Source organism: Onychostruthus taczanowskii, unplaced genomic scaffold (genome assembly GCF_017590055.1).
Source record: "Onychostruthus taczanowskii isolate IOZ18803 unplaced genomic scaffold, ASM1759005v1 scaffold10, whole genome shotgun sequence".
Classification (NCBI taxonomy): Eukaryota; Metazoa; Chordata; class Aves; order Passeriformes; family Passeridae; genus Onychostruthus; species Onychostruthus taczanowskii.
In genome coordinates this window covers 3,977,004-4,086,792 of record NW_024496526.1, presented here as the reverse complement: position 1 = coordinate 4,086,792, position 109,789 = coordinate 3,977,004, and the positions used below count along the sequence as shown (strand labels likewise).

Below are 109,789 nucleotides of genomic sequence, written 5' to 3'. Positions count from 1 at the left end.
CCTACATCATATATTTGCTTCTCCTGCTTTGGTCTTTTCTTCAGTGGAACTGGTTTTGAGGGGATTTTTGTCTGATTACGTCCTTTCAAGTGAAAAGCAAATTAGCTGAGAAGGGAGTCCACAGCAAACATCAGACACTCGTGAAACAAAAGCAGCCAGACACACATGTTCACCACAATGAAAAATGATGACAAACCGTGTACACTTTAAAAGCTGGGATTAACAGCAAGTATCCACCTCTCGGCATGAGTCATCTCCCAGTTATTTCTGTACTTGATTGGATCAGCACCAAAGCTGCAAAGCATTTGCTGGGCTGCAGGTACTCCCCTGGCATGACCCACATATTGTGAGTGTCCATGCACCTGAGTGACCATGTAAGCCATCTCAGCCAGGTCATACAGGCAGGAGTTCTTGCTTTGTGAGCAAGAAAGGCTTCAGTCTCTTATCTATCCACCATTGCTCTGATCTCAAGCTTACTGTGTTTTACAAGGTTATAAATGTAAATAATTTCAATTGGATGCGGTGCAATTATGTAGTAATGAACATACAGGCTGGTAACTTAATGCTTTTATATTTGTTTATGCTTTGTGTCATCGTGTGACAGATGTCAAGCCTTTTGGAAGCCATTAGTGACAGATTCTGCACAATTGGAGTTAAAAGAAATCAAACTTAATGCTTATGAGTATCACCTGCAATGAGATTAAGTTCAATATGTGCATAGTTGTCTAATCTATTCTAATACTGGACCCCAGAACACTTCATTTTGCCCGACTGCAACCAGCTAAACATATTTAATTTCAGCTGAGTCACCTGGGCTCCTTTTATAGTCAAAAATGAGACATCTGTATCTCCAAAGCTGAGGAAAGATAAACCAGCAGGGTCTCCCTTCCCCCTGAGCTACAGAGGGAGATTAGCTGGATAGCTTAAATAGCTGAAGTTCAGAAAGGCAGCTGGGTTGTGAAACCCACCTGTAGTCCATCTCCCTGGTGACAGCATGACTCACTGCCACAGCGCAGAGGGAAGAAGCAAATCTGTCAAACACTCCAGCACAAACAGGCATATTTAACATGTACACAGACACCACTGCTTTTTTATGGCAATCTCTTAATTGATTAATGCTCTAGTCAATAATAACTGTGTTAGGCCTCTGCCCCATAAGTGCATTTCACTTCTCAGTTGTCTCGTTAGAGGGAGATGAGCTGTTCACCTGTTTACAATTAAACATATGCTTAAATGCTCACTGGCTTGGAGTCTATTATTTTGTAGCTTAGGTACAATTTATTCCCTTCATTGCACAAATTGTTGTTCCAGCTCTTTTTTTTTATTATTATCAGTATTCCTGTTTTGCCAGTTTTGTCCATCTGGGAGCATGATTAGAAGAGTGATTAAAAAGAGTCATTTCAGCAATGTATTCAATATCTTATTTTTTCTTTTTTCTGACTTGAATCTTTTAATTGTAGTTCATGTGTTTAAAAGTACAAGCTGTGATAATCAAAATCTTCCCTGCTACTGATGGCAAAATCTTTCATAAAACAATTAATTTAAATAAAATAATTCCAAAACAACAGCAGAAGTGGTTTCTACTGTTGATGGAACTAGAAGTATATATTCTCTGTTCCACTTACACAGAAAATTAAAAGCCAGTTAAATTGATTTTTGTTTCTTTTCAGCAAGGAGTTCTGATTTTAAGTGTATAATTACAGTTTTTAGAAAATATTTAGTAGAGTTCAGTTAATGAAATGTTTATGGAAAATATAAGTATATAATTATTGGATTCTTTAAATTCTTATATTTATACTAAATAATATTTGCAGTAAACTATTTTAAGAACTCTAAAGCCCTTTACCCCAAATACTCCTGTGGTGCAAAATGGGTCTGTTTCAATCACAATTTCTTGCAGCATTCAAAGCTGAAATTCAGCTATTAAACAACCTGGTTGTTTGGATCTGTGGTTCTGTTCTGGCTGTAGCACTGCAGGTCAGCTGGCCTCACTCCCTGCCTCCAGCACTCTCTTCAGTGATGTCAGTTGTAGGACTAATTTGAGACAGTAAATCCAACATCTTGAAAACAACAAATTGCACTAAATATATTATGTAGCAAAATCTAATCAAGTTCCAACTCCAACCCTGCCCAGCTTTTTCTTTCCATGGTAGATCATGCATTCTTCTGAGACAGCATTCCAGAGGAGCTTGCAATGGTGACTTCTGTCTTTTTTCTAACCTGATAACATTATCAGGGATAATTTGGTTATCAATTTCACCATTATCTAGTTTGCCTTAGAATTCTTTTCTGACTGACTATAATCTCTTGCAAACTCTCCCTTTGTTCTCCCACAGGAAGGTGCAGGGAAGAATCAGGAAGTTTCTGCCATAAAAATAATAGATAAGAACTTGCTGATTACGTGTTCTGTCCTTTAAATCAAGAGCATCATGAAGGAACTTTGATTTAAAAATAGTGTCGAAAGGTGTCCCTCCCATACCTCTCAGACACTCAGTTCCTGCTGAATCTCTCCATTGTCTTTATGAGAAACAGAAGATGATACCCAAGTTACTCTTCTCATGCCCTAAACACGAAAAATCAACAAAATCAACAAAAAAACCCCCACTAATACTATAGCACTGGGAAGGCTCCAAAGCTGAGAGCTTTTCCTGTTTAGTCCAGACTCACCTGTTCAGAAACAGGGAGAGGCAGGAAATAAAATTACAACTTGTCTCCTGTCTCACTGAAGACTGTCTTGTGATTGCAAGCTTGCTTGAATTCTAGGGAATTATTGGGTGTTCATGATGTGCCTTACTGGGACCTCCAAATTTTGGCAGATTTTTCAAAATTCAGAGTGTATTTCTTTTTCATCCACATACCTGTTTGAGTGCTTTATACACATGCATGTAACTATTTTTTTTCCTCTGCCTGAGTGGATTTAGCCATTACAAAGTGATCTTTGGCCCTGAATTTGTGACAGGTTAGCTACCCTTCACTATTAAATGAAGTGAGTAAAGAATGACAATGGTCTGTAAGCTTTGCACAAATATTTGTACAAATTTCCAAGAAGCTTATCAAAATTTCTGTATACCCTATTGTGCAGAAAAAGAAGGGATTTAGCAAATATGAAATAATTTTGGTTTTACTTTTTCATTATCATCAGTCAGCAAGGAACAGGCAGGTGAATCATGTGCTTCCTTTGGATAATATTCTGAATTCTGGAAGCCTTCAACTATTTATTAAAATATCTAAAAAATCAGAAATAATTATATACTCACATGGACAGGCTGGTTTATCCCCAACTATAGCTACAGTAGAACACATGGCCCAGCTGGTGGAATCACACAGAGGACATCATATCACCAGGATACCATATCAACAGCACCAACTGTCACTGAAATGCAGGAGATATTTGATATTTTCTATCAAACACACACAAATCCACAAGTTCCACACTTGTGATAACCGTGCCAGGTGGATTATGCAATGGTAACAGTTGTCCCAGTTGTAGTGTCTTCCTCCTTGCTTCCCTTTACCATGAGCCTCGTTTTATTTCCTTGGCAACGAAATAGAATGACTTATTCACTGCACATTACTTACGAGAGCCATCTCTCCTTCAATTACTGCAAGCTTGCTACCAATTCAAATATTTGCAGTTTTCAAAATTATCCAACTCCTTTCTTTTGAGGTTTGGGATTTGATTTTTTTAGAAAATAAGGATGGTAACTTTCTAGTCTGGGCAAATCCTGCTTTCTGCACATATCTAATACAACATTGGATACATTTTTTTCATACAATCTATTCTATTTAATAATTACTGACATTTATAATGTTTTCCTAGACCTGGATCAGAAGAAAATACAATACAGAAAAATGTAAAAAAAAAATTTATTCTTACCTGTAACAACTCATCCATTTCCAGAGCTCTATCAACTCTGTAAAAAGGTTTTAATAAAGATTCAGCAAAAAACAACAAAGGCCTCAAATAGTTAGTATTAGTTAGAATTTATATATTTCTCTTCCCAAATTATGTGACATTTGAATGTATCATTCAATGCTGTGACATCTTCAAGTTTCCCTGCCAAATTTAACAGAGAACACTCACAGTCCTAAAGCAAGCATCCTCTGCTGTTTAATGAGTCAAAGCCATGTGTACACAGATATCAGGGTCATCAGCATGTAGAAGAATAAACATAAATTTCAAGCTAAATTTCTGCTTTGTTTCCAAACTATATTTTGAAATAAGGCAACACTATCAGATAAATGAACCAAATGTAATAAATTGTGAAATTTTTTCTTAACATGTCATTCACTGCACAAGTGATGGAAATACATTTTATTTCTACTACTGTGCTCTGAAAGACAAAGCACAAGAAATGTTGTGGAAATGTTGCAGCTGCTGAGCATCTTTACTAGGAATTTTTCAACACAGGATGGTCCCTCAAAACCCCACCTTTTGGAATCACATTAATAGGTGTCCAGACAGGAAAAAAATGTCAATCTGAAATACAAAAACTGAAAACCAAAGAAGGGCAGGAGGAATTAAGGCATCACTTCAACATTTTCAATTATTTTAAGGAATTCACAGCCTTGAGTCCCAAGCTAAGGAAGGACAAAATGTGGCACTTCTCTCTTGGACAGAGAGGTAATGATACATTTATTATACATATTGCAGAAATGTGCTGCTTGTAAAACAAGCTTCCAGAAACTGGTAGCAAATAGAAACCCAAAAGGCAACTATTAACAGCGAGCAGTATTTTTGGTCTACATAACAATTAATTCTACATACACAATTGATAGTTCATCACTTCTCATGGCAGAAAATCATTAGTAGCCCACTATTTTCTGTTCCAGTAGAAAAAGGACAATGTGCTAATTGCAATTATTTTCTAGCCAAATAATAGCATAAATTTCATTTGGTCTTGCCTATAGTATTGTGTGTTGGAATGCCAACATCAAAAATAATAATGAAAGTACTTAATACCAAATTATACGTCAACACAATTGCAGTAATTACAAGCAGTACTCTGGCATTCCAGTGTGACCCAGAATCGTGACAGATTAAAATATTAATCTCTACCTATGCATTTGCCAATGAAGCTTTGTCAATCAAGATGACCCAGTCCCAGAGATGCAGAAAGAAGAATCCAACACAATGAAACTGTTCAGTGTGGGCCTAAAATTTACAGCCTTGAAAACATACAAACATTATAGACATCTGCTGTGATGGAGCAGCATGGCTGTGTTAGCTCTTTCCTGCCTCAATTTAATCTGACATAACCAGGGGATGGATAAGTGTAGCCATTCCCTGCAGAGGTGATGATTGATCTCTGCATCACAGGATGAGCTAGAAAGCTTTGCCACCTGAGATTTATGTCTCAGAAATCTGCAAAGTTGGGATGTTTTGTAACCATTTTAAAAACACAGTGTAGGATAGAGCTGAGACAAAGGGCTGCCACACTTCCTGGGGCTGAAATCTGTTTATATTGCAAAACTAAGCTGACTAGCAATCAGTGAGTGATTATTTCTTGGATGAATTTGGTGCTTTCATTCTTTGTGGAAAGAAATGCATGTTATTTAATACAACTTCATCTGCAAATAACAGGTGTTTGATAGAGTTATAATGATTTATATGCATTCATTATTTATTAATTTGTGACCATAAAGGAAGCATCTATAAACATAATAGTGAAATACTGATTGCCTTTTCAGTGGTATGGTCTTAGATGAAGATTTTTAGCCAGATGAATGCAACTGATTCCCTAATCCTCTAGATAGACTTAATGCTTCTTTTTTGCATCTGGGATGAGACTGTCTCTGCATTATTTGGTCTTCAAGCAAATTCAAGTATTCACCCCTGTCTGTATAAAGGAGACAAAGAGCTTCACTCTGCTGAAAGTGAGAAGGGCTTCTCCAAATGTTTCTTATCCCATACTTAACTGTGGTGGCAAACATTCTCTTGCAGTCCTTGATCCCTTAGACACTTCTTTCCAAAATCCTTGACTCCAACCTTCCTTTTGTCTGAGTAAAGTGAGCTGCTTCAGTGAGATTACACTTCTAATGTAATTGTTTCCCAACTAGATAAACATCTGACAGCAAACACTGTGTTAAAACATTGCCAAGATTGCTACAACACCCTCTGAATAGTGTCAGAAGATCTCCTGTTTACTGTGATGTTTACTGCAGCAGTGTCTGAAACACACAAATAACCCCCTCAACTATTTCCTGTCTCCTTTACTCTTATCTCACCTAGACTGTGATCTCTTCGGAGTAAGAACTGGCTTTATTTTGAATTTTGCATGATAACAGGTAGAGTGTCAAAGTTCAATGATTAACAAACTGTTAAAGACAAATCCCAGCAGGAGCCATACAGGACTGCAAAAGCTGGATTTTCTCTAACACAACTTTTCCCATATGAAACTTTGGACATGCTCTACTTTTTTATACATGTTAATTCCCATTTTGAGCAAGGATATGCAAAAGATGAACAGAAATTAAGAATGTTTACATGTACAGGAGCAAAGAGACTGTCAAACAAAGGTAGCCAAACTCCTCTATCTTTAAGAAGCTACAATAAGTACACTGCTCTTAGTTATATATATAGGTTTGTTTTCTGTTTTTTTTTTGTTTTGGGGTTTTTTTTTTTTTTTTTTTTTTTTTGGGGGTTTTTTTTTTTTTTTTTTTTTTTTTTTCCCCTGTAGATGCATAATCCTAGATTTTCACTAAGGAATACTATAAAGGCAGCACCACCTAGTGGTACCAAAACCACAGTGTAGCATTTTCAGTGGTTTCCTGAAAATCCTTTTGGAAACACAGGGGAAACTCAGCTGAAATTATTTTTGAAATACCCACAGGACATTTACATATTTTGGTCTTTTTTTTTCCCAGCAAGAACATGAATAAGTATTTGCAAGCTCTTAGCATATATATATATGTATATATACTTGTTTTCTGTTGTAAGTACCCTTTGAAAAGGGAAAAAGGGAAGTGAACACGTGCATTAGTCACAGCAGATAAAATATTTTTCTTTTCATTGTACATATGTATATATAAATATATATTTTTAAATGGTCAGGTACCAAAATAATTACTACTCACACCTTTCCATCCAACTTTATTGTTTACTACTGCATGTGTAAGGTTTAGCTGAAAACCAACACAGGAATAAGAAATGCCTGGCAACTTTGGACCGCTTCCCAAATATTTTCCAGCACACATTCGAGGGAACTGTAGTTTATCTTGCTTCAATAATTATAGTCCATGACAGAGGTGCTCACTTCCAAAAATCAGAAGGGTCCAGTGTGTCAGAGCAGTTTTCCTCCCCTGCCATGGGATTGGCACATGTATTTACATCTGTGCTCAGCAGATGAGACTATCTGGGACAGCCGGGGACTATCTCTTGGTAGCACTTTAGATCATCCTACCATCAGCTTTTCACTTGCCCCTGTAAATCCTCTATTGACACTTCTGTGACACTTCAGGAGGTGAAAAACCCTTGGATGCATCCTTGGGAGCCTGCCAGTATAAACTACCATTGTTCTGAACACTGGGAATCAGTGGTTTGTTACAGAATCTTTCTCTGGGCATGCACTGGTGAAGTTTGGCTTTACTAAAAATATAAATCACTAGTAATTCTATGAAATTATATGATAGCATGTTTTAAAGTTATAAACATTATGTGACAGCATAGCACAGGAAGAAAAAACCTCAGTGATCAAAACCAGTAGTGGCCTTGTTTTTGTAATGCAGGGCAAATAGTACACAACAGACACTCCAAACTATTCCTGCCTCATTGCTTTTCTCCCAGCCTGCCCCATCCTTCTGCAGTCCCCAGCTCACCTCACACTTCCTGAGCTGGCAGCCACAAAGCCTCCACTCAGTGTAGCCTTCCCACTCCTCCCCTCAGTCCCGAGTACCAGCACAGCTCTTCTGTTCCTAGCTCCAAACACAGCTCCAGTGCCTGCTTCTCTCCTGGTCACAGCCGCCAGGCATCCTACTCTCCATCTTCACAGCCAAGTCACAGCTGGGCTATTTAGAAGCTCCTAAGTTTCATTCACCACTGGCATACAATGTTGCTGGCGTTGTGACATTTCACCACTGACCTTATAGATTCCTTCCTTGCCTACAAGAGAGTATGGAAAAACAGAGAACTGACTAAATAGAGTAATTCCAGTTAAACACTTTATGGAATTCTTTTTACCATGCTTTATCATTTAATGGTTGGGGATATTTTTTTTCCAGTCTTCCCCATGTCTCACAATGACTTCAGAATAAACTCTAATTCTCCTGATAGTTTGAAACCTTCCACACCAGTTTATTTATTCATTGTTACTGGTGATACTTGTTTTGAACAGGCATTGTCCTTTATCTTAAGGAGTAAAGAGCTTAACCTGAAAGTATTTGAAGAGAAGACTTATGTCCTCTTACAATATTCACTTTTCTAGACTAATTACACAAACTTCTTGAGTATAAATTTAGTTTCTTGCAGACATCCATGTTTCCACTACCTGTTATCTAATCCAACTGGAAAGAGCAAAATCAACTCAGCAGTTTTGTGTCCAAGAAAACGAGTTCTCCTAAACCCATGGTTACGTAGCTTCCAGATGTGCCAGGGCTTGATCTGCCAGCAAACCACAGGGAGGCAGAGCAAAAACCATTGCAGTATAACCCTTTCTCCACTCACAGAAACTATTAACCTGATAATCTTAGTGTATCCTCATCTGTCCAAATCAAACTCCACCTTTCTTGAACACTTAAGCACACTGTATTATAGCAGTTAAGAAAAAGCATCTCTGATAGAAGTTGGGGAAGAATAGGTCAGATTGTATCTCATACATTGCAGGCTGTATTTCTCATTATTCCCACATACTTGCCATTTCTAGTCACCTGCGATTATCTAGGCCTTCCTCCACATACTACATTTTCAAGTGGTGAGCTCCTCAAATAAATTATTTTTATTTCCTATATACATATATGTTGCCATCTTATTGCAAAGGTTTCGTACCTTCTTGGTGATTCCTCATGGGCAGCTCCTCACTGCACTCACTCCTTCCTTTTCTCAGTACAACCAACAAACTCCATCCAACTTTTCCTCCAGTTAACTTACTCTTACAATACCCATCCTAATTGGATCTAGTTATGGCCTATTAAGGGCAGGCCTGTTCCTAATGCTTGATAATTAGCACAGCTGTAACTCCTTAGGGGTGAGATTACCTTCATCACTATCTCTATTTTCCTACATTCCACCCATCCACACATATATTTTGCTATTAAATTCCAGCCTATTTCTATTACATTCTGTGTTATTTTTGTTGTTGCCTTGGTTTGATTTATGTCTTTTTTCTTTATATCTTTAATACTCCTCTGTGTATTAAGCAATTAATCAAAACATTAACATTAGAGTCAATCCTTGGGTTGACTTTGAATTAGAGTCAATTTCTTGGATAACTTTGCCAGTACCTTTCCTCCACAATGACAGTACTCTTAACATAATGTTATCTCCCCTTTTACCAAGTCAAAACTCTTAAAGCCTTAAATTCTTGTAAGAATCCCCCTCTTTTCTAGCTGAACTATTAATTTTCCATGGAGTAGTGAATCTTTCCATTCAATACAAGTTAAAGACTTGAGGCTGCTAAAGAAAAATGCAAATATAAATAGTAAATAAAATAACAACAAAGACTTGTAAATTCTGTATAAATATTTTATTATGTATAAAAGACAACTTACATGGATAGGTGCTCTATTAGAACAAATACTGGCTGTTTTCATTAAAAGATTCAAATGCTATAAAAAGCATTTCAGAATGTCTCTTCCATCTTCTGCGCTGACATTTTTCTTAGGGACTCATACCAAGCAGCAAACATAGCAGTGGCTGGTGTTTCTAATGATGCTATGACAAAGCAAAAGGAAGGCACCATATGGCATCCAAATTTGGATTCAAGGCAGGAGTTCCTTGTTTCCAAGTCAACAAAACCAGGCAGAGTTATGGAGTCAAATACTCAGTCCATAGACTTTTAAACAGATTTTGCAAAACATCTCCTTTGGGATGTCAGCTGGCTCTGGCAAATACAAATTTCTTCATTTGATTTAAGATGGAGACAATTGAAAATAACAATGGGATAGAAAAAAAAAACCAAAACCAAGAAAGATGGAATAATTGGAAGCCCTGGAAAAATCACAAGGCAGGCTTGTTCAAGGAAAATACTCCCAACAGAATACCTGGTTTTCTTACAGTACACATATATACTCAACACAAGAATAACATTTTAAAGTCCTTATGTAAGCATTTAATCCTCTCGTAGATCAGATCAATTTTGTTTAGTCTTACTATGTTGTTTAGGAGATCCATACAAAGGAGATTTTGTTTTTCTTTTCTCTAAACCTTGAAAAGGCACCACAAAAAGGAATCAAAACACTTTAACAGTGCAACTCTAGTAGCTAGGTGGCAATGTGAAATTTCATGTACACCATTAAAACTAGAGATTTTAAATTTCTAACCTGTCTTTGACTTCCAAAGGCTACAGAATCAAAGAAAAATGTTGTCATTTTAAAAAACAGTTGCGAAACTTTTGCTAAGTTTATTTAGGTGAAATATTTATGATTCTCAGTATGTAAACTACCTCCCAAAAACCACTCAGAGCCTGACATGTAAACAGTTAACTATATATAATTACATATGTATCCTAGTAGGATATGCAGTTTTGAACATTGTTCAAGCCATAACATGGACACAGGGCACAAGGTTTCAAGGTTTCTCTCAAAAATGGGAATGTAAGGTTAGTGCAGTGATACTAAAGTTATCCAAAGTATTGTGCAAGGGAGGGTTTTCTTTCAGCTGTCATAGGAAAAGTAATAATAACAAAAAAAAAAAAAAACCCAAACAAACAAAATTACTCCCAAAAGACCAAACTTCCAGGTGTCCACTCTTTCTGTTAGGCACCAGATAGTAAAAAACTTCTCTGAATACTTCAGTAGTCACATTTCCATCCTACAGAACTCTGTATTTGCCTATGGGTTCAGCAAGTTGAAATGGGAAGATTCCAGTTCTTACTGTTGAAGAACAGTAAAACTTACTGTTTCCAGTTCTTACTGTTGAAGAACAGAATAAAGTTAAAAGCAGTATTTTAATTAAATGATAAAAATGTAACAACTATTTTCTTTTAATATTTACATTTGGGTTTGGCATATTAGCTAGAACAATGAAAGTGGCTTGTGCTTTGGTGATGAGAACAATGCCTGGCTTCAAACTCTCCAATGTGACATTTAAACTTTCATTTTTAAGACTTTATTTCTTAAAAATATATAGAAACATTTTATGGAGATTATGTTTAGATAAATTTGTATATGTTCTGTATTTCAAGTCTAAACAACGTGACGTAAGTTGTATCTTTTCTATCCTTACTTTTCATATTACTGGAATTTTTTTTAAATACATGCAGAGTAAATGTTTTTACATATTAAAAAATGATCTCATAATTTCATTGTTACGTGGAAACTTTTAAAAAACACTGGATGACAAGAAACAGGAAAATATAAACTTAGACATGCAGCTAATTTCCACATACTGTACAATAATCCCCTTGCTCTCAAATGCACTCACTGAGTAGCAGCGTAACAAAATCACTGAATGATACTGACATGTCTGAATTTACTTTTGGTTGGCTTTTTTCAATGCATGTGTTGTTATTACAAGGAATTCTCCCAGATAAAAGGAGACTCCCAGTGCAAGAAGGAATCTTTTTGGCATATATTTTCATATGTGTAATTAAGTGTTACAGGAGAGGTAATTGCTCTTATGTACTGCTAGAACTCAGGCAGAACATAATACTTCATGATATTGTCAAATACCTGCAAACCAGAGAACAAGTGTGTTTTAAACTTCTGCAAAATGCAAACCTGTTTCCATAAAAATTGTATTAGTACTTCCAAAACATCCGAGTTTCACTTCCTGTCAGAAAATCTGACATTGATGGAATTTCCAGGAGTCAAAAGTCCATGAGTTTTGGCACGAACTGGTTCCGTTTTGGGAGAAATTTTGATTTCAAAATTCTGAAGTAGCTGTGAACATAAACAGAACAAGTATTAGAAAAACTGCAAAATTACCAGTGAAGAGTAGCCTTTAAACAAGAGAACATAAGAGACTGTCACAAGCAAAATTTGTGTTGCCAGTTTGGCAGAGTTTAAGTGCTATGATTCCCATCCAGGAAACAAAAAGAAGGTGTTACAAGGTAAAGATTATAATTGAAAATCTTCCTCCTCTGATGGAGGGAGGACTGAGCAAGACCTTTCTGAAGAAATCCCACAGAACCAGATTAATCAGTCTGAACTATCAAAGAAACTAAGGTCTCTTCCAAACTTTGTCAGGTTCCCCTCTATGTGTTTTTGATTTCACTTCCTTTAATATCAATCAATATGTGAAATTATTAAGAAAGCTGTAGGAATTCCAATCCCATCAAACTCATTTTTCTGAATGAAGAATACCTCAGCTACCTACTTTTACACTTACAAGAGGGAAATACTGCAATATCCTCAACTTCTCATAATAAATCTCAAACACTTTTTGCTGCAAATTAAGTAATTTTCTCTAGTTCTTCTCCTAGGATGACTGCTAACCAATATATTATTTTCCTATACATAACTACAGTTTTCAGTATGAGATATGTGACAAAGCTTTTATTTAATTTTTCTCTTTTTAAAATCCCTCTTGTTATTATCTTTGTCTTCCAAATTTCCTTGAATTTGGCTATATTGTCCTTAAAATGCAATGCATGGGGATGGCTGTTTATTGTTGCTAAGTGAATTTGGCAAGACTGAGTAATTCAGCTCCTCTTTCTGACATACAAAATGCTTGCTAATGCTGCTAATATTATCTAGAATCACATTGCCTTGTCAGAATTGAATTATTTTTTACTATATCACTCCAGTCTTTTCCTACAGTACTAATATTACTCAGTTCTTCATAAATTTGTATTTATGCATTTATTTCTTCTCAAGGGCACTAACTTGCAACTGTCATTAATGAGTAATTTTGTGTTGCTTCTAGAACATTTCTCCTTTTTCTTCAAAATTCTATATTCACATCCCCTGATTTTAAATTAATTCACATCAGCTTGGTATCGCATGCAAGCTGTAAAAGTATTCTCTAATCCATCACTTACAATGTTAATGAAAATAACAGCCTAAATCAAATGCAGGACAGACTTTTACAGAATTTTAATTAAATGCTTTCCAGTTCAACAGCAATTATTCTATAACTACTGCCTCCAGCTATTTCCTTTTTACAACCAGCTGTGCATGCATTTTGTGGGCACTTCTATCTGGAACAAATTTTATTAATTTAATTGAGAGCAAAAACATACAGGACGTGTGAAAATACTTCCTGAAGTCAGAGTACATGACTTACTTTATACCCCCACATGAGGTAAGTGATAAGTCAAAGAAAGAAATCAGATTGGTCTGAAACATTTTCTCTTTGATGAGCTCCATGTGTTTCTAATTTTAAATCACTTAAGTATAATTTCTGTGTTTGTAAATAGGTTGTGTGCTGTTTTGCTCTAGTTTCCTTCCAGAAAACAAAGTAGGTTCTCCATTGCTTCCTTAAGCCTTTTAAAAAAGATGGAAGTGTGTTTGTTTTACCAAGCCCCTGGGAGCTCTCTCACTCTCAGCTCCAAAAGACAGGCACTAATTGTTCAGAGATTGCTCTAGAAATTTACTGAAGGAAACTCAAAGACAAACTCAATCAACCTTTCCTTTGAATACATAAAATGGATCTAAATATTTTTATAGTTAATTAACTAGAAATAGTTACCAAATCTTTGCAATTTGATTGCACAAACTGTACTCATTATATCAGCTATAGACTGTCTTGTAAATGACAAAAAATACAGAAAATGTAATGACAAAATAGAAAATGTAAATGACAAAAAATATAGCTGTTGGGAACATTTTCTTTATGATATGAACCAATCAAAACCAATACATCTCAATATGTACTATTTATATAACTATAAATTATGTACATCTAAAATGATAATGAGTTAGAAGAAAGAACCAGGAGACAGAAAAGCCCAGAACATGGAGAAATTATACTGTTTGTCATCACACTGTGATCAGTACAAGGATATAAAATCCATTTTACATCTTTGTAAGTTCTGTAAAACACAGAAACCATTCTAATAGACATTAAGAAAGATTTCTGATTTGCTTACAAAAGCCTTCTGTACCAAATCTATGTATTTCCTTAACAAACTTACCTTTAGTTTCACATCCTGTGTACCATACCATTAGGTACTGTGCTATATTTCAAGCATGATTATTTTCAATTTTCTAGTCTTTGCAGCTTGAGTACATTAAAGAACACTCCAAAACAAAGATTTTGACCACTGTAGGATACCCAGAAATGGCATACATAAAAAAAATAATACCAATTCACTTCCTTCTTGTAATGCTGTCACACAGTTCTGACCTGAATCAGTGCAAGATGGATTTCCAGCTCTGCAATTCTTTTTCCTATACAACTTCTAATGCCATAACCAAAAGGGATGGAGCCAAAGTTGTCTACTCTGTCCAAGTTATCTTTCCTCAGCCAGCGCTCAGGTCGGAACTCATTTGCCACGGAGAAATTCTCTTCACTGTATGAAGTAGCATAATGACAAAGTGCCAGCTGGGTCTGAGGAAATAAATGATATTTACATTTAGCTAGCTCCAATGCACGTAACAAAATTCAAAAGCATTTGCAATTACTGTAATTTCTGCAATAATAGGTGATAAAAATTAAGCAACTCTGAGTAATTCTGAAGACAAAAGGGAAAAAAAATCAAAAATCAAATCCCTTTCTCGATTGGTCAAAGGAAATAATCTTCAAATTGTTTTCAAAGTTGCTGCATCAATTAGAGAAGATGCAGTGGGGAGGGAGATAGGAACAAGTCACAAGTATTGGGAATTGTTTCACGAAGTTGCCATGAAAAAAAGGGAGAAATTTTCCACAAAGGGAATTAACAGACAAAGAATTGGAAAACTGCAAGAATAATGAAATCCATGCTTCTTAAATTGAATTGTACCATTCCACAGATATGTTATTAATAGACTCCACCCTCAAGAATATTAAGATGAAGTCATGAGGATAAATTTCATTTGCAGGTGAGGACTCAAATAAAAAATATCAAAACAACAGCAACAGGTCTATCATAAAATCTATTTGTGGCATAAAATGAAATACCTTCCTCTTAATGTTCTAGCATGGAGAAATCTTTTAAAATCAATGAAGTGTATATATGTTGGAGCAGATCATATTTAATTTGCAAAAAATAAACTGTTCTCTGCAGAGGACTGCAACAGAACCTACCCCTTTAGGTATCAAGTATCCTCCAATGATCAAGTCTTTTTGGGTCACTCTTCCATTTCCTGGCAATACTGGATATAACCTAGTGAGAAATATTTATCTGAAGTTCAACAGTAATAACTAACACAATTTTTAAAATGTTTAGATTCCAATTTGCATTCACAAATATGCAAGATGAATGCCATATTCAGTCACACCAATAATGTTTTTCAGGAGTACAGAACACTTTGGAGCTTCAAAGACCTTGAATCATCTGTGAGAATATGACCATCATCTGAGAAAAGTTATTTATTAGTAACTGAAGGTTGAGCTATTTGATCTATGCATTTATTCACTTTACACATGTACAAGCATGAAGGTAGGTCGTCAAGCTGGAGACATTTTAGCACTGCTGCTAAAGCTGAAAAAGCCTTATTGATGCCTTCTCTAAAATCCTCTTACTCCCCTCACCTCATGATGAACATTTAGCATAAACATATTTTAAAAAAAAAGTATGTCACATGCCTTTAATTTAAATCAAAAAGCTTAAAATTATTGAAGTGGGAACTGCAAAGTACCAGTGTGGGGGAGAAGGCTGTTACATTTTATCATACAGACTAAAGGGAAAAATCAAGCTTTCTATTCCCTGCCTTAACAGACATGTCCTACCTATGTGATACCACTTCTACCAAACTGAGAAACATTAAACATTACATAATCTATCTTATGCATTGCTTGAGCATGCTTGGACACAATGCTACTGAAATAAATAAAAGCAGAAGCAGCAAAGTGCAGTAGCAACAATAAACTACAAACGCTAAAATGGACTCAAAATTCATTAGAATAACATGGAATTGAATCTTTTAGTTGTCTGCTACTTACCTCAAGGTTTCTTTCAGGACAGCTCTAATCAAAGGCAATTTTGGGACATCATGAGCAACTGGAACTTGATCTTTCCTCAGTTTATTAACTATTTCCTCATAAACACGTTGCTGCACCTCTGGGTGCTTTGCCAACAAGTATATGGCCCAGGACAAAGTGAAAGAAGTCTAAGGAAAAACCACAATCATCAAGCCCAAAAAGATTACATTAATAGTAATTTCAAGCCAAGAAAAACAACCAGCTTTCAACTATATGTTTTATATGTTTAAAGTTATGAAACAGGCTGGCAATGATTCACATCTGGATTCAATGGGAGGTTGCCAGATGTTGCCATCCCCTCCTTCATCCCCTTTCCATCTAGAAGTCCACCACATATCAAAACAACCCCTGCTGATATTTTCCCAGTCAAATATAAAAAGCAACAGACAAACCAAATGCAAACCCAACTATGTAAGCAATATTGAAACACAAACACTCCAAACAGCAATGGATTAAGTTAGCTCTTAGTTTTCAATGTGCATTTCACCTTTCCTTCCAACAAAAACACTTCACAGGAAACAAGATAAGAAAATTCTTCTCAGAACATTTCCAACCCCTTTTAAGCATATGGTGGTCCCTTCATAGCATTCACAGGACAGAATTGATATCATCACTGCTAAGATTATCCTTTGGTAAGCAATGCTACACCACTATCATTTAAAAATATTTTGTGTGAAGAAGAAATAGAACACGAGGCAGGACACAGTTCAACTTTGAGCACAAGAGGATTTAAAGAAACCCATCATCTAATCTTTTTTAACCACAGCTGGGAAAAAATCAGCTTGTGGAAATGTCTTATTTTGGTCTTAAGCTTAAGATCAATTTAGAATGCAAATTCATCATGATGGTGACTTTTTATGTCTTGTCCTCAAACTGGGGTATAATGCTTGAAGTACCATTCTCATAAGTTTTTCTTGATTTTCTTGCAATATGGAATGGCTGAGCCTTTTACAATGCAACCCAGTTCTATTTCACTCAGAGGAGCTGGCAATTGTGCAGAACTTCTCTGATATAAACAGTGCTCCTCCCCAGGTTCCCAGTTCCTTCATAACTTCTTAAAAATTAGGACTGTTCCAGCAACAGACAAAATGCATTGTAGCCAACAACTGCCTCACAATTCTGTTGAAAGCTTTCATAATCCTCAAAATCTCTATGTATATTTCTATGATAAAATGAGATCTGAATTGACAGCAGTAGGAAAAAAAAAGGTTCCTTCCATTTTTGTTTTGTACTTGAAAATAAGGAAGTCAGAAGGATAGTCCTCTCAGAAAAAGTCTGTTCCCAACTGAGAAAGCTGAGTCAAATGGAAAGGGAAATTCTTGTTGGCATGAACATTGTCCTTTTATTTTAATGGAAAATGTCACACACTAAAAATGGAAAATTAATGGTCTGAAAGATTAGAAAATGAATGGGATTAATAATTGTGTTTTACTTAAGAACCAACATCAAAAAGCTCTGCAAATTCATATGCCCTTGAGACACTTAACCAATGGAGTAATATTCAGCACATAAAGAAGTTTTACATACGCTCCTTATTTTGGAATTCTAAAGTGATTGCTGCTGGGGTTTTTTTGTTTTCTTTAGAAACCTTACAAACTTCCTTAAGCCACAAAAAATCTGAATCCAATTATCCAGAGAGTTTTTCTTTTCTTTAAGACCATTTTATTTTTTTACTTATTTTAAACCTTTTCACTATAAGACTATTTAAGTCCTACATAGCACTTCTTTACCAAATTAATATAATTGCTTTAAAAAATTTGTTCAGTAACAATCATTTATAGTAGAAGTGTTCACTGATATTCTAAATAACTCTGTATACGTTGTACATACAGTAACTCATCTTTCTTTTCCCTTATTCTTCCAATTGTCACACTGCAGTCAGTACTGAGCTACACTGATTTCACACGCTAGGAATGAAAGGGGAAGATACACACAGGACATTAATGTTTCTCCAAATGTATGGCAAATCAGAAGAATAAAGAATGAGAGACACTTGAAAAACGTTCCCAGGTGTTAACATATTGGATACACCAGCCCCATTAATCCTGAGCCTTTACCTCAGCTCTCTGCCTCAGCCTGACTCTATGTTGCCAGCACAAGCAGGGGTAGAGTGAACTTATGACTTTTCCAAATCATTGCTGGCCTAACACCCCCCCAGTGGGTTCCAGCAGAAAGCAGGTATCTGATCCATAATGTGTGTCCCAGTTGATTTACTTAGCCATACATGAAAATCCATTACCAAACTCTACATGAGTTTATTGATCAATTTTTTTCACCCAAACTTTCAGCTAACCTTTCTATTGTGCTCCACCTAAAGTAGCACAAAAACAAACCTGATAAGAAACTAGTAAAGGAAAATGTATGAAATACAAGCTGAATGTAATGACAGTTGCTATTTTATCTGTTTAATAAGCTGTGGAACAGATTCCCAAGTGATGGGTTCCTGCAAACCACAGCTAGATCAGAACACTGATTTCATTCCAGTGGAGATTACACAGTACAGGAAGCATTTTCTATCACTTTAAAGGCATCATGGCTTAAATGTGTTAGAATTACATCCTTACGAGCAATGTAAGCCTCCTGAAGAGAGCTGCCAGTGATCCTGGTGTACAAAAACAACTATGCACAAGAAAAATGGTAACAAGCTTACTGTGTCCACTCCTGCCAGAAGCATTTCAGTCATGTTGGCATAGATCTCTTCCAAAGTAAGTTCCTTACTCACTAGGAGGTGTGTAAGTAGCCCACCATTCACTGCTTCTCCTTGGTCCAGCTGAGACTGAATAGCCTTCAATTTGTTGTCAACATGGATTTGACCTTGGGGATGCAAAAAAATTGTTAAGCCTCCATTTTTATTTTTCTGCTGCTTCCATTCAGTAATCACATTTCTCACGCTACACTGCACATCCAGGGGAAAAAAATTCATTTTTCTTAAGGAAAAATCCTAGAGTGGTGGTGGAGGTCCTTGGGTACTCATGGCAAGGAAAGACTGAGCTGACAGGAACCTTGGTAGCTCACAGCATGAGAATGCTGAGCACAAAGAGAGCACACAAGAGACTTCAGTTCCTTTCCTTGAGGGAAGCTCGAGGCCAAGTTTTTATGCCCACCTGGCTTGTCTCCTGGTGGCTCTGCAGGAAGTGGTGAACTCTGCAGAGCACGCTGCAGCTCAGCACAGAGAGGCTGCTGCAAGATGCTAGCAGCAACCAGAAGGTCAAAGCCACAGAACTTAATTACTTTGAAGAGAAAGATGAGTACCATAAAGTGATAACAAAAATACAAAACCTTCAGTGAATGACACGCTGAGCAATTTCATCCACAGCTCCATGTACATTCTAGTGACTGCAAACAGCATCTTTGGTCAAGCAAAGGATTTAAGAAGAGAAAAACTCCTTTGAAAGTTAATGGCTCACAGAATGAGCCTACAAAAAACTAAAATGCATGCAGCTTTCTCATATTTGAGAGAGAAAAAGGGTTCAAGTTTTTTTAACATTCAAGAACATGAAAAAAAAATTGCAAAGATAACTCCTTCTTCCTACTTACATGAAAACTGATTTGTAAAGTAGCCTGTAATGTTTTATTTACCAAAAAACCAATATTGCAGTACACCAGTGTACTTTGATGCCAACTTATACACTTGTATATATATAAATAAACTTTACAAAGTGTTTAATTGATTGCCAGAGCCTAGTTTATTAACTTTCTAGTCAGTTTTAGTGGTGATTATGTCAGGGTGCTTATTTAAAATTTTGCTGAAGTCAACAAAACTACCCTCATTAAAATTGAAGTGGCTTAAGACAAAACCTTGGCAAAGCACTTGGACCTGGAATGACAAGTGGGTGCTGAAACAGATGAAGATAAATAAAGAAAGAGCAGTGTAAAATAGGGGAGTTTTGAAATGTACTGGTAAAGTTTGTTTTCAGTAGAATATTTTTTAAAACAGTTCCCCTGGCCAGTCTGCATTTAATATGAAACTTACTTCTGCCACAATGTCTTCTTATAATTTTAGAAGAGAAATGCAGCTTGTTCCGTTCAAACACACACAGAACCTGCAGAAATACAGCTGAACTTTTCTACTACTAAATCTTACTAAATTTGAAGAGTCCATCCCAGGATCTGCAGAACTCTCTCCAGGGTTTTGGAATAAGTGGACGAAGCCATTTGGGAATAGCACCTGCATACATAGTGGTCTTAAACATGCTAAACATCAATTCCAGAGCCTCAATATATTCAACAGTCTGCTGTGGGATGTTGTTTTCCAGGCAGCCCAGCCGGCATTCATACAGAATAGTGGCCACACCTGCACATAAAAAATGAAAGAATTGTCTATACACATGCATGAATACATATTAATAATTTAAGGAATTAACTAGCATTACAAATGGAACTACTTTACAAGAAATTTATTAATATTATTATTACTGCTTCAGCTAGGGAACAGATAAAACAGAAATCCAAGCCACAGTAAAACAGCCCAGCTAAACATTGCAGCAAGAGAGTAGTTGCTATGTCAATAATGCTCAGCATGAGAAGACAGCCAGGAATTCCACCAGAAGTAGAGCAGCCTCCAGCCTGTTCGCTGTGTTTTGCACTGCACTGTGAATCCTGAGCCTGCCCTGCTGGCCTCTGAAAACACAAAGACATTTCTGATAGCTGGTGACAACGGAGGGGTTTCTACCACAGGCTGTGTCTGTCAGCAGCTGGTAGCAAATGAATACCGAGCCTGTGTAAATGGATAAAAAGCTTGCACTCCAGACTGTGCTTTTACTGCACACCCAGTCTCCATCCAGCCCTAAAAAACAGCAAGTGTGACACTGTTGCAAGTCACAATATTGACTGTCTCTTGTTCTGACTTGCTGTAATTTTCACAGATCTTTTTCTGCAGGCACTCCCACTAGACATTATCTTTACTGACAAAAATAATTTTAAATTTTGGTTACTTTCAACTCACTCTTCCTTTCCTAATTTTCCTCCCTGCGAAGATATTTTTCTGCATCTTTTCTTTCTTTTGTGCCTCTTTCAGAGACTGCTGGTTCTTATACATCCTCTCACTGCTTACATGGTCCCTTCAAAGAAATCTCATGTATTGTTCCTCTGAACAGTTACAGCGTAAGTTAAATAAACAGCAAGTCATATAGAAAATAAATGTGCGCCAGGCACAAGTTATAAATTAAAAACTAAAAGAATGGGAAGAATTTAAACCAACCCATCAGTTACAGTGAATCTGTAAGCTCACAGTTTGAAATTCCATAAACTGGTAGTTAAATGCTGTTTTTAGACACTATTAATGTGAAACAGACCAAGCAGGCAGCCAGCAATTTGACACAAAGTGAGCAATCTGGATATTCTTCAAATCCCAAATTACTCAGCTGCCTGTCAGCAAAGAGTACCAATGTTTTTAAAAGGCATTACATATAACAAGATGGGGTTGTATGCAGTCAGTTAAAGAAATACATGAAATGTGTATCACCATGAGATTGCTGTAAGAACATGGGAAATGCCATACAGGCTCAGGCCAGGGTTTTATTCTGCATTCCCTCATTAACTAATGGTAGCCAGAGGCAGATGATCTTAAGGCAAGCATAACAATCCCATACTTGGCATCTGTAGGCAGGGAAAAGCAGTATTTTTTCCCACATTAAGCTATGAACTGAATTTAGATACATCACATGGGGATTCCTCATTGGAATTTGGCTGGTATATAATTAACATGTCTTAGAAGTCACCTGTTAGAAAGTCAGCACTCTTATTCTTGAGGAACTAATGCAGAAATACAGAGTACTGAGACTGTTCAAGACCTTGATTGAACACTTTACCTGTACACCAGTATTTCCATGGGAATTGCTCCTCAATATAAGGACTCTACAAAGGAATTCTACTGATACCCACTGCACTAACTAGGAAGACACACAAATGCAGAATGTCAAACCTCCTTTTTCAGATTAATCACATCAGGGCAAAGTCATTTGACAGAAATTCCTAACCACAACCACACTGCTTTACATCTATTTTCTCTACAGATCCAGCCTGGGCTTACCTTCCATTGAATACTTGAAGAAAAGGTTGTTAACATTGGTCACTGTTTCCCCATCCTCCTCTTGACTTCTGAGGGTGTGGATTCTTTTAATTAAGTCTGTGATAACTTCATTGACTCCTTCAGAGTAAACAGCCACATCTTTGGGTTTCAGAATTTTTTGCCTCAGTACACTTCTCATTTTTAGCCACTGCTCCCCCTCCCTAGAAGAAATTATTAATAATGTCAATGCATCATTTTCCTTAACAATCATCAGCTGGATAAGAGCTCTGCAACAAAACTGTTTGCAGTTTTTCATGTCAGATAAAAGCAAAAGGTGAAATGAAAATTATGATAATGTATATTTTGTATTATGTTCCTACAGTTTTATTCTGTATTTATTGCATGTCCTCATTAAACTTCAGTGTTGCAACATGTCAGTCTCTGGGTTGAGCGACAGAACTCACCCACTCAATGATCTGAATTTGATGAGTGTCCCTATGTTAGTCTTTTAGTAGTAGCTAACGCAAGGAATTAGTAAAATATTCTATTAAAATTACTTTAAATAAACATTCGAATGGGTAGTCTGCAAAACTGCTTTTACAGAGATGCAGTACTTAATTACCAAATAAAGGTCTCACATTCACATCTGACAAATCAACAACTTGAGCTGGTACCATAAATTCCACTACTGATACATCACCTTCAGCCATCACAGTTCTAAACTTACAAAGCAATAAGAGAGAAGAGCTACCTGTAGAGAAACAACTTACAGCTACAGATTCTGCTTTATCTGAGCTATGCACGGAAACCTTGATGCTGAAGACTAAAAATCTGAATTGTAGTATTTATGTGCTTTGTATGAGCAGAGTATTTTAGGAACAGTGGTTCCAGGGATACCTTTCAATTCCTTATGAAAATGGGCAATTATCTTTTATGTGTCTATTTTGTTTCCCATTACTTTTTTTACCTGGAGCAATGCCATTGCAAGGCACAGAAACTTATCAGCCAGCAGAAGAATTTGATCTCTTTAACAGGTATTTCCTGAATCTCCTGATTTAAGGTCTCTTTTCACTAAGTATCAAGGAACTGTTAGTTTGAGTCTCAACTGCAGCTTAAGATTTGAGTCTGCCGTGCAATACATAAAGCCTTTTGCTACCATGAAAAACAGACTGTCCATGACTCAGGAAATTAATTTTCCTCTAAATAAACATCCTATGTCAGTGGGGACTGTGAGTAGTTCCCAGTGGCAATTAACCACACCCACATGTGCTGCCAGGTTATGCAAGCTGTACAGACAGATAGCTCCTCTGGAATCAGGCAGATTCAGAAGTATCTGTCTGGGGATGCACTACAGTGTGAATTGACCATTCTTTACATTTGTCTACTGAGGAGGCATTTCAGTCAACAATAAAGCTTAAACCAATCTGAGCCAACAATTCCCCACAGCACACTGCCTGCTAGATAGAACAGTCTAGAAGTGATGCAATAAACCCACATTCATGCAGTGCAGTGCCAAAGCTAGTATGCTCTATTCTGTAAAACTGCTTGCAGGTAAGTGAGTCAGCTCAAACTCCAGTTGATACACACTCCCAAAGAATGTCTTCATTCAAAGTAGCTCACTGCACACTTAACTACACATCACTGCCATCCCTTTGAAACTTCACAGCAGAACAAATTCACAGCATTCATCACAAATACCTACTCCCTTCTCCCCACCGGCCACATAAATTTCCCCACACAGAAAAGCCTGATTTCCCAGATGACCTGTACAGTCCTTCAGAAAATCACCAAACTTGCACAAGAAAACAAGGAAAGTGAAGGGCTGGCGGCACTTACGCAGAAATGAGCCCCGTGGCTCTGCCCCGTAAATCTCTGTACTCCTGCCAGGATTCCATGTTGGCTCTTTGTGGTGCTCTGCCTTCTGCTCGGAGCACTTGAGCAACCATGTCTCGATCTGCAATGGATACAACAAACTGGGGACCAAAGTGAGACTTGAAGATCTTTCCATATTCCTGAGTGTGTTTTTGCTACAGCATCACCAACAAAGAGAAACAGAAGTCAAGTATTACTAAGGAAAACTATGACAAAAGGAAACTGACAATTTGTTATACACAAACTCTCACATCTAGAATTTCATCCCCAGCCTTCCAGTCAAGGAACAGTTTGAAATGTCAGGAGAAGCATGTAAGCATTACTGTGAAATATTCACAAGGAAAACAGAGAGGTCACACAGTTCAGGACCCTGACTGGAAAGACCCAAAGCTCTAAGGCACAGAATGTGAGTGAAACCAAACACTGAGAAGATGAAAGGACTTCAAAACACATCCCTTCAGATCAAACAGGTTGGCAAGAATGTCTGCAAAAATGAAAAACATGGAAGCATATAGGGTTAAATTACCAGTATAATACGAAGATATATTTTGTGAATAACTACTTGCTCTACCATTTAATCGCTTATAAAGCAGCTATGTATAAATTTCTTGCACCTAACCAAGAATAATGACAGTCCAACAGCCTAGTGAAACACTGCATTTTGGAACAGATTTGTCAGCAGTGAACTTGAGAGAGACATATGTTAATTCTGCAAAAGAAAGGAAAAGGTGGGGTCTTATTCTTCAAGTGGGGTTTATTAAGTGATTGATCCACAAATCTTGTGATTCAGTCTGAAGGCAAATAAGAGGATTGGAAATTAATAAAGAGGATTGGAAAACATTAAGCTGTGTCTATATATTAAAACAAACAAACAAAACCAACCCAAAAAGTTTTCCGGTAAGGTTGCACTATCACTGTCCCATGAAATCTTACTGATTATTTCAAATAAATTTTATTCTGACATGGTCATGAAGTGAAATTCTCAAGTCTTACAAATTCACTTGGAGTCCAGGTTCATCCTTATTTCAGAGGGGGGAAACCCCCACCCCCAAACTGCAAAGCAGTTATTAAAAATATATTATTAAGACTCTGAAAATCAATTTTAAAGCCTTTATTTCTGGTTAAAGTATTAAGACAAGTTAAACTGACCAAAGTTATTATGACATTACCTACATTCTAAGCCAAAGACATCTGCACACAGAGTTATGCTGGTTATAAACCAAAGATGGTTGACACCAACTGCACTTGTGAAAATCCAGTATTGACCCAAGATTAATGTATGTAAAATATATTTTATTCAATCTTAGTTACAGAGATGAATTGTTTAATTGCCAACAATAAGTTTAAGACACATGAATCACTCTTCAGAACACGATACCAAGTACACTTAAAAAAATGTAATTATTTTTGTCTAGTTTCCAAATAAAACATGAATTGTGCAATTGTGGTCTCTGTCAGTCACCTCTTAACTACTTTTGGAACACAATGGGCAACTTCAGTCGAAGTTCTAAAGGTCTCCCACAATATTCTTACCATTTTTCTAAAATCAGCACCTAGATTCATGTAAGACACATGTATTAGTCACCCTGATGAGGGAAATGCTACAGCAGGAACTTCGTTGTCATTTCTGCGTGGTCTGCTCCTAACCAACATCACAGACAGAGCAATGCATGAACAAGCTCTCCCAAAACCCAAAGCATCTCTTGCCTTATAAATACTTTAGGGATACTGAACTTGGAAATAATAACTGTGAGAGTATGTGTCTTGAAAGGAAAGCATGAGTTGGGAAAGGAGTGTGGCAAGGAAAAATCAGTGGGGTGAGGGGACTACAGGCCACCAGTCACAGAAAAACAGGTTCAACAAATTTTGGTATTTATGGAGCAGTTTATTTTTTTCAGTGATGGTGATGTTTACATGTGACAACAACCTTCAACAGAAAATAAATCAAGTGACAAGCTATCCAATCAAATAAATTAAATACTAGTTTTAAACCAGGAATGGACAGGGACAAAGTATTTGGACATCCCTTTCTTTCAACAGACTGAACACCATTCTATCAACTTCATGTATAAAAAAAATCTCCAGGATTTCTATTTCTGTATTTTCCATCACAACATGGGTTTTTCTTTCCCTCATTCCAAACCTTGAAAATATTCCACTCTAGTGCCTCACATACCACTCTCACACCAGTCATTCTTTCACTCACCATAAATTCAAACTGCCAGCATCCAAATCCCTCCCTCCTCACCTTTCTCTTCTTTATCCTTGCATAGCACTGATGAGACGAAAGAGATCCAACCTCACCAAATTAAAAATACTTTCCCTTTGTCATAATTGCTGTAGGCATTACTACTTTGGCCAGGACTAACTGGAATCGTGTTACTGAGAACAGAACCTCCTTTGTGAAAAGGCTCTGGGCTTCCCCACCCCTTCTGCATATAGCACACAAATATTTGTGTGCACCAAAGGACATTGTTTAAGTAGCTGTGCTGGTTACCAAAGGGTTTGGGATTGATTCGTTCCTGATGTTCACTGTATTGTTAAATTTAACAGACTGTTAAATTTAATGCCTACTTGCATTCTACGTGTAGGCAAACAGGGCATCCTGTGATTCTTGAGACTCTAGGCAGAATAAAAACTAGTATTATATTGCAACTTCTCCTTATCCTTCCTCACATTTTCCTTTCTAGGAACAGTACTCACCCATATCAGCTAGTCGTAGCAAAAAGGATATGCTATTTAGGATGTCTTATATTCTTTTTAATATTTTTAATAATTTCCACTGTTTTGATAGGGAAAGAACATGAAACCAATGGCAGCATCTTTTTTAGTGTTACGAAACTACAATGAGTACCTCTCAAATTCTGTACACCACCACAGAGTTAGAGGAAAAAAAAAACCAGAATGAAACAAAGAGCTTTAGTTGTCTTTAACTTTCATGTGTATGTCTTAGTTAGCAGGCAATCAAGCTGAGCAATTCATCATTAGCAATCTAGTTTGGGTGCCATGGAATAGAGCATACATCCTAGAATTTCTTCTCAAAAATCTAAATGGTAAATATAAGAAAGCTGGACAAAACTAAGCAATTTATGTGAGTCTTTATTTTTCTCTCTTCTGCCTCTTCCTGGTGTTTTTAGGCCCTTTGTAGATCTCAACTTTCAAGTTTTGATTCATTTAAAGTCCGGTTTTCTTTACTTTCCCTTTTCTATTTTTATTTCCCCTTCTCTCTCTTCTTTCTTCCTGAAATTTCAGTAATTTTCAGGCAGGAAACCTCTTGGGGCTGACTGTGAATTTCTTCCTAGCGATCTGGGAAAGGTCACTAAGAAAAGCAAAATAATAAATGCCCCATTTGAGGTATTCCCAATGAGATATGTACTGCCGGTGGAAAGCGTATGGATCCTAAGATGCAAGAGAGTGAAACACGCAGCTTTACTCCCTTATACACAAAGCGCTTCCTTTAGAATCGCTTGGACTACGCGGGGAAAGGGCCCCAGGAGATGCACTGTGACTTTTCAGGAATGAAGCCCACATGTTTGGCCAAGCAACCAAAAGAATTCATCTCTGGATAGCGACAGCCTTACGGTAAGAGTGCTGCCCATGCCAGCATCCCCGAGGCGCTGCACAAAGATCCTTGTTCCCCCAGCTCCCTCAGGGATAACGCGCCTCGCCCACCCTCACCAGGTGCGCCCGGCGGAGGGGACGCGCCGCGGCCCGCGGGACTCCGCAGCAGCGGAGGTGCCCAGTCCAGAGGACGCTGCTCAAGCCCCAGCCGGCCTCTGGCTCGCTCGACCGCCTCCCCCCGCTCCGGCACCGCCACACGCCAGGTGACAGGAGCGGCTCTCGGCCGGCCCTCCCTCCTTCCCTTCCCTCCCCTCACGCCGCCATCCGGCCCCGCTTCCCGCCTCCCGCTCCCCTCCCCCGCGCCAATGTGGCGGCCGGGGAGGGGGCGGCAGGGCCGGCCGCGCCAGTCGCCGCCACTCGCGGGCCTGTCCCTCGCCCCCCCGGCGCGGTTCAAACCGCCCGCCTCCCGCCGAAGGGACGGGGGCGGCCGCGGGGAGCCGGCCAGCGCTGACGGCAGCGGGGCCAGACGCATCTACCTCTCCCTCAGGGCACCGAGCTAGGCAGAGTGTATTTATGTAAGGGGAGGCCGGGGTAGGAGAGACAAAATGGTCTCTGAGCACGGCGGAGCAGCGCCGGGCCGGGCTGAGGGAAGGGCAGCGGCCGCGGCAGGGCTGGGGCGGCCCCGGGTGCCGGCACAGCCTCACCGCGCGGGTGGGTGCTGCGGTCTAAGAGCCCGGGGAAGCCCACGTTTCCCAGCCCTGCCCGCCAAAAATAAGCCCTCTGCAAGCTTGTGAAACAGCCCAGTTTAAAAAAAAAAAAAAAAAAAAAGTGTTTTTTTTTTCTTCTTTCAGCTTGAGGCACCTCCCCAGCGGTTCAAAACGCGCACAAAGATGCGCGGGGAGCGCTCGCGGGCGCCGGGATCGTGGGATCCCCCGCGAAACAAAAGTGCCGGAGACTCCAGTGCTGCGGGCACTGGGGCGGGGGATCCCCTCAAACCGGCTCTCCCCTGCGGGAAGGCGGCGCCGCGATGCCAAGCAGCGGTGCTGCTATCCCGGCGATTCACCGGCGCTTTACCGGGGGAGGAAAGGTTTAAGTAACCCTGGCGTGATTAAAGCTTTAAGTACCCGAGGGAGCTGTACCTGGATTTCATGAATGCGGCCGAAGCCGTCCTTCCAGAAGAACTCGTAGAGGTTGTAGAGGGTGTTGGGTCCGGGCATTTCGTGCAGGCTCTTCACCCTGCCCAGGCGGCGCGGGGGGGGCTCCAGCAGCTCCGCTCCGCGCCCCTCGCCTTTGTTCCCCGCCGCTGCCCGCGGGCTGCTCCGCACTTCCAGGGGCTGGCTGCTGCACAGCCGCGGCTGCCCGGGAAACCTGCTGCTGGCAAAAAGCGCCTGGTAAAAGTAAGTCCTCTCACATTCAAGTGTCTGCTTGCATTTCATCGTCAGAACTCTGGTGAAGAAAGACATGTCTTTTAATTTCAGAAGGGTCCACTTTGCTCCTGCAGCTGCTTTTTATTTGGTTGCTGTTTCTTCGGTGCCTGCTTTAACTTGTACAAGCAGCACTTCTCCAAACTCTTACTGCATGAGCATCAGTTTACACAGACCATTATTTAACGCTCCCTCCCCTAGGGCTGGAAAAGAGGGGTGGGTCTGGGATGAGACTTGAATAGAACGAACCTATTATTTTGTATAATTCAAATCAGATAAATTTACCCATTATACATGCAGCCAAAGTCCAGTTTTTGCCTCTTTCACCCATTAGTTTGGTGAAAAGCTCACCCCATCTTTCTCCTATTTTTTTTTTAAAAACAGGATTCGGCCTATTTTTTTTTTTTTTTTGGTGGCACTAATTCATTCCCCTGTGTTAGAAAATAGGGTATTTTCTGCAAGATGTTCTCTTAGAACCGTACATTATCCTGTAACATATATGAAAAACATTTGTGCATCCACATATAAGTAGCACTGGTCTTACACAATAACCTTACAAAAAAAATTCCTGTAAATTATAATATTCAGAGATGTTATTTGTATTGCAGAATGATTTATCTTTTGGATAGGATCTACTGCATAAACTTCTTGTTTCAACTTCTGCAGAAATCTGCACAGTTTAAGAAGTATTTGTGTTATTTTTGTATGTATTTCTGTGTAATTCCAAAGGTGTTAGTGATTATCTGTAAAATGTTGATTAGTTTCCAAAATTATGTGGAAGAAACTTAGTTTTTAAGTGAGTCAGACACTCAGATAAAATTTGAGGACAGAGGAAAGTCTCAAGGAAGATCCACATTCCTAGAACAGAATTATGAATAAACTGCTGGAAAAGTAAAACTAGTAAGCATCAAAATTATTAGCTTTTGTTTTCCTTATTTATCTTCACTTAGATTTTTGAGGCTGTATTCTGATTAAGCTCTGTGTGCATGCTTACTTTGGGCACTGATAACTCCACTGAAACAAATAACTCTGAATTTAGACAGGCGCATCAGTCTTTATGGATACAGCAGTAAATATTACAGGAATAAAATCTGTTAAAGTACATGCAGGTTTAAGCTAAAATCATGTCTTTGAAATGGACTTCGTCATGATTAAGCTCTGTGTGCATGCTTACTTTGGGCACTGATAACTCCACTGAAACAAATAACTCTGAATTTAGACAGGCGCATCAGTCTTTATGGATACAGCAGTAAATATTACAGGAATAAAATCTGTTAAAGTACATGCAGGTTTAAGCTAAAATGTAAATGTCTTTGAAATGGACTTCATCGTACTAGAAAGGGTCTAGAGAAGAGCAACAGAAAAAGAGAGGTTTTTAAAACCTACATAAGGCTGAGACTTATTTCATCTGGGAAAGATGACTACCACAACCATGACAACAGCCTATAGATGTGTACATCTTTTGTTAAAAAAGGTGCATGTCAGAGAGAGAAGAAAGAAAATGATGGGCTTAGTTTGCAGCTAAAATTTCTGGATTACTTTTCCAGGTTGCCTTGGTACCTCACATTTCAGGTAGCCAAGGCATCGCAGGACATCACATACTTGCTATCACTGAGCTTTGCAAGAACAGGTTTGAAAACATCATCAGGGAACATCTGAAGTTCTCCTTCCTACATTTCTATGAAGTGTAGCTACATTATTTCTTTGCTATCAGTATGGTTGATTTTTTAATTTTAGTTTGAATTCATACATGGTTAAGGTAAAGCATCTGCTGCTATTAATATGCTAGTGAGATAAACTTAGATATATTATGCTGTAAAGGTTACAGTTTTGCAACTGGTAGTAGCTTTCTCTGAGTGTACCTTTTCCCAGTTTCCATATATGGACTCCTCCATTATTTCCCCCTGTTATCCTTTTTACTTGAAAATCATTGTAGGACACATTGTTTCTAGCCACTTGAAAAAGCTTCAGAAGCTTTATCCTTTAAGTACTTCACCAGAACAGTACCAGCTTTCCTTCTGAAAAATTTCTGGAGGTGCCGGTAGTCCCAGCATAGGAACTGCGAGTTGTATAACCCCACCTGCACTCATTTCCTTCTCAGTTTACTTATTGTTAGATTTCTGTTTGCTTGCAATAAAATGGTCTGAAACACAGACCCCATTTTAAAAAACCAACATGTAAACACTCAGAGAATCTGTGATTTCAGTGAATCAGGGAGCTCACCTGGTGCAGCCCATAAAACAGCTGCAGACCTTCAGATCTCATTACTGGCAAACCTCAGCAAATTTTTAATATTTTAAAGAAAGAGTGGAATGTGCCTTTTGAGAAGAGTCCTGACCCAGGAGTGTCTGTGAGACCACCTCCATTACTGCTTACCATCTTGTAATTTTATTACATGGTGACATCAGTTTTTGATAAGCAAAACCAAAACCACACCATCCTGAAGAGTTTCCAGAGTACATCATAGGCAATGGCAGAGGGTAGCAAAGAAATAAATTAAGAAAGCACAAAGTGGCAATGCACTAATGATGAAAATGGCCAGATTTCTTTGATATAACAGAAGGATTTAAAGGGGTGTGTAAACGTGCCATTGTGCAAATCTGTATAGAGCACGTTTCTTGCACAAAAGGAGATGAATAGATTGACAGCCACAGAACCTATTTTTTTGTAGTGCAGGTGGTGCCCAGAGGTACCAGTGGGCCAAAAATATAAATAATAGATATTTCTAGGCAATTTTCCAGAGGGAGTAGAAATTCAGAACCACTAACAGATGCAGGTCTGGTGCACTATTAAAACCTTGCTCTACAATAATCATCAGTAATACCATAGCCACCCATCAGTGCAGATACAAGTTTCTTTTTCTATGTAAACTGTACAAAAAGAATACTGTAGACTACAAAAAGAATACTCTAGACAACAAAAGCCAAATTGTAAGGTGGTTCAATAGCTGAATACAGGAAGGGAATGCTTATGAATGTGAGTGAATACATGTGGGCTACCACAACATGGAATGTGTAATTAAACCATTCACTTCTCTTTGCTGTGCCAGATCATAATTGTGTGGTTCTGTTTAACTTTCAAATTAAGAGTTTTAGTGTGCATATGTGCCACTAACTGACACACTTCACATCCTTACTACTGCAGAATCTGAGCTGGAGGTCAAACTTGCAAACTGCAGAATGTTCAGCAGTCAACATTATGAGTAAACACCAAAATTTATGCGACAAGAGACAGATGAAACTGAAATAAATTTCCTAGAATAGACTTGAAAAAGAGAGAGGAAGAGTAAAGGAAAGGAGCCTACAAACATTTGAAAGTGCAGCAGAAGGTGAAAGGGTTAGAGGGCAACATAAAGTGGTGGAGGGGTTGGCATTGTCTGGTCCCATTTTCCTCCCAAATATGAACACAGACTTGTCTCAGGTAACAGAAGTCCAGTAGTAGTGCCACAGAATTCCCAGGAATAATGGTGAGTATAGTAGCCATTATACAAAACCTCCTTCCAATTCCACATAAAGCCCCCAAACCATAAAGAAAGGAGGAGTTATGCCATCAGCACAAACCAACAAAAACACATTTATGTGACTTAAAAGATTAAATCTTTTCTCCTACTTGTACAACCTACCAGTATAAATATATATATATATTTATCAGACATCTTAATGGATACAGCTGACTCAGAAACACACTCAGAGTTCCTTAAATTTAAACAATGACGTTTGTCCTAGCCTGTTGGTCCTTGGAGTCTGAAAATATGTTTTATGTAACACGTCAGTTGGGACTTATATTATTTCAAACAAGTTGGAGCACATGCCCCTTCACAGCAGACATGTTTCAGTTTTAGTTAACTTTTGCTATGTAACGGGATCACAGTATTAACTAAACTTGGCTTATTGAAAATTTAGATTATGTATTATTTTTGGATAATTTGTCTTCAGACCCACAGTCCTGCTGTTCTCTCAGTCTAGACCCCTCCCAATGGTCTCATTAATTGTATTGTTACCTTCATTTAGTTATTTCTAAATCCAATTTAAACTTGCCCTCCTCTTTGCACGAACTCTGACAAAGTTCAGTCAAAGCTCTTTGTGTCAATACCATTGGTATTCAGAGTCAATGGTTACATTATCATCTTACCAGGAATTGTTTTCTTAGAATTATTCTCACCTCTTAACAGTCTTGGCTATATCTGGTTTCTAATTATTTTAACATAATTTTATTATATCCAGTATGATAAATATTGTACTGTATGTTTCACATAACTGTTGAAATAGCTACAAGTATAAATTATTTGTAAGTATAATTTATGGAATTAAAAGAGATTTGATAGGAGGCATTTATCTTTGCCCAAGTAACACTTTCAGCTAAGACTACACAGACACGCTCTTCAGAACATTTGCAAAGAAAAGCTGAAAAAGGGTTGCAACGTCAGAAATGTAAGCAAAAATTTTGTGTAGTTTAAAACCTTTTCTGAAACTGAAAAAGCCATAGTTAGTCATAATTTTTTGCCTTTTCTGACTGTCCTCAGATCCATCTTCTGAAAGATCCTTCAAGTGAAGATATGTCTTTGGAACTTTAATGCTTTGGAACTTTAAATGCTTTCTAAATTCCTATTTTTTTTCCTGAAAACAAGACAAACTTGAACTTCACAGGCTAAATACTAATAGAAGATTGTACAAAAATAAGGTATTTAAATCAGAACAAGACAGACAATGCTGTTGTGACTTACTGTTCAGCCCTTGATAAAAACCCCATGAATCAACTGTAAAGAATCCAGTTCTACTTGCAGACTTCTTATAGATTTAGATCCTTGCCCTGTGCCTCCTAGGGCATATGGCACTAAGTTATACTGAGAACCACTTGCCTTGAAGTCCAGAGTTCTTAAATACAAAGAGGAAAGTATGGCATTATGAAAAATGACCATCAGGAGGGCATAACTGGCTGTAGTTTGGTGCTTGGGTGAGCTGTAATGCTGTGAAATTGCCACCCCATCATCACTGCACTTTTAGTCTAGAATGCCATTTTAATGAGTAACAGCAGCACCCTTCAAGTATTAACATCTTCATATGGACACTTCCTGGTTTGCCACAAGAAGGAAGGGCACATAAACACAAGCTTCAGTTTTGCAGCCTATCAGAAACACAAACAGCAAATATTAAAAAAAAGACAGTTTCTGAAGATTAAGTCTCCTCAGTATGGAATTCAGACCAAGGAGGAGGCCAGGGAGCACAGGCCAGCAAGGAAACCTGAATGACATCCAAGAAAATCACACCTCCTCTATCCACAGACTTCCAAGAAATCATTTACTTACCCCTGAGTTCACCTGCCTCTGGCATCAGTCGTAATCTGAATCACACTTCTGCCACACTATCTGTTCTTTTGTGGACAATTTAGTTTCCTAGAGGGCTGGGATTACAGCTCTGGAGCTGTCTACTGTGACCCCTGGGTGCATTGCCAGAGCGCAGGGGTAGCGAGGGGCCAGCAGGACAGAAGCCCCAGGAGCCAGCAGCTCCTCAGTGACTGACCTGCCCAGCCCAGTTATGGTACAGCTGCTGCCATGTGGTGAGTCAGTGCACCAGTCTGCCACTTGCTGCTGCAGCCTGGATAACAGCAGGCGGTAATTACTGCACTTAATCTTAGCAATGTCATGAATTCTAAAGTTTGAATACCAAGATGCTATCACTGATGCACGGAGTCATTCATGCCTCGTAAAATTATTATGCTTTACTTGATGCTGAATGTGCTGCATCCCACACACACATTACTTAGAGGAGTGAGATCATTAGTCACGATTTACTACACATGAACTACAGCGCTCCTAAATCCAGATACTACTAGTGATTCCACAATTACAGGACTCAGTATTAAGCCATTTGCATTTAGTAGGTCGTTGTGAGTTTTTTCAAGTTTATGAAGGGTGGAGAATAGTTTCAAAGCAATTCATAAAGCTTTTTAAGAGAGAATTATGCAGAGGGACACTGCCTTACCTGCTCAGCTAAACCTCTGTCACAGGCCCCTCCCATTATACTAAATTACCATTTTGCTACTAACTGTTGCCATTAGAGCTGGTCCAAACTACTATCAAAAGTAAATAATGCTTTAAACTGGGGAGAGGAAATAAGCACCAGAATACTGCACAATTATCTCTTCTGTATAAGCCACTCCAGCACTGCCACGGCTGGTTCCAGGTTGCGAGCCAGAAGACTCAGCATGAGAGAAAGCAATCAAGTGTTACAGGGTAGGGCTCAGAGTCTAAACAAAGTTTAATCTGAGGCAGATCAGTTCCCTTTTTAAAAATTACCTGATGCTGACACAGAAACCAAAATTAAGCACCATGTGTTCTCAATTATTAAATGCTTTCAATATTTCTACATTCTCAGTTTGCGAATTCGTGCTAATAAGAAACAGAATTCAGTATTCTTCTGGAGCACATTTGTCATACAACCAGAATAGCTGTACCATGCATGTTCCTTCCTGTGGTAAAACTTTATACAAACCTATTTTCAACCAACAGAGGTAGTTCCTGAAGCTCTACAAACAACCACAGAAATAACACCTCTTAATACAACACCAAGTAGCATGTTACATTACTAAGCAGGTGTTACTTAGAAAGCATTCTTCTGCCATAAACCACCAACATTTCCCTATTGTTTTCTAGAATTATAATGCAGTCTTCATTAAAAAAAAAAAACAAACAAAACCTCAGGAATCTTTCTTTCACACATTCTTCCAATTCACCTTGTGAGAAGTCAAAATGCTTTTTGATTCAATAATAACCTCTGTGGTGACAGTGCACTTTTAGCAGTTACGAAGGATTTATTGCATGGTTAATAAATAGAATATAAATAACAAGAGAAACAGCTTTTATTTGAGCAACTCCTCAAGAGTAGCAAGAAAAATTAAGAAAACGAGCACAGAATTCATTTGTATTTACTACTAATGCTTTCCTCGAGTTTACTTTGGAGACAGTCTCTTTTTCTTCTTGTGTTCAAACTCTAAAGTATTTCTGACCTATCTGTTAGAATTTTAATACAGGTAAAGTCACAAGTATAAATTAGCTCTCCGTTTAAAAATATAATGTAAAGTGCTCCTCTCAGGATTTGTTCAGCTCACTGAATGGTTTTATTTAAGCATTTTGAGAAACAGTATACTGTTGAGCAGACACAAGAATCAGATAAATAATATCTCAAACATCAGTACAAACTTCATTTACAAAACCTTTTCAGGACTCTTCTGAAAAAGGATCTTCTGCTGATAAAAATAAAATCTATTAATTACCCTGAAAACCGGACAAGTACTTTTCTTGAATGAAGTGGCCCATATGCTTCTGCCCTCTGGCCATGAGGAAATGAAGGCATAAGACAAGGAGCACAGTGCCACAGAAAAAAAGGATGTGCTGTGACATATTTGTATCTTAAAGTTTCTAAAAATATTTTCATGGTAAGATTTAGTTCCTTCTTTGCTTTCCCATTCACCTATGAGAGCACATACATTGGTAAGTAAATATGTGGCTGTACAGATGCATATAAAAGAGTCTGGTAAAGGAACTGTCATAAATTTCAACTCCATCTTTCCAGTAGCAGGACATGTCCGCGGGTGACGTTCCAAGGAGACGGCCGCGTGAAGGACGTCACTTGCGGAAGCGCTTGAACAGGGGGTGGATGTGTTTGTTGGCAGACGCCTTGCTCCGTGAGGAGTGGTACTCCATGTAAACGGTGTCATCCGCTCCGGACATGGAGCTCATGGTGCCTGCACGGCGGGACACCTGCAAGGACAAGGAGCACAGGCACGTGCTTAGTGTGGCAGCAGAGGCTTCAAATATTTTCATTGCATGTGGCTTAAAAGTTTTACTTCAAAATCTGTAACAACAGATCTGTTACCTTCTCCTTCAAATATGATGGAGAAGGACATCAATTCCATGTCGAATTTTTTCTGAGTGCCCAACAAGTGAATTATTCCAATAGCTAAAGGCTAATAGAGATTTAAAAACCAGATCTATTCTCTAATGTTTCACAAAGATACCAGGCTACCCATGACAACATCACATTTAGAATTGGATGGAAATAAAATGGCCCAGGTCTGTCCCACCTGTGGTCATTCTTTTCAAAGAATTCTTCATTACCTGAGCTGACTTTGAACCATATTCTCCAGCAACTACTTCCTCCTCAGCATCCAGGTCAGATGCCTGCAGGACTTTCTGGAGAAGCTGCTGCTGTTCTTCTTTGGTTGAAAATGAAAGTTCTTCTTCTTCCATGCCTGCCAGCTTTGTGATTACCTAAGAAACAGAGCACGCTACAAGGTGAGGGCTCTTCCTCCTCACTGTTAGCTATGCAAAATCAAGACAAGTATTTCTGATTCCATATCCCGTTGGAACTGCCTTCAACTTTCATTAATGGTTGGAACAACCTCACATTACAGATAGCACAGATACATACAAAATCTTGCTAAGTGATGTACATATACATACACTCACAGCTCTTGTTATATTCTGGCTGGAAATGCAAAAGACACATCTTTGCCAAAAAAAAAAAAAAAAAAAAAAAAAAGAAAGAACATAAGAAAGAAAAGCTCTGGGCAGAGCATGTCAGCTAAACATTGTTTATATCAGCTTGACCAAGAACCCGACCCAAGCACATACAACTCAGACATGTATCCAACTTACTGCAAGGTTGGTGTCATGTTGTAGGCTCTAGATTAGTCTAGTTTAAGAACCAGTATTTTATAGTTAACAAAAATAATCCATCACCTCTGCAGAGACTTAGAATTTTAGCAAGAAGCATTCAGGACAATGGGGAAAAACCCCTAACAAATTGAGATGTACAGCTGTTGGGAGACAGTGCAGCAACCTGCAACAGAGCAAAAGGACTCTTCCAGCCTTTGAGTACTTAAACACTGGGTAACTTCAGTTAAGTTCGCTCTCCTTGGAATTCTCAGTAACTCCTCTGGTAACTGTGGGTGCAGGGCACATGTGGCCTACTGGCAATGCAGTGCCATGGGCTCCATCAGCTGACAAAGCTCCTCTTCTGAAGAACTGAAAGATCTCAAAATTCTGTTATGAAGATTTGCAACAGGCAGTTTACTTTGTTAACCAGAGTTAATTTGAAAATTTCACATTTGACATGGTTTTGAAAAAGACATTCTCAGTCAGCCATTGATTATGTAGTGTTTTTCCTCATCCTTTCTGCTTATCTCTTGAATCAATACAATTAGAAACTAATTACCTCAGCAGTCTGGGTTGGAGCACATCACAAAAACACTGTAAATAAAGTTTAACTTAAAGAAATCCATATTAGCTGCCAAGTAGCATTTTTCAAAAATGGGGTAGGGAAACACTGGAATGAATATTCAGTGCTGTAAGCTGTTATTTGTGGGAATGTCTAGCTGAAAAAGGATGTTTTCCTGAGAAAACGTCCAAACTTGAAGAATCCATTAATGGAAGGAATCAGTCCTACAATGCTAAAGGAACATTATGGTACTCCTTGTTTATTTAGGAGAATATGTGCTATGGTCATCTCAAAAATAAAGAAAAAGGAGTCACAAAAATCCATTTTTAATTGTATTTGCCTGTTTCCAGCTCTGGTTGCAAAACAGTGCTAGCATGATTCATAGAATGGAAAGAATTCCCACTGCATCATCTTTTAAGCCGTCCAACTGATGCTCTGTTTAAAAGTTACCCCCAGTTCTTTAATATACAGAGTTCTCCTGTTACTGGTTTAAAATTTAGTATATCCTACATTTAGTCTCTAAATAATAATTCAATACAGTAGCAAAGGCAACTGGTTAGCTAACCAAAAAAACACCAGCCAGCAGTACGCTCCAAGTAGTAAACTGTAACAAGACTGATATTTAAGAAGCAAAGACAAGATATGTGGATTTAGCAAAAACTTGTTACTCCAGTTCTCTTTTTGGTGAAAAGCAAAAAATGAAGTTATTGAGAGATGGCAAGAAGAAAGTAAGTCCTAAACAAAAAGTGAAAATTGTTACTCTTTTAAACTAGTAATGAATTTTTAGTTATTCAGGAACACAAATTCTAAAGGACAGGATATTATCATTGAAATAATTATCTAAAGAAAGAGGTAGAGTCTCCATATTTGGAATACTAAGAAAGCAGACATCTATTGGGAATGCAATACACATAGTTCATCCTTGCTCAGAATGAAGAAACACAATAGATGTTTTTTTGCAAGTTTCTTTCAGCCCTACTATTCTTTGATGCCAGCTATGACAAAGTTTGGCAAACAGAAGAAAACAGATATTCTAATGTTTTGTTTCCAGTCTGCAAATAAAGAACATTCCAATACTGGTCAGCAAAAATGTTGCTCCAGACACTCAGCTGGCCACTTGCACTGCTTTTGTGCCACATTACACCAAAGCTCCTAGGACTAAGAGCTCCTTCCTTGCAAAATGAAATCCCTCTATTTTAACCTCCTCCTCAGTTCTAGAATCCTGGGCATTCAAATATAAGTAAAGGGATTGCGCTAACCTTCCTGGCTATAGCCACACAGATGTATTTGCTGTAATTAGTTACAGCTTAGTACTGATCTAAAACTTTGTTGAAACACATTCACTACAAAGGAAAACAAAGTTCTCACCTATAAACACCATGACAGGTCTGTTTCTAAAGAGCTCTTTAATGGGCTGCTCTTTCCAGAGCAGTGATTTCCTCCAGCCCAGCAGTTCAGGGGGATATCCTGTACTGGTGCCTCACCCAGACAAGCTCTTGAAGAGCCAGATGTGGGAGTCTTATTTTTCATTCTCCTCAGCACTGCTTCTCATCAGGAAGGCTTCTATCAGAGCAGTAAGCTCCAATTTGTCAAAGGAATAATTTACCTAAACCCAAGAGCTATCATGATACTCTGCTGCCTTTACAGCCTAACAGATGAGCATACAGGGCAATCCATGCATTAAAAGAAAAATAAGTAAGATATGCCATGAAATCTATAATACAGAGGAGCTTTGGTTATGTTTGGAAAAGTTGACATAGTGAAACACTGGTCTGAGACTGGAGCTCTTTGGAAATTGTCACTTGCTAAGTTTTGCAAAATTGTTGTCTAAATTGGTGCTGCCCACTCTGGCAACACCCAACGCTGCTTCATGCAGCGCCAGTGTGGTACTGTACAATGGGAGGCCCGCACAGATGGACAACTGAACAGCACAAACATCAACCAACCACCAAGGAACAGGCACTGCACGCTGCAGGCTGCCTGCTTTCAAGTGTTTCAACAACACTTACCTTTCTAGAAGCTGTACAAAGCTGCTTGTATCTGCCCTCACAATAGATGATAAAACAATACCAGGGCAGTTCTTGCTTGCAAGAAAAACCTTCATTAATGCATTCCACACCCAGAATCCTCTGTACTGGACCGAATACTAACACTAAACAATATGAAAATTACATCCTTAGGCCTCAAGCATAATAAATAGAAGGAACAACTTACCTTGAAGCTATACCCTTGATCAACAAGAAACCGTTGTCGTTTTGTTGAATATGCCATTTCCTGAGTGTCTTGGGATACAAGGGAATAAAAAAAGGCATTGTATTCCTCTGCAACCATGCCTAAGAGACAAAACCACTCAGTGATTAGTTTCATTTGGAACACTGCAACAAAGAACAACCAAGGAATAAATACTGAAAACAGGTACTTGTAACAGTAACTTGTTCCCACAAAAACTATTTGCATTGTCTAGCTGCATCGGGACCTCGCATAAACTGACTGACACAGCCTCGAAACTCCTACTTTTGTTCTTAATAACTTGAGGATAGGTGAGAAGACGAAAACAGAAAAGGAAATATAGACTAACACAATCACACAGGTGCTCTAATAAGAATTTGCTGCTTTCTTCTGCTAGGCAAGGTGAAAGACAAAATTGTTTTTAAGTCTATCATGTCAAGAAGTGCAAAGTCAAGAGCAAGGACTGTCGTGCATGTCAAAGAAAGTCCAAGAGAAAAAGACAAAAGAAAAGTTTTATCCATGTGAACTAGAGTTTGCAGTGTTTTTGAATTAAAAAAATGAAACAAAGATACTTAGCTAAGAATTCACACCACTATCTGAAGACCAGCATATACCAGGCTGTGCATAAACTTTTTTTTTCACTTACAGTCCTTAAGGTCTGTTACCCTGGTAACAGGGTTCTCTTTTAAAACTCAGGGTTTCATTAAGACTTTGTCAATTCATTAACGTGGGATTTGTTTGCATTTTCAAAGAAAGCCTTACCTGTTAAAAAGCACAAACTGCACATAAAATAAGTGTCTACAGAGCTTAAGTCTGAGTAGAAAGTATTTTAAGAGTAAATTGTTCTAAACAAAAAAAAAAAAAATCCTTTGGCCATGTTTTACAAAAATAAACTAGTAAAAAAACCAAATCCAATTTTTAGAAGCAAGTAATCTACAGTGTCAAAAATGTGATTTCTAGAGGTTTGCTTCTTAGAATAATACTATGATCCAACACAAACAATTTCATGTTGAAGAAAATATCAAGGAATGAAAAAGTGAGAGAATTGCCATAGAAAGTCAGTTTTCTTTCAGCTTCTTTTGTCCTTTAGAAGTTTTCTCATCACTAAGTTTACTGACCCAGAAGATGCTAAATTTTCATGCACTGGTATATAGGTATATTCTCTTTGACTAAAACATAAGGAAGCCTCATGTACATCCAGTTTCTCCTGCTCTAGGCAGGAGATCCAATGAGATCCAAAGGAGGCTGCTATGATCCAAGGCCCAGAGCCCAAGCACCACCTCCTTTACCTTTTTTGGCTCTCAGCACTCGTCCCAGCCTTTGAGCCTCCTGCCTTCGTGACCCACCGTGGGATGAAATCTGAATGAGAACATTGGCTTCTGGCAGATCGAAGGACGTGTCCCCTACCTGCAACAGAGCAGCACCCTCTGAGCAGTCTCTTATTTCCACACCTCCCCAGCCAACACTAAATACAAAGCACAGCTTTCTTCGTGAGCTGTGATATGAAGATGTCAAATGTACACCATGCATGTGCAGGTGACTCCCAAGATAGGCACAAGGATACAGTGAATATACTCCCTCACCTTGGAAATGAAAATAGTGTTGATTTTTGGATTGTGCTTGAAGTTTTGTAGAATTTGCATTCTTTCCCCTTGTGCAGTAGGACCATAGATATAGGGTCTGAAAAGAACACAACATATACAAAAGAAATAAATTCAAGATTTCTCACTGATTTCTTATGAGGTACCATGGCAGGGAGTGCAGGACCCCTTTGAGCAGATATGAAAACAAACCAGATATTGGTACAGATATCAGTTCACTTTTAGCTTGTTTGACTCTTTATAGCAGCTGCCCAGGGGTTTGTGGAACCCTCTGCAGCAACCCAGTCAGCCAGAAAGAGATTCTGACACTTACAAATGTTTTGCAATTACGTGCACCAATGAAGCTGTATATCAACACACTGAATACATTTGCTAAGCCTACATGAAAGACTGAAGGCAGCTGTTAAAAGACATTTTTTTCATCAAATGTACTGAGTTAGCACATTTACAGCTGCAACCTTTGCTTCCTATTTAAACACTTGAAAACACAGGCTTCTCTATCAAGGATACGCTGGGTGTCACAAATGAGCTGCTGGGTGTTGTTCTGGGAAAATTATTTTTGCTTTTCAAGCTAACCTCGTGCCCCTTCTAATACCTTCTGGGCTTACTGTAATAATGCAAAGGCCTCAAACATTTCATGAGCAGCACACAGTGGCATTTCATCTACGGTTTCTAATGTCTGACAATATATTACATGGAACATTTAATGTCTCAATCCTGAAGGCTCACACAAACCCAGTCACTCACAGACTTCATGAGTAACTTGGACTGCTATGAATTTTTCAGTGTCTGGCTGTTTTATTTCTGCCTAAGCAGAGTTAAAAAAACAAAAAGAGCAAAGCCCACGCAAAACCAGTGAGCTGCGTGCAGGATAGCACTGCCACTGCTTTGTCATCTGTTGTACTACTCGACCAAAATAAGGTTACCAAGCATCTCCAAACAACAGGAGTTTTCCAATTACCATTTTGCTCACAGTTTCATAAATTACTTCTAACACAAGGAACCAAGCTCAAATTTTCCATTTAATATTGCACATACACAAGTCGTAGGTGAACATAAACATGGAAGTGCATAGGACTAAGGTTTTCTATTCTTATCAACTAATCCCTGTGCACTGGCTCCTCTTGCTTTCTTTACTACAAACTTTATTCTAGGGTTTTTTCACTGAACAATCCTAGTCATCTCTAATCTAATTCTTCTATTTAAGCAGACTTTTAGAAAAAAACAGCTAAAAAATGAAAGTAGCAAATGAGTCAATTCTGAAAAAATATCTTCATTATTCAATTAGTAGCATTCAGTAATATCTTAAGTCTTATTTCAAATTTCATGTAGTATTTAAACTGTGAAGTTAAACAGCAGATTTAAACTGAAACTAAATTTTTGAGTCTTCCTTTTCTTAAGACCACCAAGAAGACATTCAAACACATTTTGTATTGAGAACAGAATAATCCTGAACTCCTGGCTATCAGTCATTCATTTTAACTTGCCCAGATCCTACTTGCCATTTCCCTGGCATTCCTGAGTACTTTCCTGAATCTAGAACATTAAGTGCTAAATGGATTCTTTTTTTAATGACTTATTTTCCTCATCTGAGGGATTTGGAAAGGTAGATTCCTCTGCCATTAACTGACAGAACCACAAAGGCACAGTCCTTCAGAAACAGTGATTTAAACATATTCCTAACACCAGTGAAACCAGTCATACATGAGCTATGCTATACTGGATGACACAATCATTTCGATTCTCTGGCCCAATTTAGATTCTCTGGCCCCAAAAATTGTGGACAAAGTAATTCCTGTCATGTGCATGGTCTTCCCCTGATGGTTCCCCACTAGCAAGGGCAAGGGGGTTAAGGGAGGAGCCAGCCGAGGCAGCCAGACCGTGGCCACCTCTCCGCCCATGGGGGAGCCCACCCAGCCACAGCACTCCTGCTCTACCCACTGGGCTGCTCTCTCCTCCACACACAGAGTTCCTGCCCTGTACAAACTAACAGTTCCTTTTGGTTTAGCCTGCTCACAGCAAAAAACCTCCAGTTAAAACAAACCTCACCTTTGTCCAGCACAGCAAGCCTCTTTTCTTTCTAAGAGTGGCAGCTGGATAACCTGGAGCTCCATAAATGATGTGAGAAACACAGAATTCACTCCAGAATATAAAAAGGCGCCACCTACTATTTCTTCAACTGGTTTTCCTGTCACGCTTCCACAGCATCTACCTCACAACTGCTGTGTGTCCCCTGCCCCCCCAGCATTGCCTGTGCTAAAGGCTTTGTCTGTGGTACACTGAACACTGCTAGAGACATTCCAGAGGCATCATTACAGCTAATCTCTGTCCAGACAGATTAAAAAAATGATGAAAGAGACCACGGGTTTTGGAATTCATCCAACACCATTAGCTCTGCTCGCTATTTGATGTCACAGCATGCCAGCACCACACGGCCCCTTAAAATGCAGTCAGAACTGATCATAAATTTTGGAAAGTGTAAGGTTTGTTTGTGGTTTTGCTAAGGAATACTGCTGAAATTCCTAGACATGATATACACCATCAAAATGCCCCACAGCTTCCAGCAAGCAAGGCATTATTTGGCCTTGTCAAAGAAAGGATGAGACCAGCTAATAAAGTTATGTTTCCCAATAATCGCTCTATGCCCGATCCTGTCAAACTCTCCCTGACTGTCCCTCCCCAAATCCTACCAACAGACTGATGCTGACCCCTCATTAAACCCTGTTTGCACAACCTCCTATAACTGCAGTCATGTTACAGTCATTTAAGGTAATCAAGGAGCTCTAGGGAGAAATGTCCTTTAGTTTATTAAACAATTACTGCAGTTCTAGGCACTGCACTAGTACAGCACAGATACCAAAAAAGCTTGTCTTCATTTTTCTAAGGCAAAAACCTTTTGAGAACCTCAAGAAGGCGGTCCTGGGTCTCAGAACATCCTGAAAGATCCAGAAAGTATATACTTGAAAACCTTTGTCTCAGAGAGACAGGGGAAGCTACCATCCATTAAAGAAACAGTTCTAGTGGTATTTCCAAAAGCCCCTCATTTTTCCATTGGCTTTTACTAATTAAAATAAAATAAAAATACTAAATCTTTTGTAAAATCCTGGACATAAACTTTTCTGAAACAAATGCTAAACAGAGACTCTCTTCAAACACCGAAATCATGTTTCAGTACCAGTAATGTCCATCCAAAAAGACCTTCCTGAGCTTTTTATGCAGGAGGAGTGGAGTTATAGCATTACAAAAAATATTAAAGACTACTGAAAGCTGTGAGATTGCAAGGAAATTGTCATGGGAGGAGGAAAACAATAGTGCCATCATTGGTTGTGAACACTTACTTCCCAAGTCTGACTGCATATTCCTTCAGTGCAAACACGTTGTCAGCAAAGACGATGATTTTATCGTTCCGTCGCTCATGAAACTTAATCAGGAACTGACAGGCTCTGAATTTGTTTGGGTTCATGGTGTAGAGCAGGATCCTCTTCTTTGTTTTAATAGCTACATATTCTCTGTAAAATTCAGGTGACATTGGGCACCAGACCTACAATTAGAAAACACACACACAAAGTAGCACTCTATTATTTGCTTATTTAATCCCAGTGGGAATTGAAAAGATATTGGGGGCTAGTAATGCATTAGGACTTTCTGTATAGGGCAGGTCACACATTTTAACACAGTCATTTCTGTACCAAAAGGAAAGCTACCAGTCAGTGAAGTCTCCTGCACCGCTAAAATCTGTTTTTCCAAAATGCTTTGGCATTGAGATCCATGACAGAAATAGGCAGTGGGACTGGAACAAGATTGTTACTTCATGTTCACACTTAAATAATTTACTAAAGACTGCTACTTCCTACAAAGCAGTAATTAAGGGAATTAACTGTGCAGTCTCCCTCTCACAGCAGTCAAAGCTTTTTCCCATAATGACTAATTTTCATCCATATTCTGAAAGCTGAGAGACGTTTTGTCTTCATTACAGAATAAATTCACCCATCTTTCTTCATATATCCACAAAGGAGTGACCTTTATTTTAACAACTATTGAGTCTAGAGCTTCCAAAACACTAGAATTGATTAGTTTTCAACAGACAATAACATCACCCCAGAATACCTAAGCAATTCTTTTATTATGTAAATAACAACCATGGTACTTCAGCAAGTCTAGGTTTATTTTTTCTACTCTAGAATGGAAAAAGAAGAAAGTAACTAGTTTGAGCCAATGAAGTGACACTATTGATAACATCTGACACTATCCACAGGGGATATAATTTGGGAAACATTCACTCTGCTGTACATGATGCTCATATCCATTGCACAATAGAAATTAACAAGCTCCACAGAGAAAAGCCTCTTTCATAACCACCATTCAGCTAAGGAAGTTAATGGCAATTTACAGAATTTTATTTAAACAACATTAATTGTTCTGCACTGATAAGACCTAATTTTTCAAAATATTTTTTCCAGTGACTTAAATGCCAGATGATGCTTTTATTATCCTTTGACTACATTAAAAATAAAATCATGCACTGAATAGGCTCTGTTGTTATTGTGTGCTGCCTACATGAAAGACTTAAAACTCTTGAACCAGAAGACAATTACATCAAAGTGACAATGAGATACAAATACTGAATATTTGATTGCAGTAAAAAAATTCATCTATTGCTCAATGCCTCTGACTGCATGGCAAACACATGTATTTTGAATTTTCATTTTACGTTTTGCAAGACAGACACTCCAATCCAAAGACTTCGTATGGCTGCTCAGAAAGGGATTATTTGTAAATTACAAAACTCTGAAAAAACAGGCTTGTTGTCTTCTTTTAAACTGTGTGTAACTTTTTAAACTGTGCTGCTCATTCTCTTTTACAGCAGTGAAACAACCATGACCTGCCCTATGAGACATCAGCACTGCCCTCTCCGGCCACCTGGGAAGAACTGCACTTAAAGAGTGAGCCACACACCTTTCCTGGCTGAGAGGAATAAACCAAGTTGATTAATGGTGCTACTGCTCAAGGAAATCCAAACAAATATGCAAAGCAGTTCTGCATGTACTGGACTCAACACTGGGCTTTTTTGTTCTTTGCTTTTGGCAGAGTCAACAAATGTCAGCTCAAAACACTGGCCTAAGGAATTGAAACTTGCAGAATTTTCCCATCACTCAGAACAAGAGGTATGCCATGCTTCATTTTCAAATGACTGAAGGGCAGTTCAGGGACTGAGAATTTTGCTTGCACAGCAGAACTAACCAAAGTGCCTAAATACAAATCTGAATTTGAGGAGTGGTTACTCTCCCTTCAACCCTAGTTCTTTTCTAGGTGCTTTTCACTTGCATTCTATGCATTCAAAGCAGTGGGTTTTTTTCCTTCTACAGCCTCCAGTTTGCACAATGTTCAAAAAGAGAAGGGCTGACCTGCATCTGCATCTTTTATTCCAGTACCAGAGCTAGGGAGAATTGCATGAAATTAACAAGATAGGCTTAAAATAAACCACCACAACAATAACAACAACACAAAGACAAAAAAAAACCCCAAAAACCCAAACAACCATCACACAATGCAGCTGCTAAAACTTTACTTCCATTCAACAGGAGACCAGATAAGTTAATGAAAAAGCAATCCCCTAATGCTTACATGGAAACCTTGTAATTAACAGAGAGCTTGGATAAAGTTATACTCTTCCCTAAGAATCTTCCATGTCAGTTATCAGAGATAATACACTGAATTAGGCTTTCCAGAAAGATTGCTTGAACACTCTATGTGCCTGTGTGAAAGATTTTCACCTCTTTTGATACCAGATTTACCTCTCATCCATGTGCTGGAAAGAACAGAGGTCACATCTTTATAGTAGAAAGAATGGTGAGATCCAGTCCTACGTTTTCAAGTTTCACTCTCATAAGTTCAGGCTTGAAATAGGTAAATATTTTCTTTTATGTTTTAAAATTTCTACTATTGTTATTTTTAAAAGAGCTGCCGATTTTTTTCTCAACTTTATAAGCATACTAAATATACACTAATAGTACCAAAAAGCAGAGCATCACCTCAGCACACTGGACTTTAGCAATGTAACCACTGTTCTGCAGCTCCATCCAGTTGGCTTCATAGAGCTTTGGTCCAATCAGGAAGTTCAGGTCAACAATTTTGTCATCTTCTCTGACCAGGGTAGCAGTCAGCCCCAGTTTACAGTGAGCTTGGACGATAGTGAGCACACGTCTGAACATTTTTGCTAAGAAATCCAAGATAAATTTTTTGTTAACTTTCCTGAATGGTTTCAGAAGATAAATACTGCAACTTCTAAAAAGATATTTTCATCAACTCCTGAACATAAGGCAAGCACAACACTGGGAAATCGTACCCCATTGCACACACACTCCTAACAAATCAGTGTTACAGCAAAACTTCACAGTGATTGCAGCTTTACTTTGCATTGTCAAGTGTACTCTGAAAATCCTAGTAAACCTTGTTTATTATTTCCCATTCCCTAATAGAAAATTAATATATTCAGAGGTTACATGGCTTGGTTTGGGTCTCTACTATTCCCTAGCAAGAACTATGACACAAGTACTCTTGGCTGACTGCCACATTCAGGACTTGCAGGACATGGCAGAATTACTCATCTTTAGCATTGCTAGAAATCACAGAGGAGTTGCTATACCTTCATTTCTATGAAACCAAGCAAGAACAAAAGTAGAGTATGTACATGTACATTACTTTAATAAAATGGTAATTAATCACCAAGGTCTACTTCTGAAATCCATTACTTCTGTAGACACCAAAATGTATTCAAATAAAAATAAGGAGGAACAGCTAAGAGAATCTCGGGTTTTTTAGCCAGGGTTATTCCACAGACACTGTAATAGTATATTATTGCTTTCCAGTAGTACAGATTCTCAATTACATGGCAATTTCAAAGACAACAGCTGTTAGTCACTATGGTTACTCATAGATATTAAAAGCTGGCCTGCAGTGCCACTGCATCCAAGAGAAAAAGGCAGATGAATTCCTCTCCTGTTCAAATATATCTACAGCAAAATTATGCAAAGGTAATTCAAGTATTTTAAGACCACTTTATCAACCTACACAGAGGAACTTGTTCTTTACACTGCTATTACAGAAAACACAGTGACTGATTTGAAGGGTTTCAGGAAACTAGTGGTCAGCTAAACTATGTAGTATTGGGGGGGGGGAAGTAGAACAAGGCAGTTCACTTGTCTCAAAACCCTGAGCCATGGGTTTACTCACTACATTAACCATGAGAAGAACAGCAAAAAAACGGTTTCAGGAAACTAGTGGTCAGCTAAACTATGTAGTATTGGGGGGGGGGAAGTAGAACAAGGCAGTTCACTTGTCTCAAAACCCTGAGCCATGGGTTTACTCACTACATTAGCCATGAGAAGAACAGCAAAAAAAAAACCACCACTTCTACAAGAACAGAAGGACATTAACAATGTGTGCAACACATTACCAGGAATGGTATGGACTTCATCCAGTATCATAAGGCCCCACTCTTGACTTTTAAGCCACTCCATTACTCTTTCTGCTTCCCAAGACCTTTTTGTCGTGTGCCCCAACATGGAGTATGTGCTGATGGCAACAGAACAGCCAATGGGCTTGTCTTTGGCATCAGACGTGAAGCGACAGATCTGGCTGTCGTCGATGGTGGACCACATCTTGAACTGGGCCTTCCACTGCTCCACAGACACGGCAGAATTGCCGAGCACCAGGCACCGCTTGCGCACAGTGCACGCAGCTGTCACTCCCACCAGAGACTTGCCAGCACCTGCAGGGCAGGAGGAGTGACACTCATTAGTCATCTCTCAGACACCACTGGAGTAGGAGGAAAACAAAACAAAAGAGCGACGGAAAACCATGAGAGGATATGAAATCAGGCAAAGGGAAATTTCTTTTTTGTTTCTTTGCTACAACAGTCAAAAAGAGATTTCGGTTCTTAAAAATACAGCTGGATTGTCTACAGGACAACTGTATTTCCTCAAGAAAATAATTGTAAACAATGGCTTTGACAATTAGAAGCAATCATTTTACTGCTTTTTAATTTCAAAAGAATGTTAAATTACAGGTGGCTACAGAAAGCTTCCCTGGGGGTACTCTATTCCTCTGTCTCTGCCAGTTATACATTACCCCACAAAGCAACTCCTTAAATCTTCCCATCCTTCACACTTCTCCCAGCACTCCTTACGCACTCTCAGGCCCTCATCACAGGTCCCATGTGCCTCCTTCTCCCTTAATACTGAGGGCACTGGCACACAGCCTCCTGTTTGCTCCTTTTCCCCCTGTTTTCTGTAGGCTGTCCTAGTCAGCATGTCTCTCATTTCTTCCTCAAACTCTCCTGCCCAGCACCTGTGCACTCAAGCTCTTTCCTTCCTTGGACACCCCTTTATGCCACCTTTGTATTCCCAGCTCCCTCCAGTTTCTCCATTCCCAACCAAGAAACAAATTCCAATGCCAACAGCTTTACATTTCACAGGAAGATGAGCAGAGGTGGCAGAGGGCACAGCTCCTGCCAGGACACAGACAGCTCTGTGACCCAGCCCTCCCTCAGCACACCCTCACCACCAGCTCAATAAAAACCACCAGGACCCTGCACACTGGGACCAGAACAGCCACTGCAGCTGTCTGAAATCCAGGCAGCTGTCATCTTTGGAATGTTCTTTACTACAGGCAAATAAAGAACAAATTGTCTAAGTACCACCACCGAAACTTACCACATGGCAAGACAATAACACCAGACCTGGCTCGTCCATTCCCAAACATCTTCCTTAGGCTTTTCTCTTGATAGGGCCTGAGGACTGCAGTAGGCTTCAGATCTATATTGATGTCAGGATTCACAGAATCATTTCTGAAATCATATTCTGCTAGCAAGGGGTACTCCAAATGGATACAACGCTTCTGAAGTTCTTCAATCATCTCCTGAAGAGGAAACAAAGCTTTAGTTGATAAATTCTCCACATGTGCATTAATTTCTTTTTCCCTAAAAACAACTAGGTTACATAGTACCAAGTGAAGTTACATTTCTTTTTTATGCTTATGAAGTCTTATTGTGGAAACTTTACCCCGATCACCCCAGCCCCCAAAACATTTTGAACGACAGTTAATACTCGAGAAGGCTCTTTAGGCAGATGGAAGAACATGACACATTCAGCTCATGCTGCTTGCCCAGCAATGATTAAACTACAGCCTGAAGTCCTGCAATGAAGAGTTCAGTAACAGACACGAAAGGTTCTCCATGTTACACAAAGCTGCACATCTGTTACCCTGAAAACCTCCATACCCTGTATGGAAGTTATTCCAAGACAATAACAGGCTGAATGAGTCACCAAGAGGTTGTTGGTTTGGGTTGGCTTTTTTCAAATAAACAAAACTCAGCTACTAAGTTATCCTTTTTTAAGTTCCTTTTTCCCCTACTAAGGCATCATTAGAATCAACAAGTCCAAAACCAACTTGAGAAGTTTTATAGAAGCTCTCTGAAGGTCAAGCAAGGACTTTGCTCCAACCTCCAGCTCCCCTTCTCAAGTGATGAAATTGGAACCACCAAGAAAGAGTTCCTTCTGCAATCATTAATTACAAACAAAAAGCAGGAGGGAAAAGGAAAAAAAAAACAAGCTCTCTGAAAGCAGCCTCCACTGAATTCTCATCTTGAAATAAGTAATACTCAGCCACACATGATGGGGACCTCCCGAGTCCCTGGAGCCTCTCTGGCCTGTGAGCACTGTGCTCTGCAGGCTGGGAAGGAACAACACCCAGACTGCCACCCTCTAAGATTCTAAACTTTGGAAGGTAAAAGGAAAGAAATGTTAATGACTTCCAATGATCTCCTCCACCAAACAGAGAGCCACAGTACTTCCTAGTAAGTTCTTATGCTTATGTGCTTCTGTGCAATATTCATACCTGCTTGACTTCAAAAGACACCGTCTGCGTTTCCTCCTCCTCCTCCTCATCTTTGTCCATCTGTTCATAAAACTCAAATAAGTCAGCTGGGACGTCTGGCTTATTCTGAGCATCTGTTCCCTGTGAAGTTGATGGACCAGGGCCACCTTCACTAGATTTGGCAATCTGAAATAGAGGAACATGAATTTTCACCAAAAGTTTCATTAGAGACACACTCTGGCTCCCCTCTTCCCCCCAAATTTGAGCTCATTGAAGAGGCAGAGTTTGTTACAGGCAGAAAGAAGCTGATACAACAAACAAACAACAGCAACCCCAAACTACTCAAGAGTTTACCTCCAGTCATTGCAGTAATTTCAGAATAGAGCTGGACATACCGCTGATTTACTTGTGAATGTCTCTGTAATCAGCTCTGTCTCTTCACCTTCAGCATTTCTCAGGCGACATTCTTTAATTACATGGTCTTGCAGAAGCTGCTGAATGACATCAGGGTGAGTACTTTCCACAAAATATCTAAAATGAAAGAATAAAGGAAAACATTTTTATGAACTCATCAACTGAATAACTCACAGGAAGAGTGGCACAGATGCACAGCTAGAGGCACGCTCAAGCATCCAGTCTTGGGGTGCTAATTTAAAAATAAAGACATTATGGCAACCAAAACTTTTAAAAGATGCCTCACACAAAAAGCATCACATACTGTGCAGTCATCCCTCCATCTCACTCAAATACTCTCTAACCTAACCTGAGTAGCAAACCCCAGCAGAAATGCCCACAGACCTCTCACATACACCTCTTATCTGTGACACATGCAAATCAAGTAAATTGTTTTGACTGAACTGAGCTGAGTTTGTGAAAATGCCAGATATGGTGCTTTCAAGTCCTGTCCACAGCACCAGAAAAGCCCAAAACACAAACCCCCAAACTTCCAAAACATAGACCACCTAAAAATTTAAAACTAATGCATCCTGGAGAGTCCTCAATGATGATGCTGGTTGGAGATCACAGAATATGCACTGACTTCTCCAGGCCCCTTCCAGCATTATCCTCTAGCTTTAAAACAAATCAGATTCAACAGACACACAAGCACCCACCACTTGCCACTGGATTTGCCTATCTTTCCCAAATGATTTGAAAACCTCAAAAGACGTAGTGCAAGCCCAAGCACTAAAGAAACAAGCTACAATATCAAATTTGCAACCTACTTTTAAAACTGTGACAACAACCAAGCACTAGCTCAGGACAGCCAAACACAAAAATTCGTCAGCTAATGTATTAAATACTTCCAAAAGCTGCAGAAGTGATACCTGAGAGCTGTTACACTCAGCTGGCAGCTGTGAGACTCCAGAGCTCCTGTGTGCACTCACTCACAGCTGTGCATTTGGAGGGTTTCCTGCCTCCAGAGCTGAGGAGGAAGCCACTTACCTGTTATGTTTCAGAACCAGCTTCACCTTGCCATAGCTGACGGTGCACAGCTACAAAGAGAGCAGTCATTAGGAACATGCAAAAGAGATTGCAAAATTCCATGTTTAGGACCAAACACTGCAATGGCTTTAGGTCTTTGTGGGGAAGCACCTTATCACAAAACATTTACTTGCACTGCTGTTATGCCCATGGAACAAACCTGAAAAGGCATTTTCAGAAGATGCTCACATCATCTCACACAGGAGATCAGGCACAGGTACTCACTTTTTGTACCTAATCTCAAACTGTTTCCAAGACTGTGAGAATACACTTGCAGGATAAGGCAGGCTGCCTCATAGTGCCCCACTATTACAGAGTGCTTCCTACATTCTTAGTTTTCCTTCAGAGCAAATCTGAGGAAACTTTCCCCATGTACGAGTTGTACTGGCTGAAATTATCTACACAGACACTTAAATGTACTTTTTCATAAATCCCACAAAGGCTAACTTATTAAAATAGTACCTGTGCAGCAATACCATATGCAAAAAGACAGGAAAAAAAAAAGTTCTCTTGAAACAATGACAGAACAATAAGATAGTTAAAAGTGATGGATGATTAAAAAATTATAAATCAATTAGGCAGAGGCAGCAGGAAAGGAATTCCTTAGTAGAAACAGATGTATTTCCAATGCCAGTAGAACAGCCTTACCTTGATAAACTGAATTATTCCATCTGGGACACCAGTCTTGCTGAGTTTCTGCAAATACTCGGTGATGTCACTTGTCTGCAGGCCCACACTCACAGCAGCATACAGGGAGTAAGCAGTGAGCTTGTACTCGTGAATATGGGTGGGTCTGCACACAGGCTCAGCAATGGCAACCAGAAAGTCCTGTGCATATTTGTAAACTGGAGAAAAGGCTTCCAAAAATATATGGCCATCAGGAGCCTACAGAAATAAAACAAATGCTGAAGGCACAACAGTGTGAGTTGAACTGAATCTCATAATGAAGTTACAAGAAAATGAATAAACATGTAACTTTTGTCTTCTGAAAATGGTCCAGGAATTATTTGTCTATGTTCCTTCCATGGCACAATGAATAAACCACACCCAGATCAATAAAGTTTTTCCAGACTGACATGCTGGGGTATGCCTTCTTTTTTAATGCTAAAGAAATTACTGGAGTAGAGGCAAGCTTCCAGCCCCACTCCCTGGAGCAACAAAACTCCTTGCTCATTTTACGCAGAATGAAAGAATAAATGAATGAATGACAGGCAGCACTTGGGTGTCACAGCCCTAGGTGCCTGTACAGCACTTGGTGACAAGCACCGTGCAGACACTGGCTGGGAAAACATCTCTTCCCTAGATGGTGCACCACTGGCCAGACCCTGGACAAGTTCACTGACACCCTTTTCAAAGGATAGAGAAAACAAACGGCACCAGTTACAGAAGATGAAGCCAGCATGTCTTAGAGCCGTTTCACTCCAACATACAAACCCTGCTCCTGTGTCACTGCAGTGATGGATCCCTCTCGTGCCAGCGCGCTATGCTACAGCCCTCCCCGAGACTGCCTGAGCTGCTGCTGGGCCCTGCCCTGCAGCACGCCCGCGACAGCGGGGACCCCGCCGGGAGGCAGCCGGGGCTCCTGTCCCGCACGGGCGCTGCAGGGGACGCGCGGCCCCGAACCGCATCAAACCGCGCTCCCAGGCGCGCCCGAGGCTCTCCCCCCGCACACTCGGCCCGCCCTGCGCTCCCCGCTTCTCCACGGGAGAACACCCCCTCCGGCCTGTCCGTGTCCCGCAGCGATCCCACCCTCGGGCACACGGCGACAGCGGCCCCGCCGCCCCCGCGCACGCACCACCCAGAGGGGCCGCGAGCTGTGGTCGGCCTTCAGGGGCATCTGCAGCCGGTAGTCCTTGGCGCCGTACTCGTCCACCTTGGTGCCGCTCTCCTCCACCTGCTTCCCCGCCGCCGACGGCACCGCCTCCTGCGGCTCCTTCCCGGCACCTTCGTCCTCATCGTCTTCGTCGTCATCGTAATGGCGCTTCTTGGACTTCTTCTTATCTGGGAGCAGAGCGGGAGCCGTGACGAGCCGCCCCAGGTCCCCCCTCCCATCCCCGGCCCGCGCCGCTCCCGGCCCCGCTCACCCCGCTCCTTCCTGCCCATGGCCGCCGCGCGCCGCGCTGCGCCCGCCCGCGCGTCACTTCCGCAGGGCAGCGCCGCGAAGGGAGGAGACACCATCGTCTCTCTGTTCCCGGGGCCGCCCCCGCCGCGGGGAGACGGGCGGGCGGGCGCGGGGCGGGGCCTCGGATACGGGGGGGCAGCCACACCCCGGGCCACGCCCGGAGCAGCGGGAAATGAGGAAAAATAATTAAAAATTAACAAAAGAAATTGAACTTCCGGAAAGCGCACCGTAAATAACAATAAAAAAGCCAACTCGGAATTGCGATACGAGAGTGACATTGCGCAGTGTTCTGAAGTACAGAATTCTTAAAAGAGAAATCACACTGTTGTCCCTACAGAGTGTTTTAATATATTTCTAAGTACAATTCGTGTCTGATTTTGGAAATACAAATACATTTCGAATGGTTAAAAACAAAAATTAAAAAAATATTTTGAACATCAGCCAGCTGAAAATATATTTATCTAGTAAATCATCTCTCAAAGCTTTTATATATTTAATTATTCTAACTAAACATAGTACCCTTAAAAAACAAGTTCATAAAAATGTAGAAATGAAATTGTGGAATAAGATTACTGGGATATATACACACACACATTCAATGCATACACAAAATTACAAGGCGGGGTTGGTTGGTTGTTTTTAAGTTTGGAAGGTTGTTAGACAACGGAACTAGCAAGCAATGCCCAACTCCTGAGTTCCTCAACCATGATAAACATAAGCTAGTTTTTAAATTGTTTTTATCTTTTTTTTTTTTTTTTTTTATACACAAGATATTCCATGTAAAGCAGCAACAGCAGTGCAGTTACTGGCAGCAACATCTCAAAAGTAATAAAAAACCCCATACATCCAGACAGTAGTACATTGCACACACACGTGATTCTCATACACCCATCGACAATTGGTCAGAGTATTAAATCAGTGTACAAATTAAATATTTCCAAAAATGTGCAAAAAAGTCAACGTTGATAGAAAAAAACACCTTTGTGTACATACATTACAAACTGTGCCCAGCATTCAACTGAGAGTAAAAACATTTACAGTGAGAAACTGATAGATTAAATAGAGAATTTAATGGCTACATAAAAATGTACATTAGATCAAGAGTAAATTTACAAATTTTTATTCATAGCTTCATGAAAACTAAAAGCCTACGATCCAATTAATCTAAGTCTCCTCCACATATTTACAGTGATACTCCATTATACAACTCCTCCGAGGTCTGAGATGACAGACACTATGCTTTAATAAACCATTCCAATTTTAGGGTGACACCACCTTTTTTTTACTGGTATTAACAAGAAACAAACACTAGGGAACTGACAATCTAATGGCTGTTCAGAAAAGAAAATGCAATCCTTGTTTTTATATCCACATTATATAAACCTCTGGGGAAAAAGGATCATCTTGTTTTGGGGTAAAAAACACAAAAAAGCTCTGATGCATTCCCAATGACTATCCACTCATGAGCTGGACTATCCTTTTCATTATTTCTCAACAGAAGACCCTGACCCTCCAATCCGTACCGGTGGACTCAATGTAAGAGCTGAACCATAAGATACAATTTTTAATCCAGGTCCTCTCCCTTTCAAAAAAGTTTCTGAAAACTAAGCTCTGGCCAAGATGTGACTGCACTGAAACATGAGAAATATAATTTCCTCCACCCCATCTACCTCTCCACTCCATACACACACATATTGCTGGAGGAAACCCAAGGAATGCACCAGCAAACTGGGAGCGGCAGCGTCCTGGGTTCAGTGATGGGCGCCCTGGTCTAAAGCTGGACACACACCCCACTCAGGAGCCATCAGGGGCCACCACCTATGCAGGATTTAAGCTCTGCCAGCTAGAAAGAAAAATAAACGGTGTGGGCCAAGTAGGGGATATCAAATGAGAAAGGAGCTCCTTTGTTTCTGATCACAGATTTTGATCAGAAACCCTGGCTTGATAGCAAACCTGTCTGACCCCTCAGTGCACATTAGTGGCTCCTCCTGAAGGCAGCACCCACACCCAAGTAACGGTGGGTGACATCTGGCTGTCACATAGAGAGGACTGGCCGCTTCCCAGAGCTTGGGAACATGCTCACTATGGTGCACAAAACAGATCAGGTCACAATTTTATCTTCATGATGTTCCTGAAATGTCCTAAGGCTCAAACCCAGCTATAGAAGTCACCAGGTCTTAGTCACTAAGCTTATGCAGTAATTTTAGAATGACAACAGTAAGATTAAATTAGAAAGAGCTTTTAAAAAGAAAACTCTTCATTTTAATACAAGCATGAGTTTTGCATATCAAACAGCAACTATAAACACCCACATGTCTGAAATATGGGCAGTGTCTACCACTTTTTACTAGTACCTGCTTTACTCAGTCAGCAACAGCTTACTGGTGGATATACACTATTTATAAGAGACATGAAACATCACTTTTGGCTATATGTATATGGGATAGAAAAGCTTTGGTAATTGTATGTGATTCTACACTGCAGACTTGTCATTGCCACAAGACAGCAAGTTACCAGCAAGAAGAAATGACACTGGCAGCAATACTTTCGCTTTTCCAGAAACACCATAGGGACTTACATTCAAGCACACACATTATACTTTTCTATATGCGTGACACAGTCTTTCAAGATTAAAAAAGTAAGAAATTGGTTATAAATAACTGTAGATCTGACCAATTTTCTCAAGTCTCTGAAGCTGCAGTTAGACATTGCTCTATGTCCAAAAGAATGGCTTGCTGTACTGCACTGTACCTATGGGTGCTACAAGGCTTTCAGTCAAGACAACGGCAGGATTAGGATTAGCCAAAACGCACAGGAAAGAAATCTGTTGGTTTGCTTGGACAGATCATATTCCTGTACACTGAAAGTAAACAGCTTTTAATACAGTACCACACTTACAAATGTACCAAATTTACTTTCAAGCCCAGTAAGAAACTCTGCTGCAGAGTCTGGTACCCAGAGCCAGGAAGCCAAATCCTGACAATCCAGTTACTTCAGTGCATGCAGACAAATCCTCTTTCTGGCATGTGCATTGGTGTACAATATCCAGAATGCAAATACAAAATGTGCATTAGCACAGAAAGCCAAAAATCACTTTCAAGTTCTGAATTTGAATGTCTGCTGCAGATTATAACTCCAGCACACTTTTCAATGCAGTTAGGCAAGTTCTGCTTTGGGCACTTTGAAAAAACCCATTCTCTAAGACTGCTTTGGTGACATGGAATTGTATGACATATTTCCATATGGTGTTCTAACATGAACAAAATTAAGGCATACAGAGAAAAAGGCACTAGCTAAAAAAACCCCAAACTTGTCATTTTATTTTACTGAAAGGACTATTTAGCTACAAATCTAATTGGAAATCAAGTTAGAAGTTTTAATACTATATTTAAAATGTCAAGAAAAGAAGACTGGAGATTTAACTATGCAATTATTAGATCCATACCTTTATGAGTTCTTCCATGGATATTTCTATCACCCAAATAAAAAATCAGCAACTTTCTCCAATACAACACAACTGAAACCTTGAGTCATGCTCTAACAGGGCTGTTAGTTACACCGTTAAAACCATACCACAGAAGTAGCTTTTGTCACTTAATATGTGCAACAGACAGAATACTAAAAATCCTTAGATAAGTAAGACTTGAAAATACACATACTCACCGTGAATTTCAACCCTTATTTTTTGAGAGTACAGCTTCATTGTGGCATTTACAGAAAAGCAAACCAACCCCGCAGCAGTATTGCTTTCACTGGCATTTTTTTATAATTGGATTCAATAATTAAGAACAATTCATGATTCTAAAATGCTGGTGGCTTTTTAAGCGGCATACAAGAACTTGTGAGTAGGGATCTTGGCTCTGCAATCCTCCTCCATGGAGTTTAAAGCTTGGAATTCCATGCAACCTCACAAATTCTAGAATGAGGGATCATTCACCATCACCCCAGGAGTCCCTGTAAGTGTTTAACAAACCCTGTATACAGCGTGTTTTACGACATTACCCCACTAGGGGTAAGTAATAGCCAACCTCTTGGTAAAAGCCTGATTTAGCATCATAATTATTTCTAGCTCAAAGTATTTGTGTTAATAACCATCTAATTTACTGTAAGTTATTTAAGTCAATAGAGAAATTATCCTTAGGGTGAAAAAAACTAGCTTAAGCCTAACCTTGGTTAAATTTGTAAAATTTTACTAGAATCACTCAAACCGGAAAATGTCAACTTCATTTAAGAAGCACAGTCATTGGCAGCTTTCTGACAGGCCAAAGGCATGATGAAAAATGCATCCTGAAAGTTGCTTTTTTCCTGGCTCCAAAATTCTGACCGTTGTCATGACTGAATGCCATTTTTTTTAGAAAAGGCACAAAAGCAGCAAACTTGATTGTTCAGTAATTAAAAATCACAACAAGTAAGTGATATTGCAATATACATGATCCAGCACTGTCTCACAGAAAGGTCACATTATAAGAAAACTAGATTCTGAAAATTTTCAAGCTTCAGAGAGTGCAGTTTCTCTTTAGAATAGTATATTTAAATGTTATGAATGCTACAGATAAACCTGGTTACATTTTCCCTTTGATGTCCTTTTTTGGTAATATAAAATTTCCTTACCTTTTCAGGAATCACTGACCACTACTGATTTTTATATACATTTTCACCTTGGTTTTGGTACCTTCTTAGTCTGAAATCAATAATTTCAATTACATGATCTTGAAAATTACCTACCTAAACTATTAGGTTCTACATTAAACTTCCCATTCCTACTGTCACTACATTTTGCTTATAAAGCAAAGGTCCCTTACAGTAGAGTATATACCAATTCTTCTTCAAGGCTGCTTCATAGCTTTTAACTAGTGACAGAGAAACAACAAAAAAAAAAAGTCAGTACAAGTTGCCTTTCCTTTCAGCCTTTTACACTTTTCCTGGTCTGACTAGCTCCTCCTGCGCTCAGGAAACCTTGCACAGTCGCAGTTGTGTACCCTGACCAAGAAAATTTTAAGTTGGGTAAAATACTCGCATAAGCTGAAGAAATCACCACTCTCAAGTCTCTGGAGAGATGGCCACAAAAAAGTAATTCTTACTCCACTACAGGTAAAGTGATCAGGATAGATCCATACTCCTGCTTATGCACTGGCAAAACAAATGGAATTCAGCAGAATAAATTCAGAAATCTCATACATGAGTGACTGTGGGAATGGGTAAGCTTATTGTTCTGTCTCCATGCATTTTGTAAACCTCATAGTCCTCTAAAGATGCAGAACAGGTAGAGCCTTGCCAGACTTGACAAGGGTAAGAGTACCAGCCTGCTCTGCCTTTAAAAAACAACAAAAGCAAGCAATGAATCATCCAAAACAGCAAACATAATTTCAGTTCTGTTGTCCAATAGTTTATTTCCTTTAAATTATCTATGTTCTGTTCTTCTACAAAAATATGAGAGTCTGATTTTTCTGTTGTGAAAAGACAGTTATTCACTACACCTGATCAGTACCTGGGCTTCTCAGCTGAGAAGCAGTATTTCAGATTTTTACTTCTTTAATTATGCTCTTGCAGAAATAGAAAAAGTAATTAACGTACTCTTTATGACAGCTGGAAATCTGACAAACACCAATCTGGATTATCAGGCTGGAATATTCACACTCATGTTATTTAATTGTTGGCTCTCTCTGCACTTTTGGCCTGTTTTCTGTATAATTTTCTGTGCTGTGCCTCCTTCTTCATAGGATTCATCAGTGCAACCTTATTAAAAATATAACTGTAGTCTTCGCTTTCTCAGTGACTCTTTCCTGATGTTAAGAGATGTTTGACTTGATTTCAGGAATTTTCAACACATCCTAGATGACTGACCTGCATTACTAAACCAACTTTTTTTAGTGCAGAATGGGAAGAATTTTATATTATTCAGGCACTTGATGTTGACATACATTCCGTCCTAGCGCCTCTCAACAGCTTTGCAAACATTTCTGAATCCAGTAACTCATATACTGCACAAGGATTAGTCATTCCCTTTCCCCTGCAGCCATTCATGGGACTGTGGAGGAGAACTGACCCTCAACATCAGTATTTTTTATCAGCTAAGATAACTGTCTCCCTCAAAGCTTATGCAACAGAGGTTCTCTTTGGCAGATAGAGCAGGAGGCATTCTCCTAACTATTTACATCCAGTAGCTGACCCTTGTCTAGCATGGAAAATTTCCCCTTTGCAGTATAGTAGTTTCTAGGAGTCTGGGCCCATAATCTGTTTACCTGTAATTATTTTCATATTAAGATAATACAATAATTCTACACCAAAACCTCTAAATAGTACATCAGTTCTGAGCTCATTTTTGTTATTTTCTTTTGGTCACATAGAAGTACCAGCTAGACATGCTGCTGTACAAAGAGTTCCAAGTTCTTCTAGCTTCAATTAACTCTCAGAACCACATGTTCCTGCTTAAACTGTACATTCCAGAAACTGATTAAATTCTAAAATATAGTAAGAACTTAGAACTCTCTGCTGCAAGTACCTACAATATAGATAAGAATCACATAGAAGTAACCTTCTTGTCCTTTAGCTGCATGTCTATTTTTCCCTGCACCCTGAGTCAGTCAGCGGTGTCAGAAAAAGTCACACAGTTCCTGACTGTCCAAGCATTTGTAATTTTTTTTCCTCTTTAAATAAGGAACAAATATGTACTAAAGTGCTTTATCTACATCAACCACATCAGTACATTATAGAAACAAAAAGTTCTAGTCCTGGTGGGAGCCGGGGAGAGAAGATTCTCATTTTAGATACAAATTTTAGATTGTTTACAATCTAAGTGAAACAAAGATTCAAGAGAATATTCTCTCTCTTGTCTTTTTTCTCCTTTTTCTTTGTAAAAAATAAAAAATAAAAGTGCAGTCAAATAGAAAATAAATGCAGTAGATGCAAGCCGAGCTGAGGCAGGTGTTAGTGATAGTGTGCAAACGTGTGTCTTAGCAGTTCATCTGCAAATGGTCGCAGCTTGGCCTCGATAAAAATCCGCTTCAAGAAATCCCGAGCGTGGTCGGAGACGTGAGGAGGGAGCTGGGGGTTGGTTGGCTGAGTGGCAATTTTAAAGATGGCAGCCATGGCTTCAAACTCTGCCCACGGGGGCTTCTCAGTGAGCATTTCTACCACTGTGCAACCTACACTCCTGAAACAAAGGCAGAAGTGAAACAGCAGGTTACAACAGAGTCTGCCCTTCCAGGAAAACAAGAAATAGCAGAGAGGGAATAAAATATCACATATAAGCAGGGTCCACATAACACTACAGAGTAACTTCAGCATGAAACAGGCATTGGAATAAACTGGCATATACTGCTACACCTTTATCTCAGAGTTACACAAATCATTACCTATGTCTCCACTGTATTACTTCCCTGGGCTGAAAGCTAATACCTCAGTGAAGGGATAATTACATATTCATCCAGGTAATACCAGCTGTGGTAGGGCACTGCCAGCACCCAGTGCTCAGCAGCCATGCTCTCAGGACTGCACTTGGAAGCTTTCCTGCTCCCTGAGGCTGAACAGAAATGCAAAGCATCAGGAAAGCTCCATGCATGCCATGTGTGTTGCCAGCTCATTAGAAATGTACAAATTATCACCAGTGAATCATGTGCAAACATAATATGGCAGCTGAAGAACAAAAGGCCTACTTCAAGGTATCTTCTCTTTTAGTTAAGGATACTAAAAATATACATAGAGTGACAAAAAAAAATTTAAGTTCCTAAGCAATCTTTGTTCAGAAACAATGTTTAAAGAATTTAGGAAGGCAGAAAGGCATATATATGGCCAGAGAAACTTTGTTCTAGAAGTCCTTAAAGATCAGCATCTTCCAATAACAAATGAACAATACTGCAAAATGGATAGGCTGGAATAATTCTCCAATTATTAGAAAGTCTGAATGTTTTTCAAGATGCTTGCAAGAAGTTTTGTGCTTAAACAGAGGTCCACTGCTTTATACAATAAGGATTTACTGACTGACAGCTGTCTAACTTCAGTATTTTTTCTTAAGTTTCCACCAAAAAACACACAATAACCTTGGTGCCAATGCTTCACACTTGAACAAGCGAACTGCTTGATATTATAAGGTTGACCTTATATTTTTCACATATATTGGAGTACTTAGTAAATAATCTGAAGTAGCCGAAATTAATTCCCCGAGGTTAAAACTATTGTCATTGCTTGGATACAATGTAGCTACTTTTTAAACACACACTACTCCAGCCTCTCTGCTGCTGCCTGCCCATTACTGTGTATTCACAGATCAGCTGCAGTGCAAGGGGTCTCATTGCCAAAGTCATCTGTCCACTGGGCTGGAGCCATGTTAGACTGTGGCATATAAAATGTTTCACTAGCCTTCATTTTTGCAAATTACCTTTCCCTCTTAGCTCTTATGTATTTAATAACAACTTAAACCAAATTATTTTTTGATACTCCCTTTTAAATCTGGCAAATTCACTCTTACGTGTTCAACTTTTAGAAGAGTAGCATTTTATTTTCTGCCTTGCATCAAAGCTATTTTGATGTTGAAGTTTCATTACAACACATTGACTGAACTGATGTTTCAAACTTGTGTTTCAAACTGATGTTTCCCATACTGCTTTCAGTCAGTACCTTTCCAGAACTAACAAACAGTTTGGTAATCCTAACTTCATGCAAGGTCAGTTGAAAGGATTCTCTTATGATCTCTAAACTGACGGGCTGAGAAATTGCCACATGAAAAATTAAATTTTGGTGTTAAGACTCTCCAAATATGACTGTCAGTGTTCACATTTGCCACCTTCCTCAGCTTAAATCCCAGGATGTAACACTGCAGCTTCAGATAACAAACACCTACTCTGTGTTGAAAATGAAATGGCACCTTTCAGTAAAGAAGGGGTTTTTAACATACCAGATGTCTGCTTTTCTGCCGTACCCTTCTCCGCTAATAACTTCAGGACTCATCCAGTAGGGAGTTCCTGTGACAGACTTCATTCCCGTACCAGACAAACAGATGGTCTGCAGCCGTTTGCTGGCACCGAAGTCCCCAAGCTTCACATTGCCTGCCGAGTCCCGCAGAATATTTGCTCCTGGAAGGAAGGGAACACAGCATTACCTTCATAAAAGACTCAAGGTTTTGGTGTGGGAACAGGAACACAAGTTTGGATTCAGTGATACAATTCAACATCAACCTAAGATTTCAAGCCCTGAGAATTTATTTTCTCTGCTCATTCCTATTAGTCTCTTCTGGAGTTCAAAAAATAATTAATTGCACACACTGGTTTGCGTGCTAGGCCTTTTCCAGGAAGGGGCAGTCCCTTTGTAAAGCCCTCCCGACAAAATAAGGAATATGCTAAACATGGGAAATTAAAAGAAATGGGAAATGAATTTCCACACAACTGAAAATGTCTCCATACTATTGTAAGGCAAAACCTCAAATTGTGTTACAGATTTATTCAAAACAAGTATCAGCACAAGATGTACAAATTGACTGTGGTATCTCAACCTGCTTTGGAACAAAACACAGTTGATACAAAGCAACAGAAAAATGGCAAAAATATTAGGGAATAAAACAGCATTGTGTTCAACACACCTAATCTGCACATCACCACCTTCCTATATATTCACACCTTGCTTATGCAACACTTGCAAGTCACCTGCACCTATCTGCAAAAGGTAGATGTTACACCAGGCTTCCTAGCAGTAAAATGGAATAAGTCTGATCAGACAGGTCACCTCTGCCGGTCACTTCCTGTACCAGTCAAGTGCTGGGTAATTTCTATATAATTGATGAAACAAAACTCCATAAATTTAAACTTTCAAGCCATGACACTTTCCTCTGCACAGTCTATTTCTAATGACATCATCCTCCAATATATATAAAGCTATTAATAGTAAAATAAAATCAAAGGAATTTATCCTGCTTGTTTTACAGATGAAGACTAAAGAAACATTGCCAGAACTGTGCTAGAACATCCCAAAGTTGCTTCTTTTTCCCTCCCCAGGTTACACCACTGACAAGACTAAAAGATGGAAAGCAATCACACTGATTTTAGGTCAGTATTTTGGTATTTCAAACTTAATTGCATTTTAGTGCTTCACATAAGAGTGGAAAAGGATCAGTAATAAAGAGTACTGAACTGTGCACAGAACTCTCATTACCTTTAATATCTCGATGGACAATCATATTACTGTGCAAATAGTGAACTCCTTCCAGAATCTGCCGTGTGTATTTACGAGTCACGTTCTCTGTGAGTGCTCCATATGATTTCAATTGGTCTTTGATGGAACCCTATGGCACAGAAGCATAAAATACTAACACTTCTACAATTCAACTGAAATTCAATTGAATTTATGCCTGAAACATAGACATTTAAAATTACAATTCTTCTTGATTTAACCTTAAAACTAGTAAGCAACTGAATAGTTCCAGTCCAATGTACAGAAAGAGAACAGCACCCTTAAACTTTTTGACAGGTAAGTGGTGACACTCAGGATGGACATAACACATGCCCTTTGGGTTAGCTTATACTCAAAAAAAACATCGTCAAGAAAAAAACCACCATGTGCTATAGGGTGGTGCTGTAGGTAAAAAAGAAGAGGCAAGCAAATCTAAGCTTAAAATAAGATTAAATCAAAACTTCTTCAAAAATAGTTTTGCAACTGTTTTTGTATAACCTGTCTTTGTCACATGGAGTTACAAACTGCTAAGATCACTTCTGTCACTTTTCCAAATCTCAGAAAAATTCAACAAGTCCCACAAAACAAGACCTAGAATTAAAAAAAATGAAGAAGCAAACAAAAAACCCACCACCACAAAGAAAACAATGCTCAGACACTGCTTTTCTCCTCTGGAGTCTTATAGCAAGTAGACTGCTGTAACTATTCAGAAATACAGAGCCTCTGTTTTTGTAGGAGCACATTTTATTTAGCTCTGCTGACCCCACTTGGTGAGAAAACGAAAATCTACAGTTTTCTGACCTTATAATATTTCCTAACAAAGAAGAACAGCAGATCAGCATGTACTAGGTGCCACACAAGAAGCAAGCAGCAAGATTATTTTCTGTATGCACTTATTCCCACCCCCATCTCAGCTACTTTTTGTTTTCCAGAAATACTTGAAGCGTGGCAAAACAAAACAGTAAAATTCAGGGAGATTTAAGAGTTTAGTAATGATAATACTGTCTTTTGAAAGACATGGCCAGGCACCACCAAATCCAAACACAAAGAGCTTTTGTACAAACCACTGTAAATTCAAGAGAACCCAAGCAACCAATGGAGAAGACAGGAGGTTGCAAGCACTTGTCAGGACCCATCTTTGGTGTTTTTAATTTGGACAGTTTAAAATATCTTTTATGCAAAGCTGAATGCTTGGGTGCTCATCACACTGCACACATTCGATGGCTGAAGTGGATGAGATCTCTTGCTTACCCCAGGCATGTACTCCATGAATATTGAGAGTGTTCTTTCAGGTGGATCTCTCAAGAAGCCATAATACTGAACAATTCTTTCATGCAACAGATTTTTCAGCAACTGAATCTCACATTCAAGTGCATTTACTTCCTGAAAGGACAAAACAGGACAGATTTACCTCGCTTGATGTAGTAAAACGGATTTTGGATTTGAATTTTTTCAATCAGAGCAGTGTGTACATATTAAAAGTGTTATGCAAACTAAGTAACAAAATACTCCTACAGCTAATGTAAAATTTTTGCATTTTGTAACAAGAAAATATCAATGTTAAATTGAGGTAATTTAAAACAACCAAAATTATGTCTTTTCTATACATTATCTTTGGGATGGTTTTGCTGGTTTTTCATTATTTCTTTTTCCTAGAAGTTATGTTTGTTTCAGAGCACAGCAGATATCAAGAGTTCATGAGGTCAGTGATCATTATACAACATGTCATAAGCCTCCAGTTGGGTAAAAAAAAACAACTAACAAAACACAGAAAACCACCCCACATTTTAATCTTTGTGGTGGAATAATTAGCATTAATTCTTAACTTTTCCAGGATTATAGACTATACTTTAAAAATGCCTTTGATACGACTTGATACTGTAATAATGAAATGCAACAAAGGAAAACACTAACAGCTGGTGCTTTCTCTGGAGCCATCCAAAATACTATAAATTTTGCAAACAGGAAGTAAGATATTTTGAAATGGACTGTACAATCACATCTTGGAAAAATACTAACCCACAAATTCAAACTTGACTAGATGGACTGAAACTTCACCTTTCAACCAGCACAGTCACCGTCACCTAGTGACTGACTAAATTACACCTAGAAGTTTTTAATCAAAATCTGAATTTTTATTAGTCATAGGCTTTTATGGATACCCTCACACTTCTGAGATTAGAAATAGATTTTGCACACAGAGGCACATAACACTGCAAAATGCTATGATATGTGACCTCACAAAACTGTTGCTTCAGAGAGATACTACCATATTTTAACATTTCCAAAACATAACGAGTTGTTCTGTTACACATTTTAAAGAAGCAGCAGCAACAACTACACTAGGAATCTACAGCACAAATAATTCTTGACTTTTTCTTTTATCCTATCTACTAACAGCAGCAACTCTAACTGGAAGCCACTCAATTCTGCAATCATGCTTACACCCATTGTATCCCTGGCCTTGCTCCCCACAGTGCAGAACGCAGTCATAATGTAAGGAAAGTAAGAATTCTCTTCCTATCCTGTAAAAAGCAGCAAGCATGGTTTGGGAAAAGAAGAAATGGCAGATTTGTGCTACTTTTAAATTGTTTATCTCCTTCAGCATCCAGTATTTCAAAATGGACAAGTTTAACTTTAGAGAGAGAATAAACTAACAAGGAAACTTGTGCTCTTTAGGGAGAAACAGAGTGTGTAACAGCAGCTAGTCTTGATGTACAACGTTTAAAAGAAACAAAACAAACAACAGGCCCCCCCCCCCCAACACAGAAATACCCCCCAAAAAAGATGAAAAAATAGGTAAGAATCTCAAACTGTCTTCATAGCCAAAACTAATTTCTTTTTGGCAATTGGTTTTCAGGAACTTATATTAGTACAGCTTTTTCTGCTTATAAATGTAACTTCTTCCAATTCCTGTTAGTATAACTAATTATCTATTTCAGACCACACTTTGTAATAAATTGTTTGATTTTAGAGACTGAGACAGCAACAAATCAAATGATGCATCCTCACAGCATAAGGATCTGTCTGAAAACTAAAAAATGTGATGTAATATTAAAATCAGGTAAGCAGACTATTTATCTATGGTACTAACAAAAGAGAATTCCTAACAAGGACATGGTTTCCTAACACAACATGGTTTAAAACATGTTCGTCCTGTTTAAGAAAAGGAATGGGAGTCTGCTCTAGAACACACCACTTAAGCAGAAGCCTTTTCCAAGGTCTCTCTTGGGTATCACTTACCTTGCTGGTTTCTGGGCTGTCAGGATCAAACTGAACTTGTTTAACAGCCAATTCTCTTCCAGTGTCAGCATCGTAACACAGATACACTCTGCCAAAGGCACCTTGACCCAGCAGTTTACCAAGTCTCCAGTTAGTTGGAGCTCGTGGTGCTGAAAATATAAGTATGTTTTGGTTTTCAAATGAGCTTGCTATTCAGCTGATCGAGAAAAACTGTAATACACAGAAAATAATTTTTTAAAAGACTACTTTTTCAACAACAGAGACTGTACGTCCTAAACCTCACCATATAAATCACAAAGATCAATAAAACTCCCTGTAAGATGGAAAACATTAACTACTTAAATTTATTCACAAAATAAGTTGTGGTAGAACTAGACATACTTAAAACAACTAGCAATAGCTAATTTGAAAAACAGAAAAAGAATGTTAAACAAACAACCTTCTTTTTAAAAAAAATAGAGGCATAATTACAAGGTATGAGCTACTGAAGTCATCACAAAGTATATTTGCTCCTGAAATTCTACCACAAGTATGAAGCAGTACCACTAAAAATTACAGTTTAACTGAAAACATGACCAACATCTGCAAAAATAAATAGTAACTGCAACCTACAAAATCCTTCTCAGGTCCTAAAAAGTCTAAGAAATCACTTGTACAATGTTTTGTTATCACAGATGTAAATTCCAATTGAAAGTCTACATGGAGGTAGGTTAGGTAAGCAATGAAAGGTAGTCTTGGCCTTTGCCTATTAGAGAGATAAAACCATGTTATTTAATGGCACATGTTTGGACGGCATGCTAGGTTTTGACATGATATAGTTGAAAAGTAAGAGTTTTACAGTGGGGTTCACAAAACGCCAGAACTTACAGCGGCTGGGTGGGCTGATGTCCATGACTGACAAGGTAGGATTGTCTATGTCACTGCCCCTCCTCCTCATCCGGTTATCTTCGTATTCCGGCGTAAAGACGCTGCTCCCACTGCTGGTGCTCAGTGAGTGATCAGTGGGACTGAAACTGACTGGTGATCGGAAGTTGTTGCCCTGAGTCCTTCTGGCTCTTGGAAAAGTTTTACGACCTTCAAAGATATACACAGAACACAAAAGTTACAGTACAGAAAGATACTGCAATGCAATGTGTGCATGCAAATACTTTATGAGTTCTACATCATCTCGTTCAAATCTGCCACAGCAGAGGATAGGACATAATCATCATCAAGTTTACTGGTTTAACTTTCTACCTAGAAGAAAACAAACATTCATCACAGATGTATATAAGGACTAGACAGAATCAAAATCTTGGGTTTAAGAGATGAAAATTGGGACCAAATTCTGAAATTTTTCTGAAATATAATCAACATGCTTGAAAAACCTGGAGACCTGTAAGAGGAGGAAAGAAAACGCCATGCCTCTGTTTTTAATGCTCTATTAAATATGCAAATATAAAATTTCTGATATTTAGGAGAACAAAATACACATTCACAATGTTGTAATGCCCAAGCCAGCCTCTTCCTTCTATAAACTAGAAAGAATTTAATTCAGACAAAGACTTGACACCTGGAATCAACAGGAAGACCACAAAAGTATTTTAAAAATCAGAACACAAGCAATGCAAAATTTGGAGATAGCTACGGCATCAGAATAAAAAAAGAGAGCACCAATCTTCAACATGTTAATTACAACCAGATGACTAATACAATTTATATTAATCTATTTAGATAACACATCTATTTTTAGGATAGCATCTCTTGATTAAGTTTCATCCTAGAGAACTCAGCAATAACTGAATGAGTCTCTGATTCATTAGGTACTACACTGGAGGAGGAGTTCCCAGAGGACTAAAGAAAGCAGATAACAAATCTCTGAAATAGTAGACTCAGCCTTATATACTAGTCTGGACAATTTAAATTCCAAGAAAGATAGGAAAACAAGTTATTAAGCAGTTTAATTCACTATTGAAAAGATTAAAATGTGATAAACTAGTCATAATTGGTTTGTCTCATATAGCTAATCCTATTTTCCCATTTCAGTGGGACATTCTCACATGCCAACTCATGAAGTGTTGCAGACCATCTTACTATGCAGATTATACTCAAGACAGATTTAGAACAGTTATCAGTGATTTCTTATCAAAGGGGAAGATAAACTGCTGGGAATGTCCACTTAAATTATCTTCAGTCCCTTTCCATGCACTATTTTAATTCATCATGTACATATGATGGAACTTAACACACTGAAATATTGCAGATGACATCATGTTAAGTGTGGCTGAAAATCCATTTAAAGATAAAAATAAAAATTCACAGTGGTATTGGACATTAGAGATTATTCAAAAATCAACGAGATGGAATTCAGTAAGGAAGTACAATATACATACTTAGAGAGAAATCTAATGCAGAAACTACAAAGTGTAAAGCAATTGGAAGTCATGAAGAAAATTATATAGGAAAATGTAACCAAAGACTGAAGAGCAGTCAGAATGGTGACCAGAAAGTAGGGTCATTCTGCAACACATTAATGTGACTGCTACATACCGAGTTCTGCTTATGTCCTCTGTTATGCATGAAGTGGCCATGAGAAAAGCCTCAGCTCGGGCAGAAGAAGAAAACTAAGGCAAGAAACCAGGTGTGTGTTTGATGCAGGGATATATAAGGGCAATGACCAATTCTTCACTGTGCTAAAATAGGCTAACTAGTTACTATTTTCATTTGCAGGAAAAATGTCTTGGGAGACAGAGAAAGTTATAAGATAAGCTATCTTGGAAGTTGGTAACATAAAGGAGTGAGTATCTCTTCTGTTCAAGTCAATTTAGACTTTACTTGAAAGTCAGTGTGACAGATCATTGCCTCTTTAAATCTTGCCTTAGAGCAAAGGACTGGACTTTGCAGTGCCTCAGTTTGATATTTCTGTGATTCCTGTAACATAATTCTATTTATTGCTCTGCACATTCCACACTGCAAGTGAAGCCATCTGGTCTTGGGACACATTTCTTCTTAACTCTTCTCAACTAGCGCTTGACACACCCTGAAGCATGAAAATCCTTCAGCTGCTCCTCTCTACTTCCTTTAGGAAGTTAACACATGTTAAATTTATATCAACAGTACTACTGTCCAAACCATTTTTTGGACATATTAGCAGGTGCTGCCTTGCATTCCAACAATTTATTTCACCAACTAATTCTCAGTTTACATCACTGCTCTTAAATTTTATGTACTCTTTTAACCTAAGAAACTGTTAACAGGAACTCCACTGTACTTGGGATTTCTTAAAGCAAAACAAGACATTACAAACATACATACCTGTTTTAGCTAGAAAATGGTCACAAAAGTCAAAAACTTATACTGTATGATGTGTGTGGCCAAAGACAGCAAACATTTCCACAGCTGTGCATATGAGTCAGGAATTGTGTAATCCATAACTTTACCAGAGATAAAACTGTTCAGAGGTTCTATCAATCATTAGAAGCTTAGCAAGTGAGTTTGGGGAAAGAACTGAAGCTTTCAATTTTCTCAATGTTTTCATTTAATTTCATTAAGATCTTATAATTTTATTCACATTTTCAGATGAGAAAAACAGATTAATAAAACTGCTGCAGTGCTTACCATCATTGTAGTCTTGTTGGTGATATGAAATATGATATCTTCTGGGATAAGTTCCTCCCTTTCCAAATTTCTCAAATATTGGGATATCATACTCTACTAGAAAATAAAATGATTCATTTCAAAATCAAAAATGTGACAAAAGCACATTAAATTAATAATTTTGGTAATACAAACTTACAATGGGTGAACATATCAGAAGAAATGAACAGTTGAAGCATCAAAGGAAAAAGATTTATAGAATGAAATTACACAACTCATAAGAACTAAAAGGCTCAAAGGAACAAGAATTCAACAGCTCAAGTGGTTTGTAACCTCTTGCTTATAAGAATGTTGGAGGACTGCAGTATGCCTGATTACTCCAGTTTTAAAAATACTTTATAGAGGAGAAACTATTCCAAAGAATATAATTTCAAGTTGTATAAATATGAAAAACTGGTGAATGAGTCAACACAGCTTGAATTACTAAAACACATTCAAAAGATCCTCTTTTAAAAGTCATTGAGGGGGGGAAAAATATAAGATAAGGGAAAAAGTCCCTCATGCATAAATAATTGATTAGAAGATAAGTACATAAGAAGGAAGGAAACAGCCAACAGTCCGCAGGAACTAAAACTCTGGGCTAAAACTCATGCAGTTTAATTATCCATGAATTCTCTGTACAGAACAAGGAACAGTGAAGTGACAAAATCACTTTGAGAAATAAAACCAACAGAATAATTAGAGAAGGCCCTTAAGAGTCTACATGACTGTATATTGAAGTTGCAGATGAAATTCAGTGTAGGATTCTGTAAAGGTTTGTGATAGACACTTCCAAAAAAGCAGCAGCTGAACTCTTTGCATTAGCTGAGAAGAAAATTAAATGCTGTAAGATACACTGAACCAAGTTTTCGTCTACTCAATTTCAAAGAATTCAGTAAAACTGGAAAATATTCGGAACTACAGAGGTGATCAAAGATACAAATTGCTCCTCCATAAGGAATGTAGGCCTCTATATACTAGAAAATCAACAGCTCAAAGGGAGCAAAGAGGGCCATAAAAAAACCAAACAAAACCAAAAAAATCCACTGGAAAAACAGTAAAAGGAAAAAAAAAGACCTACGAAAACCAAGCCTTAAAAAAGTCACAGAGCACATACTTCTTCATAAAACACAATAAATTGCACAACTTTCTATTGCAACTTACAGCTGATGCTGAGAAAGTTTATACAAGTTGAAATAGGGACAAGAAAAATTTGTGGAAAGAAAAAAATCTATCAAATCACAGAAGAACATCTTGCATTTACAGAATCCTTGAGCAATATGTGACTAGGAGTATATTCTGAGAGGGGAACATTACACACCCCTCTGCAGAAGCCCAGTACTGGTGGTGGCAGGAGGAAGGACTAGGCCAGATTGACATTTTTTCTGCTTCTTTTACACTTCAAATCATGAGAATAAATATTGAATATGGAATTAATGATTGCTGTCTATCCCATTGCTAACATACCAGAACATGGAATGGGAAAAAAATGCAACAAATCCCAATAAAAAACATTGCAAGATGATCTTACTAGAAAAGTAACTGATCTTACTAGAAAAGTAACCGAACACAAATAAACTAGATTATGATTATACAAAAGGCAAAGTAATTTCTGACATTTCCAACTCTTTTGGTACTTATCTCTGCCACCTAAATGCTACTTACACACAGTTTTAGTTTTATTTTTATTTAAAAGTGGTGCAATCTTTTAAGCACTCTAGAATTCTAAAAAGAAAAAACTCACCATCACAGATTTATCTGGATAAAGCTTCAAAATCAAAATAAAAAGAAGCCTCAAAATAAGTAATAGACTAAAGAAACACAAAACCCTTTTGATTTACTGGAAACTAATTACTGTTCAACAGCAAAGTTTTGTAGTGAGACATGACTGTGAGAAAACACTTCAGAGCACTTTCAAGGTTACCCACTGCACTTTGCATCCTGAGGTTTTTTGTTTTTTTTTTTTTGCACAACAACTTAGATTTGAGCCAGAGTATTTGTATGAAAAAAACATTAGTGGTGATGCTTAACTCATAGGCACAGCACACAGTTCTCCATCCTGTCACTTTGCATTGCTTTCAAATATAGAAGTCATGAGCACTTCGAAGTGATACTTATTTCACAGAGAAGAAAACAAAGGTTCCATGTACTTGTTTTAGCTGGGATAGAGTTAATTTTCTTTATAGTGGCATGTATGGTGCTACATTTTGGATCTGTGGCCAAAACACTGTTAATAACATCTTTTAGTTATTGCTGAAGCACATTCACACAAAATCAAGGAGATTTTTTGCTTCACACACTGCCCTGCTAGCTGGTAGAGTGGGCTGGGAGGCATAAGAAGTTGGGAAGGAACACACCTGGGACAGCTGGCCCCAGGTGAGTCAAGGGATATCCCATATTATCTGAGGTTTTGCTCTGGGAAGGAAGGAAGGAAGGAAGGACATTCGCAGTGAGGGTGTTTGTCTTCCCAGGTAAGCACTAGGAGTGATGAAGCCCTGCTTTCCTGGAAATAGCTGAACAACTGTGTGATGATGGGAAGTGGTGAATGAATTCATTGTTTTGTTTTGCTCATGTGTGCAGCTTTTGCTGTGCTATTAAACTGCTCTTATTTTAACTCATGAGTTTTCTTACTTTTCCTCTTGGGCTCTCTCCCCAGTCTCACATGGGGAAGTAAGCAAGCAGCTGTGTGGGGCTTAACTGCTTACTGGGATTATCACCTCCAAATGAAATAAATTAACCACAGTTATACACCATCTTAGAGACAGATATTAATTATAGTCCAATTTAACTAAGTGTTGCATGCCCCTATGCACTGCAACATTTACTCTTTTTACAGAGGCAGATAGTTATACTACACCCACTAGGAGTTACACACAATAACCTGGAAGAAAAGTGAGATTTCTTGCATTTCCACAATATCTTTCACTGTGTGCATTTGGGGTGGTTTTGCTTTTTTCTACCATATTGTTTGTGTAATACAATACTTCGCCAGTGTGAACATCCCTTCTAAGTCCTACTATCTGCAAGAGGAGCAGTTCTGTAAAGCTAGTGTGTCTCTAGTGATTTTTGCCTACCTGAGAATTCCTGATGATTATCTGGATAGCTCTGTGCTCTTGGCATCCGAGACTTGGGATAGTTGTCCCTGGAAATGTAAAAATACACAGAATCTAAAAACTGCTGTTAATCCAGACTCAAGCTTACTGTCCTCTTACTGATGAAAAGCCACTGCTATACAGATTGCTGCACCAGTTTACAAACGTGGAACTCAATTCTGAAACAATTCTAGTAGGTAACTGTAAAAATTAAGGATCAGCGACAATGGAAAAGCTTGCTCATTGAGCTTAATGTAGGTAGGAAAGCAAGAGACTCTGTTAATGAGCAATGATATTAGTAAAAACATGAATTATCAGAAGTACAGCCACAAAGGAACACTGTTATGTTTAACACTTTTACGGCTAAACACAAAGGTTTACAGACTGGCAAAATGGGTTATAACAACTACAAAAACTCTTGAGGAAATTTAACTACAGAAATGTAGAACCTTTTAATGAGAAAAAACATTTCCTCTTCTCTCCATGAAAGTCATAGGATTAAGAGAGTGATTTTATTGAGTTATAGAATGATGAAGAATTTTTTGCTTCTTACATGATCACATTGTTTCTTACCTACAGTTGGTATGTAACTCCCAGCCACCAAAAGGAATGGATGGGATTGCCAGTCAGAGCAATCGATAACAGTTTATTTCCATAAACATACCAAAACAGTGTCCTCCTTTTTCTGGTAAGAATTTCTCTAATGGGTAACAGAAGCTAAATGGAGACACAAAACCTACATCTTTGTAGGAAATATTTAAATGGGAAAAAAAAAAGGAAAAGAAACTAAGTAGAGGTGACAAATTAAGTAAACAAAAACAACCAAAGAGTTTTGAAGAAGAAATATGAGTTGCATTAAGTTTGCTTTGTTTCCCCTTCTTCCACTGACTCCTACCCCACAAAACCATTAAATTGGGCAATTAGATAAAAATTATTTTCTATGGAGCTACATTAAATACTGTGTACGTATAACCTACCACACTAAAACCACAAAATACTTTTAATGTCTACTGTCTTCTTGCTTGTGATATGCAGACTTATTAAACTGAAAACTGTATTTGTTAGATCAAATCTATTTGTGTCCTCAAACCATATATTGTGAAATGAAACAGTACTACTACTGAATAATACAGCTCTGATTAATTGCCACAGGCAGTGACCTCCAACTCTTCACCTTTCTACCAGTTAAATAAAATATTTTATTAGCAGTTTTATTAGTTTTGCAGTTTGAAATAAACAAAGAGCAAATCTACACATTAAACCCAAGGTTATTTGCCTGACCACCACAAACCAAACAGGAATATGCTCTACTTGACTTGGCTGGTGGACAGTGACCCCCTCAAAACACAGGGGTCTCCTCAGAGGTCAATCTAAAAAGACCCCCCACAACACACACTGCCTCTTGCTGACTGGTGGGCTTTAACAAAGAAAAATCAGTTGCAACAGGAACAAGGGGAGAGCAACAGACAGTAATTGCAAAGGAAAGGATGGGATTGACTGCTGAAGCCAGAAAATTGTTCTACCCTCCTCCTTGAACTGGGTACCCCCTGCTTTGGAAAAGGAAAGCCTACTTCATATGGCAGTGCCTAAGAACTGTAAATTTAACGGAGTGGCTCACGGCCAGGGTATATACACTACCCATGTGAAAGACCTAGCAACATTTAGTAAAAAACTTCAGTACATTTTTGTAGGACCTTAAATCTAAATTTTTGCAGTTTAAACACTAATTATTGGGGGAAAAAAAAAGTGCTACAGTATTTTCCATGTATTAGTAAGCAATTAAGTTTCAATAAGCTTTTATAAACATTCTATAACTTACAAAAGAAGTTCTGGAAGAAGCACTGTCACTTGAGAGGAGTTGTATTTTACAACTGAGACATTATGCAATCTAATACAGATAAATAATTAAATAATGAATGTAAATAATTTTTACCCATCTAACGGGCTGTCAAGCGAGGGACAGCTTCCTGAGCCAGAGTTTTCAGGACTGCTCAAAGACAATGGATCCAGCATCTAATAAATAATAAAGAGAGGAAGATCAACAAGTTCAAGGGGTTCTTTTTTCAATTTTTTTCCCTAAATAGTTAAGGGGTTTGCTATAAGACAGCTAATAAGAAAAAAATGCAAATCAGATATGAACTGGTAAAAACAGAGTGGGAAGCTCAGTTATTGCCTTAAAATGAGCTCCTTCCTAAAATGAAGTTTGTTTTGATATGTTGTATAACATCTATTCTTTTCCATGAATTAGACAACAGTCTTCTGCTGTAAATTCAGCAGTTACCCCTCCAATTTTTATGGTCTGTGCTGCATCTTAAAGGTCCTGGGCACCTACTTTGCCATACAACAATCAAGGACTTATTAAAGAAACAGTGTTCTGAAAGTGAGTTTGCACTCCGCAAACTCAAACACTTAAATGAACTCTGTACTGGGGAGGACAACATTTATCACAGGTTCAGCATTTTTATTCCTCTTGTCTCATGTTGAACAATACTGATTACCTCTCTAAGCCAATGCACTATGGCCCAACTGGCAGCCCATGGGTTTCATCCAACCCCTCATCTCTTACAGGAAGTGTGAGGTCTGCTGTCAGAGTGCCAATAGCTGTGCTCAGGCAGATCAACAGCAGAGCAGAGGAAAACCGTCCACTTCCAAATTCACTTCTTGTCTTTGTTGGGCAGGCTGCGACAGATAAAGGCAGCATGGCCAACATTTTCCAAGGTGATGTGGCAATGTAGGTCAGGGGAGCAAACAGAATTTGTGAGCCCACCACCCCAAACTGGCCCTTGAGGCTGCTTAGGTTGAACTAACCTGGCTTTTTATGAAAGCAAAATTCATTAATTTAAACCTGCTGACAGCTCACACAGCAATGCATACATGACAGGTTTATATTTCTGGAATACTTAGCGACTGAACATCCCAGGCTTCAGGGATCATCTGTCTGTCTGACCAGTCGGTGACAAGAAATCACTTTGCCCACACCAAAAGTAACTATTTCACTGGAATGAATCCAGACCTGGGTCTGACCAGTCAGTGACAAGAAATCACTTTGCCCACACCAAAAGTAACTAAGTCTGGATCTGACCACAGGGCTATGATAATGAATAGCCCTGGTCTGGAAAGTAGGAGAATGAGTCCCTGTTCTCAGCTCAGTCATTAAAATTGTGCAACAAATTGCACTATCCCCTTGCTTTTATTTTATCATCTGTCTCTCATTTAGTCAGCTCATAAAAACCGTTGCCTCTTGCCATTTGTAAATACACTGCCAATGTCAACAACAACTTGAACTGATTTGTGTATGCAGCGTTATTTTTCTTTCCTCCTTGAAATATCTCTTTCTCCATTGCCAATTCTGTGAGCAGTTACATTCCAGCTCTTTTTTCCTGCTGTTTTGAAGGGCAATTTTTATATTCAGAGAGTAGGATTTTTATTTTGCTAAGCATGCAGATATCCTACATTAATGCAGGTGAGTAAGATAAAAAAAATCCCATACATTTGTGATCTTTATACATCAAAAAAGTGAATTTGGGAAGACTTTCAGAGCTTATTTATGCCAGGCCTACAGCCATCCCCTTGCCTCTACCCCAACACAGTACCTACCACACAGAATTACAGAATATTCTGAGTTGGGAAGAACCCACAAGGATCATTGAGTCCAACTCGTAAGTATCAACTAGGTCCAAACTGAGTTGGGAAGAACCCACAAGGATCATTGAGTCCAACTCTTAAGTATCAACTAGGAATTCTGATAGATCCAAACTCTTTTTTAAAATCTCTTTTTAAATTATCTGGAAAAGTTGTAAAGCTGGACTTGCTCAGAATTCTGATAGATCCAAACTCTTTTTTAAAATCTCTTTTTAATTATCTGGAAAAGTTGTAAAGCCGGTCTTGCTTACATATCATTCTCAGTAAAATAAAGGGGCTTGTCCTTTCTAATGTTTTCACCTGGCATCTCTGCTGTTATTTGCATCTATCACTATCTCACTCAACTATCATGGCAATTAAGAATATTATCTTTCTCCTTGTAATAGCATATTTTAAAAATTGAAGAGACAGGGAAAAAAAACAAACAGGTTCTGCAAGACTAAACAGCACAATTATTTCAACCTTATGTCAAGGTTGAAACCAATCAAGTTTTACAGAGTTATCATCAACTTTCTTGCTGTTCCTTCTAATAATTCCATATCCTTCTTGAACAGCAGTATTTCATAAATAAACTTAACAAAAACTTTTATTTCAATAATCATAGACATACCTGATCCATACTTTCTGGAATGAATTCACCCTCACTGTTGATACTGGTGAAGGATCCATTTCGAGCCACCTGATGCAGCTCATCCGGAATGTATCCTGGGGGAGGTGAACTCCTATCACGAGTATTTGAACCTTTTGAAAGAAAAGGGCTGGTCAGAGTCTCTCCACTAACCCAGAATTCAAGGGCTTTATTGAAATGTTTCACAGGCACTGAGCCTGCCTGGATCACTTCTTGCTTTAGGAATCCCCCAAATGCCTGTGCAATACAAGACTTAAGTATGGCATTTAAAATCTGCCATCCAGAAATTATGAAAAATTAGGGGCAGAGTTGTCTCAATGACATTAAAGAGAATTTTCATTATACAGGAACAGAAACATAATTTGTCCACCTATCTAGCTCAGCAAATTCCTTCTTTTGAAAGGAAGGATTTCCAAAATCAAAATGCTTCTACTCATGTCAACTAATCCTTTCCAACTCTTGAGAATTTCAGTTTTTCTTTGTTGAATATTAAGTCTCTAAGAACACAAATACATGTATTCATGATAAATGCACAATAATTTATTACATTGTCTGGAAAATTATTCATTTAGCTCTCCAGTTTCATAATTAAATTTGGAAGTTAACATCACTCAACTTTAAAACATGAATAAGTAAAGAGGCTATATCAATCCCAAAATCAATATGTTAAACAAATGCTCATACAGTAACAAAATATGGAGGTCATAAAATGAGCAAGGAAACACATTGTCATATAACCAGATTTTTCAATAACTCATTCCTGTATTGGAAAATAAAGGGGAGCACTAACATCAGCTTTTTAAGTTACCCTGAAATAACTCTAAATACACTTATTTACTTTTGGGGATTATTTTAGATAATTTTCTGTATTATACATATTTAAAACACTTTTGTCTTAATATTCAAAATCCATTCCCCCAAATGCAAATTTTATAGTAGTCATTGATGAGTAGAAGAGACGGTCTGTGTTGGGAGCAAGATTTTCATGAAGAGTAAAAGACAAAAGACATTTTTACAATTAAAGTTATTGAAATGTGCAGCTTACCTATTACAGACAGTCGCCTTTTTCTGTCTGCCACACCAAACACTGCATTATCTAAATCTTCCAGTGAGGGCAAGGGTTCCACATTATTTACATTGGGTGACTGAAAATGCATAAGTATTACAACCTGCAGTTATTACTTTACATTCCTGACAATGAAAATACTTTGTAAACTCTATAGGCTTTGTGCAGTACATTCCATTTTTAAGCAGTCAAAAAAGCAGCTTGCCAATTTACGTCACAATTCATCTATTTAGTAGCTCATTCGTAGTCTTTAAAATTCATTTTCAATATGCACCAGTATACAAATCCTATGAATATCAATGCCATGATTTGTCAGATAATACCAAAACATCTCAGCATTTAGTCTGTAGACCACTAGTCTTTGCTACAACAAATACTGAACTTCCTACATGTGACTTAAAGAACAATTTCAAATGACTACCATTACTTAAATTCTGAATGCTTTTTTTGTATCATTCTACTAAGGTTCACTTTTCTACCACTGTAGGGTAGGCAAACAAAAAGACAGGAACAGGATCTAGGAAAGACTTAAAATTGAGTCAGTACAAAACGCTAATGGATGCTTAAAGTGAAATGAAGAAGCAATCACTATGATATTCAATTGGGAAAATGCCATCTTTAAGAAAATATACAAATTATATTTCATTATGAAAACTGAGGAAAATGCATTTAGCATCTCTGCTCATACCTGTGTATTTCCATGTATTACAAGCAGTATCTTGAGACTCTTCATATGTACACTACGGTCAAGTAGTTCAACAGCTTTGTCCAGGTCATCCTGTGTGGTTAATGGAATTACAAGCTACAAAACAAGGGGAAGGGAGAAAAAAAGTCTTAAACAGGACCCAAGAAAAAAATGAGGAATTCAAGTGCAGAGAAACAACCAGAATGTTTCCCTTCATAGCAAACAACTTGAAAATAAACCTTATTAAATGATCCATTAAGTATTAAAAATTCAACCTTAACTCTTCCTTCAGATTCCTCTACTATCAGAACAAGTCTTCACAAGAAGCAACCATTTTGCATATATAGAACTTAACTATCCAAAAGTTCCAGCAAAATGGGGACAATTGGGTCAATGCCTAAACTAACACATAAGATAAAGGTAAGATAAACCTAAGTCCTCTTTCATAGAGTATAAAGCAGATTTTTGTATCTCAACTGTTACAAATACACTTGTTTAAAGTTGCATGACTAACAGAATTTCTCCACTGAAAAACAGCATTTGTTAAGGAAGACATGATCCATGTGCAACAACTCTAGTCCTCAGTAGAATCTTACTTGTATCTAATTAACTAGAATTAACTTGGCCTACATATATCTTTAGAACAGAAAATCATGCCATTAATGTGCAGTTGAAATCTGAATTCTATTACAATGAAAATCTGGCTCGTCTTTCAGGAGTGTAAATGACAGCTTCTGCTTGTAACAAAGGAAAAACAGAATACAGATTTTTAAATCTATTCTACTTGTAAACAGCTTCAGTCAATGATGCTTAAATATAGTACTTTTATACAAAAAGAGATGGGATTGAGGAGGAAGATCTTGATAAAATAAAGAGGGGGTTTATTCGTTAAACTGCACTTTTAATACTAGTGACACATTATTACCATCACATTTCTGAAAGGTGATGGGATGATTTGCCAACTAGTGCAGAAGTTAAGAAGCAGAAAACCTACTCAAATGCCTAAAAATCTACTAGTGGAAGGAGCTGAGGCTAAAGAATTATGAAGGGCCATTTTACCTGACCTTCCAAACATCCAAAAAACTTCTGTTGGAATTCTTCATTTTGAGGATCAGTTTCACAGAAGTGTCTGGTAATGTAATGAGTAACTAACAAAGAGCAATCACTGGCATTTTCTTCTGCAAAGATGCAGGGTAGATACAGCAGTTACATTGTGCTTAACCAAGCAGATGAATAAGCCTTCATGCACTTTGCTGACTCAAGGCAAAAGCCAGATGTAACCCCTAAGAATGGATACTACATCTGTAAATACATTTGCTATTCATAATTCTATCTCTACTTCTAAAGGAAAGCTAGAAGTAATATTGATCAGGCATAAGTGGCTCGACAGTGTTGGCCTTGTTACCAAGAAATCTTTGGAAACCAGACACTTTAGAGGAGCAACAGTTAAGCCCAGTTATCCAATCTACACATTATCTAACTGCTGCATTCTAGCAATTACCTAACAAGATTAATCCCTAAAGAAAATTACCTACAAGAAAGGATAAAAGCTATTTCAAATTTACAAACATGCCAAAGCTCAAAGAGGTAAAAAATTTCCCAAGGTCACACAACAGGACTGTGGAAGATCAGGAGGATAATTTTTTCACTCTTCAACAAGTCGGAGGCATCATTATAATATAACACTACTCATGAAACATTTCATGCATTTCCCGCCTATCCTAATTCGGACAAGACTTACATGTTTGAGAAAACACACATAAGAAATCTGGGGTTTTGTCACAGGAGTAAGTTTGGTCACAGAAGTGGTTCCCACTTCTAACAAGAGCAAATTTCAGCCTTAAAATGATCAATGGCCAAGGCAAGAATTTCAAGGACACAGAATATTACCTCATTATTGCTGTAATGCAAATCCATAGTCTGTCCAAAAGCAACTTTTGCTTTAGCTGCAAGATCTTCAAGTTTAACAGGCCTTGGTAATTGCAGGATCCTGAAACACAATTTAAGTTATAAGGAATTTCTGTCCATTACTTATGAAAATCTGGCAAGTCATTACTTAAGAACTATCTCAGAAGTAAATTTACTACTAAAAAGACTGTAAGAGGCTATACTTTATTCCCTGTCCTCCATATTTTGAGACTTTCAAAAAAGAAAGAAAAGCAGTGAAAAATCTAAAAGGGATAATCAGATACAGAATTAGATTTCATTGTAACTATTTTACTTGCTTTATGCTTTACAAGCCTCCATTTCTGAGGGAAATTCTTAGAAACTTCTACATTTTTCCACTTTAGAAAGCTAAGACAATGGAGTACCATAGGCTGACAAGCATAAGCATCAGAAAGTAATTACTCCTGTGGTCCCAATTTTTTGGAAATCTGAAAGACTATCTTACCTGAGGAAGGTAACTAAATTTCACCATCTTTACCATAATGAACTACACACTCAAACTGCCCAGTCCATCACTAACTGTGCTTCAAGTGTGCTCCTGTAAGAATGGTGCAGTTGTAGGTCAACAACTTAAGATTTTCTTTTAACTCAATGTCCCATCAAACCAATTAGCCCAAACTGTGCATAACTAACCTTTTACTATAGAAAACCATTTCATTTTTGACATACAATACCATTAAACAAACAAGAGCTTTTAATAGGGACTAAGCCATTAAAGTACACTCAATTCACATTCAAAAAAGAAAGAGCACTCAAATTCTGTGAAGTATAAAATTTAGCAAAGGGTACCTGTCCCTTCCATCAGTAGTTCAGTTAGCAGTGTGGTGGTTTGGGGGACATTTTTTCTCATTGAAATGAGGCTAAAAACCAGGCCATTTCCAATTAAAAATTATTTTTTTAAAATTAAATATTTTTTAAAAATACCCTAAAAAAACCCAAACAAACCAACTCCCCAAAAACTCAACAAAAACCAATTCTCACTATAGTTAACAATTTGGGCAGCAAGACTGCAACTCTATCACATTACATGCTCCTTGGAACAAAGTGCCACATCCACCACTGAAAGCAAGTCTGGAATCATTTCTCTTTTTCACTTCCCTTGTTAAAAAACTAGTGAGAAAGCCATTGCAAAATTTTTTTCCCTGCAAGATTTCTTCCCTTGATCACTAGAGCTACATGCTTGGGCAAACCAAAGTGCTGTAACTCCTGCTGAGCAATGAGGCTGCCCAGAACCCCTGGGCAAGCAGGCTGAAGTCACTTGGGACAGCTCATAATGGAGCTAGGCTCATGAGTATAAAAACCTGGGAAAGGTATCTTTCCATGCACTTACTTTATGCTTGTATTAATACTGAACTGGTTAACTTAGTCCACTGTGAAAGTGAAATATGATGAACTGCAAAATGCACCATCTGTGCAGACTGGCAGCATGTAAACATTTCTGTGTTTGAAATTCATGCTTCCTCTTACTTCAGTAGAAATTGTTAGGTAGATGAGACCTCAATTCTCAAAACCTTCAAAAACATATATTCCCTCCAAATTATATAGAGAACTCAACCATTACTGATGCACTTTTTCATGTGATGTTCAGAGTCACACTAAGGGCTGCCCAGAACAGTATAGGGTTTATTGAAGCTGATTTTTTAAAAAGAATTTAATATTTCTCTTGCGAAATAGCAAGACTAGGATATTACTTCCTTTTTTTGGTATTTTCAAAAATCTTATTCTACCATAATTTCTCTGTAAGTAGAATGAAATTTGATACTTTCAGAAAGAGACAGGCGAAATGAATTGTCAACAAACCAGTTCTGCATGGAATTATAAATCCAATTCTGGAAAAGTTTTTGAGCAGCCACCAGAGAAGAAATCATACAGAGACAGATGTTTGTATACTTTAAGCAGGTGCATCATCCACCTCTCTCATAAACAAAATGTAAATAAATTTTAACTGATTAAATGAAAACAATCTGAGTCTAATAAAGTTTCCTCTTACAGTTGGCAGACTGGCACCCCTGAAGTACAATCCGACCTCCTCCTCTGGGTATTACAGTAACAATAAATTATCACACATTTATTACACACACAATGAAGGACAAAAATGTATTTTCTGGTCTACTCAAACTTGAGATCTGTTTTAATGACTTAAGTAATTATTCAAGGCTACAAACATCTATCTGAAGGGTAACCAAATGAAGGATACTACATTGGACATAGTTACAGTAGGTATTAGGTATTTATGCATACTTTGAATCCACATTTTAAACAGTTAATTCTCTTTAAATTGTGTTCATAAAAAAATTAAATTTAAGCTCAAACAAAAAAACCTTAGAGAGTTGAAACACTTCAAACCGATAAATTGAAACTTTATGACAGCATCATAACCAAACTATAAATAAAGAAACAATACTGTTTCTTTACCTTTTTTCACCTCGATGTTCAAATTTGACTCTAACATCATTCTGTAAGAAAAGAGATAAAGGAATCACTATTAGATTGTTATTACCTCTTTTGATGAAGCTCATGAACTCCCATTCAATACTCCTACACTAGAAGTAAATCCCATATTAATTTTCTGTCCTTTCCAATATATCAAGTATTTTAATAAGCTGCGTCTGTTGAGGTACATGATACAGGCTTAAAGAGTTATAAACCAGAAAGTTTTAAAAATAACTTGAAGTGTTAAAATACAAAAACTTACTCTGAAGTGCAATGGATGCTTCTGTAAATAACCATATTATTTTCTATCAACACATGTTAATATTATAACAGATTTATGACTTCAAATTTAATGTGGAACTGGTTACCAAAGAATTCTGTATCCAGAATAGGCAGATGGATTTAGCAACCAATAACATGTTTGTAAGTACATTTTGCAGCTGAGTGTTCCAGACTTAAGAAACATATCTTGTTTCATAAGGATTACCATAGAAACCCACACATACAATTAAGCCAGCAGTCATGCAATACATACCCCAATAACCATCTCTGTATATACTTAGAGTTACATGGAAATAACATTGCTTTGCAAAATCATAATTTAAAGAATCAACTTGTATTAGCAACTATTGCAGGAAAAACAATAATGCATCCAACCACAAAGTTTATCCAAGTAACTATGCTTCATCTTCCAAAAGAACTGATTTTCAAATGATTACTTTCAAAATCCACAAATTGAAACAGTGATAAACATTTCTTCTAACTTTTTAAACACAGATTATACTCAAATAATTTCGGATCATATGTGCATGTTACTACCGTGTCTAAAACACAGCTCAGATGTGAGTTTCATGACAGTAGATAAAGCACCCCTGTGTACACTCTGAACTCTCACAGCTTTTAAAGCACAGAATGAAAATTATGTAGACATTTGGTTTTGACAGTTTAAGAGCCAAATATATCCAAAATTTTTCATTTTTAAAAGGTTAAAATAAGTACAAACTGAAGTTTATTGAACTGTAAATTAAGGATCAAATCAAATAAACATACAGTTAACTAAATTTAGGTAGAAGTCTGCACCCTCTCCTAATCTCTCCATATAGTAGTTCAAACCTATCAACTAAGCATTTTCTACTTTTCTATTTGTGTTCAGTATCTACAGAAAAAAAATGCAGCTGGAAAGAACTCTTATTTCCAGCAGCATGAACAAGAAATTGAAGAAAATGATGCAGTGAATGAGTTTAAGCATATTTCTGCTGCTGTACTGACATTCTTTCTTGGTATGATATAGGTGACAATTGGGTAATCTTCTAAACCTATAAAATGATTCCTTGGTATTTTAAAATAGTATAGTTCCAATATAATAATAACAACAAATACAAAATCACTTAACATAAGATGTAAATACCTCTACAATCTTCAATTTATTTATTTAAGCACACACTATGATCTGCTCTGAAACGCCACCATTTCATTTTGCTGCCAATATAAGAATATGAGGAAAGAAAATGGCAGCACACGTGGGAGACTAATAGCTCATTCTGGTATGCTCACTGGTCTGGCAAGAAAAATAATTACAGAAGTCACAGCAGGACATTCCATGCTCAGTACATTAGTGAGGATACTGAAGATTACCTGTTTTTTAGGGGAAGATGACTTTGGTTTTCCTGTTTCTTGCTGGGGCAATACAGGACGACTGGCCTTATGAAGCACAGCCAAATCCTGCATGATTGAATTCAAAGCTTGCTGCTCATCTGCTCAGAGAAAAAGACCAGACAAGTGCAAAAGACTGTTACTTTGGAAGAGCATTACTGTCTCATTTCACAATTAGGCAGGCATTAGTCTAAAATCTAAGAGTCTGGATTACACTTCAATACATGATTGCTAACTTTAAAAAAAAAATTGTTGCCACATTGTTAACATTTTTATTTTATTTATCATTAACAGTGCTTAAGGAAGTAGAAGCTTAATCAGTAACCCAATTCAATAACAGGTTTAAAAAAACTGAAGTCATAACAAAGATTAAACTTTACACACTGCAGGCTGTACTAGTAAGAGAAAGGGAATGCAGGAGAAAGCCTTGTCTACTTCGATTCAAACAATATCCCTAGATGAGACATTTACTAGAGATCATACTCCTTTCCATAAAATAGAGAATAAAAAGCAAGTTCTTTTGAACTATTTCTCCTGTGTCCTGAACAGGTATGATCATGACCATGAGAGGCATACACAAACTGCCACATGAACATCACAAATGCCTGAGCATCTGCTGATAGCCCACAGAGCATTACAGAAACCCAAAACAAAAACCCCACCACAAAAAAAAAAAAAAGAAAAAAAACAAAAAAAACACCAAAAAACAAAAATAATGCAAAAATAAAATGCCACAGAATTTTTCCAGAACTGAAAATACAGAGGACTTTAAGTCATAAAGGAAGAATTCACATGGAGAATCAGAAGCTTTGAACCCAGGGGATAACTTAGGGGCAGGAATGCTACATAAGTTAGGTTTCAAGTTGACAAAAATTCTAAATCCTGATAATCTGCTGCAGCTGTGATGTCCTGATGTCATGACAGACAAAATCTGCCCTAGAACTGGGATGTTTCTTTAGACAGGAAAGCACTTAGGAGCTCAAAAGCCTGTACATCCATCACTAAGAGTAATTTACTTCTACTATTTCATATTAATTCCTTGCTACAGCAATAGTACTGCACTCAGCATGTATCTAGAACACTGGACAACAAAATTTATCTCCAGAGGTGTTGACTGTGTGCCTTCATGCTCCTTCACAATGGCTATGGCTTGTTGAAGAATACATTGCTAAAAGCTGTGATTTACAAAGAACTGTATTTCTCAAACATGGACCTGAGAAAAGCTCAGCATTAAAAGCAGCAAACAAGCATCCCATGTATTCAACAATGAGAATTCCTTCAGATTCTACTATAATAGAACTAAATATATTTATCATATAAGGAAATTTAAGTTTTCTCATTTAATAGATTCCTTATAGAACAGAAAGCTGGTCTGAAAATTAGTAACTTTGATCATTACTCATGCTGTCATTATTCATGACTCTATTAAGATATGCAAATCTATAAAAGCAAGTTTTACCAGCAATATTTAATAGCAGAAATAAAGGCGTTCTTGCAGCTCAGTTATTCATTTCTCACTCTAAAACACACTTCAAAATTTGCCACAATTAAAATAGTTGAACTATTTTATTGTGTTATGGCCTATTCTAGTGATCAGCAATGCAAAAAGTAAAATAATGCTTTAGCAGTTGGTTGGAGTTTCCAGTGGTTACTAGATTGGATATTTTATACAAAAGAAACCAAAGTACTGTGGTAAAGCATCTAAAGTTACTAAATATCCAATATGAGTCAACAATAACTTCTCTCACACAAAATGTCAGAGAATATCAGAAATCTGAAGAATGCTGTATTCCTAGATTGAGCAACTTGATTATTAAGCATAAGATTAGAAAAATTGGCAAAACATTAAAAGACAAACAAAAGCAATACAAAAATGTGTGTGGAGTGGTTGGTTGGTTTGTTGGGATTTTTTGGAGAGGGAACGCCGAGAAATGATTACAACATGGTGAACTCACTAAAAACATATAACTTGAAAAATTGACATACAATTAAAAGCAATACAAATGTGCTGCAGAAGTGGCTTAGCACTGTAATGACACAAGGCAGTAAGATAAAACTCTTGTATGTAGATTTTGTGGTTTGAGTTTGATTCTTTCTAACACGCATCACCACTCAGAGCACAGTAAGTATTGCTCAGTACTCTAATACCATGAATCTCAATTTCCTAAACTTGAAACTCTAAGTACAGCTGAAGACAAACACCTCTTGTTTCTCATACAAGAACTGTGAAAATGGAGCCAAATCCAATGTTGTGTTTATGTCTGTTTTGTTTGCCTTCAGCAACGTGGTTTTATAATTAAAAAAAAAAAAAAGAGGGAAAAGAACTACATTATAAGGAAGGGAAAAAAACCAACCCAACAAACAAAAAACCAAAACACCCACAAAAGGAATATTTTCAACACCAGTGAAGCTGCTGAACACTGCATTTCATATTTGGATGTCACATTATGTTAAACAGCCAAAGCACGTTTCCCAGGAATTGTAGTAAATTTTTATGTAAGTTACACAGAAGACTTACCCATTATGGCGGTGAGTCTGAAAACTTGAACTTCAGGGAAATGGTTGCTTCATTAGCATTATTTTCTTTCCTAAAATGCAAAAAAAATCCCCCACAATTACTAAAGTTGTCAAAGCCATGTAAAGCAGTCAACTTTTCATTGTTTATGGGCAGTTTTTCTAAGATTCTACATAGGAAACTACAAATAAGCTTGCATAAGACACACATATTATGTGTGGAGAACACACATTTTGCATCCCTAAGAGTCCAAAAAAGCAGAACATATATTACATTGTTTCCTATGCTATGTTTTTTGTATCAGCAGCTGCCTTGGACAATCTTCCAAAAAATTATTCACTGAAAGTGCTTATTAAACATCTTTTTAAATCAGTACTTGACCCAACTGTCTTAAAATGAGAGTTAATGTAATTTTCATTAAAATGCCTGTTTTAATTAGTACATTAAACATAACAATGTATTTCATGATTTTAGATGAAGCACTTCTGTAATATTTCTTCGTAAGCATTTCAAAGAAATACAGTAGTTCTGTGAGGCATTTTAAATCTTCTACCACATCTGAAGAAAACAAAACCAACTTATATCTTTAAAAAACATCCCAGATGTTCTTCCTCCACCTAGCAGAAAAAAAACCCCAAAACATGGAAGCTGAAGATATTTGAGCTTAAGGGCTCACATAGGGCTAAAGAAAAAAACATCTCCTCCAAGTTCCTCCAGCTACAACCTCCTTATTCTTTAAAAGAAAACCCAACTTAAGAAAATTTCATTTCTCTGAATAATTTAATGTTTCTTATTTTATTGCCCCTTTTAACCACAATTCTCAGTTCAAATATGAAGTATAATCAGTCACCTTAACAACCTTTGTGTTAGCATTTAATGTTACTTTAAAAATAAGTTAACAACATTAAAATTTGAATTAGAAACATGATTCAGACCCAATTTTATTAAGACGTTTATGAATTCGCCTTGTGAAATGGAAAAAGACTTCTCTTTTTAACAGTTCATTTTCACAATGGGTTATAACAACAGGGTGGTTGTGGAGAGTGACTAAAAATAAGATAACAAAAATCAACATTTTTCAAACAAGTCTATATAAATCCAGTAAAAAGGTAAAAAAGCATACCCTAATCTCTGGCTGTAAAGCATTAGTATAGCACACACAAGAGCAGATTACAATACAAAACAAAAAAAAAGGAAGCAAAACCAAAAAATTGAAACTCAGAGAAAGACTCAGGAGAAGCAAAGGCTGCAAGCACAAAGAGCAGATGCAAAGGTAGAATAAAATTATGCCAAGGTCTTGCAGAGAGACACAAGCAGCCTGAATTTGAATGTAATTAAAGAAGGGATGACAGAGTGAATTTCAAAAAGGTGTTTGCTACACTCTTATCACATCATCAAAGAAGAATATCCTAGCAACAGCATTTTGTATATAAGGGTGGAGAGATGCTGATTCATATTCATGATTCACTTCCCACCAGCCACCTTCCAGAGTCTGAAGTCTTTCAGAATCTGAGAAAGCTAAAAACAATTTCCAAGAATCACCTGGATATTTTATTTCTTCAGTGGTTTTGTCAGTGCAAATGAAACAAAGCCTGAGGACAAGTAAGCCATGCAGATGATGCAGCTGTTTCAGACACCCTAAGCTAATTGCCCATTCTCACACACTTCTATAATAACCAGACACGGTGCCTCTCAGTTACTGAATCGAGAACAAAAAAAACCCGGTGAAGCAAGCAATCTAGCTTAGCCTGATTTAGTAAGGAATTCAGACTTACACAGGAAGACTTCACCTACATAGAAAGCTGCTTTACGCTTTCAGAGTCCAAACCTGTTGCAGTAGTGGGGCAAGAATTTCAAGGATATCAATTCCCTCCACTAAATTTTCACTAAAATAAATGAGTGCAAAGATAAATGGTTTCCAACCCCTACACCAAAGCAAAATGACATAACGTGAACTCAAAATACGAAAGATGCACTGTAATTATTTCAACCACAGGTAAAGATTAAAGCTGACTTGCACTGTATTAGACACAAGCAAGTTAAACCAAGACAATACAACAGCAGTATCTGCTTGCACTGCTATTCAGAGACACACTTGTCTATAACACATGAAGCAAAAAGAGCCAAGTAAAAATGAAGAGTGAGCATTCACAGGTGATTTTTCAGACTGTAGAATGGACAATCAGAATATCTAGTAAGACTATAAAATTTTATTTCATAGCAAGAAGAATGAGCCAGATAAAACAGTTTTACTTGAAAAATGTTACTTTTAAACCATCAAATGCTTGGTCTCACACAACCAATCTCCTATAAATCATAGCAAGGCTGACAAAATCTCAAGTGATCATCTAGTCAAATGTAACTACTTAACCTTTCACCAAAATAACGTGCAGCACTGCTTGTTAAGGTTTTTATTAAAAAAAAATAAACATAGTATCTGTGAACAAGACAAAGAGTAATACCTAAATCTGAACTTCTGTAGCATTTTCCTAACTCAAAGCAACTGTTGGCATAAACAACAATAATGACACTACATAGTGTGGTGAGCATAGAAGTCAGTATTGTTACAAGACATTAGAAGATACCTAAAAGAAGGTAACTCCATAGAAATGAACATAAAGAAGAGGATTGTATTGGACATACACACAAATGAACACTGGACAAAAAGCCAGCCTTTTCAAAGAATATGAAAGCAGCAACAGTAGCACAAAATCACGAATGACAGGGGAAAAAAGGGAATTGAAGAACAGTAATGAGAAAAAGCTGAACAGTAACACATCAGATGTGAGACCAGCTTTAGAAAAACTTGGATCTTTAACATATTGTAATAATACATTAAAAAGGTATTCACAGGGAAAGCAGATAAGGGAGAAAAAAGATTAAACTAATCCAAATCAAAAGCCAATGATACACTGCTAAATTAAGGTAACATTTGGAAAACAAAACCATAGTAATAAATGCCTAACACAGCAAATGCCTCAATTTCAAGGTTTATTGCCAAGCAAAATATGTCTTCTTGAAATAATCACAGATTAGTTAACAGAACTAACTGCAGCAATCACCCAGCTTAGGTTTTTTCAACATATTTGCCTAAATATCACATGATATTCTAGGTATTTGCTTTAAAAACTCAATTAATTAACAGGAAACCCAGCTGACGGACTAAAATAAAAGAAATTCATATTCCTGCTTAGCAGAAAACCCCAATGAACATGATTCTCACTGCAGGCCCCTGGAGACCAACAATGATCAAGCAGGCAATGAAATAGACAAGTCATGGCATAAGGAAATTACCTGAATCATGTCTGAAAACACTTGCAGTCCAACAAAATGCATTTAAATACCATTAAGTTTTTAAATACATACAATAGTTTACTGTGGTTACTCTCCATTTATTATTAATTTAAAATAATACTAAACATTTTAAAACTGAGATTAACTGCATTTATGGTACTAAAACTGACAGGACTGCTTTCTGAACTTCTATACTCCCTGCAACCAGAAGGGCACCACCCACAATCAGCAGCTCTATTTCACGCAAGTCTAAATATTGTGGTTTGTTACATTTACTTAGTGATGTTTTTGCATTGAATGCATTTTAACATACTGACAATCATTTAGACAATTGGAAAAACAGTTGCAGCCACAAGACTGGACAGTCTTAGCAAGAAACAACTGAGAAGAATTATTAAACCACAGTGTAATTATCTAACATAGGTGCAATACACATTAAAGAGGCACAGGGAAATCCTTGTGTGTATAAAAATGCAGTGAATGCAGAAGCCATCTTGCTTCTGTACACAACCTGCAGGCACAGTGCTCTGTGCAGACTGCATGTGTGGGATGGCTGAAGCATCAGAATCTTTGTGGCTGGCACACAGATATCAGGTATCTCTACAATGAGCAGACTTGTGATTTCTTACACTGAAGATTTTTTAAATCTTCGTGACAAGCAAAAAAAAAAAAAAAGTGAGTTTATGTCTCACTGAGCCCACAGCAGCATGCAGATTCACCTCATCTATACAGCTACAGACATGCTTTGGTATTTGTTTATTTTATGAAAAGAATGGTTACTAGCTGTACTCCTTTTTGAGTTCAATTTAATACACAGACAAACAAAAAAGTAACAAAAATCCCCAAACCAATAAAACAGACCAGCCTTGCATAAAAATCGGTATCTATGGATGGTGCCCTCCCAGTTCCAGGAAGACTAAAACCTCAAAAATCAGTGCAGTCATTTCTAGCACCTTAAATGCAGTTTTCACTCAAATTACAGATCTCAGAATTAACTGAAGGGTCCAATGTGCCTAGTGACAATAGCAGAATTTCATTCAGATTAAATCTTTAGTTCCTGCTGTTCAATAAACTGCAATTTGACAGAGTCATGTAACATTTATCAGCTTGATGAACTATGATCTTGGCTTGAAAAACTTACAATGTGCTGGAAGGTCTGAGAATGTACAGAAAGAGTTTTTAAAGACTGTTCTCATAAAAATGGAAAGCAGCAGTTCAAGATGAGTTTATACCAAAATTAGGCTTTTGAGATAAATATCTTAATGCTTACAGCAATATTCACAAAGAATAACCATAGTCTACGAAAGCTAATCTCTCTACACTTCCTTTACAGTTGACAAGGAGAGATAAGCATATTTAGAGAATTTCAAGACACTTAAAAGCAAGTTTCCTGCTTTGAATGAACCTCTGCTTTCCAAGTAGTATCAAGAGCCTCTATTAGCTAACCCTTCACAGGCCTACTCCATTTCAAGTACACCAAAAAGATAAGACTGTAATTGGCCCCAAACAGAAAAACATCTACTTTCCTCAAGAAGATCTTTTTCCTCACCTAATTCGAATTTTACAGAACTTCTCTTTCCTGTATCTGTCATTGCCTCAGCAGCAGCCAAAGCACTTGACAGCTCATTTCTCAACCTAACTGAAAAATTACTTTGCTGATACATCAAGCAAATCTTTCTTGAAAGACATGATGCTTTCTTAAGATCTGTTCATGATTTTTAAACGTAAAAATACTAAATTGAGGAAGGGTCACAGCAGCTGAAACTTGCAGACAGGCACCACAGGGACACCTTGCAAAATATGTTAGTGCTGTCAATTTTGCAACAGATCATACTGGCTGCAAATTGACTGTTCAGCCTCCTCTCTTATCCAGGACCAGATTTTCTCACAAAGGTATGTCAAAAAGCAACACAGTTCACTGGGCTACACATAACTGCATCACTGCCTACAGAGCACTCTGGCATCTTGGAAATTTATCACCACCACCATGGTGGAAAGCCCCAGCACCACAACACAAACACTCCTTGCCATTAGCTGGGCTATATGCTAAACAAACTGCTTAGTGCTACTCACATCATAAAAATGTTTAAGGCTAACTCAATATATTAAGATAATATTGGAGTCTCGACAAACACACACAATAAAACACTTCTGTTCTGTTTGTAACTTTATCCTAATTTACTATCTTACATCAACTGAGTAGCAGCATAGAAGGTGTCTCAAACAAAATAGGTGCATGGAAGCTTTAAGACTCTAGAATACCATGAAACATGCACTACAGTGAGTGTCATATGGAGATTTTGGTGCTTCTGTATCTCCTTCCAAAAATCTCAAGTGGTGCTCTTGGCTTAGAGTGCCATTTGGAGCACTTATGCTGAAACTGTCACGAAAGGCACCAATATTAGTTTTTCTCCAGAATTTAAACTAACAAGTCAAAATACTTGTGAAGGGCTAAAGGTGTTACCATGAAAACCATTCCTCACTACAAGTGTAACTGCTTGTGCTCTATCCAAGGTCCTACAGGAAGGTAACTGTTTGGAGGGGGTTTTGTGCAACAGACAGTTCACAGCATACACCCTAAATGCAGTTCAGCTCTCATCCTTGTGACAGCATCCAAGATCACCAGCTCAGCCAAAGAACTAACTGTACACAGTACAGACTTAATCCTACTATCATTATCAGTACTGATGATTCCTGCAACCTTCACTATTCTAAGAATGGAATGCCACAACCAGCTACACATAAATGGATTTTAAGAGTAACTACCCACTAAAAGAGTAAACCTACCACAAACCACTTGTATCAGCAATATTCTGTGAGCAAAAATAAAGTACATTAGAAGAAAATGCAGTCTTCCATCAGTTAATGAGTACTGCAAACAACTGCAGCATTTCAATTAATGTACAAGAGTGATTATACACAAAACATCAGTCAGATATGGCTTTTGAGGACATAAAGAAGAAAGCACCTCCTTAAACTCCAGTAACTAATTCTATCCTTTTCACTTAACCTTCCAGTTTTGTGACTGTGATGGGTTGAAATACAAGCATTTTGGGAAATAAGCCAGACAAATAACCCCACTCTCCATTTCTACACCTAGTTTTGCAAAGCTGTTTTTCTTCAGTCTAACAGTCATATTTTACAGAGTCTTCCATTCAGAGCAAAACTCAACTCAATTTCAAAATTGCAGCAGTTGAGAGTTTAAACCATGGCTGCAAATCACATCACCATTTCAAATAAAGTACCAAAAAAAATTAGCATAAGGATATATATGAGCCTTTTTGATTAATATGATCCACCTGGCATTTTGCTGTGACACCAGTAAGAACAGAATCTAATTCTCCAAGAACATTTCTGTGTCTCCACCATGAAGACAGCTCAGCCTCAATTGCTGTCCATCTTCCAAATTTTTCAAGACATAAAGGAGAAATTGTCCTCAGTGAACAGTCTTTGTTATACACTATCTTACTCATTCCTCAAAGCACAGTTGTTCCTCAAAGCACAGTTCTTCCTGCTCACTACTCAAGGCAGTGATACATTGAGGAAACCCAGAGTACAGTAAAACAACTATGATTTTTCTCATCTTCTGCTGCCTTGCTGTAATGTTTTCTCACTCCAATGACGCACCAGCACCTGGAGCTTCTGCTAAAATGCATTTCCTGGCTCATACTCAATTCTTCCTCATTAAGTACCCCACGTGCTCTTCTCATCGTAATTCAAATTAGCTTTGTATATTCAATCAGACAGTTCCTTAATTTTTTTCTATCCTCAAAACAAATATAAAATGCAAAAAAACCCAAAAAAACACCCTTATAATATGCTAGCATGGAATATTTAAATAGATAAGACATTCATGAGCCATACAGATTTCCAACACAACATAGAAAAAACACTCCTGGATGTATCTCCAATTCAAGAATAAAACATGTAACAACAAATAGCAATGAACTGAACCAGGGCACCCGAGGTACAGACAGACTCCAACCTCTCACACTTCGAACTGTACAGAGAGCTCAATAACACCACCAAGAAGACAGGTAAGTGTGTAATGATTAAACACTGATGGAAACTGAGAAAATTGTGTGTGCACAGGTAACACATAGTATGCAAAGTCCAAATATTCTTTTACATGACTGTGCAGCATTTTTGTAGCAAACAGGTCTCACTGCGCAGGTCTAAATGGACAAATTTGTAAGTTTTTACCCATTTCTAGTAGGCACTGTGTTTTAAACTGGATGAATCACAGAGGCTAAAACACTAAAATTACTAAGCTATCAAGTGCACAAACTCTTCATCACTTTACACTTTGGTAATAATCTTTAGCTGCCTGTGAAGCAAAAAAAAATCATAATTCAACCCAAACCCTCATAATAATATTTAAACCAAAATGTAAAAATAGAAACCTAGGTTTGTCAAAACACACCAGAATTAAATGCAAAGACACAAAGACAACGTATTGTCATAAGGTTTCCTTCTCTCACCTGCACTAGCACAGCCCTTAGCAGCAGGTACAAATGATAAGGACATCTATGATGCTTCATTATTATACTTTTCCCTCAAGTGATAAAAATGTAAGAACACTCATAAACAGAGCTAATAAGGAAAACTAACTACAGACTCAAAAGTTCCAGAGAAAGGATTACTATACCTGTGCCCACTTCTATCTATGAACTTTAAGAAAACTGTTCCACTGCTGAGGTTGCATTTGTGCCAGGAGAGTAGTGCTGCTTGTCTACACTAACTGCTGCTGCCCAGCTGAACCTTAATGACAAGCAGGAGATCTGGAGCCAACAGATGATCCAGCTGAAAAGATTTTACATTTTAATTAATAATCAGCCTACCTAACTGGTTTCACATTTCTACAGTATCAATGTCAACACAAAGCAAGAACTCGTGCTGGAATCCACCCTCTTGGCCACTGCACAGATCTGGATCTTTCAAAAAGGATGACATGCATAATGCAGGGATTTCAGGAAATTGCACAACATTAAGTGTGACATACAACAAACTACAAATAATGGACATATGCATAATTTTGATAGAGCAGGGAAGAGCAGATACAGCTCTCCAAACAGAGATCTGCACTTACAAATACTGGTGCACTCTGTGTATGTGTATAGAGAACTGATCGCACTCAGTATCATGGTCTACTTGGATTTATGGTGCTGGAGAAGTCTTGCCAAAGGCTTTCTTGCAATCACAGCATAAGAAAGAAGATCTATGCTTGCATTAATAAATTGGTTAAAATATAGAAAACATAGGACAGACATAGTTGTTTTCACAAGGAAGGAGAATACCAGCAGGCCTCCACAACTGTGTGCATTGCTCAATATATTCCAGATTACACAAGAAACAGGAGCTTTGTGAAACTCCTATTATTTGGGAGAGCAAGCAGAGGACTAACAACAGTAGAGGTGGTGGTCTTTATCAGAGAGAGAAGTGAGCAATAAAGCAGGTAATTACCAGCACTGATGAAGGAAAGTGCAAGTTGAGTGGAAGGGAGGAAGGAGAGCAACAGTTCCAACTTGGTACGCGAGAAACCAAGGGCTCTGCACTGAATACTGCCAGAACTCAGAAATAAAGCCAGCATTAGGAATTGTGAACAAAAGTGTGAAACACATCACTGACTTTACATTTTGAACACCATTAGCATCCCTGGGACCTTCAGCTCCAGAAGAGTACGATGTAGCAAAGTAGGAAAAGATACAATCAAGAGCACAGAATGCTTTTGTTCTACAGGGCAAACAAAACAGGCAAATTAGGATTCGGGTTTCAATAACATTTGGGTGTGGAGAGAACGTGATAAAGGGCTACAAAATTGTACAAGGAACAGAGAGATGTATTGTTATAACACACAGAGAATGTCCAAAAGAAAGGTGGCATCAAAGGAATTCAGTAAAAATGTTTAAAAAGTTTTAAAAAGGAATAGTTTTTACTACAACCACTAAAATACCTATAGAATTTCTTACAAAAGGATATTTGCCTGCCTGACATTTATTTAGCTGCATGCAAAAAAAGTCAGAGAAAAAAATCCAAACATTACTAATTACATAAAAACCATTCCAGATTTAGAATCAACCTTTACTAAAAATAATTATGGATTGAAAGAATATTCAAGCTAAGAATGCTTACACTGTTCTCACTCTTCCATAAGCATTCATTCATGCTCATCACTGAGGGATGAATACTGAATTTTCTTTTGTTTGATTCTATCAGGGATTAAGATTTTACCTAAAACTTGCCAGACAGTTCACCAATAACATATAAACTTGCTTTTGAAAATCTCATTCAGTATTCATGATAGTGCCAGTATCACAAATACAGAAGCATAACAGATATTCCATGAAGGAACTTGCAGCAAGGCATTCATTAAGCCAATCATTAAGAAGTCATTACATTTTCCAACTCATCCCTGCCTGAAGTTACTGTGCTAACTGCTACCAGCAGCACAAAAAACGCTTTTCTAAACCAAACTTTACACCAAGAGTTATCATCAAGCCATTATGGAAAAAAAAAACCCATGGGGATTTGCTATTCAAACTGATTTTTATTTTTAAAACAAAATCTTATGCTGGAGTTACAAAAATTGTGGCACTGCTAAAAACACATATAGTCAGTGTGACAAAACAACAACTACATACAGGTTGAACTTTACCAGTCTTCAGTTGTTGCATTAATAAAATATTTAGGGTGACAAATCTCATGATTCTTAGTAGAGTGCTGTATTTCTTTTAGATTTTCTTTAGAAGTTTAACTTCTGCTGGTGTCAGTATTTTAGCCCTCTGTTATCTTTTTTAAAAATTATTATAAATTCAAACAGCTTGATCCAGATTTTTCCAGTTTTCAAATGTTTGTTCAAAGATGATACTATAGTTACTTCTGGTAACACAGCATTTAAACTGTTAGCATTTACAGACCTCTTGTCTAAATTATTTTTAAACAATTTTAAGACCAGGTGAGATGCAATAAGCACTGACTGCTTGAATACTTCTTCCTGCAAGAAATTAAAAAGGGTCTTCACTAGTGATCATTCTTGGTGTCCATTTAAATTTTTGTGAAGAACACCCTGTTGAAAGAATTGCAAAATTTGTCCCGTCTGTGATCTAGCCTCAAAAATTATGGATAAAATCATTTACATAAGTCTGATAAAATGGAGTAAAACCAGAGAACATGCTGAACACATCTGTTCCATAGCTGACTCTGCAATTCTTCCAATAAAGCATGCCTATAGGATTAAAATTTCTTCTGCTATGTCACTGGATCATATGACATCTCAAAATGGCAAAAGGCTCGTTCAGGTACAGTGACACTGACAGACGTTACCTCAGCAATATAATCTACTTCAAAAGACAGCACATGTACAAAACAGACCAGTAAGGACACTCTTGTGCCAAAGAGAAACTGCATCTAACCTAGGAGAACTTGTCCTCAATCCAAATTTCCTGTAGTAGTGACGGCTTATGTTCAAAAGCCACAGGGATTGCACGTGCTGGGAAAGAGATATGGAAGATGAGCAAGTGCATACTCTGCTAAGTCTAAAAATGCTAAACAGAAGAAAACTAACCCAAAATAAAGATTGAATTCAATACAGTATAAGGTTCTATTTCTTGGAAAGATAACTCCAATTCATATATATAAAGAAAGAGATAGCTAATAGAACAAACACTAGTATGAGCTCCTGTGTTAGCAAATGCAGGAGTCAGGAGCCAGGAACTTGATGCTGTTGGCAAGAAAATAAAAAAGCCCCAACAACAAAACAAAAATAAAACCCAGCCATACCTGCATGAACACACCCTAGAATGACATTTTAATAAGGTCATCATGTTATTTCTGTTACTTGCAGAGTAACTTAATTACTCTGTTGCTCAAAAACCATCTGCAGAACTTTGAAAAAGATACAGACAAATCAGTGCACAGCGAAACTGAACAACAAAATCCCCGTTTGGACAGTTTAGTAATGAGATGTCTAAAATAAAAGGAGACAGAGGAAGAGTCTTCATGTATGAAGACTTGGTGAAAAGAGCACAGAAACCATTATCCTGCATGAGTAGTAAGAGTTGGATGAGAATTAAATGGCTTAACTAGCACCAAGACAGAGTTAAATGTAAAGAAAATCCTCCTAACAACAGTAATAGTCATATGTACCAGCTATAAATAGACCAGTGAAGAGGTGTGGTATTCCCCTCTTCTGAGTTTTTTAAGAGATCAAACAAATGTCTGTCACACATGATTTCAGCATATTTCCTTCTGCCTCTGGTGGGGGATGACCTCAGGAAATCCCTTCCCTTCTTACACACTCATCATTTCTTCCTTCATCCAAATGAGAAACGTTCATCAGTGTTATCATACCTGAGCTTCAAAAGTAGTCTTCCCAATACAAACATCAGAAGCATATGAATTTTATCACATTGCTGTTATCAGATTATTAGTGCACTTGATTTGAAATACAGGAAGAGAACCAAGTGAGAAAGATATTGTGAAGAATTCAAAGAAAAAAATGGCTAAAAACAAAGTTACAGCAAAGAAAAAATACTTCAGCCTAAAGAAAACTATTTTCCTCTCACATGAACACGTGAGTTAATGTTTGCTGGTATATCTTTGAAAATATGCAATAATTTGAGATACAGAAGTACACATAAGTAAGACTTCACAAACAGATGGGTCAAAGACACGTCTCTACAGGAATCCCTGCATTACCAATCCCCAACTGCCAGTTTTTAAAGGAAAATACAGATACTTCTGCTTTGGTCTTGCTCAAGTAAGTCCAACTTCAAATAAGCTCATCAAGATGGGCCCTAAAGTGTGCCACATGTGTACTTGTGGGTCAAGTATCTCTAGAGCAGGGGTTCCCATTTCCCAGGGGAATCCCTGCAATATCACAATACAGAACTCCATCTTTCCTTTTCTCATTGGCAACAATCTCCCTGCTGCTTCTAAAAGATTACATTTGAGATGAATATATTAAAACATCCCAGAAAACCCTACAAATAAGCATGGTTAGTCTAAAAAAACAGGTTTACATAGAGCCATAAACTTCATTTGTCATATTATTAAATCAAGATGTCATGCCAAGATCCAGAAGTGAGAAGTGAATCACAAATAACATGCTGAATTCTGAACACGTTCCCATGTTCCCAGCGTTATTCCACAAGCTGTGTGCAATTATAGCATGCATGATCTATTTTGACCTTAGCACTACAAAATATTAAAATAGCAAAAGAAGCATTTCTTCCTAAAGAGACTTTTCTTTTTTCTCACAGAAAAATCAGTGTGTTTAACAGAAATCACAGATTATTTTTATTTTTTTAGTTTAATACTGTGTCAGTTCTACCTGAGAATTTTAAAAGCTTGCATTTAGAAATTAAACTTTCAGAACAGCAAATCTAATAGTTTGCCTAATGAGATAAACCTGGAGTCACTAGGCAATATACATATTTACATTAGCTTGTCATGTATATGAAAACACATGACATTTTCTGCAAATGTATTTAAGATGTACTTAACTACAAAAATCAGTCATATTTTCATCACTCATTTATTCTTCTCCAAAAAGTCTAAACAAAGGATAATGTTAGCAGTACAAAACATCTCAGAAGATATTACTAGAAAATACATTCATTACTCCAAACTAAATGGGGATCTATGGGTACCTCTCCATAGATCAGAACACCATTGGATGTGTGTTGTGGAAGAGGGGGAACAAATGAAAGAAATCAATCTATTATCATTCTCAGGCTGCACTTTATATAAGAAAACCTTACTTTTAAGTTCAGTTAGAGAGCCACTGAACAACTTGACACAAAACCAGATTATTCATTACTTCTGACTTAGTTTGCTGAAGTAAAAAGTCAGCCCACTCTTAATACAAAAGAAAAAAATACAGAACTTTAGATTGCCAAGATTTCAAAGCTTTTTTCTCCATAGCTCCCCACAAATACTTATAATTAATGACAAGGTTTTAAAAACCAGTAATTCTGATTTGTACCTAAATATAAACAACTTCTAGGAAATTATCAGGAAAAAATATTAAGTAAAAACTGTAACTCTGGACTAAAGTTACAGCTGGACCAACTGGCTTGCTTTCTCCAGAGAAAACTATAATAAAACAATCTCTTCTGCATTTAGAATCACTAGGCTTTAAATCCCACAAACCTGTGCACCAACTGGCTTTCCCAACATTCATAGCAAAGAACCACTGACACATCTACGACCAAAACTGAAAGGTTATTCATTTTTTACCATAAATGAGTTTTATCAACATAAAGCAAAAACAAAACAAAAAAGCTGGCCTACTGATATTAAACAATAACATAGAGCTCATTTCACCACATGAATAAATTCTGTCACAGCTCTCTACCTCGTAACACTTACTACAAAACTCCTAAGATTACCAAGGTATCTTGGAAAAAAGATTCCTCTGACAGTTTAGAAATCTCAGCAAGCCAAGGCAAGCAATGCAAAAACTTCTGTTTTCTTCACCTTACTCTTCTATTAGTGTCAGGTAAACCACCTGTTCAAGCACCAACACAGAGCTCGTCAAGGCAAACTCTACACAGATTTTTCTTCTCAAGCAATGAGTCAATCTGACAGTTATCTTCCTGTTCTGTTTTATCAACATACACTAAAACTTTGGGGGAAAAAAACAAATTAATTACATACAGCTTTGCTACCTGAATCAAATCTGGGTTCAATACATATTGGTGGCAGTCATGATAGAACATACAGTGTAAAGGAAACAGAAATTATAGCAAGTTCTGGTTTTTAAATAGATTTCTAAGGAAATCAGTTATTTACAAAGTCACTCTAAAGAAAGGTATAGGTGATAGCAGGAAAAAATAGCAACAAAAAGCTCATCAATGTCTCTGCTCTTAAAAATATCCACAGGGAATTCACAGGAAAGAATACTTTCTAGGGTATTTCGTTAGTAAGTGCTTTGCCACGAGAGAACCCAGGACACTGTGCATGACAAGCCTGTAGCCATTCACTCTGCTCACAGGTCTCTGCCATACACACAGCAATGCAATTCCGAAGGCCTCCAACGCTCTGCAACGTGCTGCATTGTTGCAAGAAAAGAAACGTTGTAGTTGAGGCACATTTTCTGCCTGGACTAGAAATCCCTCTTATTTCAAGGCAGGCTTCTATTATCTTTTACCACCCTCTTAGAGGACACTGCACGATACAATACAGCTTAGAAGCTCTCAGCTAATTTAGCGCTTTGATCTTCAGTAATGCCACAGCCAAAAACTAAAAGGAGATTTATGAAGCCAGACAAACCAAGGAGGGGAAAAAAAAAAAAAAGGGCAAAAAACCTCCCAACCTCGTGGGTGCTGCAATGCACTTCAAAAGCAACACGGGAATAAATAATCCAACATTCACTTTTTCCCCTGACAAAAACATCTCGCAGAATCTGACCTACATACCCAATTCACAGCATTACCACTGCAGAGCAATTCAAAGACGAGAAACCACAGCATCAGCGAGCAATCACGGGAAGGTTCAGGGTGACACAGAAATACTCGTCAGGCACGTAAAACACTTAAGACACTGCAGCGCTAATGGAAGTAAGCAACACTAGCGTGTGTCTCCCGGCACCGCAAACAAGTCCACGGCGGCGCAGCTCCACCTGCACCGGCCGGATCGCGCTGCCCCCGGCCCAGGCACCTCCGGGACCGGCCCAGGGCCCCGCGAGGCGCCGGGGCAAACCCGCCCCGGGGTTCCCACGCACTCGGGCCGCCCCCGCCCGCCCCCTCCCCGCGCACCGACCTATGTCACGGCGGAGGCCGGGCGGCCGCCGGGGACCCCCCGCGCTTCCCGGCGGCGGCGGGAGCAGCCCCGGCTGGGCGGGCGGCGCGGAGGGAGCGGCCAGGATTCCGGAGCGGAGCCCACCCCCCCGGGGGAGGGGGGGAAGGGGCCCGGGGCCTGCCCGCGCCGGAGCACGGCGGGGACGGTGACAGGCGGCGCCGAGGCCGGCGCGGAAGGAGCGATGCGACTCGGCAGGGCTGCGGGGGCGCGTGCGCGCCGGGACCCGCCAAGGGTTCGAGTCCCGCCCGGGACCCTCCGCGGGCCCAGGGCACCGGGGCCGTGCGGCTCCGTCGCCGCCGCTGCAGCGCCGCCGGATAGGCGGTCGGTCAGCTCGCCGGTCCCGGAGAGGCGAGCGTAAGAGAAGCCCGGTCTAGTGCCGTTCCGCGGCTGCGGGATCGGCGCCGGGCGAGGGCAGGATGGGAAGGTGCAGCGCGGTACAACCACTGCCGTGCTCCCTGCCCAAATCCCCGCCTCAGCCGGGCCCCAGCGCAGGACGCGCTGCCTTGCCTCGCCTCTTACGGGGGCTGTGCGCGCTTTTAGGACAATTTAGAACGGCACTCTGCCGCCTTCAGGCCGCCCATTTCTCCCGGGACAGACTGACCGCTCTCTGCAGGAGGCACCTGCTTCCCGCAGGAAGTCAGTGCTTGCAAGGAAGAAGGATGCTACCCTCAATTAATCAGCGAGGAAACAGTCCCTGAGACGTAGCAGGGCAGCTATTAGAGCTGCCCTTGCGGTCTTAAGTAGCCGATGACGTTAAATAATAGCATGGCACTGTAATTAGTTTTGTACAGATTTAACAGTAACCTTAGAGGCATGAACCATTGTGTGTGAGGCGCACAAATGACCTGTGCGTGTTTAGCGGCGCCCTTTGAGACGCTGCCAGGCCCGGTGTGTGCACACAGAGCTGCAGGACCTGTGCTGGGGCACCTGACTCCGCTGCTGCTCACACGCTGCTTTCTGGGCAGGTGCTGAGAGGTATTTAACACATCAAGAGGTGTGCAAATCCTGGACAACCCCTCAAAATCTACACAAAAAAAAGGGTTGGGGGGGATACTTTGGTCACCCTTAACAAACTTCTTAAATAATACTCGAACAGAAGTTTAAGGTTTACGTGTCAATTTCCAGTGGGAACCACATATGAAACTAAGTAACTGCACATCAAGGTCCATAACCTGATTATTCTGAGATCTCCTACCAAAATAGGCTGCAAAGAATAATGAAAGAAAATACCGTCACATTTTTCAAAAGGCACTGAAGAAGACAGTGCTAAAGAGCATCTGATGAAGCACACCCAAGAAAGGCACAAGGCACTGACTCACTGATTCCAGAGCCATCATGCAGGAGATATAGTCACCTCAAAGCTAAGACACTTTGCTCCATACTTGGGAAAATTGTCAGTGGTGTTCATGAGACGCTTGTCACGATCAAGAGTCTTCAATTAGGAAGTTAAAAAGGTGACCTTTTCTGCCAAACGACAGGGAAACAGCCAAGAAAATGCTGATGTGTGATGCTCCTGCACCATCAAGCAAAATCAATGAGCCACAGCTGCTTACACAGCTTTGAAAACACATCCAGTGTTTCTCTTGACTTAATGTTCCATTTCATTGCCATTTGTCAGCTTTAGCATCTTGTAACTGGATTAAACTGATGGAGGAGGGTTTAGCAAATGGTAGGTTTTGAAGTCAAAGTTCTTTCACTACAGAGGAAGCCAGCAAGGATTGTGGAAGATCATCCCACATTCCTCTGCCTGTGTGACGCTCTGTATTGCTGCACAAAACCTGCCCAGCCCAGAACAGCATCCCCAGAGTGCCTTGCAGAGGCGATGTACATCCTGACAGGCATCAGTGCAATCGTGACATAATCCTGAAATCTGAGCATCTTCAGTACCAGGAACAGGATAAACAACTAAATATTGACTTTGAGATAAAAAATACCTATCATCACCAAGGAGCAACACTTATGACGCTGGCTCACACTAAGCTCAGCTCAAACCCAGGGGCACGGTTCTGGGATCATGTATCATGCTACCTGAGCAAAATAAATCTTAGAGAAACAGTGTAATTGCTGATATGGAAAATAACAGTAAAAAATAGCTGACAGGAGTTGAAATAAAGTATATCAGTTATTTATCCATTCAGTTCAAACCCTGTACAGGTGACAGAAGCTGGGAGGTGTGGGGGTGGAAATTACAGAGTAAGCACATCTCAGGATAGTGTACTCAAGCAATTGACTGAAATCTGGCAGAATGGCTCTCCCTGAATTCCAGAATCAATACCTCATTGCAATGCAAGGTTCTCACCTCCTACACGTATTGCTTGAGGCTAACAAGTGCCTGCATTAGTTGACACTGGAGCCACAGCTTCTAAACACTTTAAAAAGGAACAAACCAGCCCCTTTTCAGAGCCATGCCATCATTCTCCTTTTTCTCCCAAGTTTCTTTGCCTCCCCACCACTCCTTCCTATAGATGGCACCGTATTACCACATTTTGAATGACATCCAGAAAAGGGTAAGTTAGTGATTAATTAATATTAATCAGGGGTCAACTGACAAAGGAGCAAGCTGCTGGAGACAGAGCAGATAACAGAAGTCAAAATGGCTTCTTCTGGGAACTGCAGTAGGGTAAAGCTTGAGATGCCAGGATGTTATAATGTTATATATGATCCAGTCTTTCCTCACCAGCAGGAGGGCAAACAGTCTGTTTATAAGCTTAAATCCAGCTCACATGCATTGAGGAAAAAGCAGTATTATTTCAAACCTTTGCTAGTCATGTCTGCTATGCTCCTCTGCCTTCCCATGACAGAAGGAAACAACTGCCTGCCTCTCAGTGCTTCCAGCCAATCCAAATGCACCATCACTGTAAGGCTGATGAGAAAAGAAAGGAAGAGCAAATGTCTTGGGGAGGACAGTCCTAAACCACTGCTGGAAGACTTATAAAAATGTAATTTACACTAAGTGATCTTGGGCAGCAGTACTGACAGGTTTGTCTGCTCCAACCCAAACACTGAAGTTTATGAAGCAACTCATTTACCTTTAGGACTCAGCCATAGTCGGTAACCCAGAATACAGACACTGTGGATTTTACTAATAAGACAATTCCCCTAACATCCACAGCACTCAGCCATTTAACACAAAGCTGCTATTTGAGATGGCCAGGGCAAACTGGGAGATGCTGATTAGAAGTATATGAAATTACACTATCTTACAAAGAGCACTCTTTCTTAAAGATTATGGGGATATTCTGTGTGACTGTTCAGAAGACTAAACACAGCCACAAATGCTTGAAATAAGCAATGGTTGCCTCGTATTTGATCATTTACATCTTAAAGCACACAAGGGACCTTACTGCAGAATGACACTGCACAGACTGTTCTCCCTTTAGCAAATATGACAACCGTTATTCTTTAAAGAATGAAGATTCTACAATACAGGCTTCATTTTACACTAAGTAAACCCATAGAATAATCAGACTTTATTCACTTTATGCTAAATAAATACCCTGAATGAACAATATTCTGCTTAAGAGTACAGATACAAAGAGTATCTGTAAAAGGTAAGGCAAGTGCAGTTGACAGAACTTGACAGAAGTTCCCCTTCACTGAATTACACTGCTGTCACAAATGTAAAGTTCTATGACACATATTCAGATATAACACCAGATAGTGGTGTATTGTAGCAGTTGGTAAGCACCTATTCATCCATCAAATGAATATCTGATAAGAGATAGGCAGAACAGGCAGAGGATTAGCCAGAGGTAAATACTAAAGCAACCAAAAAGAGATTTCTAACAGAATGGAAAACATAACTGTCATTCTAACATTCTTCTCTTTGCTTATTACAATTATACAGTGCAGCAAATGTTTAGATTTCAGTGTTTGGTCAGTAAATCTTGATTCTTCCTGAGGTTCCTTAGCCCTTTTCTCACAGTTGCTTTCACCTCCCTTGTAAAATAAATCAAATAAAATAAAGCCCTGTTCTCTGAACTCCAGATACCCCAATCTTAAGGTCAAGGATGTTTTTGCTACCACACCCATTTCTTTTAACCTCTCAATGCCCTTTGATCAAGTGCTGTTGGCATCGGAAGAGCGTTGCTGCAGTTGATATTATCTGCAGCACTACAGCAGAAACCTGAAAAGTCTTGCTGCCAGCTGACACAATACTGGGTTCCTGCAAGGTGCTGCAAAACTTTAAAAATAATTTTAATCTACATAAAAATGGACCAAAGAGGCAAGACCAAAATAAAACCTCTGTTCTGAGAATTAAACACTTAATGTAATCTGTGGTGCAAGATGAAAACCACAAAAACAAAGTAAACCCCCCCAAAATACAAATAAAAACAAAAAAAAACCCACCTCAAAATAAAGGAAAGGCTGTGATTACTCCAAAACCATTACAGCAAGG

The 109,789-nt window shown here is 38.3% G+C and overlaps 3 protein-coding genes across 5 annotated transcripts; all 3 read right to left on the bottom strand.

Moving 5' to 3' along the window:
• Positions 1-11,919: 11,919 nt before the first annotated feature.
• On the bottom strand, positions 11,920-29,125 carry LOC121337872 (cytochrome P450 27C1). The gene is made up of 9 exons (XM_041408242.1): positions 28,802-29,125; positions 24,066-24,256; positions 22,251-22,450; positions 20,304-20,513; positions 18,870-19,033; positions 16,181-16,347; positions 15,323-15,401; positions 14,444-14,647; positions 11,920-12,036 (listed from the first exon to the last, which is right to left on the bottom strand). Exons 1-9 carry the CDS (start codon positions 29,123-29,125, stop codon positions 11,920-11,922), a joined length of 1,656 nt encoding a protein of 551 aa, XP_041264176.1.
• A 7,054-nt stretch (positions 29,126-36,179) lies between these two features.
• ERCC3 (ERCC excision repair 3, TFIIH core complex helicase subunit) lies at positions 36,180-55,628 on the bottom strand. Of its 2 annotated transcripts, XM_041407720.1 has the most exons (15): positions 55,577-55,628; positions 55,288-55,493; positions 54,141-54,377; positions 53,454-53,503; positions 52,406-52,541; positions 52,032-52,196; positions 50,849-51,053; positions 49,591-49,905; positions 48,167-48,351; positions 45,473-45,675; positions 42,117-42,213; positions 41,823-41,940; positions 40,519-40,637; positions 37,203-37,355; positions 36,180-36,845 (listed from the first exon to the last, which is right to left on the bottom strand). In XM_041407720.1, exons 1-15 carry the CDS (start codon positions 55,593-55,595, stop codon positions 36,711-36,713), a joined length of 2,343 nt encoding a protein of 780 aa, XP_041263654.1. In that variant the 5' UTR covers positions 55,596-55,628; the 3' UTR covers positions 36,180-36,710. The 2 variants fall into 2 exon arrangements, with proteins under 2 accessions (XP_041263654.1, XP_041263662.1); XM_041407728.1 differs by lacking the exon at positions 36,180-36,845 and having other exon boundaries at positions 37,219-37,355; positions 40,519-40,639; positions 41,824-41,940.
• Positions 55,629-55,948: 320 nt separating this feature from the next.
• Positions 55,949-105,580, bottom strand: MAP3K2 (mitogen-activated protein kinase kinase kinase 2). Of its 2 annotated transcripts, none has more exons than XM_041407070.1 (17): positions 105,352-105,580; positions 90,298-90,367; positions 87,762-87,880; positions 86,109-86,149; positions 83,637-83,736; positions 81,750-81,863; positions 81,041-81,140; positions 79,978-80,108; positions 77,659-77,738; positions 75,708-75,775; positions 72,616-72,711; positions 69,886-70,092; positions 69,019-69,167; positions 67,027-67,158; positions 65,758-65,887; positions 64,508-64,685; positions 55,949-62,767 (listed from the first exon to the last, which is right to left on the bottom strand). In XM_041407070.1, exons 2-17 carry the CDS (start codon positions 90,299-90,301, stop codon positions 62,542-62,544), a joined length of 1,875 nt encoding a protein of 624 aa, XP_041263004.1. In that variant the 5' UTR covers positions 90,302-90,367; positions 105,352-105,580; the 3' UTR covers positions 55,949-62,541. The 2 variants fall into 2 exon arrangements, with proteins under 2 accessions (XP_041263004.1, XP_041263013.1); XM_041407079.1 differs by having other exon boundaries at positions 72,616-72,708.
• Positions 105,581-109,789: the final 4,209 nt, after the last annotated feature.

Coding starts and splice junctions, on each gene's coding strand:
- LOC121337872 (XM_041408242.1), bottom strand. CDS start 29,125: ATGTCTTTCTTCACCAGAGTTCTGACGATGAAATGCAAGCAGACACTT. Junction 24,257..28,801: donor GCCGCATTCATGAAATCCAG/GTACAGCTCCCT, acceptor GTGATGCTGTAG/CAAAAACACACTCAGGAATA. Junction 12,037..14,443: donor TCCATCTTGCACTGATTCAG/GTCAGAACTGTG, acceptor TTATGTTCACAG/CTACTTCAGAATTTTGAAAT.
- ERCC3 (XM_041407720.1), bottom strand. Junction 41,941..42,116: donor ACACTATTTTCATTTCCAAG/GTGAGGGAGTAT, acceptor GCTCTGTTGCAG/GTAGGGGACACGTCCTTCGA. Junction 37,356..40,518: donor ATCAAGGGTATAGCTTCAAG/GTAAGTTGTTCC, acceptor TCTGTTTCTTAG/GTAATCACAAAGCTGGCAGG.
- MAP3K2 (XM_041407070.1), bottom strand. Junction 80,109..81,040: donor AAGGCGACTGTCTGTAATAG/GTAAGCTGCACA, acceptor TTCTTTCAAAAG/GTTCAAATACTCGTGATAGG. Junction 69,168..69,885: donor CATCAGCCCACCCAGCCGCT/GTAAGTTCTGGC, acceptor TTATATTTTCAG/CACCACGAGCTCCAACTAAC.